Source organism: Oryzias latipes, chromosome 19, assembly GCF_002234675.1.
Source record: "Oryzias latipes chromosome 19, ASM223467v1".
In the NCBI taxonomy this organism is placed as follows: domain Eukaryota; kingdom Metazoa; phylum Chordata; class Actinopteri; order Beloniformes; family Adrianichthyidae; genus Oryzias; species Oryzias latipes.
Window position 1 is genome coordinate 11,677,237 of NC_019877.2, and position 138,891 is coordinate 11,816,127.

Genomic DNA, 138,891 nt, shown 5'->3' on the forward strand with positions numbered 1-138,891 from the left:
TTACATTGACGTGTTCTCCCCACCATGACAAAGGTGGAAAGATTTCATGTAATCCATGGACACCAATGAAGATGACAAATCATTGAAGAAAAAAGGTTCCGAGCACTGTCTAGTGGGTCTAGATGACCCAACTCCCAATGTTAAAGTGCCTAGGATATCACAAGGGCTACAACTTGCATAAAGAAAAAATTAAGATTAACCGGAACATGTTTAACCCTTGTGCTATGCTAGGCACTTTAACATTGGGAGTTGGGTCATCTAGACCCACTAGACAGTGCTCTGAACCTTTTTTCTTCAATGATTTGTGATCTTCACTGGTGTCCATGGATTACATGAAATCTTTCCACCTTTATCATGGTAGGGAGAACACGTCAAAGTAAGGGTGGGGTCATCTAAGATAGCACAAGGGTTAAGGTATCAGAGTAAAAATGGTTATTCTAAATGAGTAACAGCTGTTTATTTCTCAATAGTTTTGGTTTCCTGGATCCAGCGGATACTTCCTGTTTGGACCATGAAGGGGGTTGGAGTCATGCAGTCCAGATCTCACGAACAATCAATGATGAAAACGCATTTTTAGGTGCAAATGACTAGTTCCCTGTAATTTCATTAGTGCAAGTCCTGTTGCTCATCACGGGGGCTCATAAGGGTCAAATTATGAATAAGTGGACAACAAAAGTGATAGAAAACTCTAGTAGAATGTCAAAACAGAGTCGCACTAATTGATCCCCAGAAAAAGCATCTCTAGGATGCAGTTTCCATGGCAACCAACAAGCCAATGTTAATTGACCAAGAGAGACGTAACTTCTCAGAATCATCTTTTTATTTGAACTGCACTGAATGCTAAATGTTCACCTTGTACAAGAAACAAATACAAATACTCACACTAAAAACAAAACCGTACTGCTGGCTGCCTCTTCTGCTATGGTCGGGACCCTAAGTAGGACTTCAGCTATTGCTCTCACAGAGTACAGGACACCCCAAAGAACCTGGCCTTCAATAGAAATCATAGAGGGAGGGGGGATTGGGAGTAGGAAGGATCACATAGGACTATGGTTATAGGAACATTTAACTAGGCATTACGAATCTAACAGGACTCTTCAAAAAACCTTAACACCAAAAAACGTCTGATGCGCTTTGTATAGAAAAATACCACAATGAAGATGGACAAAATATCCAGATTAGTCGTAGCTTTTTGTCATCGGACTAAAGAAAAATCTGCAAAAAGGTGTTTTCCTGAGTCATTAGGAACTAAAGTTAGCTTCAACCCTTCCCTGTGTTTAGTGTGCAGAATTCCTCCAAATCCACATGATTGCAGCTTCCAATCCTGCGACCTCTGGTGGGCAGGATGTGGAACTGCAGGCAGGGAAGGGCTCAAACTCACTTTAGGTTGCTAGAACTGATGAGCAATCTAAAATTATAAATGATAAATATATATATTTATATATGTGGATAATTCTTTTTTTAAACCCTTCACGCTGACAAGAAAAGAAAAATAATTGTCTCTTGAGGCAAAATGGGAGACCTAAACAACACACACTTGTTACATAAAGTAGGTTAAAGAGGTGGGGAGGATCTGGGTGGAGGGGCTGGTGGTAGTAAAGGTCCAGTAGCACACAATGTCAACGTTTTGTTGTTGTCCTTTCTCTGTTGTCCTTTTTTTTTCTTCTGTCGCCCCCTTGCTGCGTTGGAGCGGACCTACTGTCCTCGTTCTCTTAACGGGTAATCCCGGAGCGCTAAAAACCCGCGGACTCTGCGTCCGCACTCATAGGCGTGTCCCAAAATAGAAGAGATAAAAAAAAAAAAAAAAAGTTACGTTGGTACTGAACCCTAAGAGACGGAGTTAAAACTAAAAGGTTAAAAGTACAAATCCCCCAGAACATGTGTTCCTGTTTGCGGGCTGCTTCCACAGGCAGCCGCGGCTGAGCTGTTTCACTGTCTCTTGGTCCCTGGTGGTCGGTTGACTTGTTGGTTGCTGAGCATCATGGGGTCGGACGGCGCGTTTGAATCCCTGTTATTGCTCGGTGAGGTGCTCTCTGGTCTCGCCGTGTTTGGAGGGCTGGTTGGGCGACGGGGCCTGGGACGGGTGTGTGCCAGAGGGCAGGGTGTGGGCGATGGGCACCCCACCGGGAACCAGGCCCTCCAACGCCCCGGGGATGCCCCCTGGAGCCACTCCAACTACACCTGGCGGGTATCTGGGGGCGAGGAGGGTCAGAGGTCAGTGAGGGGAACACAAAGAGTCTCTGCTGGGATTTAGGGTCACTGCTGCCTTTTATTGTTTTTTCTAATTATTTAAGGATTTTTTTATTTTTCCTGTTTCCTATTTGTTGACAGTGGAAAAACTTTGTTTCCGTGATTCTAGTATGTTAAATTTAAACTGAAAAGCTTTTCCAATTTTTCCAAATTTAGTTTGTAGCACAAAAAATACTTATTTACATTTAAAAGCTTTAAAAAAATTTAATTTGTTCCATTTAAACCTTAAATGTAGAACAGAATGATGCTTAGCTTTCACAAAAAAGTCGCTTTTAACAGTTTTCACACCATTTGTGCTACTTTTTTAAATTCAAACTAAAAAAAAATAATACATAAAATGCGTCTTATAGCCACAGTAAAAGAATAAATGCATTCTAAAACCTCACATAGAAGAAGACCCGCTCAGAGGGAAGTAAACATTGAAAGAAAGTCATCAAAATGTTGTATTTGATCCTTGACATTTTTAACTTCCGGGTTGAGCTCTAGCTGGTAGGAAAAAAGCCACACAGAGGAAAATCCTTCGAACCAGAGGGGGGAAAAGTAACCGGGCACTCCAAACCCACATTCACGGCCATCCAGCTCCACTCTGAGGGAGGGGGGGGGACTACAGAGAGCACACACAGATCTGACCCCGGCTGGTGTATTTACCTGCTCCTTATCTAGGCATTAATTTTTTCTTGGGGGACGCCGGTTGTTACGGCCGGTAGAGTGTGGTTCACTTGGCTGCGTGAAAGAAGCAGACGGAGGTGGACATGCTCAGATCAAGAAGGGCCCACAGGGGTGTGGGGGGGAGGGGGAGGGGAGGGGTTACTTTTGTTCCGAACATGGAAACATAAAACTCATTTGAAATGGGAAGCAAATCAAGCTCTCCTGCCGTGTGATGAGAGATCTATACCTGTAGGCGGCGCCGTTGAGCTCGGGGTGAACGCCTGGCTGCTCCATCACCGCCCATGGAGCTGTGGTGACGAAGAACTCCTTGTTGACGCAGTTCCGTAGGCTGTCGGGGATGCGGCCTGTGGTGGCGCACACACACACACACACGTGGTGTTTAGTGCGCACATTCAACAAGACGTTTTTTTCTGAGTGCCGGGCCGTGGAACGCGGTGGCGTCTGGAGCCAAAGCAGACTCAGACACAGATTCAGGAAAAAGTGCGTACCGGTGATGGCTCTTCGGATCTCGGTGGCGGCCGCCTCCCTCATCTCCAGAGAGGCCTGCTCGCTGTACCAGGCGGTGTGCGGCGTGCAGATCAGGTTCGGAGCGTCCTTCAGCGGCCCCTGAGCAAACCTGGAGAGAATTGAAGCAACATTTTTATTAAGCCTTTTATTCAGATATAAGAAAGTTATACCTAAAACCTTCAAGTTGAATTTAGGATCACAAAAAAATCCATAAATGAACACATACTTGGTTGGATAATGAAACGTTACATTTAAATTTAAGGGAATTTCATAACTTTTGATGCTTAACAGCTAAAAAAAGGAGCTAAAGAAGTTGAATCTTTTTAAAAAGAGGCCTGATGTTGCGTTTGTGTATCATCGTTTTTTTCTCACCGTCCTCCCATCACTCTCCTCAGAGTAAAACACTGATCTGCAGTCTTCCTCTCTAGTCTTAAGTGCCTGAGCTGTGAATGTGTGCGGTGTGCGGCGTTGGGGCGGGACTTGATGCATTTTGGGTTATTGGAGTTGGGCGGTCAGAATCCAAACGTCTCTGAAGTTCCTTGCCGGCTTGTGACGCCCAAATGATCCATGAAAGGCGTTAATCCAAAATTATTTAAATAGATACATTGTAATAAATTTAGTTTTCTCTCTAAATCATATTTGTAAAATATTTTAAAAATGTTTACTTTTTCAATTATTTTTTTTAAACGATTTTACTTGTACGATACATTTTTTGCCTTTACTTCTTGTAAAGTAACAAAACCTTTTATTCAGAAAAGCTCATTTGGGTCAAATTATTTCAGTTTCTTTTACGTCTAAAACACAAAGATAAAAACACTTTTATGTCAGATTTGCTGCTTTAAGTAGAGTCTAAATAAGGAGGATCTACTTTTTCTTGCGTCTCTTTTCACACTCCACCGCTGCCTTTAAGGGTCTCCATCTCTGCGGAGCCTGATGGAGCCGTTTCCACCTTTTCTGCTTTACTCCGCCCCCTTCTGGCACGTTTCTAAGTCTCCGCCTCCTACGTGGAGTTTGAGCTTACGTGAAGGGCTCGGTTTCGTGGACGTCCAAAGCGGCTCCGCGTATCCGTCCCTCCTTCAGCGCCTGCGCCAGGGCCTTCTCGTCCACCAGACCCCCCCGCGCCGTGTTGACCAGGAACGCTCCCTGTCGCATCTGCCGAAAAAGACGGAGCGTCAGGCGCTACATCCCAGGACTCAGAGCGCATCACAAAAACGTTTGACACGCTGGGAAAAATGACATCAAATGAGGGATCAAATTAAAAGATGGAGATGGGAAGATTAAGTTGCGACTCTATATCGCCATGGAAACAAACAAAAAAAACATCAACAAGTGCAAAAGGCAGGCAGGGAAGCGAAAAGATCAAATAAATATGCTCAGAAGAAAGTAATCCCTTAATCTTGACAAAAGCGGAAATCCAGGGGCATGAAAAGCCTTTCTGCTGGCAGCTGATCTTTTATTAGGCCTCGGCTTTTGTGACAGAAAAAGAAAACACAAACATTCCCGCGTCAGAAGCTACTGCCAAATTTCACAGGAGTGCTAAAGAAAAGTGCTCTTTGGTGGCAGAACTTGAAGAGGAGGCAGAAAAGACACAGTTAACTAGGTTAGGCCGTCACCCTACACCCACTCCCGCATGCAGTTCCTCCACCTCCCAGCAGGTGTCACTGCAGGCAAAGAAGCTGCAGCCCATCGACAGGCAGCTCCCCTGCCGTGCAGCCCAGTCGATATATTTGCTTCAGCCGCGGGCTGGCGCTAATTGCATTTGACAGAGCAAAGGAATGAATGTGTGTCCGGCTTCAGATGAAGAGACAGCGGGAGCGGCGCACCTGTTTGATGGTGAAGTCGTTGATGAGGTGGTGGTTGTGCTCGTTGAGGTTGCAGTGCAGGGAAACGCAGTCGCTCTGGTAGAGCAGGTCCTGCAGGGTGTAGACCCGCTGGACGCCCAGCGAGCGCTCCAGGCCGTCCTGCAGGTAGGGGTCGTAGAAGATGACGTTGAAGCCGAACACCTTGGCGCGCACCGCCACCGCCTGACCCGAACGACCTGCAGGGAAAACAAGAACAAAGACATTGACTGCTGCAAGTTTTTCTACAAAAACACGAAGGCTTCATTCTCCTGAAGTGCACTTCATGAAAGGAGGTGAATCAGGACGATGAGAAGACGCCTCCTCCTCCGTCTCTCACAGCCTTGTTTGTTGTGTGGGATGTGAGTCTCCTCTCTGCTGGCTGGAGGAGCAGTGATGCTTGTAAAAAGGATCGATGAGGTCCTTTCAGACTCTTCATCAGTGGTCTCCAACCTTCTTCAGGCCACGGACCGCTTTAATGTCAGACGATGTGTTCACGAGCCGGCCTGAAGTGGGCGTTGGAGTTTTTTTACATTTAGCTTCAAATTTCTTTTAACTTTTGAGGGTTCAATTATTTTCATTCTCTGTAAAATATCTGCAGCTGTTTAAACTTTATTTCATGTAGGAATCATCAAAATGTGATTTAGATTTTCCCTTAACTGTCAACGTGGAAGCTAAGAAAAGTCCCCAACTTCAGCATCGTCTGACTTTCACGGTGCAACAAATAATTTGAAAAAAATATTTCTGACATATATGAATATATGAATATTCTGCAGTAATATTATGGTCCGTGGGAACAATTGCAATAAATTCATATTTGGAGTAAAGCCGCCTGCTTTTTGTCTGTTAAATGCAGCTCTCTTTTATTTTGAAGTCTTCTTCTGTTTCCTTACTGGAGAAACTGGATTTGGTGGGGAGAATACAATAGTTTTTTCAAAATAAAACTTCCTTTAGAATGATAAAGATTATAAAGAAAACAAAACAATTTGTTTTTTCTCTGCGACCCGGTGCAAACGGTCCCATGGACCGGTACTGGTACTGATAGACCACTGCTCTAAAGGCTCCATTGTATTGATACTCTAGAGTCCTGCTCCTCCTTTTATACTTAGTTGGAAAAACTCCACAGAGACATTTAGACATACATGTTTGAAAATACTGGTAAAGCATTTGGGTTTAAATTCCTCACTTTTTTTTGTACTTTTGTGTTTTCATGGGGCTGGCATCAGGATGATGCACATTAGGTTGTCCTGCAGCTGCAGCAAGCAAGTATTTAGGGAAGTATAGAGGAAAAAACTGACTTGTCTCAGGGTTAAGACTGGTTGAAAGTGCTTTGATTGACGGAAAACTGCAGCTCTGAGCTGGAGGTACTTAACCCTTGTGCTGTCCTAGGTGCTTTAACATTGGGAGTTGGGTCATCTAGACCCACTAGACAGTACGCTGAACCTTTTTTCTTCAATGATTTGTGATCTTCACTGGTGTCCATGGATAACATGAAATCTTTCCACCTTTATCCACCTTTGTCATGGTAGGGAGAACAAGTCAATGTAAGGGTGGGCTCATCTAAGATAGCAAGGGTTAAAAGAAGGGCTGCAAAAGTGTGCATGCACTAAAAACCACCAAAAGACTCTCAGCATTCTGGGAAATAACCCAGGAGGAGCTACAGACTGACAGGTCAGATGTTTGATCACTAACTTCTCTGATGATTCCAGCTCAGTTTGACCTGAACAAGAATCAGACATTTGTTTGGTTTGGTGAAAAATGAAGAATAACTGACTTTCACCTGCAAAAACAACTGATTCGTATTTGAAAAGTCTTTTTTTTTTTTTATAGCGGCTGATGGAGCAGCTGAGTCCACAAACAAACAGCTGGAGGCCTCTGGTGTGCTCAGCCTCCCACTGACTCACCATAGACTTTGTTTGGAGTTTGTTTGAGGCCGAAGGAGCAGAAAAAGAGGCAGAGGAAGGGTTAAAATGGCCCTGACCTGCTGTTTGGGCACAGCAAGTCAGCGCAGCTGTCTATGAGTGGAGGAGAAGATTTGGCGAGTATGTGGCAACCCCGCAGTGCTGAGACGGGGCAAATGACGTAAAAACACGCCAAAAAAACAGCCAGGAAACAGGTGTGGCGCGGGGCAGCACACACACACAGGTCATCTGCTGAGGGGAAGCCAGAAAAAGCGTCTATCGTGTAGATCTAATGGGCGCGTTGAGGGAACGCTGTGATGACCAGAGGAAGGCCAAACGCAACCTTGAGGTAATGTCAGGCGAGTCGGTGCGGGAACGGGGGAGGAAACACGATGACACGCAGAGGACGCCAATACAGACGGTCGTATCGTTTAACCACAAACAGGTGAATCCCTACCGAAACCGATGAGGCCCAGGGTTTCCCCTCGGATTCTGGCAGCGCCGGACGCCACCTCGCGGATCTGCTCCACGCTCTGGACCCGCGTGCCCTCCCGGAGAGCCTGGTAGAGCCAGGTGTTCCGTCGGTAAAGGTTGAGGATGTGGCACAGCGTGGAGTCGGCGGTCTCCTCCACCGCTGCAGAGGGAATGTTGCACACAGCGATGCCTGAAAGAAGAACACACAAACAATTCTAGAGAAATCCGACTTATTGCCAAATTTCACCTCTGAATAGATTATTTGATTAAAAAAACTAAAAGAGTTAAAAATGATTCCTCCTTTGATTTGATGTTTTACTAGAAGTGGTTTAGGAAACCCCCAAACTAAATGAATTTAATGAGTTTTGTGTGTTTATTTATTATTTATTCTTAAATAAACATTTCACGTTTTTTTCATTGTCAGTTAACTAAAGCTATGTGGCAGGAAGACATTTTTTTTTATTTTTTTTCCAGTAATTTTAGGTTAAAAACAAACAACTGCAGTGTGAAAACACCAGAAATCTCTATAATAATAGTTTTTTTTCCACAAACGCCTCTTTCAGGTCCTTAGAACTGGATTCACATCGTCCTCGATAATGCGCGTTCCAGAACGTGCGGTCTTGAAAACGGTGTCGATTCAATGTTACGTGGAACTCAGTTAGACCCAAATCTACTCTTTTTTCCCAATAAACACTTAATTTTCCCCTAAATGCTGGAGTTGATGCTTATTTTAGTTGACATTTGTCTTTATCTTGATTAAATCTTTTATTATCACCTGCACCAAATTCAACATTTAAGGTACTTTTCATATGTGCTCTGGGCTCAGATAAAGAGATAAAAATGGACCAAAACAATAAAAATAAAAGTCTCTTTATCCAAAAAAATATATATAAAAAGAAAATCAAAATAACCTTTTAGTTTTAGATTAGAGAACCAAATATCTTTCTTTTTCCTCCATTAAGTTTAGCCAGAGACGACATTTGGAATTAGCGCTGTGCTCATCAAAAACTCCCGCCCTTGTGCTTTTGCTTTTCCGACAGACGGCACAACTATTTGAAGCGTTTCTACAAGCTAATGTCTATTCCTACTCAGTGTCTCCCCACTACAGGGCCGTTGTTTTTGGACATTGAAAAAGAGAAAAGAAAAAGGGGGAAATGTGCCCGATCAATGGTCCCCTTTTCTTCCCCTGGAGAGGAGCCGCCATATCAGCGCCGCCTTCGCCAGCCGCGATAGCTCCTTGACTCCTGCTGCAAAGGCAGACCGCCTTCCCTCATGCAGTGGGCGGCAGTTAGACGCGTTATCTGGTATTGGCAGGGAAATGGCATCTTTGTCTGCTGTTTGAGCCACTCGGCCCGCTGATAGGAAGCTGGGTGATGCTTCAGACGGAAAACTGAACTTTTTTCTGTCTCTCTTCAACATCTTTTCAACATCCTTTCTGGAAATCCATTCCAGGTAAATAGAAACCATCTCCCTGAAGCAGAGCTCCTTCATTGAAACAGCCGCATCACTGGCACGTTTTTACATTTCCAGGAGTGTTCTTTAGATGACGGGCTCCATTTTCCAAAAACGACAATGAAATGATGCAATTACCCGCGTCCCCAACAATCTAACTTAAGTCCCTCCCAGAGGTAGCCGATGCCACTTATCCTTATATCAGAGACAAACCAGAAAAACAAACAAAACCCTTCAAAGGAAAATCAACGTAAAGGGCGTTAACCTGGTTTGACACCAGAATTCAGCGTTTTTCAGCGTGCGTTTTAGTGGTTTAGCTAGTGACTCTGTGTTGCGAGTTTGTACCCAGCTCTCCTGCCGCCTTAATGTCGATGTTGTCGTAACCGCTGCCGATGCGAATGATGATGCGAAGAGCTTTGAACTTCTCCAGGTCCTCTCTGGTCAAGGTGATGGTGTGATACATCATGGCCCCCACCGCCTCGTTCAGCACCTGCAGGCACACAAGCAACCAGGGAAATGTGATCAAGTAAAAAAGTGGGGATTGGGCTGAAGCATAGTCAGTTTTTTAGGGTCAATGTAATTGACTAGAGATAACATTAGCGTGTTTTGCGTTCTCTAACATTCTACCACTATCTGTCAATCAGAAGGCCACGCCCCCAATTTATCTAAAGATTATTTGTTATATTTTTTATTTTGTTTCATGTGGACACTTTGTTATTGTGTCACACAGCAACTGCGTACATTTTGTGCATATTGCATGGAATAAAACTGGTCATTCGTGAATACACGGGAAAAAGTGACAAAAGTTGCATCACATATGAACCACGGGAGAAGTATGAATAAACAACGCAAAGAACACGTAAATTAACGTAGAGCATGAACCGTGCCTGATTATTGCGCTGTTTATGTGCAATTCAATGGTGATTTGTGCATCAATAATATGTGCGCCGTAAATGCAAAATATATATACATCGGTGGTTCATGCGTGAAAAGCCCATGAGACATCCATGGAACGGTTGTGGAAAGCCACAAATTTGCAATATTGAAAAACCGCAATTGCGTAAAATGTACGTAATAATTGTGTATAAACTAGGTAAAATACATGTAATCTGCATGATTGTCAACTCAAAACTGAATTCACGGATTCACACCTGTTGCCGGAAACCCTCGACGGAAATCTGCACACGTCAACGAATGACGAACACAAGAAGCTTAAATTACGTATGCATGTGTCACGAAGGACCAAAAATTTCACACGTGGAAAAGGCACAAACTGTAACCGTGCCTTGAGTTGAAGAAAACCTATTTCTAAACAAGTCCCCTGTGGTTATTTGAGGAATTGCGCTTGATTCCAGTTAGCCTTCTTTTTTAAATGCGCTTCAATCCGGAAATTAGGCTGTTATTACTGCCGACCTGTCAAATGACAGGGTCGGCAAAAATATCATGGGAACACGTTCCACATGCCCAAACAATCCAAAGTTGTAAAATCAGGTGTCATGACATGACCCCCAAAATGAAGCCGTGAAACCTTTAGAAAGGAGAAAATTGTGGATTCCTGTAGTTGTGAACTTTGCTGATCTTCCCAAAAAGTGCTAAAAATGATCCAGAGGAGGATTTAAATGTTGGAATTGCTAGATGTGCAGCTGGTTTGGGGAAATCATGACCATCATAGCTGCAGCTCGAGTCAAAGTGACCACTGACAGCAAAGGAAAGAGGAAGCAGGAGGAGGGTGCTCTGGTGTCAGAGATGTTGTGGTTGAGGAAGAGCTTCAGTGTGTGTGTGTGTGTGTGTGGGGGGGGGGGGTTGACAGAGATATGGTGGAATGACTTGTGTGAGACAAGAGAGCATCTGTCAAGGCCAGTGATGTTAAGACGGGAGAGGGTAATGCAAAAACACACACTGAGGAACCGAAGGGGAGGAAGGAAGACACGCAGACAATCTGTTCTGGCAGGAGATGCTTGATCATCATGTTACACCGAAGCCCGGAGGCTGTTTATGGACAAATCAGGACAACTGAGGAGACGGAGAGGTCAAAGCAGCCAATGAGCACAGTACGATCCTCCAGACACGTTGTAGGTCAAAGGTCTGAGATGTGTTTGATAATAGTTTGCAGCGTTTCTAGCTGAACAATCAGAATATCAATGAAGCAGGCAAAACAAGGAGACTATGATCCTTTCTGCTTCTCCCTTTCATACACGACTGCGGAGGGTTTGGCTCAATTTATCATCTCAAATTTATAGTCCAATTTGATTTGATTCAAATAAGTATTGATTTATTTTTAAATTATTATGCCAAAAGTAAAACATTTTGTCATTGAGATTTGTTGAGGCTAAACAAAGGTGAAACTGAAACTTTCTATCTAAAAAACAAACAAAATAAAACAATTTTTTTTTGTTTTATATCATTTTTGTCATGTTTTTGTCTTATTTTGTTATTCTACACTTGTCCATAATAAAAAAGGATACTTACTTACTTACTTACTAAAAAGTAAAGTTTTGTAGTTTCCTATTCTCACCTAATAATTTGCTAGTTTAAATTCTGCTGCCTCTCTTTTCCTGTGACGGACCAGTGAGCTGTGGATACAGATAAGGGGACTTGAACTGTAATTTACTGTGATGAACATCTAAAGCGCCCCCCCCCCCCCCCCCCCCGCACCTAAATAACAACTCTGCCTTCACCTTCAGCCAAAGTGAATTAGCCTTCCTGTGATTAGTAGATTAGCTCTGAATTTCCATACTGCTTTTATTAGCGCCGTGTCCCGAACAAGCCTTCCAGATACTAGTTCAAGGTCAAAAAGCGCACACACACACACACACACACACATTTCCTCAACTCTCTGAGACTCTTGTGTTGGTTTAAAGAAGGAGACTTTTGGCCAGGACTCACCATAAATGAAGTTTAATGGAAACTGACCATAAATAAAAGCCCCTCTTCCCTGTAAGCAAAGCTTTAATGCTTTTAGCATCCATCATTCTTTGTGTTGACTGAAATTTTGTCAGAAAAGGAAGAAAAAGAGAACCCCATCCCATGTGTCTGAGTTCGACTGTGGTTTACTGGAGAGGCATTTTAGGGTTATGAAATCATTCCTCCAGTGATCAGAGCAGGCTCAGTGTGGTGGAGAGCTGGAAGTTTTTCCACAAGGAAAAAAAACTTTTCTTTTTGGCCAAACTGTTGATTTTTTAAACTTCTACTTCCCTCCTTTTAACTTCCTTGTTCTGCCTAAAAGTGTTCATCTCGTCCAAAATCATGGCGAGGGAAAAATGCGCCTCCGATGTTTTAGTTTGCAGTCTGGAAGGTGAAGCTTGGGTGTGAGGAAAGCCATAGTGATGCACAAAACTTAATGACAAAACATGTTTTAAATTACTTTTACTTCATTGAAAAATTCACTATGAATGGAAAAAAAACTTAGCTTTAGCCATTCTTTTTCTTGTGCACCTATAAAGAAAATTAGATGATAAATATGTATTAATATGTATTTTGATTAAAGATTATTTAAAAGGTGCCACAATTAATCCTCTTCTTTATTTCTTTAGCATTTAGCTCCTCTAATTTACTTCTCATATTCAGCAAATAAGCCATGCAATGAATTTGAGAGAAATAAGGAATATATGTTTTTATGTTGCTAATAAAAACAGAAGTTTGACTTTTTAAAATTCAGTCAAACACAAGTAAAGTGAAAAATACAATTATGTTCCCCTGAATTTAGCGTATCACTGAAATGTATAGCACTTTAAAAGACTAAATCAAGGATAAATGTTTTCTAATATTTTGCTTTTCTATTCGATAATGTTTACTGTCTAAAATACAGACAATTTAATAGAAGAAATTAATTCTTAAACTTCAATAAATTTTTTAAGCGGATCTGCATTTCTGGGTTGTTTTAAGTTTAAAGACCCGCTCCAATGAGATTTTATATAAAAAAACAAGGCTTGAACTACTGCAAGTCTGCAGAAACTATGTCCTAGAAAATGACAGGGTTTTTGGTTATAGGCTAAAACTAATCATAATTAAATGACTGCAGAGTATGCTTTTAAAATTATTAAAAAAAACAATTTGAGTGGGACTTAAAACAAAATAGATGTAAAAGATTTCCTTTTTTTAAATTAACAAATGATTTTCTATTATAACTTTGAGCTGTCTCGATTGAGACAATACTTTATAAACAGGCCAACACAATAAATTGCAAATTTGTCGTTAAATATCAAGCTGTGCAGTACAAATATCCAAAAAGTCTGTGAAAATTGCAGTAAATAGTAATCTTAAATGTGCTAAAACAATCTTATGGCAGCTGAAAGTATTTAACGAATCAAAAAAAATCCCTTCATGCATTTGACCAATCAGATGGACTCCTTTACATCATTGACCAATCGGATGAAGCCCTTTTATGTTAGCTGCTCTTCTCCTATGTAGACAAGGGTCATTTGGAGAGTAATTACAGGTATGTTGACTCTTATTTTAATTAAACTGTTGTACTTAAACTGTTCTAATCAGTTCATGTATTGCAAGTTATAACATCCTCGCAATATTGACCACTAATATCACGAGTTTTCCTCATATCGTGCAGCCCTACGTTAAACTCTAAACTGCGTTTGTTTTATAATTTCTCTATCATAAACAAAAGTATGTAGTCAGAAGCCTGTCATAACTAGAGGCCGCTTTCATATTCCATCGTTGGCCAGCTCTTTCCTTAACTTTCCGCCTCCAGTTAAATTTATGTAGAAGTGTGCGGCAGCTGGTGTTGAAGTTACCAACACTACATCTATGCATGCATCCTGCACAAAGAAGAGATTGAACATTTTCAATCTATCCGGCGCCTCTGGGTATCCAGACTGCAAGTTATTACGGTGAACTGCTGAATATGCCGGCAAGGTGAACATTACAATCGTGTCTGTCCTGATAAGGCAGTGTTAAAACAAACAAAAAGCTGCCCGCTCCCCCCGTCTTTTTGCCGCCCGAGGTCTTTGATTGAATTGATCTCTATGCAAATTCTCCTTTTTAATATGTTCTATTTTCATAAAGGCAGTAAAAGCAAAAGTGCAGAGGCTTTCTGTCTTCTGATGGAGATAGCACCTGGGTGATACCCATCTCTGCAGACATATATTGTTTTGGAGCCGAAGAGTGGCATAAAAAGCAATAAAGAGCCTCAGCCAGCCAATGTAATTACACCGCATCCCCGCCGTACAAGACTCTCTATTAGAACAACGGCACTGATATAGGCATCACGCTCCGTACAACAGAGTGACATTAAATCATAATGAAGCCACTATATTTGAACAGGCAAGTGTGCATGAGGCCAATATAACCTGCTTCACACATCGGCGCTGCGATGGGATGTCCCATCAATCTACTCCGGGCTGCTCTAAGTGTTTTTTTTTTTTTTACCTTCTCGTGGATCTCCTGTGTGGACTGGGCATCACAGAAAGCGACGGTCGCCAAGTCTTTCAGGATGGGCATCTCCACGGTGCAGTCGCGCCCGTCCAGCAGCGCCACCAGCGGGCGCGGGTGCATGGGCCCGTTCATGATTTGGGGCCGGATACCTATAACGACCAGGAGGAAACACATTTAACATCAACGAACCTAACTTTCAAAACTGTCCACCAATATTTACTAAATTCTTATTTGAAAGTAGTTAAAGACCCACTCCAATACTCCCTTCATCTATTTTAAGTGTTCCCAGTTGTTTTTTAATTATGCTGTTTTAAGCCCAAATCAAAAAACTGTATCATTTTTAGAACATAGTTTCTGCAGAGCGGCAGTACTTTATCTGAGCAGAGCGGCGCAATCCCGCCCCCTCTTCCCCTTCCTTGTTGCTGAGAGCTTGGAGCAGGGATCTTGTGGCCCGCCCAGTGTACTTTCTACATCCCAGGAGTCCATTATAGTGACTGCCTCCTTACATGGACGCGCGTTTCTCATTTCAAAGTGGCGATCGTACTCAAACCAGCAGCTGCTAAAAGAAAGAAAACACGACGATTTCCCCCAGCAGAAACGAGTTTCCTGCACTGCCCGCCCATGAAACAGCAATGGATCTATGAAATTGAGATTTAGGAAAAACTCTGCAAAGCCTGAAACAAGGCCTCTGCCGGTTCACATCCACACGGCGGCGGCGGCGGCGGCGGCGGCATGCTTGACAAAGTGCGTGTCATTTCTGATTCTGTTTCCACTCGACTGTTTTCCTCTTTGCCACTATTTCCTCACTCTGAGCGAAGAGAGCTGGACTCCCCAGTGCCTCGACCTTCTCACACATCTCGCCAAAGACGATGTGTTGCACTGAGAAGAAAGACAATTACCACAGCCGCTACATTCAATGTTAACAAGAGAGCGGCATGAATATTCATGCTGCATTGAGCGGCGTGCGGCTCAGGAGTCGATCCTGGACCTGAGGAGTTCTCCATACATTTAGGAGGGAAAGGATCAGTCTTAGCTGACAGTTCAGACAAGGCTTTCAACTTTACAGTAAGATCTGCCACAGCACCCTCAAATCTTTGATTTCAGCTTTCTCTTGGTTTGATGCCAGGATCTCTATCTGCGTCTTTACGTGTGACCTCACTTTGATTACCATGACGTCAGGAGGGATTGTTGTGATCCAGACGCAGCTTAAAGGAGGGATGTGACACAGTTTGGCTTCATGCTCATTTAGATTTCCTCAGAAAGGAGGTTAATTAAAGACAGTTAAGGGGATGATTGTGACGTTTAGCATGGAAAACGGTCTGTTCTTGCACAACATCTAAAAAAAAAATAAAAAAAAAATGGAGTAAACAGACTTTGTGGATGAGGATCAAGTGTATTATGTGAAAATTAAGGAGGATAAAAGGACAACAAAGATGACAGAAGGCGAGCAGTCCAGCAGTGTGGCCTCCCATGGCCGACTATAGCGGAGGTGTTGACCTCCTGTGAACTTCAGCCCGTTGTCATGGTGATCATTTACCAGGCTTTGACTGCCACTTCTGAGCCTTTTTATTTTTGGTACAACAGGCATCTGCGCTGCGGTCTGGAACGAAACGAGTTGCATAAGAGCTAAAGTTTTACTCTTCTCCTGACTCTCCTCTTCCTCATTTTTCAACACTCCCCACACCCCTGTTCATCAGGTGACAGGATGCGGGACAGCTAACATCCCCAGCACTCTCAAATATACTAATAGAAAAGAGCTCTGAAGGGTTCATTTCAGGTCAAGAACATGACCCTTGTTACATCAGAGGAAGTCAAGAATTCCTGTTTATTTTAATCACATTTCATCTGAAGATACCTGCCTATTATCTGGATAGATTTAATTCAGATTAATGTAGTTTATTTGATTAATTTTACAAATAAATATTTATAAAAAAGTCAGGTTTACATTCTATTTTTGAGTAGGTATAAAACAAAGAAGTTATGTTTTAAGAAATGTGAGGTTACATCAATAAAACTATTCAAAAGTAAGCAGAAACGCATTTGACCCATTTAAGACCCATTTATTATTTATTTGCAAAGACAGAAATTATATTTTGAACCCAACCCTAAAAGTCCCACTTCGATCATTTATTTTCAAATCGTTCCCATTTATTGGGAGGCTAAATCTATTGTTAACTATATATTTATTGGATTATGATAACAAATTAGCCTTGAAACTGTATTTTGTGGAGCTATTTCCCATAATGCAACTTTATTTTATTTTTCCAAAGTCCCACTATTCCTGAGTGATCAACACAATTTACGGCAAGTTTTCCTCTCTGTTAAAGCACGATTGGAGATGTAATAGTTATAGTTACATAATGTCATTGTTAGAAACCAAACGGATTCATGAGATTAGTAGAAGCGCAGCAGATTAGGTCCAGGATTTAAAGAAATGTTCCTCTGAAGGCAGTGCGAAAACACATTCTGTGTCATTTACAGGGGAGAAAAGCCAGAAATACGATAATCTAAGCTGCACATCCTTGTATGTAACAGTTCCAGATTGCAGTGGGTGCGTAGGTGAGAGAAGCACTGGGGAGAAAAAGCTGTTGGCAGGCTGCATCAGACCTTCAGGCACAAGTTAGATTGACTGAACTCCGTGAGTCAACCGCTTTCTTTGACCTTTCAAGTCTCATGCAGTCTAAATCTCCAGCTTGCAGACCCTTCCTCTGATATTTCAGAGTTTTGCTGCTTTGTACTTTCATGGATTTCTCTCCCCGTGCCTCTGACAGCTCCTCCTTTTTGCAGATGTCCAGCTCCGCCTGCCAATTGGCTCACAGATCTCCTCGCTTTCAGCACACATTTCCTCCCAGCTACCCTCGGTGTCTGTCACTCCTTCACCTCAGCTGTCATTCCTCTGCCTCCAGTCCCTCCTTCTCCTCCTCGGAGTCTAAATTCCAGCCGAGCGTTTGTCCGTGTGTGACAGCCTGACTGATTTGGATTCAGAGACGGTGATGTGTTTAAGTGCCGGAAGCAGACAGGTGACAGGAAACACCCCCCCTCCCTCATGAAGAAAAAAAAACAGATTTAGTGTCTGCTTCACAGAAGCGACGCACGCGGGTCTGATAAGTGATGCATTCATGACACCCTTATCAGCACCTTCCGTCTCAGTGGTGATATACTTGACAGCGTGCCTATGGTCTTCGATTCAAAATAGTCGGTAATTATGCAGAAACGGAAATGTCATGCATTCAAATGGAATCTCAAATGTGGCCTTATTACAGTGAAACAAAGAGAATAAACTGTGATTAACAGTCACATGTGATGATGCCCTGAGCTGCTTAAACCCCCCCCCCAAAGAAGTATCGGCTCATTTAAACCTGTTCACTTCTGTCAAACCGCTATAAAAATACAAGCAGCTCATTCAAAAAATACAAATGTAAAGTTCGCATAGAGGTATGCTTTCTTTCGTAACAAAATCCATGTTAATTTTTATGATAAAAAAAAAAAGAAACTTGTAAGGAGATAAGGGGGGAAATATAAGTTTGACAGTCACAAGTCAATCAAGCCCCTCCCCACTGCGAGCATGTTTTAATGGAATGATAAAAACTAACATTATGATTATGAATCAAGAAACAGTTCTTGCAAGAACAAAAAAGTCCCATTTACACATTTTTTACTTGTAGTTTTTGTTTAACTGTTATCGGAAATTGTACTAATTTAGAGGACGTAAGGTATAACTGAAGCCCTTTGTGCATTTATGCCAAATTTCATTTTTTACAATATTTTCTGACATTTAGGGAAAATGTAGGAAACTTTTTTTTTTAGGGAAAATGACTGACGAATGTTGTTTGTTACAAATTTAAATGTCCTCTAAGAGTTTTTTTTAAAGATTTATAGCCCTTTATTAACATTATCTTCATTTTTTCTAAACAAGTTCGTTGCATCAACTATTTTACAACTTTCTGTAATTAATCATTTAACTAGCACATTTTTATTTGACAAATTTTGTGTGCTTTCTGACAGTCCAGTTGTTTAGCATAAAGCCATTAAGCATAAAGAAGTGGCCCTCCTAAAGGTACTTAAAACTAAAACAGCGATCTTCATGGCCAAACACGCTGCTAAAGAAACCAGAGAGTGAAAACTATTAATTTTTTAATCAAACTTACATTAACTAAAAGGTTTTTTTTCTTGTAAATTGCTCGTTTTTCTCTTCAAAGTAGATTTTTGTTGATTTGTTCGGCTTTTTTTTTTAAATGTTAAAAATTAGAAACAAAATGTTTCCGTTTGATGAATTCGACCTTTGTTAGTCTTTATACCGTCTCTAACATGACCGCTGATCAATAGATCATCAACGTGAAACCTGAGAGGAGATTTCCTGCACATGAATGCAGCTCGTGGGTTTAAACCGCAGCGGAAGTCACAGATTCAAACCTTGTTGGATTCTGTGTTTGGGGGGGGACATCCCATCCGAACCATTTATCCTCATGGCATCCATTACCTGATGCCATCTTTTAAACCAGGGTTCATTCTCGCCTTCAAATTTGTTGAACCCTCCACAGGCGTTGGCCTCTGCCGTGGCCGGCGCTCTACTCGTCAGGAAGCGACATGCAGGGATAAAAAGCTGCAGTTTGCAGCACTTTAGTCCTAAAGGTACGTGCTGTTTCTGGCCACCTCTGCACAAAACACTCACCAAACACAGAACGCTTGCAGAGAATGAGGGGTCATATCAGAACTGCAGGGGGGTTGGGGGCTCTTCATTTCACTCCTGCCTTAATTAATCCCTCCCCTTTCCTCTCGCCGCTCGGTCATCTCGCCGCCTCTGCTCGCTGCTTAACTGTTGCCAGGCTGCTAATGCAACACGCGAGCGCGCTCTTGTTTTGTCTGCCGGCTTGATTGCACACCGTTTTAGACGCACAGGATGTTGCTGTGGGTTTTTACCTGACGAAAGGAACACGCAACACACACTCAACGCAAACCCCCAGTGTGTTTGAAACTCTGACTGATCTCCAGCTGCACCTGAACCATTTCTGGTGCAAAATTGACCCCCACCCAATCAAACAAATAAACGCTCCACCTAAGTAGTGATCTAAACCAACATTCGACAAATAATGATATAAGATACACATTTTCCTCCTGCATTATTAATGAGGTTCTTGAATAATTTAGTTCTTACATCTGAGAAATGTTCCTTTGAGAGGAACCCATTATTTACCTCCATCTGCTCAATTCAACATGTGTGACTTTAAAGAGCCAACCCCAATGAAAATGATGATTTTAAAATGTTCTTGTAGCCTTTTTTGATGATGTCTTCAGAAAAATACATAAAGGAAATTAAGAAATGGAGATTAAGACTGCATTTCTGAGGATTTCTTTGGTCAAACTGTTGTGAATCAGGAGCTGTTGGAAAAAGAGATTTGTAAACGTAGAAAATACACTGGAGAGAAAGAGGGGGCGGGGTTGCTCCCTGCCAACAGTTCCACCCACAACTAAGAGGCAAATTTCTATTGAATTCCTGTATTCTTTTGAGTTTACGTCCCACCGGAGTAAAGTCATACTTTTAGAATAAATGTATTTAACAAAATACGAGACTAAAAACTGACTTTTAACACCTACAGTGCCCTCTAGTGGTTGTTGCTATTTATGTTTTTTTTTTTATCTCGATAATTCGCACCCAAGTCCGACCCCCAGCCAAACTATGCATAAAAAAACAAAAACGCAACTGCCGCTCTGCAGAAACTATGTCCTAGAAAATGAATGACAAATGAAAATGAAAATTTGGGTAGAAAACGGCATAATCATAATTAAAAGATCCCTGGGAATGTTTTTAAAATAGATCAGGCAATGATTAGAGTGGGAATTTAAACTTAAATAACTATACTTTTATTTTTTTTAAAACAGACAAAAATCTAGATACCATTTACATCATATTTGATGAGAAATGTCAACTTGAAAATGTGAAAATGACGCTTAAAAATGAATCCTCTGTTAAATGATTTAGAAAATATAAGTAGAAATTTTGGATCCCTGACCAAAATGAGGTCATGAGGGAAATTATCTCAGACCTCCAGTGAAAAAAAACAAAACGTTCATTCTGTGGGCAGGAGGAATCTGTTAATGCACGTCTCCTGAACATTTTGTGTCTAATCACTCCAGTGGATGTGCTGGAGAAAGCTGAGCTCAGCGCAGAATGGAGGCTGTGGTTCCACAGCCAGCTTCAGAGTCTGGCAGAAGGATCCAGTAGAGCTGTGAGGGATGAGGCTAGAGTTTCCACTGTGAGGTGGAGGGAAGCTTCCCACCGCTGGCCTGAGCTGCTGCTGGTGTTAAGTTGCCTCTGATGAAGTGAAGAGGGACCAGAGTGGTGGTGGGGGGAGGGGGTGGATGTGGTCATAAAGTAAAGAAACAAAGCAAAAGGACAAGAGGAAAAAAAAAAGAGCAATAGGAATCCAGTAATGGGAGGCGAGACGAACCACTCTGCCACACTGTCAGCCTCTGCTGCCGACCGTTACCTAGCAACCTCAAGCTGCTGTTTGGAGATGGCTCTGTCTTGACAAGGTCTGCTGAGGCTGACCGCCAACAATTCTGGCCCTGTAGTGGCGTAAACATAAACCCCGTCCTCCATTAAAACAGGCAGCTGTCAGACAACCAAAGGCTCTATGCAGGAAAAGAATCTATCAGTGTTTCCAGTTGACACCCTCACATCGACTTCTAGGTTTTCTTAACATTCCTGCACTGCTCACACCGGCCTCTGAAACAAGTGACCACTTCCGATAAAACAGTCTATGTAAATGCGTGTTTTGGTAAAACTCTCGCGTTCAAGCATCGCTATGCAAGTTTTACGTTCGTTTTCGGGCTCTATGTACAAAATGCGCCATTGAACGCGCGTTGAAAGTTAAACCAGTTGAACTTTGATCAATCAGGGACTCGGTATGGGTGGCGGCCTTTTTAAAACATGGAAGAATCCACTACTTAAAATTGATCATGGAGGAGAAATTGATAATTGAGGATTATGTCCAGAAGAAGATTCATGGGATCTCGCACCAAGCCTCTTCCAGCTGTAGGCTCATGCGTTAGTATCGGGTAGCGACAATCCAATGCATGCTAAAAGTGCCCTCAAAAATGCCTGTTTTGCCTGTTCTTGAATGTGCATTACTTTTCCGGTGTGCATGTAGCATTAGTTGTAAATGCACATGCATGGATGTATGTGCTCGGCAGTGAACCAGCAGCTGGAGCATAACACCCAGATGTGCCTTCATGCCAAACAATACGATTAGTTTTCCTCCCTCCTCTCTCACAAACATGTACAACTTTCCTGGTTCTTAACAGACACCCTTCATCCCGCTGTGACAGTGTGCTGCCACAGCGGTGAGGATGTGGGCGGCTATAAGCGGTCTTTGTTGGTTCGCCTCCTTCCTGACCTGCCACCCCCCTCCTGTTTTTTTAACTTCCCAAAAAGTAGCACACAAAGGCCACTTGTCCTGGCGCTGCGAGGGCCCCACCCCTGTCAGCAGCCTGGCACGGCGGCCGTCCCTCGCCGCAGGGCACAAAAGTGGGGGCTTCTACACAAACTCCACAGACTTTCACTGATCCGCGACATCAGCGCTAACATCCGTTCGTTCAGCAGAAGAAAAACCAAACATGCTGCTTGCCTGGAAAATGTTGCCTCCACATTCTTTAAGGAGTCAGGGGCATCACAGCAGAAGTTCACGCTCAGGTGAGAAGAGGGTCAAACCCACTTGATCCAAGGAGGGTATCCCTTCCACGCCCCCCCCCCCCGGCCCCCCTCCCCTCCGTCCTTGTATCTTCTTCGTCCCCACCCTCTCTCCCCTTCCCAGGACTCCTCTTGGTCTCTCAGTGAAGGGAAGGGGCACCAGCGAAACCCCCCGGCTGCATCATCTTTTCACTCCAAGCCTTTCGGGATCTGGGGGAGGGGGGGCAGAGTACATCCGAAGGCGGCCTGGCCGTACGAGCGCAGCAGCCGGTGATCGGACGCTGCTTTTGTCCTCTTTTTTTAGAAATCTCCCAGGAAGGAAAAAGGCTGTGGTCAGGGGGAATGCGACGGCTGAAAAACTCTCCTCCTCCGCTCCGTCAGCTGCGTCGCATCTATTCACTGCGCGTCCTTATCCCTCTTTTTCCTGCTCTTTTCTCACTGCCTTTGTGTTGGCTGCTAAAAAACCAGCAGCAGCAGTGAAGGATCTCACAGGAAGAAAAAAAAAAAAAAAAAAGGAAAGGAATTTTTGACTAAATCAGAAGTGCCAGCTTGAACACGCGGAGCTGCGCTCTCTGGGCTTGCGCAATTTACTCCCCGGCTGCAATTACTTCATAGGACCCGCACACATAACACACTCAAACACAATCCCTCCTCCTTTTCACCCCCCCTCCCCCCTTTTTATGTTTTATTTCAGATCTGCACTCCTCCGCCTGCCCCTTTTTCCCCCCTTTCTCCTACAATTATTAGCTTTCCATCCCTCCCATTTCCCACTTTCACTGACATCTACGCTGCATCCCCACACCAACTCCCCCAACCCTAACATGATTTTTTCCCCGATAACTGGGAAGATGTTAAACCAGTAACACCCCCCCCCCCCCCCCCCAAAAAAAAAGAAAAAAAGAAAAAAACACAATAAACCACAAGAACAATGCAGCATTCAAGCTGCTCCAGCAATAACATTACAGCTGTGGAGTTGGCTGTTTTTCGCACCATCAGGGAAGTCATCAGAACAGAGTGTGTTGACTTCACAGTTTTGTCCCTGATATTATAAGATGGAAGCTGGGGCTGGAAAAAAAAATCCACTCGGAATAACAAAGAGTGTCCCTGCGAGTCCGGGGAACAGACAGCATGACAAGTGCGACCGACGTACGGAGAGCCTGGCGCAGTCACACGCCACAAGCGATTATCTGTGACAGTCAAGTGGAAAAAGAGGTGGAGGGAGGAAGCGCCCGTCCCATCCCGACGATGATGCGCGTTTGGCTGGACGCGTGTCGTTTGGAAGCGTGTGTTGAAGCAGAGACACGGCTCGTCATTTGTAACCTGCAGAAGTGACACATCTGAGGGAGTGTGACCATCACAGGAAGCAGCAACTTCCTGCCAGCCACGCTCCTGCATGCACAGTCTTTTGATGGATGGTGGAGATGCACTGCCCCGTCTGGTCTATCTGCCTCTAATAACATCTGAAATAATGCAGGCAATGGGTGTGTAGCTGACAGCAACATGTCATGCTTTAGTCACAATTACCCTTACGGGTGGATATGGGCTTTCTCCAGGCAAAAATTGGGCAAATATCAAAGTCCTAGATCGCTCAGTGAACCCGTAACGGTGATACTGCAGGGGGCAGGACGTAGCGAACATTTATACAACACATAAGGGTAGGTAGGGGTAAAATAGGTGAGACTCACAAGGATTTTTCATTTTTTGAACCCCCTCAAACCCAGCGGACTGCACAAGGAGTCCGTTAGTGCTGCTCAAGTGATAAGTGTGAGCTCCGTGCGTGCAGCTTGACTGTTAAAAATTAGGAAATTTGACAATCAGAGCTTAGTTTGTGTGGCTATCCTATGGGCACTTGTGCAGCATTGCACATGGTCTGCAAGAAGCCAGTGCCCGCATCTTCGTCTATAGTGCGGCGTAAGGACACCGACAGGGATATCACCCGTCCGTAACTTACATTATCCTTACAAACACTTCACAACACACTTACATAACACCATCGTCTACATTCCATTTTCATGACATCCCTTTAGATGGCCGTACGAGCCTGAAAGGAGCTGCGAGACACACCTGTGTTCCTTCTAAGATGCAACCCCTTCTGTCTTTTGCTGAGTCAGTTCAAATCCCAGCAATTCTTCAATGAATGGGAGATGAAGCTGTGTTTGCTCATGAGTGATGACTCTGTTCCAAACTTTCATAGACAGGATTTGATCCGAAAAGCAAAGTATCAGAGGGGATTGGCTTTGGTAGAATTGGAATCTCTGCATTTTGCAGATGGCTTTGTCCGTTATTTGCTTTTATATGACCTCCAGTTTGCTGGGATGAGAGTCAACAGCTCGTGTCTCTTTGATACCGTGGTTTTCAGATTGAAAAGGATGGAACGTCTAGTCACTCCCACATGTGCTCTGTTCACAAGTGATTGAAGGATGGATGGGTAAAGCGTCTGTAGTAATGTAGACTTTGCACCAGAGTGCTGCGATGGAGGGAAAGTTTATAGAAAAGGCAGCACACTCATTGCAGCTGCTAATTTACATTTCAACCCTCACCAACAGCCACAAGTGGGTTATAAATAAACAGAAGGGTGTTTATTTATGTGCAGGGTGGCTGAGGTCCCCTTTGAATTTAGGGTTCATCTGGGAGCCACCACATCTTTACAATAGGCAAGGTGAGGCAGACATTTAAACAAAATACAACCTAGACTTCTGATGAGGTATAACCAGAATGTCCAAGAGAAAGCATCAGACACTGGATACGATGGAGTGAGTATATCCTCCGGCTGACCCAAGAAGGCCCACTAAGTGGACCCCTACAGACGTGGTCGGGCTATGTTTGCATTGCTGAAACAAAAGATAATAGATGGATAGAGTAAATAAAGATATCCAAAGAGGAAACCTTTATGTATTTACAGCAACAACAGGATGACATTGGAAAGACTTTTTTGAGAATCCAAAGGCAAGAGGGAGGACTTTGATAGGTCACGTTTGGGTTAACCGGGCTTAATTGTTCTTGGGTTGAATTAAAAGTAGTTTAAATTACTTTTTAAAAATTGCTCAAATTTGTGGATATTGTGAGACAGCAGCTCTGTTTAAACAGGTCTCTAAAAAAGGAGGGTGTTTAATAAATAGCCTTGATGTTTGAGTCCAGCAGTGGAAGAACATGTCTTTACACGTCTGAGGAGGACGACTAAACACTAATGAGAACAGACTGGCTCAGCAGGACACCTCCCTACAAATAAACAGCTCTTCTTTTCAGGCGAGAGCAGCCAAACATGGCCTGTAAACGGTAAATTGACTCTCCATATCTGCCTAGTTTTTACTGTGAAACAACACAAACGCGCAGTGAATTCTAAGACTAAACCCCATTTCCTTTCGTTTTATTCCTTTCAAAATAAAAACAATCAAATCAGACAACACTGCTTGTAGGAATATGCAGCAACCCTCTGTTTGCTGCACGTGCATCAACTAAATTGCAATTTCTGGAAACTACTTATTTATAGTAAAAAAGAGAAGAGAAAAAAAACGTGTATATGCTTATTCATTTTTTGCAAACAAATGGGTGAAATTACTGTTTGAAGGTTAAAAGTCCTTCACTATTGTCTGAACATTGGACTCAAACTTCATGAAGCTAAACTATAGAAAACGCATAAATAAAAATATATTCATGCTTTGACCCATTCAGACTTTCATTAATAAAGCTATCATTTATCTTAAAAGGTGAAGGTTCAACGGCCACTTGAAAAGATTTATTTTTACCACAAAGAAATAGAATATAAACATACAAATACTGTTTTAATTGGACAAATCCTCGCTTGTTCTTTTGTATTATAGTGTCGACCTTCAAGTGTTTGGCTCTACGCATTATCGTATGAACAAAATATCATTAGCATCACCAAAAATAATGTATCTTTTCATAATTTTTTGTTAAAACAAACTAAAACTAATGTGATTTTATTAAAAGTCAAAATGTACCACTGCAAATTCCATGAAAAGATCGAGGTATCCAAAGCTATTGGGCAAATTGAGCTATTTTTCCTTTTTCCAAGTATGATAATATATTTATTACTTGAAATTCAAGGTTGGGACTCCAGCTGCACTGCCTGCTTAAACCCTGACCCTTGGCATAGTAAAACATCAAGAGCACCAGTCATTTCCTGGAAGCCCCAACAAGTGGCCCAAGCCCTTTTTTGCAGTCTGTGTGGATTTAGCATTGAAAGCAGCCCTCTTCTCTAAGCGCCATAATTATACTGTACTCGCCCTTTTCCTGCAAGCGTTGGAACTTGGCTGCTGAGAGGAAGCTGGATGTGGAGGCCCATTAAATCCCCCTAAAGCACTTAAAGGGATTTTAAGAAAGCAGGCGGTAAAAGCGGGCAAACCTGCCGCTTGGAGAAGAGACCTCAGCTCACCACATTACGAATGGAGGGTTGGGAGTTCGTTTCAGATGTTGGACTTGGGTCAAAAGGGGTTAAAGCTGTGCAGCAGTTACCCCCTCGAGAATACGGTGCGTATTAATGGTAGTGTTTTTATTGTTTTTTTCTTCCTTCCTTAGACTATTTTTCTCCCAATGCGGTATATCTTTGCCGTTTGCAGTCTTTGGCTAAAAGAACGACTGTTGTCAGTGATGGATGGTTCCGACTGTTATCCTTTCAATAAAAAAAAAGAAAGCTGTTGGATAAAATAGATGTTTTGATCTGGATATAATATGGATTCTTTTGGACAAAAAAAAATTGAATTGAAATTGAAACGTATTCATGAGCATTTTCAACTAGGACATTTTTAAATTCAGACACATTTGTTAGCATCTTATTATGAAGAGTTAGACTTGCTCAACTGTTTTCTCCCAAAATTACTTTCTCACATACTATGAATAATTAGGGCTGTTCAACACTTGAATAATACAAGCCTTAACACTTAAACTGTTTTCGGGTCAAAACTGACCACAGTTGAAAACGGGTCAGTTTTGACCTGGCCATAATATAAGGGTTAAAGACCCACTCCAATGAAAATTGTGTTTTTAACATGTTCTTGTGGCATTTTTCTGATGATGGCATATGAAAGAACATTAAGCTCAAAATTGCATTTCTGAGTATTTCCATATTCAAATCGTTGTGAATCAGGAGCAGATGAAAAATGTCTTCTGGTGATCTGGTGTTGCTCCACGCCGACAGTCAGAGGCAAATTTCTACTGAACTCCTGCCGCTCTACAGAAACTATGTCCTAGAAAACGACAACTTTTGTTTCCTTTGGCTGATATCGACAAAACCATATTTAAAAGACCACTGGAAATGCTTTAAAAATAGATCAAAAGATTATCAGAGTGGAATTTTAAGAACCTCTGTTTTTTCCCAGCTAACCCTGCTTCCTCCTTTACTGTTGATCACCTAGACCAGGTAATTTTAGGTTCAGACATGGCAGGGGCGGAATGAAAAAAGATGACAAGTGGCTCTAAGATCTGGAGCCTTTGGTGGGTTTTCATTGTGTCCGTAGTGTTAGACATTATTTTTCCTGACAGAACATACAGTGGTGGACAAAATTGTTGGTACCCCTCAGTTAAAGAAAGAAAGTCCACAATGCTCACTGAAATGACTTGAAATAGCTAATTTTTGCAAATTCCAGTCTGGCTTTTTTATGATTACCTTTCAACAGTGGCGTCCTCCTTGGTCGTCTCCCATGAAGTCCACTCTGGCTCAAAAATCGACGAATGGTGCGATCTGACACTAATGTACCTTGATCTAGGAGTTCACCTTTAATGTCTTTGGAGGTTGTTCTGGGCTCTTTGGATACAGTTCCAACTATCCGTCTCCTTAGTTTGTCGTCAATTTTCCTCTTCCGGCCACGTCCAGGGAGGTTGGCTGCTGTCCCGTGGGTCTTAAACTTCTGAATAATATGTGCCACTGTTGTCACAGGAACTTCAAGCTGCTTAGAAATAGTTTTATAGCCTTTACCTTTACGATGTTCGTCTATAATGTTGTTTCTAATGTCCTGGGACAATTCTCTCCTTCGCTCTCTGTTGTCCATGTTCAGTGTGGTTCACACCTTTTCACCAAACAGCAACGTGACTATTTGTCTCCCTTTAAATAGGCAGACTGACTGATTATGGGTTTGAAAACAGCTGTGATGTTAATTACAGGACATACCTGAGTTCATCATGACCCCCTGGGCAAGAAGTTCTAAGTCTTTTATGGAGGTACCATCATTTTTGTCCAGCCCTATTTCATTCGTTTTTTTTTTGTTTTTTTATAATTCTGTTAATCAACAACTCAGAAGTTATGGCTGATTTTGATTATTTAATTTTCAATAAATTTTAATTTATTGTTACTTTTGAACGTTTCAAGTCATTTCGGTGAGCATTGTGGACTTTCTTTCTTTAACTGAGGGCTACCAACAATTTTGTCCTCCACTATACTTTTGTTTTGGTTGTTTTTGTCAAACATCGCAACCCTGAAGAGCCAAACATGGACCGGGAATGCGATGTAGCCTCAATTCGACCCAAGTAAGAAAAGGAAAAAAAAAAACACCCTAAAAGCCTGAACAGAATAGTGCCTGAAGAGGCAATTCTTCTTCATCCCACTTCTAAAAACTAAACCCATTTACACCTCACCTCACGCACAATGAATGAATAATGCATCACAATCTTAGCAAAAACACTGTTCGATCACTTAGTGAGTAGATTATAAGCTAAAAACCTGTGATCAAAAATAAAAAAAATACAGGAGTTTGTCTGTGCTTGCAGCCCCGATCATTTTACAACACTGATGCACTCAACAGGGTGACGCACTTCAGACAGAGGACAGAAAAAAAAGAGGTGAAGCATTAGTGTAGTGTTTTTTAGGTGATGCATTTTTAATTTCTTCTCAGTAAATATTTATCCGGGAAGCTCAGGTTTATCCACCCAGAAACACCTGCTGCAGTAGTAGCAGCCAGGGTAAACACCGCCCTTGAGGCATGCAGGCAGACACACCAGACCCCCCCCCTTAACCCAGAGCAGTGGTCGAGATAACAAACGCGAGTCAACACGGCCTCTGTGCCTTTTGTTTTCTATCCTCAACCTCTGCTAGGAACAGAACTGACAGGAAAACATGAGATGGAGAAAAAGAAAGGATAAATGAGAGCATGCGAATGCAAATGAGTGTGTTTTTGTTTTCTTTTATTTAAGGGCGTAGGAAGGCTCTATTTTAAAGCGAAAACGGCTCCCCTGTCATCTCTGGATCAATTTCTGAGAGCAAAAGGCAAAAAAAAAGAATATATTCTTATTCTTTTGACAAAACGGGGAGATTAAAACGCAGCAATAGACAGGTCAGAAAATGGCATTTGTTTTGAAAGCGCAATCGCTTCCCCCTTCCTTTTCTTCCCAACCACTCTTCCTGCACCTCCTTTTCCTCCGCCCGTAGTGTAGAGACACTAAAGTTACAGAGAAATGGGCACAGTGCCTGGCTAAACACCGCCCTGCCACCAGCGCCGCCACCCCCCCATCTGGAAAAACAGAGTGAGTGAAGGAGATGCGGCGGCAGGTGGTCTCCAGATGTGGTGGCTCTGGGGGACAGGCCACTCCTGCGCCGTTGAGGGGCCACTCCAGACCTCCTTTCTTGCCCCTTTTGCCTTTAATCGCTCCCTCTCCTCCTCCTCCTTCAGTGACGGGAGCCATCTGGCCTGGCAGGAGTGCGCAGTCCCACCCTCCCCAACACGGCCCCTGAATGCCACTCTGGGAGTAAATAAAACGCATGCAAAAATATGTGCACACAATACCTCCTGCCCCCCCGAGAAAAAGCTGTCACACGGCTATTAACCCAACAAAGCTCCAGCCCAGCTGTGCTCCATTATGATGAAAAAACTCTGGGGTCGTGGGGTTGCGGGGTCCTGCAGGCTTACAGTCACCCATCAGACTCTAGGAGGTGTCCACTTACAGCCTTTTAAAGCTCACTTTCATAAAGAGTTACAGCCATTTCCATCATCATCATGATCATTATCATCATTATATCACGAGCACCACCCTCCGAAGATAAACTCCCAGCCGCTTGCTCATCCTCCGGATGATATTTCACACTTCCTCCGGTAGCCCCGCCCTCTTCCCCAGAAACCCCACTATAAGTGGAGTTCAGGGAATGTCACACCTGAATACAGTGGTGGACAAAATTGTTGGTAGCCCTCAGTTAAAGAAAGAAAGTCCACAATGCTAACTGAAATGACTTGAAACGTTCAAAAGTAACAGTAAATTTAAAACATTTGAAAATTAAATACTCAAAATCAGCCATTACTTTTCAGTTGTTGATTAATGAAATAGGGCTGGACAAAAATGATGGTACCTCCATAAAAGTACAGTAATCAACAACTCAAAAGTAATGGCTGATTTTGATTATTTAATTTTCAATACATTTTATTTTATTGGTACTTTTGAACATTTCAACTCATTTCAGTGAGCATTGTTGACTTTCTTTCTTTAACTGAGGGCTACCAACAAAATTTGTCCACCACTGTACCTGACACGGGATATTTCCACGTATGTCCAAAAAAATAAAAGCACGGAGGCTTGGAAATAATGGAAAAAAAAAGGTCTTCAGTCATTTCTTAAGAATAGTTTGGGAAAAGGCCATTTAAAGCCCTGGCTGCTTTCTGCTGGAACATTTGGTCTTCAGATGCCTTAAAAGGATTCCTGGGTAATTGACGGCACTGAAGTAGAACCTGGTACCAAGAGAAAGGTTGTAAAGACCAAGAGGAAACAGACTAGTTCTAGCATTAAAGAGTCCAAAACTCTGGTTAGTGCTGAAAACGCATCGTGGTTCAACGCAAAAACTAAATTAGTTTCCTTACAATTTATTTGCTTAGTATGTTTTGTCATAAAAACAGGACAAACGTCTTGTTTTTCCTGATAATCCTCACAGGCTACTCTAACTGTTCTCACATGGGAGATGTTCTCTGCTGCGTGTTGGTCGTCAAATGGTGGGAACTGGAAGGATCAAACCACAGTATAAAAACACACAAAACAAGATAACAACGGTGGATTACAGACAACAAGTTGAAAGCAGCCACTGCTTCCAGGAAGAGATGGACCGCCGCGACAAAAGAGAAGATTTTCCAAGAATTACTGCTCACAAGATTACTGTTCCACCTTTAGTTATTCTGTTCTTCTATCCTCGTTTCTTATTCTTTTTCATCAGTTTCCCCCACGGCTCTGCACCCCCACGTTACGGCCACAGACCGTGGCAAAATGAATTATCTACACAAGGTAAAGCAATTGGTTAACCTTTGAAATATCCTAGCATAAGATCTGCTACTCCTTTTTTTTTCAGCAACAAAAAAAAAAAGTGAAGAAATGCACAGAAACTCGCACAATTGGCCGCCACTTCAGAGAGGATATTCAATATCCATGAGCTTTTTTCATTTCGCACTGATGAATAATTCAGGCTGACCTGCCCAGCGTTGAGTAAGGAGAAAAAAGAAAGGGAGAGACACGGAAAAAAAAAAATTGGGGAGGTGTGCAGAGGTAGTTGTCTGTTTGAGTAAATGCAGCTGTTGCTGTGACATGTGCAACAAAAAGAAAAAAAAAAAGAAAAAAGAACGGCCTTCTCCCAGCGCATGTTTGACGACAGATAATTGGGGAGATTATATCAAAGTGATGCCATTTTCGGAGCATGTGCAGTAAGCCCAAGCCGCTCTGCAAACATGTAAACAAGATTTGCACGGGCTGAGGACAAGATGGATAAACAATGGCAATGCAATTTCCTAAAATAGCCAAATGATTCATCTCAGTTGTAACAGTCGGTGTATGAAGACAAAGTGGCTGCAGATAAAACCCCCCCCATCTAGTTATAAAACCCTGAGGAGCTGTAGATCCATGACAGCTGGAGTTCAACCAGTGGTCTTCCAAAATCAGGCAGACAACAGGTTAAACACATGCATGCATACGTACGCATCCTAACCCTTTAACACCGACATTCTTTTGACTATTGTAAGAATTCTACCAACTATAGTAATTCCAGTGGATTCTGAATCGAAAAAAACAAGATTTGCGCTGATATGCAACACTTTACAATAGTGCTTTATGTAAATCAGCGGATTTGCGTGAACGGTCAAAGAGTAAAGTTTTTTTGGAACTGCAGACGACATCCCCGCTGTCAAAGAGTTAAGATGAGTGCAGATGCATTCTGCTGTTCCCTTGAGGCTTGTAAAGCCCCGTCAATGAAACATACGATTGTTTTGCATGTAGTAGAGTTATCGCGAATTATTTGTAAGGCTAATGTAAGTTGCACGTACTAATGACTATCCTTACTGAAAATGCAAATGCTGCACATGTTAATAAGAGCCTGTAGGACGATGTCTACACAAACTGTGCTCTGATTGTCTAATTTTTTTTTCTAACAGCCAGGCTGAATGCAAGCAACGCTCATATCTCACTGGATCAGTACTAATGGGCTACTTGCACAGTTCGCGGGGTTAAAAAATAATGGAATAAAAAATCAGTACGACATAACTGCGTCTCACCTACTTCACCCTAGCCTGTTGTATAAGTGCTTGCTACGACCTGTCGCCTCCAGCATGCCCGTGGAATAAAATCTACATCACCAATTTTGCTCTATGGGCTCACTGGGCTCTACTGCCTTAATTTTTACGGCAGACTACCTGCATGCCCCGAACAGGTTCGCCCATTGTTCGCCTGCGGACAACCCACATCCAGTGTGATTTCAGCTTAAATATGCCATAAAACTTTTAAAATAAATATTATTCTAGTTTATTAAATTGGTCATAAAAACAAAAAAACTTTTTAAATGTTTTTGCTCAAACCTATGAGAGAACCAACAATTTCTAGTCTATTTTTTGACCACATTTTCATCACTAGATTTGCCTTAAAACATCCAAATCTACCTAATCCTTTTATAACTTACTTAAAAGCAAAGAAACTGAGAGATCATAGAACATAGAAACAGCTTTGTTGTCTTGTTTTGACTGCTCCACTCTTTCAACACAATTTTATCAAAAAGGTATAAAGTTATTATTTTGAATAAAGCGTGAAAAAGCAGTATGTCGTAGAGCCATCATGGTCATCAAAGTTTTGCTGACTATGCATTATTTTGTGTTTCTATGTCATTTAGCGAATAAATGTTTACCTATTCAAACACTAAATTTAGTTGTAAAGAAAGTTGGATTTCATGAAGTTCAACAATTGTATTAATCCTTTTTTTGAGTTTGTAATTCTGACTTTTTTTAAATCTAGCTTTAAAAATGGGTAAAACGTTTTAGAGGTTTCTAAATCATCACCCAGTGCTTTATGAATATTGCTACTTCAACGGTTCTTTTAAAGCCTCCATATGCCTTGGATGTCATCAATAAAACCATATATAAACCCCTATGGTCTGAGAATACTGGGATTAAACATCTGGCTGAAAAGCATTCCGCTTTAACGCCATCAAGAGACATCTACAAACGTCTGTTATGTAATCTGAAACTGAACAGAAAAGATAAAACACAAGGAAGCGTACGATACTTTAACCGTTTGATTTGAAGATTTGACTAACTAGATGACTTTTCGAGCAGAAATAAGACCTCTGACCCCATGCAGAGGTCAGCTGGTAACACCCACTCCCACACAGAAACACTGGAGCTGTCACATGCAGGGGGAGAGCAGCTGTTCCTCGTTTGTACGAAGGCTGCGTCCTCTCCACGGGTTGGCTGCTTTTGCAGAAACAATAAATCCCTCTGCGAAAACAAGTGATGAGTTGGAAAGACCAGCCATGAGAAAACAGCCACGGACGGCTAGGAAACGGCAGTGGGAGTGGGTGGGGCTCCACACTACGATTCTTCAGTTTTTTTCCTCAGGGGGAGGAAAAAAAGATGCTTCTGTGGAAAAGTCTATTTTTCAAGCTAAAATAATAATTAAAGCTAAGAAACAGAAAGTCAATTAAGTAGAGTTTAAAAGGTTTGATTATTGCAACAACAATGTTAATTAGCTTTTGCTATTAATAACTGATCTGTAAAGTGTGAGTCAATAAATTAGCAAAGTGTTAACTATTGCCACATGTATGTATTTTTACATTTATTTATTTAAAAGTTAATCTAAAGCTGGAAATGTTCCACATTTACTATCAGTAAATAAATGAGTAGTTTTATCTTTATAATAACAGTAACTTTAAAGAACTTATAATTAATAAGTCATTAGTATTTTACTAACAAATTGTTAACACTCTTTTACCAAATAATAAAACCTATTTATAAATACTTAACGACCTATTAACTATTATTTAACAAGTAATTTATAAATCATTAACAATCGGTTTATCAATGATTTGTTAACTAACTATAATTGATCTGTACTATCCAATTTTGTAAGCTTCAAGTCTATTTTTATTTCAAGATCAAATCACCGATGTGTTTTCGATTTGATTCAATTAGGATTTAACTTTTAAACTTTTATTTTGAAACAAATTTGGAGTGCTTATTCAGAAATGAATCTTCGTGCAACATGTGGCCTAACTGTATAAAAGGTGGAATTGTTAAGTAAAAAATTGTAAATCTTCCATGAAATATTATACAATATATATTATTACAATCTATTGAACATTAGAGTTTAGGAATATAGCTAATGTTTATTAGGCAAAATGGGTCAAATTTTTCCTTCTTTGATGACCAGAAATTCTACAAAAATGATTTGCCCAAATTCAAGAATGCATTGCTTAGATTGTGCACAGTGTCAACAAAAATGCATGCATCAGAAACACTAACACACAAACAGCGTTCCACACATCTGAGCACACACACACACATTCAGCTAAGGAAGTCGTGTCTGCTCACTAGAAAACCTCAAAACTCCTTGTTTATGTTGTGAACATACATTAGTGCAATCAACTCTTCTTAGGAAAACCCATCTGAAGTATTTCATCATTCTCTCGCTGGATATTTAGATTAAAGCTTAAGCTTCCAATGCCAGTATGACCTGTCGTGACCTTCATCGCATCCAGCCATCATCAAATCAGAACATTTTGTTTCTAGATGTGACCTCTATTTGTTAAAGGAGAGCTATCAGGCAAAGCTTTTAAAATGGCTTTTTTTCCCCCCCTGCATCTTAAAACAGATTAAGTTGTCATTTCTCTGTGCTTTCTTGACAGTGAGGAGCACAATAATAAATACCAAATGCTTTACTGTCATGCAAATTGGCAGGAAATCAAAAGTGGCAACACAGGCAGACAGAAAGCCACCTTTCTGTCCCAAACACCTGAAAGAAGGCAGTTCGGCCAAGGACAGCTGAGAGGACATGTGCCATGCATTCTGATGAAAGCCCTTCCAAACACAGCCACTGAGATTAAAAGCCCATTTGGGCCCCCACGGGATCTGTGTGCCATTGCTGTCAGCTGGAACAGCCATGACCTCCGATCAAAAACAAAAACGATTGCTTTCTGTTCCCAGGAAGAAGTGGGTGCAACCTAATTAGATTGTTACAGAACAGATTCAGGTGACCTGAAATGAAGTTGTGGATCACTCCCTGATAAGCTGCAACAAACCATCACTGGCCTCCCAACATCACCTCCTAATCATCCAGCCCAGAAAAGCACAGCTGAAGATGTTCTGGCGGATTATCTCCGCAGGGAAACCACGTGTGACGGTGCACCTTTACTTAATCTACCGAGCACACGCGCAATGAAGGCTACCAAGCCAATCGCACCTCTATGTAGGTTGGCTACTCAGCTTCACGTGATGCTCAAGCTATGGTTTACCCACCTGTGCTGCTCTGCAGAACACCACTGACAGACAACTCCATGAGTGCTGCACGCTGCTCTTGCTACTGTACGTTGAAGGGAACTGAACAACTAAGCTTGGCTGAACCGTTTAAAGCCATTATTAGCACTACTTATAGCTTCAGCCAACCAATTCCATGCCCATAGGAGAGGAGTGCACAGGTGCGGGCCCTCCCACACGCACATTTCATCGAAATGTTTCCAGGGACTTTGGGTCGTTGTTTTTAAATTGCTGTCATCTGCATCATGGAAACACACCAATGCTTTGGTGTAAGATGACAAAATGTACTATCGATGTACACAAGCCGGATGCAAAAGACCGGATCATTGAGCAACCAACCCCTAAGAGTAACATGAGAAGCTTTTCTCATTACAACTGCCTCATTTTACTATGATCAATGCAACTGACAGACGCAGTAGGAGAAACCCTGTTATTAGTTGAGGTAAAACTTATTATTTTTCCGATTTTACCACAAACCCGCATCACAGCATTTCAGATCTCCCCTGTTTCTCATGCAATTGGTGTAAAGATTATCCAACTCTGGTTAACCCTGCTGTGTTACCAAGCAACACACAATTAGAAAGTAGGCTTTTGGATCAGCAGCGAAGGGAATCCATTGTTAGATGAAGTTGCTGAAGGAGCAAAATCAGAATTGAGAGAATTATTAGGACAAGCTACCACCTGGAAAAGACTAATATAGCAAGAAAAATAAAATACAAATACTAAAATACAATGCATTTAATGGATTCCTTCTTTAACATTCTGTCTCTCAAAGTTGAAGTGTATTTATGATAAACAAGAACTGGAAAATACTATTTTCGGCGTACTGTAAACACAACTTCAGTTTGAAGGCTCAGAAAAACAGTTACCTATTATAGTCCACACAAATACACATCCAGTTAATGTAATTGGATTAAAAGCAGCTAATCCTCTGATTAGGAGAGAGTATATCGTAAAGCAGAAAAACAGCAACTCCTTACACATTATAAAACAAGCAGGTCATGTTTTTGACACTTGATTTTCTGAATGTTTTGAGAGGAAAAACAACCGATAAATAATCCTCTTTAATGGAGAACGTTGCAATGATCATGTTTGCTGTAGAAATGTAACTCATCTCATCTCTTAAAGCACAAAAGCTGTTAAAAAATGAAATTTTATCCATCTTAATTAAAAGAGAATGTCCAAATGACAGCTTTCTCAAGAGCAGGAATGCTGTTCATCACATATAATTTGGCCTGCTTATAAGACAGTATCCCCTCTGGCAACTGACATAACTCTAATGAAATACATTCATACAAAGTTGCAAAATAAGAGGGGAAAATTAAAGACTTCTTAGAGCAAAGCTGCTTAACTTTTCAGACTTGTTTTATGTGTTTGTTCATACAAAAAATAGACGAGGTAGGATTTCTTTTCTATTAACTATACATTTTTCAGAGCTACACTTATCCTTAGATGCTAAAGGTTTTCCAACCAGCACAAACGACAGAAAAAAATGAGAAAAGTCAGGTCCACGTTACTTGTGTCAGGCGTGGTGGTCATGGTTGAGACTATAACTGGCGGACCAGTGCGACGGCCAACCATCTTGGGGTTGTTAGGGTATTGAGTTTGAAGAGTCGTGGAAGAGGAGGCTGGAACCATGGTATTCTCTGGAGGAGCGTTGATCCCTTTTCGCAAAAGCTGCGGGCTGTGAAGTGGACTTGCTGCTACCATAGGGGATGTTGGGGGAAGGTTGGGAGGTCGTTTCATCAGCTCCATTGGAGAATAGGATCCAGAGTAGGTTTTGGGGGCTACCCCAGGGGCGCCTGGAGCTTGTAAAGGCTGCTGTCCAATAGCAGACATGGCAAGACCAGTGTGGGAATTGTACATGGACAAAGGTCTTCCCTGAGTCATTACATTGTTATATTCACCAGTGTTGGCTGGAAAGGAACCAGTTGCCAGTGGGCGAGCTGCTGGGTAGGTAGTGGTCTCCAGGAGATGTTGGGAGGGAGCGCTACTGGGTCTTCTTCCAAGAAACTCTCCCATTCTTGGAGACACAGTCTGGATGGTGCCAGGAGGTTGCTGCATCAGGCCCGGATCCATAGTCAAGCCCTGGGGCTGCATGTAGAGGTCGTTGCGGTGGGTGAAGCTGTTTGATCGAGTACGAGAAGGTGCTCCACCTGTCTTGTATCCAACTACCACGCGTGACAAAACACGGGCCTGGCCTAAGTTAGGGGCTACTGACCGGATATCATGATCCTCCATCATCCCCAGTGTACCAATGGAATCAAAACCATGTTGAAGCAGAAGAGTAATAGTGCTTTCAGCCAAACCTTCAGCTCGCAGGAAAGCCAGGAAGGTAGGGTCCACCATCTTTTTAGGGTCTGCAGCGCTGGGGTGGACAGGAGGTAAGGTATGGTTCAATCCAGCTGTTGCAGCCACCATAGCTGAGCTGGGATCATAATTTGGGTCATAGGGCAGCCTCTGCGAAGCAACAGCTCCATAAGCCTGGGAAAGAGATCCGTCCATTCCCTGAGAAAGTGAATCCACCACTGAACTATTGGCGGGTGGCTGGCGAGCTTCCAGCGGAAAGACGTCAATGCTGTGGTAAGCTTGTCGAGCAGAAAGAGACGGTCGCTCAGAAGCGTAAATAGGAAGAGGGGGCTGAACCCCGTACACAGAAGGAGAAGCAGACCTGCCGCCAATACGCTGGCCGTCTGGGATCATCTTAGATCCCAGAGATTCCCTGTACAAACGGCTCAGCTCATGCAAGGGAGGGGGAGGAGGCGGGGGAATAAGTGGAGGAGGAGGAGGAAGCCCAGGTTTAGGTGTAGAAGCAGAGGCCAGTACAGAAGGTGTGGCCCTTGTCTGTCCTTGATCCCACATAGGCGTAACCCCCCCAGCACTGGGCCCATAATGCAGAGCTGATCTGGCAAGCATGTGCTGGTTATCCCTGTAAAACCCAGGTTCTTCAGGCGGCTGACCAGATAAGGTACCGTCAGTCAGGTAGTAATCCTGAGGCGGTACCGAGGCCCGCCCTGCCATCATCCTCCTGAGGTAGAGGTTACTGTTCAGATCGGGCGCAGGGCTCTTTCTCAGAAGGTCATGTTGATTCTCTTGGATCTGCCTGTAGAAGGAAAGCTGGTGGACTGGGTCTTCTTTTGGAGCAAGGTGGGGATAATGGTGCATCCAAAGCTCCCGACGTTCACTACCCAGTGGCCTAGCAATGGTCCCACAGTGTTGACAGCGACTGGAAGCCCTGTCGGTCTGGCCCTCACTCCACTCAGGACCTTCCCGGCCCAGAGAGCCACCGAAATGCGACTGCTCACTTTGGTCAGGCATCAGTGAAGACAACAACGAGGGCAGTTTTAAAGTGGAAAATAAAGCTGGGTATTGAATTTCAACTCTCCAGTTACACTCCCCACCCAATCAAATGGGAGCAAGGAGGACAGGTGAGGAAGGAGGCACCCTTTTACCTAATCTGCAACTGTTGCACCCACCCTCCCACCACCACCACCTCTCTCTTAAGTCTTTAGTATCATGTATCTCCCTGCTGGCAGGCTATCTAAATAATTCAGCCCTAGAAACATTAGAAATCCATGAGGACAGACAAACAATATGATGGACACAATGAAAGCACACGTACACATGCAAACGTAAAGATAACACACCTTTAGAGCGAGGCTTTGCTCCATTCAGGAGGGAGCATGCTTGTGCTGGGCATCATGGTTACACTCCAAACGAATACTCAGGGTAAGAAATTGGGGTAAAAACACATGCTGGACAATGACAACAGACTGGAGGAGGGGACGAGACGCGCTAATCCAAAGCGTGTCGATGCATGCTATTGGCAGGGACATTCCTCCCGTCTACTGTGTTCGCCACTAGGGGATTAGTGTCAAACTAAGACCTGCTTAAACCCACCAGCTTGGTGACATCACTCCGGCTAAACACTGTATAGAGCAAACACTGTGCCAATGTCCCTTGATAAATGTATGAAGTGCAAAGCTAGAACCAATTTTGTCTTTTCGTGGGCAACTTCTTGCTGGCACACAGCCGGGGATGAATGAATCCTCCCCATCAAGAGGCTGGGGAGTCAGGGGACCTACATGCATGTCCCTGGAGAGAGGGGGAAGTCTAGTCTGACAAAGACTTGAGGAGGTAACACTTAATCTGCTGGCTGCCTGCAGCAAACCAGGACATGCTCCACTTCAGACACTAAGAATGCACAGCCTCCTCTACTGGGCAACTGCAGTCTCACATATTTGAATACTTACAAATATGCATTCATAAATTAAAATGCATTTCCCAGAAAACAAAAATGTGACTTTAATGGGTCCCAAAAAGTGTGCTTCAGTCTAAAACAACACGTAGGAACAGTTTTTAAACATTCAAATGTAGACAAAAAGTAATATGCTCTTATTTGATACAGATTTGTGCATTTCAGTATAAGAGGTTCTCTGTGTTACATTTTTTCCTAGTGGTTATTGATATTTACATGACAAATGAAATAATTATGCTGATTTAGTTCGGAAAAATCTGATTCGGCACTAGTTGCTCATCGTTGCCTTTGCTGCTTCATGCTGCATACCGGATGTGTGATGCAGCATATGTGGCTTATCTGAGATTCTAGAGCTGAGAGATAACTCTTTGGTGTTTACTTGGTGTCACATGAGTAATGGGAACAGTGACAGAAGGAGAAGAAGGGAGTTCTGATAAGTATGTGATAAAAGGAGAGCCTGGCAGCTTCATCTTGACCTTTCCGGCAGACAATAATAGAACAAGGGAAAGGAAAAATGATTGGGTTGCTCTAACTGGACTGTGACAAAAGAAAAGGCCCAAAAAGAAGAAAAATGGCCTTCAAACAAGTTTTTAGGAGTGTGCTCACAATGAATTGTTTAGATACTACAAAAGAAAAGCTGTTTGAATCCCTTTAGAACTGAAATTAGACTTTGGACAATATCTTACCACATGTCAATTCACAGTGGGACCACCTGAAATAGATTTAGTTGCTTTTCACAGGCCAGTGACGCAATATAAAGAGCGCATCAAGAACAATAAAAAGATTTTTTAATTACGGAACATTGGAATTACTAAAGTAGGTCAAACAAAAAGAAATTAGAGCGGCCTCATTCTCCCTGTGGCGCAATATAGTCAGGAAGGAAGAGCATATGAAGGATGCTCTTTTCTTTTTTTTTTTCATTAAAATGGGAAACATACCCAGCAATTATTTTTCCGCGCAATCCTCGCAGTCTCTGTGTGCTTTTTGTCGCTACAAAACATCATTAATCATTGTGTTGATCATTGAATTGGCCTCTGTGTACGGCAATCGCGGGCAATAAATTTTGGAGCTGTGTGTTTTACCTGAATCTCGCTTCACAGTGAAATTTCAATAAGAACTGAAGCTGCAAATGGCGCTACCTTCCCCTGCCGTTGCTACCCCCTTTTGACCACACACACTGGCTGAGCGGCTGCTACACGGCCCTCACTCTCCCCTTCTGCCCCTGGCATCCTAGTCGGAGCTGCGTATGATACATTTAAAAAGCATTTTTTTTCAAAATGGTGGCTTTTCTGTTGGTTGAAACCATTTTTTTTGGGTCTCCTGGAAGTGACGGACAGGTCTATGTATTTTTTTAAAGGAATTAGCTAAATAAAACTTTTAGATTTCCTAGGCAACAGAGGTTTTCTGTTAAACACACCCACATTCCTAATATGTTTGTATTGTAAGTCATTTAATTTAGTTCCGCTTTAGCAAATGACTCATGTAATACATTTTAACAATATTACGGTAAAAAAAGGGCAAGCAAGAGGGGAATGCCACTTTAAATAGCTTGCCGCAATGTTAAAAATCTACTATTTCTATTACCAACACAATTTTTCCAGATAGATCAAAATCTCTAGAACGAAAAAACAAAAGCTTTTTTTTTTACATATTCTATTAAAATGCGAAAATGACAAATTATCACACTTTGCCACAAAATGGCCAGAAAGCTGTAGGTCCAGTGGTCATCCCATAATAATTTCAAAACTTCCTTTGGATATCCCCGACATGTGTGTTTTGGTTTTGTTAGTGGATTTGAGCCCCATTAAAGATTTTGGCCTCATTCATGTATTGGATATCTGATAAGGTTTTGAGTATGTGGCGGGGATGACATTTTCGCTTAAACGTGCAGTCAGAAAGAAGAATTGCTAAATAAATACACTCCTTGCAGTACAGGACTGCTGTGGGCCATAATGAAAACCTCAAGTACAGTAGGACTGGTTAAATTCAAGAGGATGTCCCATTCTGACTATTGGAGGATTTATAACTACACAAGGATACTTCAGAATGTAACAAGATTCTTTTCAGAATAAACAGATTCACAAGTAGGCTAAAATTGATGCCAACTCAGGCTTGGTCAGAAATAATTAGGCAGTTGTGTTAAAGACCTCTAGGTACAATGTGCTGAACAGACGTCCAGCAACAGTTATGCCTTCAGAGCAATCTGGCCATCTTTCTAGGGCACAGGACGCCAACGGCAGGACTTGGCAAGCCCAGATAGCTGGAGAGAATGTCGATAGCAGCAACTCTACAACTGCTGATCTATTAAACTTTCATAGGGACTTCATAAATTAAAACCGTGGCCAGGAGAACTTGAAAATTCTCAATTACTGCGATTGTACAGTATATTAAAGTTTTAACAAGCCTCTGGGACTTTCATGGCGACGACAAGGGACCAAAAAAAAAAAAAAATAATAACACATGGTACCAATTCTGGTCCTGCAGCCTTTCGACGGCTCTGCGCTATTGAGACAGTTCTCCCGCTCTTTACCACCCCACATCTCTGCATCTAGCAGCATGTCACACATTTACATGGCTGGATGGAGCGTGGGGGGAGAGCTGGATGGCAAGACCTCTTGTTGTCGTGGAGGAGTTTTTGTCTTCCATTTTAGCGGCCCATCTTTTGCCTCGTGTGCCTGTTCGAGCTCTGCTTGCTGATCGTTATCAAGCCAGTGCCCCATACTGCATCACAGATGGGGCAGACAGAAGGGAGAGGCGACAGCCCGCTTGCTTTTTGGAGAGATGAGGAGTGTGCAGCTGAGTGAGAGAAGAGGAGGAGAAGGAGCGGATGACAGAAAAGAAGGAGCAGTAAATGTCATTTGTCTTCACATCGCCAATGACAACAAGATATGTGGCTAAGTGAAATGAAACTCTGATTGGATAAACTGGGTTTGTAAGCAAATATTTACTGAGTAAGTGGCACACACTGATCACTGGGAAAAATCGAATGCAGCGTTGAAGAACACACGCTGGGATGTTGGCGGTCTCTAAACAAGTCTGCATTTCCTTATTATCCACCTTTTCTTTTTGTGGCTCATCAGTTTAAGGTGCACTAGTCATACATCAGTGTGTTACACCTTAAAGCCAAGCACATTATCATGACAAATCCCCCACATAAAATCCCTTTGACAGTGTTGGAGAGTACCGTCAAACACTCTTTTTAAAGGTCATCGATTAAGCAGCAGCCGGACACAGATGGGTTGTTCAGGCCAATAGATGGTCGTAGAGAGGAGTGATTGCATCTTATATGGAGCACAGGTGCGTCTTGCAGTTCCTCATGTGGCCACCTTAAGGGTAATGTGAAAGTTGCACGTATTTATGACGTTCGGGCAAGGCTACCGTTCGGCGCCCTAACACCACACTCTAGTCCTTGAGTGCACGAGCTCCTTACTGACTGCACGCAAATGATGCATCCACAGGGTGTGCAGATGACACGTGAGTACCTGTAGGACACTCGCACAAACTATTTTACACCTGCAGACAACCTGTATCCACCGGTAGGGGCAGTTGTGACAGAGGCATAAGAAGAGATACAACTTCTGTCAGACTCTGAAGAACAAGTGCAGAGCAAAATGATTTAAACCTTTTTTCATTTATAAGGTTTACAGCATCCAATATTAAAGATTTGTGTCCAATCCAAATGCTATTGTGTTATTTATTTTAACCAGATAAAGCCTGACTTTATTCGAGCTATGAAAAAAAATTATAATTGAGCTTTTTTTTAAAAGTATACGCTAATTTTGGAGCCAAAAAGGTTTGTTGCAATATTTGCGACAACAGACACTAAGAGGTTAAGACCATGAGTATGTGCAAGACTGTGCTCAACAACTCAAACATAGTCATCAAATATTATTAACCAACTTCAATTTTTGAAGAATGAATAAATGCATTTATATTGGCTATTTTTGACTTCACCCAAAAAAAAAAAAGAAGATTTATATGAATTAACACCATCCAACTTTTTTTAGTCCCTTAGCGTATTTAAAAAGATTTGAATGTGTGCATTTATATACTGGACTGTAATGCATGTTTTAGGTGCTGTATGACATTCCCTTAGGATTCCAGCCAGTACAAAATACGACAAAACTCTTTACTTTAATTAGCATTTATTGCAATCCTGTCCTAAAAATAAAAACAACAACAAAATAGCAGTAAAACATTTAGGTGTAAAAGTCAAGTACACAGAGTTTAACCGCTGAATATTTATTTATAATAACCTTTTGTTTTATTTACTGTTTTTGTGACAGAAACATTTTGTGCATCTGGTACTTGTATCTATGCTTAGGAGTGTGTGGTCTGTAGAAGGCAAATAAAGAGACTAAATTACTACTATTTATTTTTTTTCTTTAGAATGAACTTAAACCACCAAATGGTTCCCGAGCGTCTGCAGCTCACCGCTCTCCCAAGGGATGGGTCCAATGCGGAGAACAAATTTCACACACCTCACCTGCGTGCGTGACAACTAATGGGACTTTAACTTTAACTTAACAATTAATCAGAACTGCACAAAATACTGCCAAATTCATTCAATATTTAAGCAACGGCATATTAATACAACAGTGGCTGCTTCAGTTTTGGTTTCACATCAGTTTTATCTCAGGGCTGTTTTATTTATTTTCAAATTTGCCACATTACTTATAATCCCAATTTTGTTGTCGCTTACAGTCTTGTCGGCTGATATAACAGGGTAATAACATTTTTACATAAGAAAATGTACAAGGGAAAAGGTCATTTATTTGTTGTTGATACGTTTTGTTCATTAAGATTAGTTTTATTCCTAAATATCGAGGCATTAAGTCACCACATTGCACAGCATGAATAAAATGCAGCTGTTGATTCAAACAATATCTGACTAGATTAGAGAGGCTTTAATCCATCCTAAAGGGTGCAGAACATTGCAGTCTAGGAGCAAAAAGAAGAAAAAGAAATGCATCCGAACCAGCGCTGTCCTCCTTTAACAGCTAATCGACCCAATTGCTGCAGAATGATAAACACTGGTTAAGCTCAAATGAAGCCGGGAACATGAATAGAACCTGAGGCAGAAAGAGACGCGGGCCATGGATGATCATCTCCACAGACGACAGAAATGAATCTCTCCACCCCTGAGAGCCACAGACTAAAAGCTTTTCTTTTCTCCCTCGTAAGGCTGATTTAAAGCTGAAGCTTCCCAGCAGCGTCTTTGATTGAGCTAACGAGAATCTTTTGATAAAATATTGGTAACTAGCACCCTCCCTCCTCATTCGCACACAGGCCAGATTTTGCTAAGTACTTTTAATGGCTTAATCAGCCTCGTCATCTCGCCACCGGGCTTTCTGATAGTTCATTCGTGGTCCCAGTACGACATCCGCAAATATTTACAGCAAACAAACAATTTCATCAACAATATTATTTAAACAAAGGCTATTTACACTTTGCATTGTGTATTTTTTGAAACAACACGAGGAAAAGCTGGGCTTCTATTGGGCTGTAAAGAGAGTGTAGTCTCAGCAGATGGTCTTCAAAGAAAACATTCCAGATATTCCCTTGAAAAAGATTAAGACACAACAACAAAAATCCTTGTGTCTCTGTTTCATTGCCAACTCGGAACCTGGTTGGACTACGAACCTGGATTAGGATGATTTACCACAGCAGCCAAAAATACCCCAGTGAGGATTTTACCTGCAAGTGCAAAGGCTTGCTTTATGTGTGTTTTCCCCCTTTGCTCTGAGACGATCACTATGGAAGCCTTATCACGCTGCCACATGCAATCAGTGGGACAACTCTGGCTGGTCGCTGGCTCATGAACAAATATCAAACCCTCAGCCGTCCCCCCCCCTCTTGTTTTTTCCCTTTTTCTTACAAGTGTGGCCAGACGATGGATCCTCTGATGGCATATGATGGCCATCTGGAGAGCTCATGTGTATTCAAAGTTTGTTAAAAAAAACACTGACCAAGCTGGAAAACATATGCAACCCTTTGCGCAACAAATACTCTAAATCTACATTTAGTAAAGTCTCAAAGACTACGTGACTGATGCCAGTGTAGTGAGGTTACTTAAGGTTTTTATTCCTTTGGATGAAGGCAAATAAACTCAGAAAATGCTGCTGTTCGCGGTAAAAAGGTTCCATTAAAACTTTCCGAACTTTTCGGAACTTTTACCAGGTTTTTAGCTACTGTTACTCTTTAACTGTTGACGCAATCAACGTAATTCCAGCAGAATTCCAGAGAAAAGCAGTTTGTGCTAATATGCAGCACTTTACATTAGTAATCTGCATAGCAATACAAAGCCGATTCAGTCATAATTCAAAGTACCGTAATATGTAATTCTCAATCATGCAATTTGAAAATGCATTTTTCAATTGATTATTCAATGTGCAATTCAGGCTTAGAATATGAAAATACATTTTGCAATTTAGAATTCAATAATAAAATATCCAACAAATATGACAATTTTAAAAATAAAATATTAAATAAAAACCTAATCAATTGCATTTTAAATTGTCATGGATTTTTTATGTCATAATTCAAATGAAAATGCATTTTGCAATTCAGTATTTAAAATATGACATTTTAATACATGGTTTGCTTTAAATTCATTTTAAAGTAACTTAAAATCTATTGCATTGTAAAGTGCCATGCTGTTTTGTGTCACATTCTACATTTTGATATTGAATTCTAAATTGTAAAATGTATTTTAATATTCCAAGCCTGAATTGCATCTTGAATTGTCAATTGAGAATTGCATAATACTTTGAATTATTACTCAAAAAAACTTCCAAACAGAATGCCTAGAAGGACAAAGAGGCAGGAGGGTTTAAGGGAAGTTTTCTATATATTGTCTAGAAAACTGCGTTCTTATTCATTTCAATAACCAGGCATTCACAAGAGTGTCACATTACAGATGGGTCAAACTTCATTCAATTTGTTCATAATAACTCAAAACATTGTTAAGTTCCGACAGCTAAATAACAAAACAACACACTCATTTTTCAGTTCATTTTGGTACACAAGGCTCACGCATCACTTCACCAGGCTGCTGACCACGGCAGGTGTAATGCCCTGACAATCCATCAAATGGAGTAGTTTAGCAAAGTCGCAATAAAAGATTTTGACAGATTTCTGAGCACTGTGTATCACATAAAATAGGTTTCAGGTCGATTAGCACAGCCAGAATTCATAAACAAAGTGCACTGGATCATAAGACACAATGTCAATTTCTGAGAAAATAATGGCTTTCGCACATTATGTTCATAAAAGTATGGTACTTTAAAGGTTAGGATGACATGCTTGGAAAAAGAGATAATCAAGCTCAAAAGGGTTCTGTTGGTGGCTCTTAAAAGAGCCGTTGTGGGTCACTTCTAGGAAAGCACAAAACCTTATTTTGTCATGGCACTGCCCCTCTGCTGAAAAAATCTCACACTTGGTAAAACTCTATGGAAGAACTGTTGGATGTAGTGGCAAAACCGTTGATAGATATTATAACAGATACCAGTAATGGCTTGTGGTTAAAATAACGAGCTTGGACTAAGTAGTGTTCAAGACTAATGTTGATTATTCCAAACAGAAAATAGTATATAATCATTTAGTGACCAAAGACAAATGGAACTCTTTAGTTGGAATAGACGGTCTGTAGTTGGCGTCATAAAAAGGGATATATGGAGAAAAAGTCAAAATATATATATTCATTTATATATAGCTGAAAAATGTCGTCTTGCCATGCACGAATAATGTCCAGGACTTTAGGTAAGACATCTTCTTCTGTTCCCTTCAGGATTTTTTTGACAGCAAACATTCCCTTTTTGAGATTTCCGTGATTTGGTTTCATGTTGTATGTCCTTCCTGACAAAACCCTCTTTATTAACCAGACTTGGGACTGGCACATAAAAACTAAGATTGTCGATCCTTGCGGTGCATTATTTTTGTGAATATTGCTTTATGTGGTGTTAATTTTATTTTTTATTTGTATGTTCATTTACTTATACATGAATTCCTCTGTTCGTCTATTTATTGATTGATTTATCTGTTTATCTGTTAGATTTTTATGTATTTTTGCATGTATGTATGCATTGACCTATTTATTTACATTTATAAAAAGGTTATATTTTATTCTTATTCATAAAGCTGTTGTTTGTCATAGTGGTTATACTAATTTTATATTGTTCTTAGAGACTATTTTTAGGTTCAGAGAAACAAACTACAGCCAGTAATCTGTGTTATGCTGGACAATAACAGCAAACATTCGCTGTTTGTGATTTGCATGATTGCTTGGGCTTTGCTTTTAGTTTAGATGTCCTTTCAAACAAACCCTCTGCATTTATCCGGACTTGGGACCGGCACAGGAAAGCACAAGATGATGCCCCCTCGTGGTTGCATTATTTTGTTTTTTTCCTTAATTAATTTGTGTTTGTTTGTTTATTGATTCATGTATTAAATTCTTTTGTTCAACTTAAATGCATATATAGATGTGTATACAGATTTTATTTATTTGTTTTATTATGTTTCTATTATTTAAATCAATCTATGCATTTGTTTTCTATTTTTTTATTTATGTGTATATAATTATGTTTTCCAATTTCTTATTATTTATCTTTTTATAGTTCTAATATAATTTTATGAAAGTATTTTTTATATAGTTATTGATCAATTAATTTTTATACGCTTTTCTTTGTTTTTAGTTTTTACTTTTATATATTTATTTGTTAGTTGTGTATGTTTATGTATGATTCAGTATGATTAACTATCTTTCCTTTCTTTATTGATTTAAATCTGTTTATTTTGTAATTCTTTTTTAATCTAGTTATTTATTTTTATGTCTATTTTATATTTTTATTTATCTTTCTAATTAATCTATCTAGCTATCTCTCTCTCTATCTAAATTTATGTGCATATATCAATATTTATTTGTCATTGAAATATATTTTATCTATCTATTCATCTACTTATTTATTTTTTTACTTTTAATTTATTTATTTGTTATTTGTGTATTTTTATTGTATTTTTTTATCCTTGTTCATATTTATTGATCTGTTTATTTAAATTACAAATGTTGACTCAGAGCCCAAGTACGCATCATTTTTAGTGTCTTTTTACTTTTATTCATATTTGTAAGGTTGTTTTTTTTTTTGGGAGAAACTAGAGTGCCCGTTCAAATTCTGCTTTTATACTGCCGGCAGTGCTGAGGGGGTATGAACATTTTTAAAGCTTTGCCACACTGACTTCTAGTTTTTCTATTAAGTGGAAAATTATTGGAATCTTTTTGGTGGTTTCCCCCTTTTGTCTTTTAGAGATCTGTGGTAGCACCTCGGGCTCCTGAATGTTCTGACTTTTTTCCTCAATCTCCTCGGGAGTTTTAGAAAAGATTGCTAAAATGTGTTTCTCAGGGACTGTGTCCTGCTTTGGACATTCTGAAACCAACAGTGTTGATGGAAGAAAGGAAAGAGGTGAAATGACAGGTTTATTTCTGCATCTCCACAACCTTAATGAACCACGTCATCTTCTAAATCATAATAAAGAAAATAGTTAAAAATAGGCATCAACAAAACTATCATCGAACAATTTTTGAGAAAAAAAAGTTAACAGAACTTTAATGCCAACTTTAAAACTATAGCAACTTTGACTTCCACCTTAAATACAACTCTAAAGAACTTCCATGCAATGTTAAGTGCTTTTGACACAGAAATATCTTTAAATGCTTCATTTAAAGTTACTTTTATCACTTATAAGATTTTGTATTTCACAAATCCATCTGGATGAAGCCTATCTGCTATACAGACATGTAGTTGTAGAGTTAGATAGGCTAATTCTTCTCTAAGAGTTCTGGTGCATCATCTGTCCCTCCACTTACAGGTTCCCTACTTCAGTTTTTCCTTTTACCAAGAAGGAAGTTCTAAGGGCAGGGATGTCCAGTTAATCAGTTTAGTACAGTTTAGCAATTACCGATTGTATTTTATGACTGATTCCCTCTGCTTATACAATTACAGCTATGAAGCCCGTTGATTATATTGTAATATTGGGCTATATAAACAAAATTGAACTGAATTGAATTTTTGGCATATTCAAAAAGCTGAATAGGTCATTTTTAACTTAATTCATTTAAATTAAAGCTATTACATGTGTTGTCTGTGTTATATGAATTAATATTCCAGTTGCTTTTACATTTTTTAAAACTACTATGTAAATAAAAAAAAACTGTTTTAAAACAAACTTGGATGTCAAAAGCTGCTAACAGCCAACTTTCCTTGGATCTATAAAGAGTAGGATCCAATGTTTCATTTGCAATGAGCAGCGTTGAGGCATTTATACCCTGCAACAAAACAAGTATACTGGCACTGGGGGTAATGGTGCGTCTAGCTTCATTTTCCAGCGCTTCAGTCATGTCTGCCTCAGCCCCCCCCCCCGCTCCCCTTACACTAGCTTCAGGAGGCCCCAGCAGCTTAACAAGCCTCTTGGGGACCCAGCCAGCGTAAAGGAGATGATTTTACCTCAGGATAAACTCTGACAGACACACAAACACAAGCGCAGGAAACATGGTGGGCACTGTCAAACAAGTGGGTTTAAAATGGTACATTCAAAAGGCTACAAACTGCTTGCACACCGGCACTTCTCATTTTCCTCGCTGCTAATTTAACAGAAATATGCTCGTGCACCTCTGCTTTGACAGTCGCAGCATAAAGCCTTATAGATATCGCAGTTCAAGGCAAAAAAAGTGCTGAAAGAAAAGCCCACTGCAGAAACTCGACTTCAGTTTCACGTAAAAACTACAAGCCATAGAAGAGACAACACACAAATAAACAAACTGAAAATGTAGCAGGCAGAGTAAGACTAATATATCCTTTACAGTCAAGTGATAAATGTCAAAGACGTCATTTACAAATGGATTTCTGCACCATTAGCCCTGCCGTAGGACATAAAACTACATGGTCCCTAGCTATAACGCGGTTCACCCTTTGTGGTTTCGGTGTATTTTTTTAAAGTGTAACTTTGCATGCTTCTTTTTAGTTTTTTTTTTTTCCCAAGTGTTTGTGTTCTGCGACCTGATTGGCTGTAAACCTTTGTCATTCAATCTTCTCTGTGCCGTGTCTCCTGTAGAAAATACATTCATCTCACCAACTTTATATAAATCTTTGATCACTGTCAGATCTTTGTTTGAATTTTGAGAGTTTAAATAAGAGAGAAAAGTGTGAAAATGTTCATGTAGGTATGAGAAAAGTGTATAAAATGTGTAGTGAGGGGTTTTACTGCCTTAAAACATCTGTAATCCTACTTTGTAGATTTCACCAATCGCTGGGTTATTTTTAGCACATAACATAGCGATAAACGAGGGAACAATGAACTTAGAAACGTATTTAATCTTTAAGGTCAAAGGCTCGTCTTCTGTCACCAACAGAAAGAAAAAAAGAGATCCAAAATTTGAAGACCCAAAAAAAGCAGTTGTTCTGTCGGACATAATGTCTGCAGAGCGGCAGTAATCCTTCAGAGATTCACCTTTGAATTGTGGGCGGGATAGTTAACATGAATCAAGCCCGACCCCCTTTCCCTCCATGTTACTGAGAGCTTTCCGTTTACAAGCTCTCCTGCTAGCTTACAACCTCTCACAACCCAAACCTAACATTACCAAAGCAAAAAAATTGCGAATAATATTGGAGCTATCCAGTCATACAGTTTGGAGCCAGATACCGGCTCAGACGGGGAAAACTAAGACGTACATGGATCTCCTCATATACTAGGGGATGCATCAGAATGGAGCAGAGCAGTGAGCTTGTGGCCTGACGCAATGTATATTTTCTGTCACAAATACAATCTTTTTCAAACAGAATTTCTTATTTATCTCCTGATTCACAACAATTTGAAAGAAGAAATACTCAGAAAAAGCTATTTCAAGCTTAATTTTCTGAAAATACATGTCCTGCAACACTAAAAAAAAAATGCCACAAGAATAAATCACTCTTTTCTTGAGCCTTTCAGTGTAAACTATATCTATTTATATGATAACATATGGTACAGCAAAGAACAAATTTTTAATAAAATGTTTTTTCCTACTCAAAATTAAGACGACTCGATCTCTGAGGCACCAGCTTTCACGTCAGCGTCGGCAGCGTGTTTGCGTTTCACCCACAAAAACAAACCGAATTTTTGCAAAAATAGATGGATGGGCATATTGTGTATAGAAAATAACAGCTGATCGACACTAGCTATACAAAGAAAGTGGGTGTGTGTTTTAACCTGGGGGCGGTGCTGGCAGTGCAGACTCTGCTCCCCCCTGTTCATACTTATGGATGTGAGGACCCAACCGTTTTGAGGGGCTGGTGCTCAGATAACTGGTTTTTAGAGGAATACCCAGAAATATGTGAATGGATCAAAATATCGCTTTGGGGTTTCATTTCGTGAGGAATGAACATTATAATACAATTAAAAGCTCAAAAAAGTTCATTTTGCATTGTAAAGGCACGTGACCCTTGTGTTATCTTGTCAAAATGACCCCACCCTTACATTGACATGTTATCCCTACCATGACGAAAGCGGAGAGGATTTCATGTAATCCATGGACTCCAGTGAAGATTAAACATCATTGAAGAAATAAGGTTTAGCAAACTGTCTTGTGGGGTCATCTTGACCCCACTCAAAAACCCCAAAAACGTTTTTTGGAGTGAATCTTTAAAACTTTACCAATGTTTCTAAATTTACAGAAAAAAAGAAAACGTCTGTGACAATAGTGACACAAAATAACTTGTTAAATATAATTAATATCATGTCATACTAAAATATGAAACAAACATAAAATATTCAGCACACACCGCATCATGAGGAAACCAATGGCAGCAACATGTATGTTTTATAACCCGCACAAACACGGGTAAACATCTATCTTGTCTTGAGATGTTTTGCAGGACTTCTTGACAGGGAAGTGTTTGTGTATGTTTAAAACTTGGCAGCTTTGTTGCAGGCTTCCATTATCCCACATGGTGGCTGACTATCTGCTGGGGAAAACAGTCTGTGCTCTCGAAAAAACTAGCAAACTCACATAAGTTCCAATTTGTGCTCCGTTTTTTAATCATCAAATGATGGGATGTACTTTAATAAAAGCGGAAGAGATGGCCCTTATGACACATGTTAGGATCTGGATGCTAATTAGCCATGTGGAAAATGATGCAACTCCCCTCCCCCCCCCAAACACCTGCTGGTCTGCAGGAATGTTGTCTCCATGGCAACCATTTTGTGGAGAGAGGGGTGGGGGGGGGCTGGAACTCTTGTTTTACATCCAAATCTGAGAGAAACGGAAATTAATGAGGATTTCTGCGTTGAGCCTCAGTCGTCTGATTTGCTGAATAAATACTTACTTTAACAGATTTAGGAGAATAGCAACAACAAATATGATGTTTTCAACATCAAAAACTCACTTGAGATTAGTTATTTAAATGCTTTTATAACAAAAAAACAAGGAAATAAAGTCAATAGTTTTCTTGATAATACTAAGAAAACAGATTTGATACACCAAGGCTCCAAACACTAAGAATCAATATTTAATCTGCATTTAATTAACCGTGAAATAAAAATTGTAATTGCTGCGAAGATGGGTGTGTATCTTTGGGTTTTTCCCCCCCCCAGAACACTCAAAAAGTCAAGGTGTGACGGATTGAGCTTCACCTTCACAGATCCGGTCCAGACGCTGTCTCTTCACTTTGTGTTTGTCGGTCAGGGACATGGCGTCAAACGCAGCACGGCACAGGACAGCACAGCACAGCGGGGAACCTCTCCTCCTCAGCCACAAATACTGCCACGGTTCAGACTCCTAGTGCACTGTCAGCTCTATTCCCCGGGGCATAACGCCTCAGTATATACACCTGCAAGACAAAAAAACAAAAACACAAAGACACTTGGTTCACAAGACGCGCAAAATAGTGTTGTGAGAGCGGAACAAATCTCTCTTCGGAAGGCTTTAAAGAATCCTTGACAAGAAAGTCGATCTTGCTCACAAAGCGCTGGAGGCAACAGATATGGGAATCACACCTATTCTCACACACAAGCAATCAGCTTCGGTTGGTGACAAAGTGCTCCATTTGCTCAGAAAGTTCATCTCTTTTTTTTGTTGTTGTTTAAAGTGCGTTTTCCATCTGTCAACTTTGTCAAACTCATCTCTCAACACATTGCTGTCTCACTGCAGTGCCGCTGCGGCGTCTTCAATGAAAGACTTTGTGTCAAGAAGTCACAGAAATGACTTCAGATCATAAAGGAACCTGATAAAACTTGACTGAAAACAAAATGATGCCACTTCTCTGAAGAAGACTAACAGATGTGCAGTGTTAGTACAGTTAGATCAACAGGAGGTGGTTCATCCCTTTACATACGCCCATGTAAGGGTGTGACAGTTCATTTTAACAGTTCAATTTATATGTGTTGTCTGCTGTTATGCCTCTTAGTAGTTTTTATGTTATAATATAATAAACCTACCCTGCCTCACTCCAAATAGTATTTTCCAATATCGATATACTGTATATTTTAATTCATTTTGAAGTGCTTCAATTATGGTATAGGTCGATTGCCTCAGACAGACTGATGTGGTTGGATCGTAGGAATATAATCCGATTCATTGATTAAGTCCATTCATTGTTTTACTCCTTCATCATTGCCACAAAGAAGAGTTCAAATAAGAAGATTAAAAATTTTTCCAAAGGTTATAGCAAATGCAACAACAAGCCTTTGTGTTATCTTGCACAGCTCTCAGTTGATTTACGCTGTCAGACTTTCAGGCAATCATCGTCGCCACAAATGCCTCATTGTTGGGAAGAAAACAGTAGAGTACACATTTCCACACTGGCAGTACATAAAGAATGACTATCAGCAAGGAAATGAATTAAAATCAAGTTTGCGAGGCACAGCGAGGATTGAACACTCTCCCTCTGGAAACTCCCTCTGAATTTGCTCATCCAGAACCAGAGCTTGAGGCGTCCCTGCTCCTAAAAAAGGAGCTTTTCCTGAGAAGCATCAGGGACAAAACAGTTCCTTAAAGACTCAATTACCCATTTAATAAGGAAGATCGAAGGGGAAAAAAAAGGAAATCGAGAAAGCTTTCAGGAGCTGTCAGCTGGGATTGAGGGTGGTACAGACGAGAGGTGACCTGTGCTCCAGCCTTCAGTGTAATTTATCAGAATTGGCCTGTCAAGTGGGGGGTTCAGAGCTGGTGTGGGCAGCAGGAAGGACCTGACATTATCAGGGCAGCTCAGTACGTATAGAAGACTTTAAAGTTCTAAACATCAGTTTTTTTTGTATAAAGCTAAAAAAATCTATTATTTATCAGAGCTATCAACTCTTTTTCTCATGCAGTCAACTCTAGGCTTTTCCTCAAATCAACCAATGTTTTAAAAAGGTGGAATTGTCCTGCAGCAAAGGCCCCCTGCCACCAGGAAGTACCGCTCTCATGAGGGTTCTGATTGGTATGCAATTAACCTCTAGATTAACCCCAGAAAAGGTTTTGCAGAAAGACATGTAGTCCGTCTTCTTTTGTTAATGGCAGAAAATAAGCAAAGCAGTCATCTCGAGTAAACAGAAGCTTAAATTTCAGGGAGATTCCCATACATCTCAACTATCAAAGATTTTCTGTACCAGGAAAAAAAAATGTTATTTAGACAGAAGGAAGCTGCATATTAGCTTACTTCCAGGTTGTCTTTCAAACAATGACGTGCTCAGCTTGGGCATGTTAACAGCCTCGCCCTGTTACTTGATTCATCTCAATCCCTCCTCCACTTCCCTTTTCATCCGTCCATCTCTCAGTGGTGCCGAGGTCCCTCACACAGTCATCAATCACCGGGCCCACTTCCAGAGCTGTACACTCTGTGTGTGTGTGTCTATATGGGGGGGGGCTTAAGGGGTGATAGACGGAGGAAAGTGGAAAAAGAGAGTGCTTACCCAACGAGAAGGCCCAACCCTTCACCAGTTCATAAAAATGGGTGGATTCCGAAGGAAAAAAAACTGTTATTGAAGCTCATAATGCTCTCAGTAGGCCAGAGAAGGGATTCAAGCAGGGATTCTGCTAAATCAATCCAAACACAAAGGTCACACAATATTTAAGAGGCATTAGGTGATCAATAAAACTCCCAGGCTATAGCGGCAGCGGCTGAAGAGAAACATTTGTGCACGAGTGGCGAGCACGGCTGCCGCGGGAATCCATATTGGTGACAGTTGGCTCTGTCTCCCAAGGATGGCTCAGCTGTGAGTACAACACCACACCACAAACTCAGTCCAACACAGAGATCACTGTTTCTATAAAGCCCGACAGTAACGACACAGAGGAAACAGGCTTTTCTCAGATTGACCGGAAACCAATAACCATGACGCAAACATCTGAAAGACGTGTTTATAGTTTACATCTACAAATTAAGATATGTTGTAGGTTGCTACATACATAAACTGGATCAGCGGATTATTTAGTTAAAAACAAACAACAAACAGTAAAACAACATTTTTTTTCACTTGTTGAAAGTTGTGGATGGAAAAAACTAGATTAGAGTCTATGAAGCAGCAAATGGACATACAATGTTCCCTTGTTTATCATGGGAGTTACATTCCAAAAAACATGTGACAAGTGAAATCCACAAAGATAATAGATGCAAAACTCCTCACTACTGACTTTTCTCAGACAGACATTTTCACACTTTTCTCTCTTTTTTAAACTCTCAAAGTTCAAACCATGGTAGAAAAATAAGTTAAGTTTTCTAGAATAAAAACAAAGATCTGATCAGTATTGCAGATTTATGTAAATGTAGTAAACTAAACCATTAAGGTTAATCGCAGTAGAGCGAGGGATCTCTGTATTTCACAATTATCAAGACATTTCACAAAATCACTTGATTTCCCTTCCTTGATTTTCTTTCGGGAAAGTCCAAACATGTGATTACATCGTCTCATGTCTATTGCAAAATATTGATTGTGGAAAATATATTTGATATTACAAAGCATTTTGAAATATCCCATCAATCTCAGGACTACAATATTGCAACTTTGCAAATGTAACAGCATTTACTAAACTCATTGAGTAAGTGAACCTTTGCTGTGATGGTGGTGATACAACAAAAGTAGCAGTTGGAAAAGCTCAACATGGCAGCGTGCTGGTTAGTCCTGATCTATTGAACCTAAATTTGTCAATTTTGGAAATCTCAGTTTCCAAACACTAACTTTTACCATTTTTTTGTGTTGAAGACAATTACAACAGTCCCTAAAAGGAATATTTGCTCCTAATTTCTTCAGGTTCTCTTTGCACGTCTTTGCATCACTGATGCAGCCAAATATTTTTACGGGTTACATCATTCGGTGATGTAAAACGGACAGTACAGTTTCACAACTGTATTTCCTGCCTCTGTTGCTTGGCAACCCACATCATTTTCTATTAAGATGGGGTTGAGTTGGCAGCGCATTATTAATAGGTTTAGAAGCCAACACAAAAAAAAATGAAACAAGCATAGGGTCCTGGAGTCCAAAGGTTCCAAAATTAAAAATGAATCCCAAAAATTATTAAATAAATTAATAACTCTCTTAGCATGTAGGTTGAGTTGTCTTACATAGAAGATCTCAAATGGCTTAGTCACAACTGCCCTGACAGCTAAATATGGGATGTCTGCAAGCAAAAAATTGTTCAAACCCAAACGAGGCACACAGGCACAAAATTTTAATATGGTAGACCCGAAATGGTCACTCGCATTTTTTTTTCCCAAAGGCACGCTGTGAGTAGTAGATTGTAGTGAAAACTTTTACGATAAAGCAAGGACAAAGTAGGGGAGAGGAAGGCCTGTTGTGTGGATGTTTCATTTTTGTCGACCCCCTGAAATTCTGTGGACGGCACAAGGGCTTATAAGTATTGTTTACGTAGAACAGGCCGCTACTCTAAATATATATAGCGGCCCTTCCACAGGGGCCAGACAACCCCAAAAACCACAGCACCCATACAGGTCAGCCCCCACTCGGGTGCATGTCAATATTTGGGCCACAGTTTTGTTTCAATTCGATATTTTATTTATGTATTATCACTACAACAACAACAAAATCATAAAACTATATTTTTTATTTCATAATAAGTATGTAGCAAAGAAGAAAAACCATTCTGTTGGCGTATGCTAAGCCTCGTGCAATAAATAATAAATCATTCTTAAATTTTTGTACTACATTTGAACCTTATCGTAACGATAAACAACCAGTAAACTTGTTGCTTTATGGTGCTTCATGGTCTTATCCCCCCTCCCCTCCTATTATCACCCTCCTACCCCCCTCTCCCTCTAACATCCCTCCCTTTTCTTCCCTTCTTTCCTTTTCCGTCCGGTCCAACACCCAAGATTTTCAAACATGGTTGAAATTAATAAAGTTTGGCCTCAATTACAAAAGGGGTTTATTCAGACATACCTCTGGTTTGTATGAAGATTAATAACCCCTCTTGTTAAAGTAAAATATGTCCAACACAAGAGGCCCTCAGCTCTCATCTGTCTGCCCAGCTGTTGGACAGGACAAGTTAAAAAAAATAAAAAAAATAAAAAAATAAAAATCATTCTTAAATTTAGCACACTACGCGTTTGACACTTTCAACGTAATACTGGTATCCTGTAGGGATGAGATAATTCACTTTCCTCACTATCTGGTTCAATGGTGTAACATATCGGTTTTAAACAGAATTGTGGTGTCCCTGCCTCGAGAAGCAATACTGAATGTTTACACAAAGTACTTGTAACAACAGTCAGAGGTGAAGTCTGAGCAATCACAAAAAAATGATTGCACACTTGCCTATCTGTAAACTCCTCTTAAAAAAACAGTTTTTGACATTTATCAAAAAAGTGTTACAAGTTATTGGCATGAAAACTTTTTCACAGGTCTGTTAACTCGCTAACAGCAACATCTACGCAGTAATCCAGTGAGTCTCTTTCTTTTGTCGTCGTTAAACAAACCACTTTTTTCTTTAAGATAGTTAGTGTACGCATTAATATAGAAACAAAAAAAGCAGATCATAAAATAATAACAAAAGACCAAATGCTAATATTGTGCATGCATCTTTATCAGAACAGAGAAATACTGTTTTTCTGACTGAAAGTCTCTCTGAAGTATAAGCAGCAGCAACATTTTCTATTTCCTGGGGGGGGGAGACGACGACACCTACAGTGGCCTATAGCATTCTTTGCTAGTTCTCTTTTAAAAAAAAATACTAGTCATCTTTTTACGAAATACAATTATATTTTCCAGTTATATAAAAAATAGAAGGGTGCAATAGCTGACGAGAAGATATTATAAACATGTTTTGTTGATATCAATATTTACACTTTGGTTTAAGTTTATTGAAAATCTTACTTAAAAATATCAAGTGACATGTTCTTTTTTGAGATTTACCAGAAACCAAACAAGCAAAAAAATAAAATAAAAAATAATCGCTTTGATTTAATTCACCTAAGGATCGACGCTCAATTCAGTTCTACACAGTTCTTTAAAAATATATGTTTAAATTGTTATCTAACTTTAACAAATCAATAAGTTTCCTTTTCAGGAAATGCTTTTGGACTGGTTTTAAAAGCCCAAACTGGAGGCTGGACTCCACTGAGTGACTGAGGATGGATTTAAGAGACTAAATAATTAAAAAGGTCAGGCTACCTGCCTGCTGTGTGTCACTTCACACATGCAAGAGACCACACACAGTTGTAAGAGGCACAATGCTCACTGGGGCAAGGACTTAGAAGAGACATCATTCGGGGGAATAATCATTTTGCCTCAAACACAGTGCAGTCTGTGAACTAATTGGGTGAATCCATAATTAATTTGCTGACATTAAGCCGTGGGGTCTGCTCCAGCAAGACTTGACTTTCTAAGGATGTGAAGAAGTGGTAGGAAAACGGTGGGCTAACAGCTGAGAGGAAGGCGCCTGGTGTTGACACTTTATGGGGCTGGTTCAGACATTTAAACATCTCACAAAGACTATCACCAAAGGGTGACCATTTTTTAAAGACAATTTAAGCTCAACATGTGGTGTCAAGCATATCAGGCTTCATCAGGAAAACCTAAATATTAAGAGATGAAAGTCCCCCAAGATAGATCATAATAAAATAGGACTCTTATTCCATTTTTCATTAATTAATTCTGAAGTGTGTTTGTGTTCAACAATTTAAAGCACCAAATAGCCCAATACAAGAGACAAAGGTAAAAGATGCCACAGTCCTAAAATAAAAAGCTTTAAAGGAAACTTACTGCTATGCCCAAAACAAGCAAGACGATTTCTGGTTTGTTGTGAAGACAAGCCATAATTAGTCTGACATCCATCTAACTGGCAGACATTTAGATTCTGAGTCTCGCACAAAGGAGCAGTTTGTATTTTTCTGATGCTTTGGGATTCGAATTTTGCCCGAAACGGCCTTCTGTTTGCCTTTCTTATCAACTATTGACCCTTCCACGATGCGATCTATACAGCACACTTTTTAAATGTGGGTGTATTTGTTGGATCACATCCCAACCAAACTATGCATGATTTACCGTTTGACACATTTGCATGTATTTCGGTCTAATCAATGAGACCACATACCTGTAAGAAAACCTTACCTGACCTGTTTTGACTAAAATATAATAGTAAGGTAGACATGTTAGATTATCCAATAGGCCATAAGAATACAGTCACCGCCTGTAAACTAAAGCTAAAAATGAAAAAGAGCAGACAGAATTTTTTATTTAGAAATATATCATACACAAGCGTGAAGAAAATATATTTTATAACTATCAAATCTGAAGAAATCTCCTTTTATCCAAAAGGCAGATAAATGTTTACTAGAGGAACCTGTAAGTGTCTGCAATACTCTGGCGCTTCTTTACCTCAAGTTGCAGTTTATCCAGAATATCACCAGGGTTTTCTAAAGGAACAGAGAAGATTTAAATAAAAATTGAAACATACCCTTTTTATGAGCTACAATTTCCTTCAAGACTTCCGAGAGAGACTCCTGCAGGGCTTAGAGATCTGCAATGTTTGACAGCCTTGGTGAAAAGTGTTTTTGGGAAAATTGCAGCGTGGTTTCAAAAATGTTGATGGGTGCATAAAACCGGAACTCTCACTTTACTTTTCTCCAAAAAACCTCAAAAGACGTATTCACAATTATACATTCACTTAAAAAAATAAATATTAATATTTATATATTTATACTGTATTCTTAAATTAAAACATAAATATTCATATTTATATACTCATACTGTATTCTTAACTTAAAAACATAAACTAGCCACATAGTATCTGATGGTTTTATCATTTGTTTTCCTGTTTTAACAAATAGTTGTCTGTTTTAGTCCCTGAGAGAGAAAAGGTGCTGCAGTGCAGACCCCCAACAGAGGCCCTATACATCATTATGATATACGACATCTCTGTATTTAGACTCTGAGTAGGAACTGGAGAAGCATGTGGTAAAAGAGCTTTCAGGGGGATTAAAGCCACCAGTTTCCTCACACCATCTCATTAGAAAAGCGCAAATAATTTCACTATTTTTAATAGGAGTTTCAACTTTTAGAAGATATCGGCCGGAAATTGAGTCCCATACATAACCCTTTTTTTAATACTTAACTCAAAAACGTTTTTTTAGCATCAAGTGTAGAAAAGTAACTAGTCCTGAGTTGAACATGTTTCATCGCCAGCTCCTCGCAAAGACATAAATAACTTAAGCCTTAGTCGTAACTGCAGGTGAGGACGGTGCGAGTAGAAAATAGGCAAACCTGTACGCGGAAAGGAGGTGGGCCATACATACTGCGCAATTAGACTGTCATGATTCGTTCACAACGGGCTTGGAAATCTTAATCTGCGATCAAGCAACCACTTTCAACAAAAAGTCTATGTAAACGTGCGCATGTGCGCAGTTTGGGCTTCTGTGTTCAAAACTCTTGGGTTCATGCGTCACTACGCAAGTTTTAAAGTCCGCTTTCGGGCTCTACGTACCAAACACACGGCAATTGAACGTGTGCACAAGGCTAAATTCAGCTGAACTCTGACCAATGAGGAACTTTGTAAGGATTCAGTGGTTTTGTTGTTCTTGGTCATGTTTTTGGTTTTCTTTGTCTGTCACTCCACCTTCAGGTTCATGATCCACAGCTGTCTTCAGTTCAGTTAATTACCCTCAGCCTATTTAAGTGTCTTGGTTGCTCTGCTCTGTTTTGTCACTGGTTTGTTTCTCCCCATAGTTTTGTCATGTTTCCGTTTATTTATTAAATGTTTTATTTCCTGTCACCAAGCTTGGTCTCCTGCATTTTGGGTCCTCCACCACCAGTTCCTGACAAACTCGGCTTTGGTAGTGACGTATGGGTAGTGTCAATCATGAATAATTGTGGTTTGTGCCGGGCCGGAATTATAAAGTCTTTTATTTATTGGAATAGAGCTGTAAAAAAAAGAAAAAACAAAAACCTGGAGAGATTTGCACTCATTCAACATTTTGCTTGAAGGCTCTTCCAACTGTGAGTACACATGTTAGTATTTGGTACTGAGACCTGTGTGAACACCATATGCTAAAAGCGTGTACAAAAACCCGCGTTCAACACGGTCTTGAGTGCGCCACAGATCTCCAGTGTGTATGAAGCTTTAGAAATAAGGAAATTCGGCACAAAGTGTTGTTTGTGTGGGAATCCTATGTCACGTGGACACCCTGTGCATCAAGATTTGCGCAAGGTCAGTTGGGGGCCAGTACTCGCACCTTACTACCAACTAGACTGTGGTGTAAGGGCACCAAACGACTGCATTACCCATAAGTGCATGAAAGTTACACTAGTCATAGAAATACTTCGCCTAACGCACGAAAATCATAGGTTTCATTTTTTACCGGTGGCCCTTGAGATTGCCGTACAAATCTCAAGGGAACTGCAAGACACACCTATGCGCTCTGTACGATGCCACCGCTCCTCCCTACAACCCCTCAGAGGCCTGGACAACCTAAGAACCCGCAGCTGAGTAAACCGTGTATCAGTCAAACCTCTATCAGGTCAACCACAGTTATGGCAGTTTCAGAGTTTGTCTGTGCTTTCATGGCAAGTGAAAAAGGTCAAAATGGCAATTAAATCCTTTTTAACTTGATATGCTACAATGTTATAAAAAAAAAAAATAACTTTATTTCTTTCTTGACTGACCCCAAAATGGTTTTTGCTTTCAGGCTTTAGCATATCTACCTCATAGCACATCTTTCAGACATTTTGTTTGATTCATTCTCTTTGTAAAAAGAAAATAAGGTCTCTCTTGATCTTTTCTTCTTCCATTAGATTATCTTTTTTCCCCAAATGAATTCCTATCATCTTTTCAAAAGTAACTGATGTATTATTCAAATTCTTCCAATTTATCAATGTTTTGAGTTCAAATTACGAGCAGAGAAAATGAGATGGTGTTTCATTTCAGTCATCCTCACTTAAGATTTAAGTACTTCCAGCTGTAACACTTTATTTTAGTTTTTGAATTTGTTCTCATTAAGATATAGCGCGATTTTTCCACTCCTCAGCTACTGCACTTCATGTTTATTTAGTTGGAGATCTGAAGCAAAAAAGCTTGTTCGAATTTTCTATTATACTAAAGACTGCAGAGGCTTGGCACAGTGTGCACACAGAGTTGAATTCAATATTTATTCAGTCATGATGATGAAAAATCTGCAGCAGCTGCTGTGGTTTTCGAACATCACAAGTTGACTTGCAGAGATTAAAGATTAAAATGATGTAGGAGTGGAAACAGTTCTGAATGCAGATGCTTTTGAGTTTTTATTATGCAACTACAAGACTGGTGAACAAAAATACTGATGTAAATTGAAAAAAACATGCAAAGTGTCTTGGAGCCGTCTAAAGAGAGCGATTAAGAGTAAAGAATGTACAGGAAGTGGCTATTTTTATCAGGTTTCTGAAGTAGGCGTGCATCATGAAAGCCTTAAATCAAATATTTTAATGAGTTTTCATATCCACTGTTTCCCTGTAGTGTGTATTTATCTCAGTTTTTTTTTCCCAGCTGACGCTACGACAACTTGAATCTGGATTTGATGCTTCAGTGTGAGTTCTGTGGGGAATTCTTGCCAAAGATGTAAAAACACAAGACTTCTTTTTTTTTTCAAGCGGAGTTGAATAACTTGTGCAATTCTTCCTCATGACTTAATTTCCCACTGGAACTTGACAAGGAAATTGTGTGAAGAGAGAAATGTTGCAGCTATCTGACGTTGTGGAGCAAAGATGTGTTGAGCAATCTCCATCCCTCTCTGCTGCTGATTCCTATCAAAGAGTGCAGCTCTGGGAGCTTTTTCAGAGACTCAGATGAGAGAGCAAGGTAAATTCCTCCCCAAGACCTAAAAAGGACATATTTTATCATCTATACCTCAAATACCCTCTTAAATTCCTTCAGGAAAACTACTATAAGTCTAAACACAATTTTGATTTTGGTTATTCCTTTCAAACAAAGACAATACTTCCTCAAAAGTTATTTTTGAAGAACGACACGTTTTCCTTTAAGATGCTGGAGTTAGTCCAGAGTTAAATCTGTCGGCACTGACAAAAACAACAAAACATAGCAAACACAAAGGTGTAGACCCACTAGAGCAGCAAACTGGCTCCACTTTTGATATCAGCTTACATGACCAAATCCTCCACACCTCAGGCAGAGAAGAGTGCGATTTTCCCTGAACTAAACATGGCCTGCGACAGCGTGGGAGGGTGACAGCCTGACACGTTTCTGCTCATCTCTCTAAGCATGCTAAAACAGCAAACAAGGTGGGATGTCATAACAATTTAAAAGCAAGGAAGAAACCTTTTAATGTGCAGTGGCTAGGATCCACTTTTTTAAATCCAATCAATAAAATCTTGTTTAAAAAAAAAAAAAAGTTGCACTAGGTTATCAGCACATGCCAAAGCCAGAGCTGACAACACTTCCAGTACAGGAAAGAGCCTGCAGTGTGCCAGCCTGGTGAGCATGTGGAAGGCGTGGAGCGCCTTGTGAGGGTGAAGTAAGAGCTGCGCTCGCCACCAGCTTGGTGTCAGCGAGAGGCCAGGCTCCGGCTTAGACAGCCTGCCCGAGTCCAGCCTGCTCAGGCAATCTCCCTTTGCGTCCCTTCCAGGAAAAGCCAGCATGATTCAGAGCTTCCTGGTCCAAGCAGAGTGATGTGCCTCCCACCCAATCCACCCAACATGTGCCCACTCACACACACACACACACACACACACACACACACACACACACACACACACACACACACACACACACACACACACACACACACACACACACACACACACACACACACACACACACACACACACACACACACACACACACACACACACCCTCTCCCTTCAGACGGTGAGACGGCCAACTCCAGCTTACTTTGGGAGGAGGCCAAGTCAAACAATGTGTTGATAGAGTCCAGAGCGGAGCGGTGAGAGGAACGCAGAAAGAGCATGAACATTGTGCACACAAAGGCGTGGACTCAGGCAGGAACTCTACTTTCAACTGTTGAACTTCTGCCAATCACTTTTATTAAAAATAATTGCAACAAGTTAATTGCTGACACATGGGAACATGGAAGCGTCTCTAAAACCAGGTTCCTTGAAGGAAGAAATGGGAGCCAGAAAGGCATGCACTTATCGTTCTTAATAACAATGTCATCGAAAATATATACAATGTATTTTTGGGAGTATAAGCTCCGGAGCTGCTAAAAAAATACATAATGAAGAAGAAAAAAATCATAAGTTGTCTTACTGGAGCATATGGGAGAAACTTATTTTACAAAATACAGGGACAAAATGAACATTTCATACTGAAAGGCAAATCATAACAATACAATAGATAATAGACTGAATATATGCACGATTCACTAATGTAACACATTGATGCTTACTTAGCTTCATGAAAACTGGGAGGAATCTAGAACATTAGCACAACATATAAACAATTATTCAGATAACCATAGCATAAAGAACACGCTAAAAAGTCAACTAAACTAAAGGATGCTTAACTTTGGGCTATTATTTTAAAAATAAAAAATAAACGTCACAAAAAAGAAATGTTTTAATATGAATAATAACAGATATCAACACCAATGGAGCATCAATCTCTGGTAACATATTCCAATGAATATTATGAGTATCATGCAAACAGGCTTGATTTGCTGCGATAAATCCATATTTTAAGTAGGACTCCTGGTAGCCTACTGTTTTTGTTTTTTGTCTTAAAGTCGCAGCATGTTCTTCCAAATGCACTTATCCATTTGCATAAAAACTGTCCACATATAACCTTTCTTGTGTTGCACGCTGCCGGACTACTTTTAGCGCTAAAGTGACTGAAATGTAACCAAGAGAATCCAGTTGATTTTCAAAAACAAGATTATTTAGACTAAAAGATTGTTCAAATGAAGTTACTTTTGCTCCTCTGACCAAACTCTTAAGTTTCAAGTGATCGAACGTGTAGCTGAGAGAATCCGGTTATTTTTCAAAATAAAAGAATTTTAAAACCCGGCATAATTAAGTATTTCTTCCGCGGCCCGGTGCCGATTGATCCGGGGAACGGCCCAGCGGTTGGGGACCACAGCTCGATTCTGAAAATTATTGGTGATATCCAGCACTAGCAAATACTGATACTTACAACTACAGTGCCCTTTAGCAGTTGTTCCTATTTACATTTTACAATCGCAAATAAGTCACATCATATTAGTAGTTTGACCCCCGGCCTAGGTATGCAAACAAAATAAAATAACCCAACTTTTTTTTATTTTTTTTATTGCTTTTTCAACAAAGTTTTAAACACACACAACACAAACAATGCCAGTGTAAAATAACGCAACTTTTCTCCGAAAAATACGGTATGTATATATTTCTTGCTTTTAGAAGGCAGGGAATCCAGCTGTGCAACACATCTTCAGAGCTAATAGTATCTCTTTTTAGCTAAGACCCTCTCTGAAGGGCTTACAACACAGAGTTGGCCTCCCTCACGTCTCACCACACATCCCATCATCTCAGGCTCCGCTAAAGCGCCATGCTTCAAGGGACCTGGACTGCGACACATGCACATATCCATGTACACACACAGCTCGGTCAATTAGCACTGGTCCAACCTTGCAGCTGAGAGATAAATGGTGCAGGGTCTCAGCAGGCTTTCTCGTGAAGCTGAGCTCCTTGTCTGCTGTATGTAGAACAGCTCTCTGGAGAACGGCCACCAGTGAGAAGAGATGGGGCAACCGTGAGGCTGAGAGGGGGCCTAAAAGTGTTCAGGCTTCTTTTAAAATATGACCAGGAGTCTAAAGTCTCATGAAAGCTGGTGCCAGGAGAAGCTGAAAGAGGTGGGGAAGATCAGGCGGAGTGTAAAACTGTAAGAAATAAACAGGTTATACCAACTTTTAACCCATTAATCGTTTGTTTGTCCAACCTGATGAGTGCCGTAATCTGCTCTGTGATTGTGTTTGCTTAAACCTGTTTACAGAGTGTGTTCTGCTAAACTGGATAAATCAAACAGAAAAATGAAAGCTGTTTGGATAACATGTCTAATAGTAGCTCGTTTTTTTTTCCCAACCTCACTCAATGGGAGGTCACCTGGGTCTGGATTAAGTGCACTATGGTGTTATTTGGTTGGACTCAAAGTTAAACATATAACTGTGTCCAATACTTGGATTCAGTATAATCAATAGACAACAAAGACTGGAAACATGAGTTTTGTGCAGCAAATAGCCTTTTCCAATTGGTCTGGTGTGATTTTATAATTTTTTTTAAAAATAGGCCATATTTTCCAAAAGTACAAGAAAAATGTGTAAAGCTTGCAAATGTTCGATCTGTAAGCTATGTTTACATTTAATATACCAACTGTGTTTCTTGAATACCTGACAAAAAATTGAACCATTTTCAGATATTACAATCTATTTAGGTGTACCTATATATCTACAAATATAAAAAAAGACTGTCTAATTTAAGAAAATATTACATGCACTCTCTGAAGGACACCAAATGGGAGTAAGGGCAAAAATGAGGCCTAAAAAACACAAAATACTGCACAAATTTGTGCCTACAACAAGTTTAAAACTTGAAAGGTTTACTGTTATAGTTTTGAGTTTTACTTCCCTGGTTCTAATCTCTCCTGGTCCATTGACTTCTTTCTCCTAACTTCCTTCTGCCATGTGTTCATGCTATGCCCACAGTTAGTTTGGGTTTTGTTACCCTGCTCTGCAGCGCCTTTTGTTAACAATAAACCCCTTGCTCTGGAACCGTGTGCCTCCCGTCTCTGCATTTTGGGTCCTTCACTCTCACCAGCCCTCCCAACCTGACAGCTACTTCCGCAAACAACGAGTGACGTCGTTCACCGTTGAGTACTCTTCTGCGCATGTGGGTCACTTCTGGGTCATTTCACGGTCACACAGGAGATCACAAAAGTTCGCATTTAATTGGAAATGTGAAAGGCCTTGCAAAAAAAATAAATTGAATTTTTTCAAAAAATCGGAATTGAGCATTAAGCCCTGCAGTGTGAACGTAGCCTTAGTTGTTATTCTCTGGATAAGTGTGACCTTTAAGGGATACAGATGAAGTAAATTTGGCATCGAGAACTGCTCATGGAGGACCTGATAGAGGGCACAACAGTAGTGTTTTTACTTTTTTAGATATTATGATACAGTGTATAAAAAAATTAACCTGTTTTAAAGTATTTATAAAAATCTGTTTATGCTTTTACATTTACTGCTGTTTATAATGACAGTTTGGAATTCAGTCATTATTTTCTAACAGTTTTAAATAGTAACATGAGGATGTTTGATAAAGTGAGCCCGCTTTCAAGTGGTGTAGACCTCCAACAGGCTCACTCCTGATTGATCAGAGTGGTTGCCACAGAAATGTTGACTCAATCCAACTTGGACCAATCCCTGCTTACAGACACTGTTTGGCTCCAACAACGCAACGCCCGTATCTAAAAAAAAAAAGGCAACTGAATTGACTTCAATTTATTGGAGCCAGAAGTAAGACATCTTCTACGTGTGATGTCACACTCACTGTGTCCAGTTCTCATATACAGTTTAATATCATAAAGTTATATTACGGACACTAGTTCAGCTGAAAATGGGCTAAATCGAAGTCATGACCCGCTAGTTGTTGAATAACTTAACAGTTTAAGCTGCACTATCTGCCACAACCTGCCAACCCTTCAACAATTGACTCAAAGTCACAAGCCTCTCCTAAACAGTGTCTGTTGACTTGTTGTGCATGGCTCCAGGTCCTCACTGACTCCTCACAAGATGTCAATCCTATCGGTGCACACACACACATACACCCACACACAAACACCCAGGTGCAGGAAGTCGCTATGTGAACAAAAAGACACACTCCTGCGCGGCACAGTGAAAAATTACAACAGGAGAGACACACACGGCCCGGTGGATTAACTGCAGAATAAAAGTGCTGATCGGCAACAAAAGAGAAAAAACAGCTATTCATCACACTGGCACAGGATCAAATTCACACACTTCTCAGATGCCCGCCTTGAGTTATTGTAGTGTGCAGCTCTGCTGGCAGACCCCCAGATAATGCTGTCATACCTGAATTTATTAGAGAGCAAAGCTTCCCATCTTTGCAAAGATGGAGCACAGCACAGTGGACGAAAGCTGTTAATGTATATTTAACAGCCACACTAAGTCGCTTTTTTCCCCTTACAACCCTGTATGTGTTGTGCAAATCAACAAGCGTGCGCCTATTGTTTGTGGGAATTCTTTCAAACAAATGCAGTCCTCATGTCACTGTAGAGTTTGTGCTTTTCTCTGCAGAAAAAACAAACAAACATCCACTGGACTTTGACAATGCTAGCAGGACTGCTATGACACCAAATGTCAGCCTGCGTCTACGTTTCATCCAGTGTCATATAATGTACACTGACACGTTGGCTCTAAAAATACCTTTAGGTCTCCAAACTACTCTGCAAGGCTCAAAAATGCAGATTTGTTTCAAAATCTAACCCGAAAAAACACAAGTTCAAGCATTAAATACATTAAATACAGTGCAGATTTAATAATTGTCTCTATGGAGACGACACAGTTTACCACACCGCTAATATGTTGCAGCACGGCCGGACTGCATTGTCGGTATTAGCTTCTCCACTCCACATGGAGTATCAGTAATGTCATTTTGAGAGCAAAGTATGGAATACTATGCAAAAATACAGAAATCACAGCAAAATACAAGAAATACATTTATGAAATCCACATTTGTCCATGCATGGAGGACTGGCTAAATTTAAAGAATCTTAGGCCTTAGTAAAAACTGCCCTCATAACTGGATATGCGTGCAAAACAGGCAAACCTGTACAGAGAATACAGGTGGTGCCCACAAAATATTCAAATCAACAGTGAGCAAAAATGTTCATACACATTTTTTTCAATGGGCACGCTCCAGGCGACAAGTCGTGGCCAACACTTAAACAGCACAAAGGGTAAGTATGGGGGTAGTAGGAGACACGGGTGTGCCGTATGAATTTTTCATTTTTTTAACCCCTCCAAACCCTACACGTTGTGCAAGGGGCCCACTGTACTATACAAGTGATAAGTGTGCGTCTGTCGTGCACACAGAAATTATGAATTTAGACAATCAGAGTGTAATTTGTGTGGGTCTCCTACGGGCATTTACATATCATGTGCACATCTCGGGCATACAGCATTTGCACGTTGTCGTTGACGAGCCAGACATGCACCCTACTAATGACTGCAGTGCGTAAGGACACCCTGTTGTTTTAATTGACAGAACAAGGCAAATCTCCAAGCATCAGAACCAACCTTAAAGCACATGGGTGGAGGTATTATGGTACAGGTGATTTGTACACAAATAAACAAAATAGATGCAGCATTTCTGCAAATATCTTAGAGGATATTATACATTGCAATCCTAACCGAGCCCCGGTACTGAACGAGCCCCGAGGCAACATTCTTCAAGACCGCAGTATCGATAAGATCTGACCTCCACGGTTCTGCTATCGGTACTGGACAAGTCGCTGTTTTTTTGTGTCCCACAAGATATAAACAATCTCCGCCATATTTAACCCACCAAGTCAGTCAATTTTCCGTTATTTAATGATATGACTTTAGCTATTCTCGCTTAAGAGGAGAGGTCTGTCTGGCTATTTGTGTGCACAGGGGTCGTTCAGACAGTACGCGGTGCGTCAGGTAGAGCAGGCAGGCAGGAGCAAGACAGCAGCTTGAAGGCACGGAGGGGGCGACCAGAGTCTGTTACGGGACGGAAAGTTTTTCCAAAAAGATAGTCAGTGGCGATCTCGTAGGGGACACGTGAGCGCCCACAAAAAAATCATTTTATCCCCCTAGACTAAGACCACCCATTTCCACGTAAAATTCACTAAATTTGCATCAGGGCGCCCTTACTATCCTGTCGCCTTGCTGCTACGATGACCGTATGTTACCCTGTCTGTGTAGAACACGCTGGAGGGGGGGGGTTCATGTGGGGGAGAACAACGAACAGGTAGAGAGGCAGGGGGGGGCTTAGACTCACTGCTTATGATTCCAGACCCGCAACAAACTAACAGCTACTTCCTAATAAAAAATAGTTGTCATCCATAAAATAAGTATTCTTTATTGGGTTTACTGGATTTAAAGAAAAAATAAATAAATTGAAAGGAGTCTGCATCAAAGTGAGTTAAGACAAAAGATCTTTCAGAGTTAAGATGAGTGAGATGATGGAAACAAACTCACTTTGATGCAGACTCCTATATTGTTTATTTTCTTGTCTTGTCTTTGGAAAAGATCAAAGGAAACATCATGCTCATAAATAATAAAAACAATTAAATTAAATAATGAAATGCATATACTGACAGCATTTTGAATCAATCCAATTATGGCCAAATGAACTATCGCGATTTATCAGCAAAAACATTTTTTGTAACACACCTAGTGTTGCGGCTCCCTGTGCTTTCATCTCAGTGGGAAACTGATCCAAATGGCTCTTTGAGAGGTACAGGTGGCCGACCCCTATGGAGAGAAATTAGACTCAGTCGGATTTGTGCGTGCGTAATTCTTGATTTGTGCGTAAATTAGGATTTGTGTATGCATATTCTTGCTTTGTGCGTGCGTAAATTAGGATTTGTGCATAAATTTGGATTTGTGAGTGATTTGTTACTCACATAATACGTTTTGTGTGTAAGTTAAAAAAATATAAAATGAAAAAAATGCAAAATGCAATTTACGTGTGCACAAATTAAGACTACAACAGCTTGAAACTACTTACACACACACACACACATCTTTAAAAAAAAAAACGCACGAATCCCTTGTTACACACACACGAAGCCAAAGTTACGCACGGATCTACTGTGAGACTGTTTTGACGTCTCACAAATTCGTCCGTAAGTGCTGCGTTTAAATACCAGTGGAATGCTCGGTCATTAGAATTTTCCTATCAGCCTTCCCTTCTAAACGTATCCAGACAATGACTCAATCAATACATGAAGACAGTAGATCTTAGTGTTGAACATAGAGGCTACTTACTTCGGGGCGCTGACCACCGAGATCGGCCGCCATTCTTCCCGTGACTCTCTCAGTCTGACTGCCTTTGATTTTTCCGGAAGAAAAAAACAGTGCCCCCTACTGGTCGTTCCTGTTACGCATTTTGTATCAATTCGGAGTCTCGGAGAATGATATACTTTTAATATATATATTAACCTTTAAGTGTGAACGTCATATTCTCAGATAATAATTTTTATTTTCCTTTAAAGTTTTTTTAAGCCCTGCTACACCCACTGAAGGAAATACGTAGAAGAATATGCATACACAAATCCTAATTTAAGCACAAATCAAGAATTACGCACGCACAAATCCGACTGAGTCTAATTTCTCTCCATAGAGAGAAATTAGGTCTAGGACATCTACGTGCAGTCCAGGTTTGTATTGTAACATTATCATGTATAAAGTAATAATAATAATAATAATGGATTGGATTTATCTGCACTTTTCAAGTCACTCAAAGCGCTTACATTGTGTCCATTATTCATTCACTCCTTATTCATACTTGGTGACGGTAAGCTATGGTTGTAGCCACAGCTGCCCCGGGGCAGTCTGACAGAGGCGTGGCTGCCAGTTCGCGCCTACGGCCCCTCTGACCGTCACCGGGGCATTCATACACATTCACGCAGCAGTGAAGCCACACTGAAGACAAGGAGGTTGAAGTGTCTTGCCCAAGGACACAACGACAGTTGGCTGGGGGAGGGGGGATCGAACCGCCGACCCTTCGATCATTGGACGACCCGCTCAACCGCCTGAGCCACTGCCGCCCAAGTAAAATGTTTTGTTAAAAAAACAATGCTGTTGCATAATGAGGAAATAAAACACTTTATGTTCTTAATTTGTTATTTACTTATTTTTCGTCCTCAAAAATTATCGATAAGAGTATCATTAGAATACCAGATCGATAAGCAGTAACAATAAGAGTAATAGTACCGTTAAAAAACCTTAACAATAACCATCCTTAGCGCTGAACATGTGGGTCCTTAGCTCAAAAAATGCAAATATAACATCTAAAAAGGAGTCACTATGATTACATTTTCAATGAAACACTCAAAAAAATGATTCAAAAGATTTAGTCACGAAGGAGCAAATCTGCTGAGCCTTTGGTTCACTATCTGCATATTAAAGAGGGTTTTTCCAGCATTTTCTGAACATTTCCTGGTGAGTGCTACATGTTTAAGAACTCTGAAGGAGGTCAAGTGCATCCACTTGGCACCTCCTAACCAATGGCACGCTCAAGTGCCATAATTTGGGTTAATTTCCCATTTCTAATTAAATCTCTTAGGAATATGAAAGAAAATTCCAATAAGTAGAAAGAAGACGTGAAAAACATGAATGCTATAAACCATAAAAAGCAATTTGTTATGTCAAAAATCCAATAAAGTTGTGAGCAAATAATACTTGGACTAATCTTTTAGAAGGCAGCAGAACTAAAGCTCTGCTGTCTTTGCTCTCCAAGTGACCATCTGTTACAGCCCAGTGTTTTCTATCAAAGCCCAGACAAGGAATCATTTTATCCACAATCAAAGCATCAAAGACGTACAAGAGGCATTGGTGTAAGGCAATGGCAGTGGCTTTATCCATCAGCTGTTTCATAATAGCTCTCCTCCAGATACCCATGTTTAATCCATCGAGTCAATGGTCATACGGTGAGAAGGAGCGTCTGAGGAAAAGCGTGTCTGTAAGCCAGGAGGGAGCTCAATAAGATCTCCTCCCGGGCTTCTATAGTTCATCGCCCCTCGCAGCAGGGGTGGAAATGCCATAAAAAAAAAAGAATAATGATAGTGTTGTATTCATACTGGGACACACTGATCACCTCAGGGTTTAGGTCAAATACGCTGGCCGAACAGCAGCATCCAACGTCTGACAAAACAACCACACATGCTAATGTCATTTCTACATGGTTATAAAAATCTAATATCCACCTCTGCTGATTTGATTGTTTTAAACAGTGAAGCAGTTGATGCCAGGGATCCTGGTCCTCCTCCGGTGTCCTCAATTAGGAGTGAAATTCAGAGGTGGCCTCGATTTCAACTCGCCGGGTCACGGGGGTCGTCACGCCTTTTTAAGAAGAGAAAAGCCCTTGTCACGGCGCAGGCTTTCTCCCCCTGCTGCCACAAAACGTCTCCTGACACAAAGCCCTCGCACTCCTCTCGGCACAGGCCCACAGCCCTGCCAACAAATGTGACCTCCTTTCATCCTCTTACTAGAAAACTTACTATGAAAACAATAAAGGAGGGGGAAAAAACACCTCTACCAACCTTTTCCAACTACCAAACCGTTCATGGAAGTTATTTTTTCCATGACTCCTGAGTTAAGGTGGCAACTTTAACTTTCAGTGGTGCGTAAAGCCTGAGGAGAAGAAGAAAAAAATTCTCCTTGTTTATCTTTAGCTGGTTGATTTGACCCAAGGCCTGAGAAACCCAGCCAGCTCTTCCACTGCAGCAGGAAACACATTCCTGCAAAGTGATGTCTTTAAATGATGCATTGCAAACTGTTATTGCGTATTTTCCAAAAGGTTGGAGTTAATTGATACTATTGTAGTTCAGCTGTATTAAGTATACTTTGTGTACACTTCTAATCGAACCACGTTAGCACGTTAGCATGTAGTCATGTTTACAACCAAAAATACAAAGTATTTATTATTACTTTTCGTAGATTTCCATCTTTATTTTACACCTTGATGAACGTAAGTTGAGGGAAAATCCCTTTATTCCCATCCATCTGTTAACATACATACACAACAGTTTCAGTGCGTATCGAAAAAGATCGTGTTGTAGAGTAGGAGTGGGAATAAGAACAGGGCTGGAGGAACACACACTTTCCTCTTTTCTTTTTTTTTTTATTAAATGAGGGACTTTAATTACCTCCTTGTGAGGTGTTTGAGATCAGGTGGTGGCCAGGACCTAAGTTCATCTTACAGACAGATCATCTTTTGATCTATTTTCATTGCGTCCTTTAATTGTGATTATGCCGCGTCTAACCAAAATCTATAAAGCTGGGTTGTTTTCTAAGACATTGTTTCTGCAGAGCAGCAGTAGCCCATTGGAAATTCACCTCTGAGTAGTGGATGGGACTCTTGACATGAAGCAACCCCACCCCACCCTTCCCCTCCCTGTTGCTGGGAGCTCTCTGTTTACATGCTCTCCCACCCCCATCCTAGCATTACCGGTGCAATAAAAATGGCGAGCAATATTGGACCTGTTCAGTCGTACAGTTTTAAGTCAGATGCCAGTTCAGACGAGGACAATAAAAATGTAAAAATGGATCTAGTCGTCACCCCATCGGTGTGTATCAACCCATGTACACACCGGGCATGTGATGCCCATTCAAGAACCCGCTAACCATGGGTTCTTGAACGCGCATATGGCCCATAGTGTTTACACTGGACAAGCAGGTAGAGGTTTCTTCTTTTTTATATTGCTACTGTTTACCAGCACATGTCCGCCAACTGCAGTTGGAAAAGGCTTGAGGTGAAATGTTGAACGATGCAAATCTCACACATTTTGCTCCAGGCTTTTTCTTTCACAGCTCTATTCTGATACATGAAAGACTTGTCATATAAATCTAGTCGGGCATAAAACACAATTAACAATTTCTCCTTCCTGATCGATTTTCATACGGGGGACTTCATCCATTCGTCACTAACAATCATGAGTCCCTGACTGGTCAAAGTTTGACCTGGTTTAACTTGCAACACTTGTTTAATGCTCACGCATTTTGTACGTAGAGTGGTAAAAACTTGCGTTTTGAACACGGAAACCCAAAATGAATATTTACATGCTTTTAGGTAGACTTTTCAGTGGACGTGGCCACTTGAACGCGCAGTGTGAATGTAGCATCAGAATGGAGCAGAGCAAGGAGCTTGTGGCCAACTCAGTGTATTCACAACAATTTGAATAAAGAAATACTTAGAAACGATATTTGAAGCTTAACTTTCTTTATAGTTGTCCTCCATCATCAGAAAAATGAGAACATGTTAAAAACATCAAAAACACAATTTTCTTTGGATTGGGTCTTTAAAGGTCAACTTGAAAATCAGCTGTTTTAAGGGAAGCCAGGAATGATTTAATGCTGAAAAAGTTTAAAAGACAACTACAAAAAATTCTTCACTTTAGCAAAACTCTCTTAAGAACGTCATTTATTTAGCAATTAGTAAATTAGTGGTGTGGGGATGGGTTTCTCAGCATATGATGGACAGGACAGAGGTGTCTGTGTGGAGGATGGTTGCCATCTCTCCACAAAAAAATTAACAATCCCACCTCGTGCTGTGTCTGCACAACACTGAATGCATGAATTATTGCAGCGGCCAGGCTGAATTAACTCTATATATCAGCTGTGCTTCGTAGTTCAGGGGTGAGGGGCTGTGTGCTTAAACTGGCTGCTGGTTTTGCAGGCTATGTGTCTTAAAGCGACTCAACATTTCAATCTCCACCCATTATAGACAAGCGCTTCCCTCAGCACAGTGCCATAAAGCTGTCAAACAAAACCCTGATTTATTCCGCCCTTGCCCAGGCTCCTGTCCTAACTATCTCGTGCTTCCAATTAACTTTTTTTTTTTTTGTTGTGCTTCATCCATTTCATGTAAATGTAATGAGGCTGCAGCATCGAAAAACTGCTGACTCCCATTAATGCGCAAGTCCTTAATAACACCGGGAGCAAGCTGTAAAAGAAACTCCTGCTCAGTCGGTCGGGCAGCAGAATTTCAAGGATGCAGTTTATGCCGCAACATCTCTCATTTGAACAGAAACTGACCCTCAAACCTGGCAGACAGAGGCTCAAATGTATGGCTCTTTGTGTTCAACACACTGCTTTATAAGCCTCAGCGCTGCTTGTATTTGTCCACCCACTCCCCATTCCTTGTAACAGACGCTGTTCTGATCGATGTGAAAAGAGGAAGTCCAAAGAATTTGCTCTATATTCACAGGACTGTGTGCTTGGCGGAAGCCGATCAGATAAGAGAAAATCGCATTGTTTGGCCTAACCTGCATCCTAACCTGCAAAAACCACAAGGAGATAATTGAGTCAAGATTTTAATCAGAACTTACAAAAGCGGAAAGAGATACCGTCTTTTTGGGGCTGAGCGGCAACCTTTTACGGGTGGGCTGCAGGTGCACTGTGGGAGGTTTTAAATCGACTGTTTCTGTCTGCAGCCCAGCTGGCAGGTGCTGAAGTGCAGAGAGTTTATTACTCCATAAACTATCTGAGACAATTCGCTCACACGCTCTTTTGTGGGTGTCAAAAGCCCCGATTCAATTACAGCTGAACCCCAACGGGGAGAGCCTCCGGAGAGCGGGGAGGCTGGACTCCTTGTACCTCGTATCACCTTCCTAAGCAGAAACACAGCAGTGAACTCTGAATGAAAGGGAAATGTGTAAACACAAGGAGTACACCAGCTTAACGCCCGGCGCCTCCAACACCCATATGTTCTCTTCAATCAACTCTCACATATGAGAGATTCAAGCGAGCCACCGACGAGTTTAGAGCAATCACAGGCTACAGAGAAGTAAATGTTTCCTGCTAGCTGGGTTTGGAACATTCATTAGGCCTCAGCGTGGAGGATATCGAGCCTGCAGAGAGCTGGGGACCCAGCCCAACCGGAGCATGTCAAATTAGAAGATGTTGGGAGGGGAAAAAAAATGCAACTGGGACTCATAAGATGTTGAACAAACAACGTTTTCTTGTGCATTTGCATGTAGCATTAAAGCAGCACGGGTGCTGTGGTTTCTTCTTTATCAGACGCGCAGCTTTGAATGAAAATGAGAATCCAGTGGCCTTGTGAGAGCAAACGTAGGAAAGCTGTCGTGCTTGAAAAACCTGAGCGTATCGGGTGACTTTTCTAAAACACACCAAGTTTCCTGGCTTGGAAAACACGAGGCGGAGCTCATCATTGAGGGAAGGCAGAAGTGTCAATCAGAGCGGCTGGAAAATAAATATTTCTGGATGAAGCAACAGATTTCATCCAAGCTTAAAAATGTTGGTTGTTCTGGTTTTGCCATACATAGAACAACGGCAGTGTTGTTCTATGTATGGCAGCCAGGGTTGTGATTGCTAAATTGACATAAATATGAATTACGCATTTCCTCTAAAAACGCAACTTTATGGAAGAAGTGACAGAAAGGAGTTTAAAGTAAATAATCAAAACCAACACCAGTTCACATGGCTGAATATCACTGCCAAACTACTAAAATTTGGTTTCAGATTCCACTAATTCCAAGAAATCCATTCATTTTTCATTCTTAAGGCCCGTACACACCGGGACGAATATTCGCCAGCGTTTTTCGCCACGTTTTTTGTGTTCACACCCAGGCGATTTTCGCTGACGATGAGCCGAGCGAACATGCAATTTCATTCCCTGACATTAGATGGCGCTTAATGTAAACATAAATACTCCTGTACACAAGGTGGCGCTGCGCAACTTTACGCTTCTTAAAGTCACTTTTCACTCAGAAGAAGAGAGCAAGTATTTACGCGCTTGTCAGAATAATACAAAGAAAACATGAATATTTCAAGCACCAGTTGCTCCAACTGGTACTTGGTTCGGGGATATTTTAGAATGTCCGTCAATATTTCTTCGCAGCAGTGTAGACGCTACTTGGCGTCTATCTTCTTCGCTGGTATGTGTGCTCAGCAAGGCAGTTTTGTGTTTGAGCGCCCCCAAGTTGTGTTTTACTGTAACTTCAGAAGCTCCAGACACGTGAGCAATAGCGCCATTCTCATTGGTCGAATAGATTTCGACGCGACGCGTCGAAAAAAAAAACGAACCCGAGGCGGGTTTTTTTTGGACGCTTTAACGCGTGGCGTTTTTTCGTGTCGGTGTGCACACTCACATTGGTGCCCTTTGTTTAGTCACGAAGCGTTAAACGTCGGCGAAAATCACCGGCGAAATTCATCCCGGTGTGAACGGGCCTTTATACACTGAAACTGTAAAAGTTTATTATACTTAAAAACTGTTGAATTAAACTGAACAATATGGAACTTTCATGAAAACATTCTTAAGTTTTTCTATTGAAAACTAATAGAAAATCGTTTTGTTTTGTGTCTAAAAAATATAATGAAAGAAATTGCATTAAAGTGAATTGATTCATAGATGTGAATTTTTAATAGGTGAAAATCAAGAGATTTCCCTTAAATGGATTTTTTTGAAGCCTCTAAAAAATGATATTGGACCGTTTAAAAATAAGCCTCAGTGCGTGAAGAGAAATTTGGAATAGCAGTGAGATGAGAGGGAAGCATTTACCTTTCACATAAAAATGAGATCAACCATTTCTACCGACCCTCCCTTTGCGTTGCGAATCTATACATTTTAGGATGTCAATTCCCATAAATGATGAAAGAGGCGGGACAAAACAGGGAACGGCTAAAGTCGAAAACAAGTCTTGAATATCCTTTTTTTAACCATTGGGACAGCCAGTGAGATTCAGGCTTTTGTAAATGTGTAGTTTTGTGCAAAAATGTGTACGAAAGGGACAATCAAGAAAATCAGCAGAAAACACAATAAAAACTAAAAACAATTTTAAGAAAAGTTTTTATAAGAAAGCCTTACATAAAATCAAAACGTCTATAATGCCACATGTACCTGTTTGATAATAGTTGTGCATTTATTTGCTGATATTGATGAGCCTTGTTATTTTTTAACAGACTTTTAAAGCAAAAAAAATACTCATGAGGATATTAAGAGATTTGTTTACTTCAGTTTAATCCAGATATGGAAAGGAGGAGAGTTAAAATATGTATAAAACGTATTTTAAGACACTTAAAAATAGAAAAAAACCATGAGGTTTTTCGATAAAACGCTGCTTAAAATGCTGGTGGCAGCATGAAATGGCAGTGTCCCCCAAACCCTTTGTCTGTATCATATGATAAGAGGTATCAAAAGAACTGAAGTACCGCCGTTTACCGTTTTGACCTGTTCTAATTATTTCCACAAAATGAGATCATTTATCTCAGCAAGCATCCTTCCAGCAGAGGAATAAAACAGGCACTTGTGACCATCTCCAATTGTAGGATGAACCAAATATATTAACCCTCTATCAACTACCATTGCTCTTCAACCGTGTACGCCATTAACCTTCTTCCAGTGGATTCTGAAGCAGAGGAAAGCTGCCTTGTGCTGATATACACTTTAGAGCAAAAGTGTTTTACGCGACGTAAATCAGCTGATTCTGTCGTGGAGAAAAGCGCCATTATGCAACACTTTGTCAATAGTGTGTTGCATATTCAGGCAAAGCCAATTGGAATCAGCTGATCCTCTGTAATGGTGTGAAAGGTTGAAGGGTTATGGTATGTCAGGCAGCGTTTAGGTTTAAAGGGTTAATCTGTGGAAATTGAATTTAAATGTTGCATTTGAACTGTTTTATTTATTTATTTTTTCTCAATTCTTATGTGAATAGGACTAGTAGAGCTCTAAAGGCAGAGAGGAGAAACCGTAATTTCGTTGACCACAAAAAGAAACATGCTCAGAAAGTATAAGCAGTACAACTTTCTGCAGTGGAAAGGCTGAATTTACTCTTAAAAGGGGACATCTGCTCCACGGCAGATCTTCGGAGACTTGAAGAAACCAATCTATCCTCGGGCATTTCCACAGAAAGGTCTTCAACCGGCTTACTTTATGCAGTTTGCTGCTGCACGACAGCTGCAAGGTCCTCCAAAACACACCTTTCAGACAGCTTCCCTCCAACTGAAGCGCACCCCTCCCTCTCAGTCTCAATCCACAGATCATTTCAAAAAGCCCCGCAGATCAAAGCAAGGCAGTCTTTGGAATTGGACAGGCATGGGGGGATGTATTTAGCTAATCATTTATTTGGGGGGGGAAAAAACGCAGATACCCTCACCCCTGTCTGTCTCTTTCTTAGCGCTCATCTTTTGCCCTTCCTCTTTGCATCCTCCTGAGGTCCCGCCTGCTACTTCTCCAGGCTGCTTTTAATAAGCTGGCTGTACTCCTCCAGGAATGGATGAGTGGGGAAGGACTTAGGAATTCAGTTTGGCTATACAAGAACATTCTTTCTGATGGATTAACCCCCCCCCCCTCCAAATAACACGCCAGACGAAATGGTGACTGAATATCATGAAGCAGTGACTGTGTGCATCTTTACATGCCAGACTAAAACCTCATTAGACATGATTTAGACTGTTTGGAAAGCTGCGTTTACAAAGTATGTTTAGTCTTTCTTATTACTTTGCTGCAGAGCAAACAGTGAATCCATCTATATCTGCAAGAGACCACACGACACATTGAGTAAAGCATACAAACACACGGGGGTTATGATATACTCTAAGATAAATCAGGAAATAAATCCATGTGTAAAAGAACAGGACTCACACCCGCTCACCTCAGCTGACCGGCCTCCAGCAGGGGGTGACCCTGTGAAAGGGCTTCGTCACACTCCCTGCCCCGCAAATGGACTGGAGCATGAAGCAGATAATGGCATAATGAACCCCACAACAGACTGCAATTACATCTTTTTGGCCACGGGGAGGAAGGATCTACACCCCCTCGTAGACTTCAGAGGGTGACACATCCGTCGCACACAAACCTCTCCCCTTGGATCCAAACAGCAGAGGAACGTCTGATCATTTGTTTTTTTGCTTGATTGGTTTACTTGAAAATGAGATTTGAACATGTTTGTTAGCAGTTTGGCACCGTTTAACCAAATTTGACATCACTCTTGTGTAATACTTGGCATGAATCTACATTGTCAAGACAGACAGCAAAGGAACAAACAACTCAAAGAATTTGAAAACAAAGCTTACTTCAGGGTTGGAAGAAACTCAAATATGGACGATTCAGCTTCATACAACTGTTGTGTAACATACTAACACCTCAAACCTAAGTCTCAGAGTGAAACGTAACAAGGTGATCTGGACATTCTAATCCTTACGGCCACATTCAACAATTCACAGTTTTAAAAAAAATAGATTTTCTTTCTTTTTGATCTTTTCCTAGTACTAGTTCATTAATTTCGTCATTTCTTTCCATGTCTACCAAGAAAATGTGTGTAATATTTATGCAACAACTGTTTACAATAGTGATGTGACCTTGGATATGAAAACATCTCCACCTCTCCCTCAGCATAATGTGCCGATGGGAGATGGTAGCTTTAAAAAACATGAATGCTGATGTGTTTATCATGACTCAGGCATTCTGCATGCGGCACAGAGCTGGAATGAATAGAACGATTGCAAAGATGGGCTGTGTTATTTCGTATCCCATCCAGATAGACTCAGTTTGACAGCCTATACTTGTAATAACTGCAAGCAAAATACCTCCAAAATTGACTTAACCTTTTTTAACAAAAAGCAAAGGAAACTCATTTTGCTCCTGTTTTACTGAGGAGCAAAAGAGAATGTTTCATTGTGCTTTATTTTCTCTGGGCTGACACGCCCAAAGGACTCGTGAGCGCTGGAGGTATTCCCCGGTAATAACTTCCTGTCTTTCAGTGTGTCGCTTTCAAAGAGGCTCAATATCAAAACGGAACATTTTTGGGAGAACCTGCACAAAAGGACGCGCCGTCGTAACCCAGGCTTGTCAAGTTTTTTTTCCCTCCCTTTGAGTGCGTATCTGGAGAATTCCCTGCCAGTGTGACAATGAGAACCAACAGCTGTAATATGAAGCTGACACGCCGTCCCCAGACAAAACGCTCGCCTTAAATCTCTGTTTTTTTTTATGCAAAGGAAAGTTTGTCAAACAAGTGTGACAACTGAACTCAAACACTCGATAATGTTTGAAGTCGGATGTGGAAGTGTCTTTGCGTGACAGACCGCATTCTAAAAAGAGAAGTCCGTGAAAAGAGCGCTGCCGCGATGTAAGATAACCGTTGCCATTTCTTTCTTTGACTTCCTGCCCCACATGTTTATGGATGTGTGCATGCGAGACCATGCTGGGAGGTCCTGTCAGCTTCATGACCCTCTTTCTGACTCACCTGGGATGCTTCACACCACTACCAGGTTTGACTGCTCTGTTCCACAACTGCAAAGACACCGAAGGGACTGAACATCACATGCCGAGGACAAAAAGGGAGTATTAGATGAAGGAAATGAACTGAAGAGACAAGAAGGGATCAGCCCACATGAGCTGCAGGGTCCAGCTGGCCAGGCAGAAGCAGGCCAAGCTGGTGCTGCATTCAGAGCGATGACATAAATAAAGATTAACACCCGCTCAACCAACCTGGCTACTTCTTTTTTATTTTAACTTTAAAGTTTAAGAAGTAAAACTTAAACTGCTCCATTAGTTTGTTACCCCAAAAAGCCTAAATATAACCTTTAAAAAAATATATTTTTAAAAGAAATACATCTCAAAAGGGATGGCAAATATAGATGTTAGAATCTGTTCAAGGGTTTGCATACTTTTATCAACAAATGCCTCTTTGTGGACTCGTTACACAGTAATGTAGTGGTTAGTGCTCTGGCCTCATAAGTAGGATGCCCTGGTTCAAATCCCAGCTGGGTCCTTTCTGTGTGGAGGTAAACCTCGCAAAGTCCAAAAACGTGCTTTCTAGATTGATTGATGATTCCTAGGTGTGGATGTTATTGTGTGTTGCTGTGTGGCCCTGCAATGGACTGGCCACCAGTGCAGGGTGTGTCCCTGGACAGGTCGCCTTCGCCCAACAGTAACTGATACAGACTCCAATAACCCAGTGACCCCGAAAGGGATTCAACTGGTTTGGAAAATGGATGGAGATAAACTAAAAGCCGAAACATCCAAGGTTTTTACAAATACTACAGGAACTTGTGGGTTTTTGAGAAAACATGCAAAAAAAAAGTTTAAACAGCCAATTTTTCCATTCAAGTTAAAGGTGAAAAAAAAGTGGATGGATGTTTTGAATGTTTGTATTTGTATTTGTCACACACATTTATGAAGCTTGTCATATCCATTTATGCCCACTTCCTCAAGCCTGTCATCAAGGCAACAGAGGAAGGACTGTTTTCTCACTGTCTGTAAACACATTTCTTTCACATTTTAATTTTTAAAAAAGGCATGCAACATGCAGGCAAACACTGATAGCAACTGTTTAGTCTCCCCGTTTGTGTTTGTGTGCTTAAGTTCCTAAACTGCAAAGCCAGAATTCATTTAAATGCAACACCTTACCACAAATAAATACCTTATTTATAAGCATTTCAGTGAGTAGGAAACACTAACAAGTTTGTGTCTGTCATTGGATGCTCTTTAAGGGGGGTGTTGTCCACAGGTCATCTGAGCCAGTTGACAATGCCCCCCCACCCCCACTCCACCCACTTAGGCGCAGGTTAATTAAGCCTTTAAGGAGGCACTGGTTTAGAGCCTCTGCAGGTTAATTACAGAGCAGCATGCAGACAGGAAAGGAAAGGCGTCAGCTTTATCGTCCAAAACCATCATTGTGTTTTGCATCCTGGGCTCACAGTAATCAAAATAAACAGATTTCACTGCTTTTTTGCCTGTGGACAAGCAGGGGGAGGATATTTGAAGTAATCGGCTTGTGCCACACACAAAGGCAGCACCGCAACATCCTCTTCATCGTTACACGATCAGAGAATATACAAATGAAATAGAGTAGAACCCAATAACTGTATATGAGGACTGGACTGAGTGACTGTGATGTCACCATGACTTACTTCCGGATCCAACAAATTGAAGTCAGTTTAGTCGCCATTTTCCCGTGATACGGATGCCCCCATGTTGGAGCTACATGACGTCAGCAGCGATTAGTCCATGTCAGTCTGAGTCAATGTTTCTATGACAACCACGCTCACCAATCAGGAGTGAGTTTGTTGGAAATCCACACCTCTACCACTTGAAAGCAGACTCAGGGGGAATCTTTCTATCAAACTTTTTAAACGTTCTATACGAGACCACATACTTTTAATCTGGTTGGCCAGTTTTTAACTTGAATAACTTGCACAACAAAAAAAATATTAAGGAAAAAAACTTGGATTCTCAAGAATGTGTTAAAAAGCAAAAAGGATTTTTTTCTGAAGAAAGTATTGACTAAGTAATAGCTGTTTATTTCTCATTAAAAGTCTATGGATTTTGGCTTGTAGGAGCAGAGGATACTTTCTATTTGTTGTCCAGGTTTATATTATACTAAGATAAATGGGTTCTAACAAATAATCAGACATTTTCTGCACTGCACCTTGAGATGGCTAAAACCTTCATGCGTTGACACATTTTTTTCTAAAAATTAAAACAAAAATTAAGTTCCTACAATAAAACATTTCCAAACAAAGAAAGAAACACCACACCAAAAAAAAGTGTCACTTTGATGGATTATTACAAACCAGCTAGTTTATGCTGGTTTGGTAAGGCGTTTATCAATTGGTTTAAGGACAGGACCTGCCACAAAACTAGCTCAAAGACAGACCAGAGTCAACTGTAAAGGCTCAACTGGGGACAAATGCATTTTATCTAATTGAAGCCACTTTGTTTCACATTTGTTTTATTCATGCTATAAAGTAAAGCACAAACTAAATACCTGGAACTCAGCCATCTCCTCCAGAGCCGCTTTTCCAGGAGACATACTACCCAACATCTCCTGGGTGGTAAACCAACGAATCAGGTCATAGGGTCTCCAACAGAACCAAGTCCAGGAATTAGCAGAGATTAACGAAACACAACTAGGCAAATGGAGTGGCCCAGAGCCCAGAGGCCCACTACAAAATCAACGTTACGCCATGCTTGTAGACATCAGTGCTTGAGTAACCCTAACCACACAAAACCCTCTTTCAGGATGATTATTCATTTCGGTTCAGCATTCAGAAACACGTCCTTATTGAAAAATGCTCCAAAAAACCTAGACTCAAGGCAAACTGAAAGATAGTTAAATAGTTCTTTCAATGTGCAAAAGTACTTGATCCTCTTGTTCTTTTCGTTTGAAATGATGCAGTTCGCCTCTGATTTAAAGCTCAGGGTCAATAAGAAATTCTTTGTAACATTTGCCTGAGTATTTCAAAAATGGGCTTCACACTGACACACCCTCACAAAAAATCAGAGATAGAAAGCCGCAACTTGAACAAACCCTAATCACACATCAGCAGTACGCTATAAAAAAAGAAAAGACTTTGGCATCCTTCTTTGCACTTTAGACTAACTTAATATTCACATTTCAGGCTGTGACAAAGTTATGAAAAACGTTATGAGACATTTTATTCCCATTAAATTTAGTTTTTGATGAACCGATTAAATGTCTATAAATACTACTTGAATTAAATAAAAACCCAAACATTGAAAAACAAATGCATCAAATAAGATCTTTTTAAATCTTGTAAGATGTGCACATTTTAGGTGAAAGCAATATTTTGTACCCAACCAAATAAATTCATGTTCTAATAAGATATCATATTACCTTTTATGATTTACTTTAAGAGTAGAATTAAATTGCAGCAATTGTATGCATGTGTTGCAAAACAAATGTGTGTAATGTGCAACAAATGATTAAAAGCTTTTGAACAATTCTTGAGTAGTGTTTGCTTCACTTTGATTTTTTTGGTTCACTTTTTATCTCAAATAGAATCCCAGGACCAACTTTAGAAAACTGGCAGAAAAATCGAAATGACCACATCAAGGAGGCAACAGGGTTTTCTTTGGATAAATCCAACACAATCTTATTCATATCAAAATGTCATCAAGGATAAAACCCAGTTTGGTTTATAATATAAGTTACAAAATGCAGATTGCATTACCGAACATATAGACAGTAGGTGTCCCATAATACTAAAGCTATAGTCATATGCACTTGTATAGGGGGTAGACCCATACGGTTAGTGCGGGTTTTCGGGTGGCTCGGGCCCGTGTAGGTTCATAGAGAGAAGTGGTCGGTTCAAGACACATCTTTGAGCACAGATGTGTCTTACAGTTCCCCTGAAGCATGTTGGAAATGAAATGTACAATTGTCATGTGTGGTATGTGTACTGGGAAGTATTCGTATGGCTAATTAAAATGCACGCACTTGTGACATACAGGTGATTCTAAAAAAAAAAAAAAGAATTTTTTTAAAATGTGCATTAATATTTCCGTTCTACAGGCGGCCTACGACCTTGGTATTTCATGTGAGCCACCTTTGTGCCCCATACAGAGAGCCAATATCCACTTGTAAGGGCTGTTGCAACTAAGAAAAAAGGTGTAGAAGTCAAAACATTGTCCCTACTTTAAGTCCACTAACCAAATTGATTTTTTTTTCATGGAGGGAACTCAGTAGTTTAACTACTAAAATATATTTATAGCAAAGTCTAACTATGTTTACATTTGTCATATAAAGCACGCCAGCACACAGATGAAAGCATTTCTCTCCCCAACAAAAAAGACATGACAATGACAACTTCAAGCTGTTGGTTTAGTTTAATGGGTAAAACCCCACACTCTTATGTTGGTACAGGAATGGCAAGTTTCTAAGGCTGCTTGGAAAAGAAATCTGACTAACACAATTCTAACCAACTACTTATTATAGTTTAATGGTTGTCCCAAATAATCACTTAAAGAATGTGCCACAAAGCTCAGATTTTTTCAGATTCAAACAAGACCCAAAGGAATTAGGCCTAAGAAATAAGAACCCTTTGATTCTATTACAGCTTTTAGTCAATATTGGTTATGCAAAACGCTCAACATAAAAAAACACAACTCTGGCACATCATTTTAAACAAATAGGACCACTTGTCTAGCACTAAATGGAGAAATATTATAAGACAGTAAGATAATTGGCAGAATCCAACCCAACCAATTAGACTGACTCATTATGGGGGGAAAACTGAAAAGCACACTTTGCAGTTCAGGCATCCTGTCTGTCTCTAAAATCAACTGCACCACCTGCAGTGGCATCTTCCAATTAGCAAAAATGAAAAATGTGATCAACACATGATGTTTTATTCACTTGACTGGCAGTGTATTTTTTTTTATCCCATTCAGATCTCATTGTAGCGGATAAATTGGAGTGGAATAAGGCTGCACGATTTGAGGAAAACGATATATTCCCAATATCAGTTGTCAATATTGCGATGACGATATAACTGAGATACATGAACAAATGGCAACACAACCAAAAACATACAACAGTTTAAATTAAATAAGAGTCAACATACCTTAAACTATACTCCAAACGACCCTAGTCTACATAGGTGGCGAGCATCTAATATTAAAAGGCTACATCCGATTGGTCAAATGCATAAAGGGATGTGTTTGACTCGTTAAATACATTTAAGGTATCCATTTATTGCAATTTTCGAAGACTTTTGCGATATGCATATTGCACAGCTTGATATCGCGACAACGATATATTTGTGATTTATTGTGCAGGACTAGAGTGGAATCTCTTCTGTATTAATACTTAGACTTGAAAGATATCAAGGGATCTAAAAGGTCAATTATAAAGTAATAATAAAGGATCGTTGATGGAATACAATGACCCCCAACAGCCAGTCTGATAGATTAACATTTACTCAAGACAAAAACATTTTTTGTACAAAAATAAATAAAACACATTTTTGACTGTATCTAAGGTTCATTGTTTGCCAGTAAAAAAACCCAAAAACAAATAAAACAACAACAAATAAAATAATTAACCCACCTTGACTTTCTTAGAATGTATTTTATTTTGTCTTAAATATTGTATTAGTTGTTGACACAGGGATCTTAATATTATCAAGAAATGTGTGAGTAATTTTTTTTTACTTTTTGCAGTGAACTTGGAGTGAATCTTAAAGAAATTAATAATAATAATAATAATAATAATAATAAACTTTATTTGTATAGCACCTATCAAGGTAAAAATCACAAAGTGCTTCACAATAAAATACGATAAAACACAGTCAAACACGATAAAACACAATAAAACAGTAAATTGTGGTGTTTTTTGTAAAACATGAGATTAAACAAAGCAATGAAATGCTATTTGTATTAAATTTACCTTTTTTTAATGTCTCATTTTTGCAAATAATAAAAATATCCCAAATTTAAGTAAATGTAAATATATTTGGTGTTGAAAATGCTTCAAGACTGTTTAATAAAAAAAAAAAGAAGTTAAATTCCTTGCTGTTATTTGGTTTATTTATGAAGCCTGGTTATTATTATTATTGATCTATTATTTACTAAAAGTTGGCTGGTATTAATATCCTAATATAAACATTTTTTGTTTGTTCATGTTTTAATTTTTTATCAGATAGGCCATTCCTCACCTAAAAAGGGTTTGCTTTAATAATAGAACATCGTTCAATGTGAAAATATACATGAATGAAACATATTATGTTATAATTATATTGTTCAAAAATATAAACAACACATTATTGGTCTGAATCGGCGTGTTTGGCATAAAACATAAAAACTCCAGCTTAAGTCGATATTCTTTCCCCAGCACTAATCAGCTAGAGACCTTCAAATGGTCAACAATAGTTTTTTTCTTCTTCACTAGTCTTCTTTAAAGCGATGGAGCTGCTGCCACTATCGATGGGAGATCACGTTTATTCCTCCTTCTTGGTCTTTTAGGCTGTGATTACAGGAACATCTGCAAACACAGGCACTCCTTTTGATTTCCATTTCCATATTTCACACAGGCAGACTCTCGGGTTCATTACTCAACACAGGCCCATCATTAGCACATTCATAATTCAGTGTAATGGATTATATAACTGTTTAATTAATTGATGGAGCAACCCCCTGTATTCCGATGCATTTGTTTGTTTGTTGACAATACCTGCATTGGAACAAAAGCTCTACTTGCACGTGTAGAATTTGTCTAATTTTTAATATTTAAAGAGTAGACTGGCCAGATATAGGAAGACTTTCAATAAAATAAAAAAAACTTGAAAAAAAGAGGGGGAAAAACCTTTAAATAAAACATTTATCGCATAATTCACTGTTTATTGCAGGGAAATTACTCGATATTCTACATTTTAAAAAGTAAAAATGGGAGAGAGAGAAATACATCCTGAGTTGTTGAAATTATTTTCGACAGTGAGCAAGACTTGTGAGGCTCAACCCTCAAACACCAGGGATGTCACCACATGCAACACCTAAATAACACCTGCTCTCTACTCGGACTAATGCCGGACAGAAAGTCGTCAAAGAGGTGGAAACGCAGCAGATATCAGAGTTAGGATATGAATATATTTTGAATATTGATGCATAAGCAATCAAAAACTACTGTTATTAGTCCATCAGTCAAAGTATAAAATTAAAAAAAAATATCTAGAAGGTTTGCGGTTACTGTCAAGATGCTGGCTAAGCCTCACAAGGCTTAAAGCCTAATGCTAACAACAGAGCCTGAGCCAAACAGTAAGTCAGAGAAACGCACAAAGAAGCAAAGATGGTTGTGTATGTTTTCCCTCAGTGTGAGGCATGGCCGTGTCATTGGTTAAGAAAGGAGAAAAGACCTCAACCATTCAAATCATGATGTGACATTTAAATAAAAAGGAGCCATCTTCTCCCTTAATCTCCCCGCATTCTCCTGGTCTTCTTCCTTTTCTATTTTACCGCTGTAATTTACGACTGAAACAAACAAATCCTAAATGTAGACCTTTTCAAATGTCAGCTTCAGTCGAAGGGGAACCTCCAAAAATTGGGCCCCCTTTAAAAACGTTTCTAAGGAGTTCCTTGAGATTCATAAAACTCTCCGAAAAAACCCAAGTTAGAGTGGAGAAAACCTGTCTGATCTGAGTTACTAGAAAACATGTACTTTCTTTTTGCCCGTACAGACCAACAAGGACAAGCATCAATCTTTTACGAAAAAATAAAAAGGCAAATAAATGACATCCTTAACAGAAGGGAGATAACCTAACAATCAGGTGCACTTGATGCAGTCATAATAATTAGGTGTGCATATTCCTGAGAAATGTGTTTTTTTTGTCAGTATGAAGCATTCGAGTGTCCCTCAACAATGGCAATCATCAGCAAATCTTTCACCCCATCATCCCAGAAAGGGTTATACAGCCATTTCCGAGCGCTTTAGAGCCCATCTTTCCACAGCAAGAAAGATTATTGACAAGAGGGAAACATTGGCAGCTAAAAAGCTCCTCAAAAACCATTGTCTCAGCGGGTTCACACCGAGGTCAAGCACAATGCTCAGAGCAAAAAGATGACGAGCAACAATTACATTCTAGGAGCTTCAGTTTAAGTGAAAAAGCACTACAGCAAACTATAAACATATCAAGTTTTACTTGATTGTAAAGACGTTGAAAGAAATTCTCTCAACATGGAGGCACTCTTTATTAAATGAGTCAAATTAAATGTGAAGAAATCTTCAAACACCCAAGCTAACCACTATAAACTAAACATGGCTATTATGCACCTCATTTACCACCAACCTAGAAAAAAACAAAAATATCCCCAATACTTTAGACATGAGAGACTAGACAAGGAGTAACTAACTAACGGATGGTGGTGAGTTAAAAAAAGAGAAGATTTACCAACTGAAAAAGCAACAGTCTGCATTTACTGCAGCTGCGGCGTCAGTGATGGAGCAGTGAAAGCCTCCTTATTGGTGCAAACATCCAAACCATTTTCGGAAGGTGAACTTGTAAAAAAAAAAAAAAAATGCATGCTGACGGCTGCAGAAGTCATGTGCCCCAAAAAGCAGTCGACCTTTACCAACACAAGTATGTCGAGGATTACAGTTGCAGATACATCTCTGAGAAGACTTGGGCAGACAAATGAAGGAATCTAGTCATTTATTGCATTTTCGGTCGCTGTTGATGAAAGCACTGACATCACAGATATTGCACAACTGTGCATATTTATTAAAAGTGTTGAAAAGACCGTCACAGCGGAGTTTCTTGAGTTGATTGACACGACAATAACTCTAGTTACTGCGTATTAAAACCAATTTCTTTTTTTAAGTGATGGAGAGAGTTATTTGGTCTTTTTTAGTACATAAATAGTGTTGTTTATTTTATGAAAAGGATCATGAATGAATGAAACTTCATTCATATAGCACTTTACAACTCCCTTAAGGCAGTGTTTCTAAAAATTGAAAAAAGGAGAAACTCTATAGTCTGTATTGATGTACAGCCCCTCCACAGTCTCACATGCATTTTGTGATAATTGTGGTAGAAAAAGCTGGAAGTTGCAGCTGTTTTTTCTAAAAAATGTAATAAAGGTTAAGTCAGTTTTCAGTAATAATTTTCAACTTAATTATTTGACATTTTACAATTTAGTTTAATTGTGTCTGTTGGCCACTTCACCTTAATCGTGTTTCTTAAATGTTGTTATTACTTCTTCTTAAGTTTAACATGTAAAATAATCCAGACGTTATTAGAAAAGTGTTTCAGTTAGAAAGATGACTTGGACCAAACTCTGGGATGTTTGGCTGTTAATAAACACAAACCTTGAAGGAGAACTAAACTGCTGACCTCTGATTTCATCAAGATTTAAAAACTGATGTATGATTATTGTGGTTTCTAGACGTTTAACCCTTGTGCTATCCTATGACCCCACCCTTACATTGACGTGTTCTCCCTACCATGACAAAGGGTGGATAAAGGTGAAGAAGATTTCATGTAATTCATGGACACCAATGAAGATCACAAATCATCGAAGAGAAACAGTTCAGCGCACCGTCTTGTGGGGTCTAGATGACCCAACTCCCAATGTTAAAGTGCCTAGGATAGCACAAGGGTTAACAGGGAAGACCCATTGTACGCTGAGACGCCGTCACTTTAACCCGATGCATCATGGGAGATGTAGTGCAAAACTGCCACCAATCACAGAGACACTCTCTAAGCTTCATTGTTTTGTTCACTTGTTCTACGGTCTGTCACCGGATCCTGCAGAAAACTACACCACTGAAGATGATCTTTAGCTGGTATTTTTTTTGGAACTGAGAGACTTTACAAGCAGAATCGGAACAAGGAAGTGAAGACTTTAACCACTTCTGATTGGTCAGACCGATGACGTGCGAGAAAGCCTCCAAGAATGATTGGTGAAGACAGTTGAAGGGGCGGGACTTTTCTGAAAACAGAGCTAAAGCTGCAGCTAAATCGCGGTGCCGTCATTCTTATCAAAGTGTCTTTAATAGAATCAAATAACTTCAAATAAAAAAGTATTTTACAATCTTTCAAATTCCTAACTACTGTTTTATCAGGGCCTGTTTGGATGAACACAGAGCTGATATCCTGGAGAAGGTAAACGTTTTTAGGTCAGTGAAAATTGGTAATTTCTCTTGGCACACCTGACCATATCTCACGGCACACTGGTTGAAAATCACTGCTTTAAGGTACCAAAGGCCTTCAGAATAAAAGAAAGACAAAAGAAGTTTAAAGTTTTATAGAAAAATAATTATTATGGCCCTCAAAAGAAAAAATTTGGGAACCCCTATTTCAGCATCCATGTGGTTTGTTGTTTTGTCATTCTTCCGATCATTCAAACACCACAGGAACGCAGCATTTCTAAAAGTATTACACGAGGTACATCAAGTTGGTGGTGCAAGTGGCTCTAAAATGAGAACAAAAGTTTTAAACTAAAAAGTCTAAAAAGTTCTGTTTTAAAATATAATTTTCAGTTCAAATGTTTTCATCCAGATTCCATATGTTATTTCTTTCTCACTCCACGCATCTGTTCCTGATCTGGCCCTTCTATCCAATTTTAGAACCCTATGAGGCCCGTAACTCAAAAAGTTTGCCCACCCCTGTTCTAAGCTTCCTTCTTGCCATTAACTGCCCAGCATGACCCCACCGGACCCAAAACGCGAGTGAAAAGTGTTGAGCCTGACGCTGACACAGACTTTCAAAACGTGTGAGAAAAATATAAAGTTTGAATGAACAAAAAATGCAGGACTATCAGCTTAAAAAAATGTAAAAACGGACATTTTAATATTTTAAATTTGAAAAAAAATTGAAAATTTTAAAACAGTTTTAAAGTCATGAGTACACATTGTTAACTTGAAGGAATTAACGTGAATTTGAAAATAAAGTAAAAAATAATAATATTGTAAACCTGAAAGAAATATTGAAAATTTGAAAAAGCTCATTGTAAATTTAAATCTGGAATAAAAAGAAACATTTTAACCTTAAACTGTTACCAAATTTAGTTTCTCCCTTTTTGCTTTCAGTTCTCAGCTTTCAGGTTCAATTCAGTTTGCTGAGCTGATCCTATTTTTACATCCGGGCAGGGTTTGGAGCTGATCTGCTACCTGCTAAAATCTGCTATCTGCTAAAAATAATTGCTCAGCATCACGCTGTCACTTTAACCCAATGCATCATGGGAGATGTAGTGCAAACAACGGCCGAATGCAGACAGTCTCGCTTCTCTGAGCTTTATGGTTTTGTTCACTTGTTCTACGGTCTGACACCGGATCCCGCGGAAAGCTACACCGCTAAAGACAAGCTTTAGCTGGTATTTTTTAGAATTGAGCGACTTTATAAGCAGCAATCGGAACAAGGAAATGAAGACTTTTAACCACTTCTGATTGGTCAGACTGATGACGTCTGATTAAGCCTCCAAGAATGATTGGTGGAGACAGTTAAAGGGGCGGGACTTTTCTTATCAAAATGTCTTTATTAGAATCAAATAAACAGAAATAAAAAAGTATTTTACGATCTTTCATATTCCTAACTACTCAGTGTTTTATCAGGGCCTGTTTGGATGACCAAAGAGCTGATATCCTGGAGATGGTAAATGTTGTTATATCAGTTAATGAGGGCAATTTCCCACGGCACACCTGACCATCTCCGCGGCACACTGGTTGAAAAACACTGCTCCAGAAATTGTAGAATTCCGGTAAACAAGTGTTGAACTATAAATAATTATTTACAAAAAGGAGTACTTTAGATAATTGTTCTTGTTGTACTTTTTGACTAATGGGAAGTGAGTTTTATTTTTACATCTGAATTAAAACAATTCCAAGAATTCAAAGTTTTTTTTAGTCCCATACAAAGAACTACTCAGCAAATGTGTGTTTTATACAGCAAGTTTTACATTTGTCTGACTCGATTTAGCAACCATGCATTCTAGAAGGGACAAATCATTTAATAACCTCTGGCACAAGGAGAGCTAACAAGAAACCGTTAGAAGCCTGAATGATCCGAGGAGTCATTTTACTGCCATGAGTGTGAAGGAATGAGATGAGGGAAGGTAAGAGGAGCTAATCAAGTCCTACTCTACAGTGCCATATCATGACTGACTAGTACAATATTCAGCTAAGGGAGCAGAGCGTTACAAGCCATGCTGCTTTGTCAGGATTGAATCTAGACTTCTCAGCCATGACTAGAGACACCTCATACAGGAGATTAATAGATGAACTTGTAAAAGGTATTTTAAGCTTACATTTGAATCTAAGAAAAGCTTTCACGCTGTGCAGAATACACAGAGCATCTAGAAATGGTGGACAAAGAATAGATGAGCCCTTTTCAAGAAGTTTTACAACCATCTTCTAATCTGTGCCATCACTGCTACATGTCATGTCCAGAAAGCCAGACTGGTCTGGGGTATTTATCTTGCCCTTCACATTTTTTCCTCACCGTTGCCTTGCATCAGGCACAAGATCTGAGGCTTTAATATGGCTGCCGGTGAGGCAACAGCCATTTAATAACAATGCAATAGTTCCTCACAGCAGTAGCCCTGTGTCACGCATACACCCTGGCGTGTGCAGATGGTACACTGTCTGTGATTTACCAAAAAAAAAAAAAAAAATTCCTTTCTGAGATGTTTTCATTTTCTGCACACCACACAAACACGTTGCCCCCTTTTGTTTGCAACATTTAACTCCAAATTTGACAGAAGGAAAACTGTTGTTCTTCATCTCTGGCGTGCGTTTCATAGCAGGTCAGTGGAGAGGGCCACCTCCATAAGTGATGTGAGGGAATATTTTGTGTGTACTTAGCAAAGAGCTTCTCACAAGTGTCTCAAAGCCTCCCGCAGAGGGGGGACATCTGGAAGAGGCCTTCACATAAACACAGAGAGGAGGCGATAAGCTCAGGCCTGGAATGTCATCTTGCAAGGACAACTGGCTTTCATTAAAATATCAAGGAGGAAACAGTGGCAAAGATAAACTCCCATGAAGATGGCTATAAGACAGTAACTCTGTCAAGTTGGTCTAAAACTTATTTTCTTCATCAGTGGCTCTTCCTCGCCTCAGAGTGGAGCCCAATTATGGTTCATTTTGATGAAAATGATTCATCTAAGGAATAGGCTTATGAGCAGCCTCTTCACAAGGTAGATGTTCATTATGAGCCAGCAGGGAAGAGGCTCCTCTTAATAGAGTGTCAGACATAAACATACCTCATCATCAGCAAGCCAGCCATTTGATCTTACCTCTGGGGGTTCGCCGCTGAGCCTCTTTGCTCATTTCTACTGTGTTTCACTCTGTGTTTACTCAGTAATGGACTCTGCCCTGAGAGTTGTTACGATGGGGGGAGCAAAAGTGCTCAACTCTCTGCTGTGGCAGTGATTAACGAGTGAATTAGAAAACAACTCCAGGTCACCTTCTTTAACATGATGATGGATTATCTAACGGAGGAATGTATGTTTTTTTATTACGTGATCATAGAGAAGGAAAGTGAGAATCAGCAGGTTTTTTTTTCTCCAACAACATGGTAATTAACATTAGGAAAAAGACGGAATCATATTGGGAGGGTTTTGATAATAGGTATCCGACTGATGAGTGTGCTTGTGATTGCGTCCACCACTGTCTGAAGAAGGCCATTGCCCTAGTTCAGCTGCGAATGCGCCATCTCGTCTGTCACAAGCAGTTTACACGACCGGGAACGAGGGTTGCCATCTGTCCCACCTCTACGGGGTGCACAGAGGGACGTTTTGCACAGTTTTGTCATGCCTGACTCCCCCTAATAATGCACAAATGTTTTGACACATTGCATAAGCAATGAGATTTTTACTTTGGGGGGAGAAAGGATGAACATGCTCAGGAAAAAATAAAAAGCAGACATGGGGGGGATAAAGTATTAGACCACATCTCTGGTCCTTTCATTTCTGCACTTTCAGGCACAGAAACTCAACACAGTGGAGCTCAGAGAGGGTTTTTACAGACTACATGTAGGGAAAAAGTATGATTTTGGTTCTCGAGTATGAAATTTAAATGCCAACGCTCAACATGGGGCGGTTTTACACAGCTATGGGAGAACTCTGGCAGTCTGAAAAGCCTTTACGTTTGCACTACAATGAGTCTATCAAAAGTTTAAGCCAGTGTAGCAAACAGCACTATAGAGTAAGCTGGAATAAAGCACTGAAACCCTGTAAAACTCAACTCAGAAATACAAAACTATTTTAATATCTCTAGACAGTAAGTATGACTTAAAAGAGATCACAAGTACTTGGACTCGAATGCCTGTTTAGGGTTGTTTCAAGCCTAATCTGCTAGAAAAATCCCACCTGAAATTAAAAGTTCAGTAAAAATGATGTTGATGGATATTCCTATTTGACGAGTCTTTAACTGAAGCTAAAGAAATCCTAAATTTGCAACATAAAAATGTTAATTTCAAAACAAGTTAAAAACACATTGTAGTATGCCAAATGCTAGAAACCTGGCATGCCTTATGGACGGTACAGAAATGAGAAGTTGTCTAAGTTTGCTTGCATTTCACGGCATACTGCATCCTACAGAATTAAGGTGTGACACAACAGATACATGCCTTAAAAATGGGGATATCTTTAAAAGAAAAGGATGCATTTAAAGTAAAATGTACAGCCGAGAGAGACCTATTTTACAAGTCCTTCCAAAAGTTCATAGTGACTGAGTCAGAAAATGTTTTTCATCCTGGAAGTCTACTTTGTGTTGGACATATGAGCAAGTCATAGTAGAGTTTGTCTCTTTATTTTTCTCTTAACCCATATAGATTGAGGTGTTCTTTATACTAAAGATGCAACGATTCACTTTCCCCACAATTTGGTTCAAAGCTCGATTTTTGGGTCATGGTTTTGTTTCCGTTTGTTATATGATTGTGTATTACAAAACAACAAACAGCTAAAAATTCAGAAAAGTATTTTTATTAGTTTGCTAATTAGCAAACAATGAAGAAAAACCTTTTAATTGACTTCTACTAAGCCTGGTGTAATGTTATTCAATAAGTAATAAATATTTCTTAAATTTAACACAACTGTTTAACACTTTCCATGTAAACATGTGAAATGGTATGAACTAGGGAGGCAACGATTGCCTGTCACCACGATTCAGTTCACTGGTGTAATATATGGTTCTGTTTTAAATTGAGAACCGTGGCATGTACACTGAAAGAAATGTCACAATGCACACCCAGAGGTGAGGACGGCTATGCATTTTTATCTTTCGCTATATTCAGTCCACATATCGCACCGACCGGCCATTAGAAGTGACAGTGGGGGCTGATTTCAATCATTTCCTGGTGTTGCATACATACTAGGGCTAAAGCATCCATTCTGTTGCGATATGAGATGCTTGCATATCTATAGGGACATCTGCCCTGCCCAGAGCATGCCAGCAAGTAATGGTAAGTTTCATTAGCACAGCTCACAGACGCTGATAAGACGCCAATGCTGTGAGTAAAAGAAGTTTCTCAAGTACCAAGTGATCTATTATGATAGCAGTTTTTGTCCCTTCTTTGCACATTTCCCTTAAACCATCTCCCATAATGTTTAGAGCTATTAAAGAGCATTCAAACATGCAACCGTGATTGTGTAAACAAAAAGTAAATACACACCACAAGACTTTAAAATGTAAGGGTTTTCAAGTGATCAGCAACTCCCCTGTACGCACACTGATAAGGGGAGTGGTGCCACCCAAGCCACTCTTCTTTCAGCGCTCATCAAGCTAACACATCTCCAAAGAAAGCAAGGGCAGGAGAGGAGGCGATCCTGAAAATCACATTATGAGACATGAAATTAATCCAGCCTCCCCCAACATTAGGCCTCCACACAGTTTAACCTTGAAAGTGCTTTTTACTCCTTTGCATAAAGACTTCTGAACAACCCCACTGTCACAGCTAAAAGAGCAAGTATGACACTACAACAATGGCTCTGCTGAGGTAATTATTCAACAGGATCCTCCACCACACTGATGATATGTTGTAATTTCATTTCACTTATGTCTGTTTTATAATGAAATATACGGTTGAGCAGGAGGGGCTTTACCTCCCAAAAGACCACTTCCTCCTAGAAATAAAAAAAGCCTTTTGTGCTCGCCTTTGAGAAATCCTTGGTGGATTAAGACACTGCACACGAGGAACCACATCAATTAATATGCCTCTAATGAGGGAATTAAATTGTTAGAAAATAATAACTAATTGGTGTTCAGTTTCTTTGACGGTAACATCATAGCTTGACCGTTATCAGACTACTTGACGAGACCATTAATGAATGAGTACATTTGCTATTATCTAAACTTTTTTGATAGACTAATAAATATCTAATAATCAAAGCTTTAGTTTCATTTACTGAAATCACCAAAACCACCAAGAAAACTTCTAATCAAAATTTAAAATGTACCAAAAAAAATAAACACATTTGTACAAAATAAGAAGCAGTTGGGTTTTGTAAATTGATTTTATGCTATTCAAGTTTTTAGTTTAAATAATTTTGACTCAATTCCTAAAGATACAATTGAAGGCATCAACCAAAGAACCCTTTAGTACCTCAGTTTTCTATTTTTACCAGTTTTTACATAGTCTCTGCTGAACTAGTTCATTGAAGAGTTAAAACCAATCCAGGTTTTGCTGCTTTATAACTACATCCCAGTTTAGATCAACTTTAAACCTTTGGTTTCCAATGCAAATCACTAGAGTTTTTACTTTAGTTGAGCATTCTCCCATAAGAGGAATACAATTGTCTGCTAGTATAACTCTGGGAACTGTAAATAACTGTTGGCTCAATGATTAAGCTCCCAATGGTGTGTTAAATTGTGACAGAGGTCCTGTTTAACCAGGTGTATTCAAGCCATCCGTCTGTTCCCAAATTCTACACAAACACCAAAGTACCAAATGTTGCAATTCTTTACATGACCACTGCAGGTTGCTTTCAAAAGGAAACAATTTCTCAACTCCCATGTTAAAAACGTAAGCTTTCATCAACACAAACATACCAACAGGGTTTTTTTTTTCAATTTATTACTGAGAAGTTTTGCTTAAATCAGTTGTATTTTATTTCATTAGAGCTCAGTTTGTGTGTTATATAGAAGAGTATTTTATTTGAGTGGGAGGGTTTGCAAAGCTCTCTTTTTACTTTGTCCTACTGAAAGAGCCATGTCGAGGAGGGAAGAGCATACTCCAACTAATGTGCCAGCCATACATTAGGAATGACCTGTCCAGTTTATGTCTGTATATATACCTTTATGGTACACATGGACAAGTAAAATGAAGGCTGCCACAACAAAATTGATATGTTACAATTTATTGCTGAAACGCTGATGGTCATCATGGTCGTACATTGCCCAGACTTTTCTCCAGAAATGTTCGCACTTGCCAATACCAACAATTGTCTTTTTAACCCTTGTGCTATCTTATTGAGTCCAGATGACCCCACCTTTACATTGACGTCTTCTCCCTACCATGACAAATTTGAATAAAGGTGGAAAGATTTCAGGTAATCCATGGACACCAGAGAAGATCACAAATCATTGAAGAAAAAAGGTTCATCGCTTTGTCTTGTGGGGTCCAGGTGACCCCACTCCCATCCCCGTGCTTAGGATGGCACAAGGGTTAAGTGATCATCTGCCAATACAGTGCTAAAAATGACTGATCATTTTGTTTATCAACTAGAACAATTGAATTTGCATTAAAAAACACAACCTTTTAGGCAAAATATTACAAATTCATTTCTACGGATCTCTATGCATCCTTGTGTTTTGCCCTTTTGCACAAAGAGTTCCACCATTGGATTTCACCTTCACCTCTGCCATGAGAAAAACATCAGTGGTTCTAAGTAATTATCATTTACTCCCATACAGCTCTGGAAAATAAAATTGCTGCGACTGTCAACGAAATTACATGGGGGAGGGGAGTCTGCAGCGTCAGGAAAAGGATCTCTTTGACGTCCTAAAATCTTTCTAGGAAACATACAAACAAAAAAAACTAAAACTCTTTTTTAAACAAATATTCTACGTAAAACTGTTACACAAAAATCAAACTGTGAGGAGCTCCTTTAATCACTTTTAGCTTTTCCACCTAGTTAAAACTATATGTTAGGAGCAAAAGTAATTCACTGTTTTTTTTTATCAGTCCCACTCATCAAAACACTGTAAAAAAGAATAAATAAAAATAGCCTGTCTTTCAGCTAAATCAATCCTGCCTTTAGTTGAAGATAATGAGCATGCTCGTCTGGCTTTAAATGAGCACTGCCGCTCCCGCCCTCCGCAGTTCAACAGTCACATCGCAGAGATACTTTTGAGCATGGCACAAAAGAGAACTCTCAGTCTTTAGAGACCAATTAAAAACACATATTAAAAAACCCACCCTAAAAAGTGGCGCGGCTGCGTTTTACAGCACGGCTCCAACCGTGTACGCCTCATCTGCTTTTAAAGCCACGCTTTTTTTTCTCTTGATTGACAAACAAACCAATGCTGAGGGGGAAGAAAAAAAAAGAAGAAAAAAAATGCAACCTTTCACGTCCGCTGAAGTGAGCAGTACATCCAGAGGTACTGAGCACATACAGATTTTCCACACAGCAGGCGTTCATGCTCATTTGAAGAACAAGAAGGTGGAATTTACCAGTTCAACAGCCCAGTAGGCATACATTAGATGAAGCTATGTGCACACCGGGCATGTGACGCGGGTTCAAGAATGCGGTAAAAGCAGGTTCTTGAGTGTCCATGTTCACACTGAACAAGAAGGAAGGGGCTTCAACTTATTTTTCATTTTTCTATTGTTTTCTATCTTATGTCCGCCACTGGCAGGTAGAGGAGGCTTGGTGCGAAATGTTAAAGCAGAAAAAATCTCTGGAATCTTGCTTTAGGCTGTTTTTTTTCACAGCTCTATTCCGATTCATGAAAGACTTGATGTAATTCTGGACGGGCACAAACCACTGTTAATAATTTCTCCTTCATCATCAATTTTCAAACAGTTGGCACTTCTGAGAATAAAAGGGGATCCCATCCATGAATCACAACCAAACCAGAGCCTCTGATTAGACAGAGTTTAATCTGCGCGTACGATGGCCATCTGTTTTGTACATAGAGCTCGACACCATTCAGAGAATTGTTAGAGTTTTGTATGCAGGATTCCAAAACGTACATTTAGGAAGATTTCATTGGAAGTGGTTTCTTGAACCCGCATTGCTGAGGGCAGTGTGAACATAGCTTGAGAGACATTAGATCTGAATGGTAAAATATAGTTCTTTTCAATTACATACCAGAAGATCCAGAGGTGTTTCTCTTTGTTTGTGAGCTTTGCTAAGATGGAGAAGGTCTACATGATTTGTCATAAATGCATTAAACCCATCAAGTCTTCCTTTCTTTTGGGAAAAGCTTTTCCGATGGTCGAACAGCAAAAGAAAAAAAAATAAGTCGAGCCACTGCTTCAGCTCAGAATTATAACCACGACATATATAGCAGCACAGCCCAGCGGGTGTGCAGCGACTATGAAACATGCTTTGTCTCGCTTCCACACCACTTCCAGGGAAGCCACTCTCATAAATCCCTTCTAATGGTCGCTGGCTGGGGAACTTTTTAACACTGAACTTAGCAGCCACTGTTACTCACCCACAGAGCTCCAGTCTCGGGGGGTGATGGATGGTAATAAATATTGCACAGGGGCTAACAGAGGTCTCCTTAGAGACGTTCAATTGCCTTGAGTGATAGGGTGCCGTTCAGTGACGCCGGAGAGCAGGATTGTCGCCGGGTCGTCCGTTCAATTTCCGTCGTAAATGATAACACTGACTCATCGTGAGGGAAGATATATTTTAAAAGAAAAAGTGGTTTTATGGAGAGTTTGTTTGTCAAAATTCCAGGATTGGGTCTCAGAAAAGACAACCCACAGTGGATCCATAACAATAGTGAATGTACCTGGAATGTGAGGGAAAAGAATACAACTAGTGTATGACCCTTTCCCCCCTCCACCTCCCCGCCTGCTGCTCTTGTGACTGGATCACTGTGACAAAGGAGATCTGTCCAGCTGATCTCCCCCCCCCCCACCCCCCACCCCCATCTTAACCGCTTCTTTGACAATGGTTCACAGCGGAGCTCATGTCCAGTCTGCGGCCATCTGTAGTGTCCTCACAGTCCTTCCAGCGCACCACCCTCTCCGCCGCACTCGCATGGGAACTCGAGGGGAGGGACAGACAAAGAGTGGCATTAGCCAAGGTCATCCCTTTAGGTTTCCAACTTTAACAAGAATCGAGTGTCAAGAATCTTGACGTTTCAGCTGACATGTGAGCCTTAAAAAATAGAGAAATCTGACAGAAACATGTTGTCATACTTTTAAGTGGTACATTAATTAGCGCTATAATATTTAAGAGTACTTAGTAGAGTGTGTAATTAACAAGTTAACACAAGGCAATTAGCAGCTCCTTCATATCACACAAGAAGCTCTTTCCTCCACAATTCATAAACCTGATGAAAATGATAAAGTTGGATGGGTGGATCATGAAGATGACTGCATTCCTACATTTCTTTTCTTTTCTTTTTTTTTTCTTTATGCCCTGTGACTTCACACTGAATCCTGTCAGGGGAGATTCCACCAGGCATCTCAAGCAAGTGGTTCATCTTTTTTTTCCAGAGATGCAAAACGTTCGCTTGTGATCCTCTGTCATGTAATAATGTGTGGCAGCTTCTTCTTCCAGGCTCCTGCAGAGATGTTTAACGGCACTTTCAATGACAGATGTGAGGATTTTTATTTAGTATTTGTGTTGTTAGGATGCAGCCTACAACAGCACCTTACTATTATCAAAAGTCACGCACTTCCTATAATTTTGTTATAACCGACATTTTCGCGGTTCGGGCTTAAAAAAAATCCGTGTCATCATGTGAAATATTTAAGGGCAGCGGGTCACCGCTCGGACTGTGGTCCCCGTTTTGAGTGCTTGTTTGTTTTCCGCGGACGGGAGTCCTCTCCCTTCGCGCCTGCTCCTCATCTTCATGGCGCAGTAAGGTGGACACACATGGCCGGAGCCGAATGCGGACCCGGAGCCGTCACCAACTCTCCCAGCCTCAAACTGGAGAAACCGCGGCTCAGTGTGCTCCTCGTATCGCGGTCTCTTACCTGGACGGACGACGTCTCAACGCCAACTTGGGGACTTTTTTCAGGCACACATCGGCGGCGGCAGCATCCTCCGCGATTTGTTCAGGCGAAGGTTTGAAGTAATTGAGATTCCCCTCGGTTTAATTAATCCTCCGTGGACGAGAAGAAACGGCCAGAAGTGGGTGAGCGGACAGGGAACAAGCTCCGGTGTGCAAAGGCCGAGCCGCCTTTTTTTATTGTTGTGTTTATTTGTTTTTCTCTTCAATTCAAATAAGCATAAACGCAGAGTAGATGTCTAACTGTTTTATGTTTTCCTCCCCCTCTCGTTCCTCGTTCCTCTTAGGCTCAAGACTTTTTTTTTTTTTTTTTTTTTTTTTTTTTTTTTAATAAAGGCGGGGTCTTCGGTCTTTTAAGCCAATGACATTTACCAAAACGAGAAAGCCCCCACTCCTATTTCCTGCCACTCTTCAGCCACCTTTCAGAGGTAGGAGTACGGAAGGAGATGAGGATCAAATACAGCCAAAATAATAGAATTCATTTTTTTAATTTCTGGACTTTGTACTCGCAACTATATGACTCATATTTTAACTTTAATCTCTGATTTATGAGCAAAAAAAAAAAAACAAATTTAAAAAAGATCTGAACTTTTCATTTCTATTTACCGTTTAATGAATACATTAATTCTCTTCCATATTAATAAAAGATGGTGTAGAAGTAGAGGGGAAAAGTTTCACCTGACTTTAACCAAGCAAGATGGCAACCTTTTAAAGTCCCACTGCAATCATCTTTATGATCTATTTTTAAATTGTTCCCACTGTTTTTTTTAATATGATTATGCCATTTTTAGGCTAAATCTAAAAACCTGTTTTCTAGGACATATTTGCTTAAGGGCAGCATGACTTCATAAGAAATTCAACTCAGAGTTGTGGGCGGGACTGATGGCATGGATAAAGCCAGTTTCCATTACTCATCATCCATCTGTTCACACGTTCTTCCGCTAGCTTACAGCCCCTCACAACCCCAACATAACAGCTGCACATTTTTGAGACAGATGCCAGCTCAGACGAGGAAAACAAAGACAGACATGAATCTAGTCTTCTACTAGTGCATGCATCATGGAAGCAAATGGAGCAGAGTCGGGAGCTTGTGGCCAGCCAATGGTAACACCTGTCGTTGCTACAGGTTTTTTCCAACTGCATTTTTGCATCTGCTCATTATTCACAACAACTAGAATAAAGAAATACTCAGAGAGACCATTTTTAAGCTTAATTATATATTTCTTCCATCATGAGAAAAATGCCACAAGAACATGTTAAAAACAACAAAACATTATTTGTATCAGATTGGGCCTCTAAATTTTTAACACCCGCTTAAACCTCGTATTAAGGTTTGCTGGTTTTGCTTGCGACTCTCCACGATAACTTCGACAAGCTTCTTAGCCAGACGACGATATATATATCTATATATATATAGATATATATATATATATATATATATGTGGTAGGTGGTACATCAGATCTTTATTTATTTTTATTATTATTATAATTTTTTTTCCTCAACATTCCAAGTAACTACTTTAAAAAGTTGCATTTAAAATTATTTGCCACCTACTTCCTATCTTAGTCAAATAATGCGGAAGTTAAAGTTGCTTTAGAAAGTAAATATGCAATGAAATTTTTTTTTTTAATTTATTTTCTGAATTCCTTCTTGTATTTAGAATGCAGGAATAGAGGCTTTGTTTTAGAAATTCTGGGACTTGGAAACGACAAATTTTTGCGTACTATGGGCATAAAATACAATCGTGGATTATAGTTTATATCACATTTCGCAGCAATTAGGGCGATTACCTCCCAATGGCCCTCCAACCAACATGGCCCAAGCGATTAAAAATCACTGTGAAGTATAAACTAGGCCCAAGAGTAAAAAGTATTCAATTCTGTCCACCAAAATTCATTGGACAGCAATGAGAAATCTCTGCTTTGATTTTCATACTCTGGTACATATTAAATGCTGCCATCCAGAATAAGACATGAGTCAATAAACAAGTATCCAGATCAATAATTTAAAATTTTTGACAAAGAACCAGGATTATTTATGTATTTAGTTTTACCTCTAAGGTTTCAGGGCAGCTCTGTACAAAATTACTCCTCAACATATTCATTACAGTGTCATTTATGCACTTTGGGCAGACTATATGAGCTTAAGCAATATTCTGAATTGCAGCAGTTTTTTTTTAGAGTGCCACTTCACCACTTTGTTCAATTATACATTTTCAAATTTGGTTCCTTTATATTCATATTATGCCTGGCCTTCAAGTATTACTTTACTGATCTGTCCATCAAAGTCTTTCTAGCTCTTATCTAAATGTGGGGGAGGGTGGGCACCATATGTCAGTGAAGGAAATTTAATACATGATAATTATGCAGAAATTTAGCTATGGAAATAAAATATTGTGTTTTTAAAATCAGAGGATTTCACTCTTTGTGTGTTTATAATCAAGGACAAACAGTTGTATAGTCACAACTCTTCATTGTCCTCAGAACCTTCTACTCTCTACAAACCCAACATGCAAACTAATTGTGAACAAAAAGAAGCAGAGTTACATATATACTTATATATTATATTTCTTAGTTTTATTTGTCAAATATCACATAAAATTTTGATGCAAAGTTTACAGAGACCTTTCAAAGAGCTGAAACAGGCTAACCACCATTTGTTTCTGTGCTCACCCGAAGATTCTCAGTTCCAGAGGAACCAAAGACTTTTCATACCCAAAAGATGTCCCTTCAGCGGACGAATGCCGCTGCTGTATCGATACATTTCCTGTTGACCTCTGACCTTGATCTCCATCCACACATTCACTGCGAGTGCATGCAGATAGTCGTTGTTGAAGCTGGAAAACAAAGCATCCACACTGCGGTCCCTGAAGACCCGTATCTGTCAATCTCAATGTGAATTGGTGAAAGCAGAACCCCCCCCATGCTTTGTGCTCCTGGCAGAATTAGAGTTTGCTTGGAGTACAATGACAGCATTGCATCAATGGACGCGTCTACTAATTTGTGGTCATTTTGCAGGTACACTAGGTATTTTGTTTGTTCCCGTTAAATTTGGACTTTCATGATACCTTGACTTACCTAGACTTAGGACTAGATAGATGTTTGAGGAGTAGAGGTCTGTTGTCCTGATTTCACCAACTCAGAAGCTGAAACCTTGTCACCCCTCCTTAAATGCTGCACACCTGGCTCTTTTTTATTGGGGAGCCAAAGCTTCACATAGCAATAAATAGGGGGCAAAACTCCAAGTCTTGAATGTATCTTGTGAAACTGTAGTGATCCCGTGTCGGAACAGCCAACTAAACCGACCCCCAACCCTATTAAACAAAGCTGAATCAATCCTCCCAATGATGTTTGTAATTTAGAAGTCACTAATGACATGCACTGTGAACTGGAAGATTATGTTAGAAATGCCTCTTGAGTCAAGTGCTGGAGAAAATGCTAGAAAGACGCACAAACATACTAAGACGAGATTAAAAAAATCTTAGGGAACAAAGCCATTGTAGGATTTTGACAGTGTTAAAGCATTTAAATCCAAGCCATGTAATAGCGACCTTTTTATTGTAATTTTCTTTGTAAAAGTTCTTCTCCGTTTTAAGAGGACGATTCTAATCCGGGTTACTGTTTTAAAATCAAGATGTAAACCTTAGTTGATGATTTTATGATGGGGTCATTGGAGCCAGAATTTCACCCATGTGACCATGAAGTCAAGATTTTAACACTATGATAACATTAATATTATCCACACACAGCCCTATCCATGTCCTCATCTAGTGTTGAAAAATGTAAATGTACCAATAAAGAAATTTCATAGTTATATGCCCCGCTTTTTCCTCCGCTTTGGTTCAGTTACGGTAAATAGACACTCACATAGCACTTTTCTATCTTGCTTTAATCGCTCTACAGTCTACCCATGCATGCAGACACCAATGCCGAACACTGGTGCCAACCAAGAGGACCAATGTGGGGTTCAATGTCTTGCCCAAGGACATTTCAACACATGGACGGGCTTGTGGCACCAATTGGTGCATTGGGTCATGTGACCTTAGAGTAAGTAGGCGGAGACAAGACAGCTTAGAAAAGTCAATAAGGAAAACATGCGAGATTAAGTTAGTCTAGGTCCATCTTTTTCAACCAGTGTGCTGCAGGATAATATTTAACTTCACCTAATTGATCTCAAAGCATTTACTATTGTCAGGATATCAGGTCTGTGTTCATCTAAGAAGGCCCATGTTTCACACTGAGCAGGTAGAAATGTCAAAGATCATGACTTTTCTTTTTATTTATTCAATATTCAAATAAAAAAACAGAGGAAAAGTTTTACCTTGACTCATAAGAGATTTAAAATAGATTTTTTAAAAACGACTGATTTAGGGGATAATAAATTCTTGTTATATCTTTGGGGCGTGCTGGTTACAGGATTTTGTTTGTATAATACCTGGCTAATCTGCCCAATTTCTGCACAAATACTCTCAGAAAATGTTTATACAGTTGTTGGAATAGATGCTGAAAGCGAAATTACTCAACTTCATCAGCAAGAAAATTGGTTTGTTCAAGACCTTTTGCGGAAGAGTGGAAACAGATGCCTTGAAATGTGAACGATTTGGAAAAAAAAATGTTAATAAATACAACAAATAAAATCCAAAATAATTAACCAAATCAAACTCCAATAATTCAGAAACAGAAATGAGAATGTGAACCAAAGGGTGAAACTTAAACAAGGACCTAAACACACATGGAGGAAGTATTTAGCAGAAGCAGCTGTGAATAATTAGTAACTTAAGCCAGGTGTTATCTTAGCATGGGGAGCAACAGAAACAGCCTGAAAACTGAACACAAAAACCTCCATTCAGTAGCCAAAACTTTGGAACCAAACTTTAAAAACAAAACCAAAGACAGATATTTAGTCACTTTGATTGACTTGAAACAAATGAGGACTTACCGTAATTAAACTAATAAATCACACATCTGTATATTTTTACAGCAGACGACCTACATTCATTAAAAAAACAAAATGTAGATTGTAAATAATTGCAGGCTGACATTTTTAGATTTACCTGCAACAAAAATGAAATGCTTTGTCTAAGGATTTGTTAATAAAGTTTTCTCTTCAAGACAAATAAAAGAAATATCTTAAAATGTTGTATTTTTAAAAGCACATTCATTTGTTTTACTGGTTGTGAGAAACAAATGCTTTTGGGAATGACAGATGTTTTTGCCACCCTTATCCATTTACCCTTCCAGTCTCAAGCTGCTAATTTTGGAATTTAGCCTTTGGGTGTACTTAAGCCCACATTCTGTGGGATGAGGATCTCTCTTTTAGAGAAAGACTTTTAATGTTGCATGTGTGGCGTTTATGTGAGATCAAGTGTGCACGAGCACACGCGTGTCCCTGCATCAATGTGCTCGTATTAGCCTCATGTGGAAAAAAAAAATCCCACCAATAACCCAGACAGGAGGCATGGCGACTCCTCTGAGGCTGCCATACGTATACAACATGTTGATATGATTACTGCGCAGTCTGCCACACGTGTTCTAGATTGGTCATTAACTACCTTTTTGAAGACTTTGTCAGTTTGTACCAAGACAACAAGGAGCAACAACGTGCCCTCTGAGCTCCACTCCCCCTCCATCCACTTGCCATTCTTTTCTCTCATTAATATGTAAATTAGTGGCTTATTGTTGTTAGAGACAGGGGGGAAAAAGCTGTCATGTCTTTGGTGACAGACTCAATGGATGTGTTTGGACTGTGAGGCTTGCTGTTTTCCAATTGTATGTCTTATCATTGTTTAGCTCGTGATTTAAAAATGTAAACATTAATTCATTTGCATCTGTCAGGAAGTTTAACAATGTGATTCTAAGAGATGGATATTCACTGAAATTTTAAAAAAGATGTCATTGTTGTTGTGTTTATTTATTTATCACACTTTATTTGATGTCCAGCCATTGGTTAAAAACTTGGATCTCATCAGTTTACGTTCTTTCTTGACTTTGGCTTCACATTTCTTATCTCTGCAATCAAAATATGAGAAACCTCATTTCTACATTAATTACATGAATTCATTTTTACCGTTTTAAACGTGCAGAGGGGACTCACCAACCAATCAGTGGTGCCGACAGCCTCCCACTTGATCCACTTAGTCAAAGTTTACTTCACACCTAACACGTTCTTGAAGAATACTTCCACACTGTGGAGTGTTATCATTGGGCAAAGAGATGAAAAATGTCAGTCAAGATACGATAAATGTAGTTACTCATCGAGAGTCAGTGTTTTTTCAATGTGTGGATTAGTAGGAGTAAATACACAGATTGTGTCAGCTTCTTTTTCAGAAGGATTAGAGGAACTCATGGGCTCTGCAAGAATCTCATGATGTCCTTCCTCAGCTAGATTTACAAAAACTTGAGCACCTTGACAGCTCGACCCGTGCCTTGTGTGAACATACCAAAACAGATTGCTACAGGGATTTCTTTGAATCAAAAACCACTTTTACAACTTTGTACATCGTTCGTTCAGAATTTTTGTAAGAGAGTGGGACTGCTGTGTTTTTGTGGATCTTTGTACATATGCTTGTCTGATTATTTTCAGGTGTGGTGCATGTAGGCGTGGCTCTCATTGAACCCAAACTGATGGCAGCAGTCTTTAAAAACACCATTTGGACCTCCAGCCTGTGAGAAGGGAGCTTTGCTGCAACTGGGCTCCACTGCAGCTTGGCACACGTTGCAATAAATATTATTGGCCTAAGTCAGTAGAGCGAAGGATCTTGCCTATGGATGAAGCTCATTGTGCCTCCTGGGAAAGGAGTCATGCGCCAAATCACGCACAAATCCAAATTTATGCACAAATCCTAATTTACGCACGCACAAAGCAAGAATATGCATACACAAATCCTAATTTACGCACAAATCAAGAATTACGCACGCACAAATCCGACTGAGTCTAATTTCTCTCCATACATTTCGGAGCACATCACAATGAGCCTAAATTAGGGGACCTTTTTATTATTATTATTGTCGCTTTGAAAATAAGAAAAATATCAGTTTGGGAAAGTTTGAAAGATCTTCACAGATTTGGACTTCCGCCCTCAATAACTCTTCTGATAAACTTTCAAATGTGACATCAAGTATCTCAATCATTTAGAATTAACACAGAGAGGGAACTACAAATGCATTTCTAAAGAAAAATATCGCTTTTCTGCCTTTTAATGAGAATTGTTCTCTTTCAGCAGTAAATGCAGACACGGCAGCGAGGCGGCTGTCAAGGGACCGTCAACAAAGTGCAAGTTCAGAGAAAAGACCATTCTGTAAAAATCAGTAATCTCACAAATGTCTACATTTATATGAGCTGGTAATGAAGATTTGTCAGAATATTCATGCCACAATCAATATTTTGTCAAAAGTCAAATTTTATTTTATTGTATATATTTTTTCAAATTTTGAAAGAGATATGATTCAGAATAAAAGGTTCTCAATAGTTCTGAAGATATTGTCACCAAACTTTCTGTAATGCTGACAGAAGCTTCAGTATCGTCAGAGCATTTTGGACCAATTATGATCCATATTTTTATATAAATAAAATTCCTAGAAATAAAAAAAGTAAATTTCTGACAAACTTTGTTGTAGTAGGACAATAGGGTCATAACTAGTCAGTACAGAAAGTTTGGTGACATTAGTTTCAGTATCTTCAGAGCTATTGAGCACATTTATCATAATTCAAATCTATTGTGATTTGAAAAAAATATATACAATAAAACAAAATTAAGATGGACTTTCTTACAAAAAAAATTGATGGTAGCATGAATATGCTGACAAGTCTTCATTACCATCTCATATAAATACTTACTGTACTTTGTTGACGGTTCCCTGGCAGCCGCCTCACTGCCGTGTCTGCATTTACAACTGGTAGAGAAATGCTGCATTCATGTAGTGTTGGAATGATCGGAACAATGACTGTCCAACCCAAAAAGCCCACACAAATATTCCAACACTATGAATGCGGAATATTTCTTCACCTTAATAAAGATCAACATATTTGTGGTGCACCATCTATGAAGAGACACCAAAATAAAAGGGAAAATAAAGCGTTGATAAGGTTTATCAATACAATTATACCAGTTTGGTGAGCCAGATTAAATAGTTTAATGGGACACTGTAATTTGCCCAACCCTGGTCTATGTAAACTTGTGTTTTGGGCTTTTGCGTTCAAAACTCATGCGTTCCCACCTTTTTAGGACAGTTTTCAGGATCTACGTACTAAAGAGCCGCCACTTAACAAGCGTTGAGAATTAAACCAGTTTCACTTTCACCAATCAGGGACTCGGATTTTGTTGTGACGTACGATTGCCACGGAGGTGCCGACCATTTGAAATATTGATCACGTAGGAGAAATGAATAGTTGTGGTCTGTATCCGTCTGTCTGTCAATCGAGTTGTGAAAAAGCTTACAGCAGGATTCATGAGATTTGCACCGCTTTGACATTTCGCACTAAGTCTCGTCCAACTGTAGGTGGCGGGCATCGCTAGCATGGAGTAACGACAGTCCAGTGTGAACACAGTATGCTAAAAGCGCGTTGAAGAATGACTGCTTAGCTCATTCTTGGCCAGGGGTTCTCAAAGTGTGGCCTGGGGGCCAATGGCGGCCCGGGAGAAGATTTTTTGTGGCCCTCAATAATTCCTAATTGATGTTTATTTTACCAGCTATAGATTGCTTGGAAAAGTATTGTTTTGCGGTTTCTGGCGTCATCTGCGGGAAAAAAAGGTAAATACACTTTGGTGTCAACGGTATAGTGTATTAATTTCACCGCAAGAGGGCAGACAACATTTTCTATGTCACTGCCTCTGCGAAACGAAGGACCATGACGACGGCAGTAGAAATGGAATCAGAGCGGGATTCAGAGCGAGAGCCAGAGCAGGTTCCTTTGAGGAAAAAGCGTTGTGTTGGCGAGAAGAAAAGGCACTTTCGAACTACCTGGACAAATGCTTACTTTGTCGTACCTCATGGGCTGGATAAAGTCCTGTGCCTGATTTGCAAGCAGGTAAATGCAATGTTCTAAGAATTCAATATAAATCGTCACTACTATGTTACAAATCATAAAAACTATGACAAATTTACCAGGGAGGAGCACAACAATAAGCTCCAACAACTACAACGAGGCTATGCTGAACACCAGATGATTACAAAATGGCTACCTTCAGTTAAGTTGTGACAGAGGCTAGCTACGTTGTGGCTTTGGAAATGGCCCGGTATAGCAAGCCCTTAACCCTTGTGCTGTCTTAGATGACCCCACCCTTACATTGACGTGTTCTCCCTACCATGACAAAGGTGGATAAAGGTGGAAAGATTTCATGTAATCCATGGACACCAGTGAAGATCACAAATCACTGAAGAAAAAAGGTTCAGAGCACTGTCTAGTGGGTCTGGATGACCCAACTCCCAATGTTAAAGTGCCTAGGATAGCACAAGGGTTAAGTGAAGGGAAGTTTGTAAAAAGAATGTATGCCGACATTGTTTGTCCAGAGCAAAATAAATTCTGTCAAATGATACAAATACTAGACGAGTAGAAAATCTGGGCAGCAACCTCCGACTGCAACTGGAGGGCCTGGTTAACTGTACAAAAGACACTTGGTCATTTAAGTTACTCAAAACAACTTTTTCTCCCTTTTTTTTCACCAAAATTGGCCCCCAGTCTAATGCCAGAGTTCCTAATTTGGCCCTCCGCTACAAAAACTTTGAGAACTCCTGTCTTAGATGGCAGAATTTTGTGATGGATTTGGATGCTACATGTTTTCATGTCAAAGGTAAGTTTTTTTTGAATGAAAATAGCTATTATAGTTTTCTGAATAAGATAGAAGTGATCTGAAGAACTGAATTCTTGAGTTACTTGAGGTTTGAAATTGTAAATAATGTAATTTTTTAACACTTTGAATTCAGATAATGTCATTTTACAATAAAAAAAGTTCTCTAAAAACTTTTTGGAAAGTGGTTCTGAGCACATTTAAGTCAAAAATAAAGGTATAATTTATATTTAAAGGTTTTATTGTAGCATAATCTGTGCACCAAATGAGAAATGTAGGTCAACTTACATCATTGTGGACTTTTTTGTATCAAAAGCTGAAGTAGGTTAGTATAGTAAGAAGGTTAGTATAGTACATGTGTAATCTTTAAAATGAAAGTCACAAAAATCATTAATCTTAGCAACTCAGCATGCTAAAAAGGAGAGATTACACCTCAGAAAGTTTTTTTTCTGGATTTATACAATTGAGTCCTACTAAATACATCATTATTTCAGTACGTTTCAAAAACACTTTGCTAGTTAAATGCCTGGTCAAACAATAAAATGTTTTAATGTTTAAGTTATTTAATAACTTCAACTTAAAAAAATCAAATGTATTTTTTAATTTTTTACCTGTGCTCTGTATTAATCTTATTCTTTTCTCCAATATTCCCTGAAATTATAGTTTGGTGGCAAATTAGATTTTTTTTGTGGACAGTAAATCTGTCTGAACTACTGATTTTATGAGTTCCAAAGAGGAGAAAAACTAAGTTCGGATGCGTAATTTGTTGTTCATGTCAAGCACATCTCTCAAAGTAAATAAAGCCTTGTGCCAATTATTTTCCTCTTTTTTTTTTTGGTAGGAGTCATTGTTCTGCAGGTTTACAATCCTGAAGATTACATTCACATCTCTCCAGACTCTTTAGAATTACAGACATTCAGGCGATGGCTCAAATTTTGAAAAGTCTGATTAACGTTCCTGCTGCTCAGGTGAAACAGTAAATTAGACGACTCTAAGGTTTAAGGAGGGAATTCATTCATGGAGGTCTCCTTCTGTGCTGTTATGTAAAGCCAAAAATAATCCAGAATACACATGACAAGATTTTATTGCACTTTTCATTGGGTTGACTACTCAACAAGACCTTAGTTTGTTTGCAAAATGTAAAAAAAATCTTTTTAAAATCTGGTTTTTGCACATTAAGGTATAGCTTCCTGTCCTGCACTGTGGAATTTCATATACTACTTTAAATATACATTGTAATAACTGCAACTCTGCAACTTTAATATGTTGTATATGAAAAGAAAAAAGTGCTTTGAAGACAGTGTTAAAGTGTAGGTCATTTCATTGTGTTTGCCTGAGGCTCTTTATGCATTGATGCTTCCTCCTGCAACTGGAGAAAAAAAAAAGTATATATTTTTTAAGAGGTTATAAAACAACACACTATTACCATCAGAGTTTTACTAAAAAAGTCAGCAATTTAGGCCACTTTGATTTGACATTTAGGGTCAAAAACTGAGGTAATTAGGAAAAAGGGAAAACGGGAAAAAACTATTTACTTTTGATTCACAACTTTTGATGCATTCCTAATTAATTAGTCACAACCTTCAGAGTTGTGTTTGTGTGATACAGAAACAAAAAGAGAATTGTGTGTATTGTTTGTGCATTTGTATTCCTGCACTCCCCCCTCTTGTGTCAAAGCACTTTCAGTTTGATGTCAGTGATTCATGTAGGGAGATAGGAGAGAGCCTGTTAATGGGATATTTCTTCTGCTCTCCTCTGGAGCAGCAACATGTCAAATACAGATTAAAAAAGAAAAACAACTAATCCAATTGCTTGCCAGGCGATCAAATTAGATTTTGCATGAAAACAGTAAAAAAGGGGGGCTTTTCCACAACACCTCTCTAGTCAAATTCCTTTGAACATCCTAGACGGGTATTGCAGATTTTAGAGTATATTCTGCAAGAAGAGCTTAGGCTCATTGTGATGTGCTCCGAAATGCCTCTTCTTAAAGACCTGCTCCAATGAAAATGGTGTTTTATAACATGTCCTTGTAGCACCTATCTCACGCTGGAAGTTAAAATATATAAAAAAAATTAAGCTTAAAATTGCATTTCTGAGTATGTCTTTATTGAAATCAATGTGAATTAGGAGCAGTCAAAAAACAAAAACAAAAAAAAAGAACTTGTTGTAGTGTTGTAGGTGCTACAGTCAGAGGGCCACATGCTCTGCTCCATTCTGATGCATGGACGACTAGATCCGTGTTTTTCTTGTCCGAGCTGGCATCTGGCTCAAAACTGGATAACTCCAATATTGCTCACCATTTTTGTTGCACTGCTAAACAGCTGGATGGCTCAGTTGGTTGCATGTAGGATTGGCGCATAACTCCTTTCCCAGGAGGCACAATGAGCTTCATCCATAAGCAAGACCCTTTGCTTTACTGACTTAGGCCAATAACATTTATTGCAACATGTGCGAAGCTGCAGTGGAGCCCAGTTGCAGCAAAGCTCCCTTCTCACAGGCTGGAGGTCCAAATGGTGCTTTTAAAGACTGCTGCCATCAGTTTGGGTTCAATGAGAGCCACGCCTACATGCACCACACCTGAAAATAATAAGACAAACATACGTACAAAGATCCACAAAAACACAGCAGTCCCACTCTCATACAAAAATACAATACACAAAACCAAGAACAAAAAGAAACAAAACAAAATACGGCCACAGCCGTAACATGCACCATTAAAGTTAGCTGGGGGTTGTGAGGGGCTGCAAGCTAGTGGGCGAGAGGTGCAAGACACTCCTACATTTAAGAGACAACAACAACAGCAACTGCTCCCTTTTGTTAATTTTTTTTTCTTCTGCTGTTCTGCTTTGCTTAACGGAAAGGGAATACTCTTAATATTGGAAGTGATGCAAAAACTTTACCTTGCTAAACATTGCTGTAATTTTTTATTGTAGTAATACAATTTAAAAAATATGCTTGTGGACTGTGGCATTCATGTATTTAAAATGCCCACATAAAAACAGTGATAAATAAATATAAAAAAATTACACAATTAGTTTTATGTTACGTCACTTCCGGGATTTAGGATGTTCCATTCCTGTTAGAAGCCTTTTCTCCGCTTTCATTGTTGTGTTTCTAGATTTGTTAATTTGTACTGAGATTGTTTTTAGTGCTTCATGATTTGTTAGTTTGTACCCGGATTTGTTGTTGGTTTTATCTTAAATATAAATGTGTCTTGCACCTCTCGGCCACCGTAGTAAATAGATGGTTGATGGGAAATGAGGGTGGGCTTACTCCGCAGCAACAGTTCCGCCCAAAACTCAGTGGCAAATTACTAATGAACTACTGCTGCTCTGCAGAAACTGTGTCTCCCAAATGTTTTAAATTTTGGGCTGGCGTAATCATATTTAAAAGACAGCTAGGAACGCTTTTAAAATAGATCAAAAGATGAATGAAGTGGGACTTAAAGACTAATCTTTTGAATCGGTATCATCATTGGAAAGCTTTAAAACTGTTGTTAATATTTATCAAGTTTTGTGTCTTAAAATACTGGAAAATATCTGGGTTTAGCACAAATTATTTTGTGCGATAATAAATCTGCACCTCCAAAACTTAAAAACATCAGTCAGTTCAACCAATTACATTAAAAACCACCCCCTTGAAGGCTGAAGGACTTCCCAGGTGAATACCTCCACAAGCTGGTGATCATTAAAGTCAAGGTGGCTGCTTTCAGGGCTGTAAAACAGTTTATATTCTTTCAAGTTTTCACTTAAGCAGAAAGGGTAAAATGCTTCAGGGTTGCCAAACTCTGAAGTGGGTCTTCCACTAACCTCAACCCCCCTGGAATACTGTTGGTCTGGGCTTGAGAGGAAGGGAGCGGCGTCCTGCCGAGACGCTGAGTCTGGTTTGGAGGTAATGGGCAGAAGAGGAAGAAGAGTTTTTGCCTGTGGCCTGGCACAAAATGAAATACAGCCATCCTTCTGCTCCCCTGCCTCACAGCCAGAGTAGAGTCTGGTGGGCCAGATAACAAGGGCACATAACCACAAACAGAAGCAAAATGGAGAAGTGCCTAAGAAAAATAATAATAAAACTGTCTGCAATGGTTATATCATGCCATTTGTGATGATTTGGCTGAATGTGTGATGAGGTCATTCTCATTTCAGTGTCGTGTCTGCTCAGACAGTGGCACAGGGCGTTGGCAAATGCTTCTATTATTTTTTAGCTCCCACTGGTCTCATTTGGAGAATATGGAAACCTGTGAGGCAAGTGTTTTAAATGTTCCTGCAAAAATGGTCCAATAAAAATTAGGCTTGCTGCTGAAATAATTTGAGGTCTGAAGTGAGTTTTGAAAAACAACCAGAAAAATTGAAGGTGAGAAATTTTGCCTGAACACATCATAGGTTGGCAAAGGTTTCCATAGCATTGAAAATCTTGCACTTTTCTACTTTTGATGCTGCGTTTGAGTTTGTTCTCAACTTTTTTTTACTTACAAATTTGAGTTTTCCCATTAAAGGTGACGTATTTTCGAATCAAAATGTTACAAGGTCGATTATGCTCAGTGGCTTTGGACGGCATCAGACAGTTATCGCCTACATCCTGTTGCGTTATGTAGATCGTATGTCCTCTTGCAGCCGTTTTCCCGTTTTTCAGTAGTGTCTCAGTTCTTCATAAAAGAAAAAGATCATAATAAATCACAAACACCTTCTTTTTTGTGGAGTCATTCTCATCTTCCCTTTGAGAAAATAATAAGTAATAGAAACAATTATGCATACATTTATTTATTTCCATGATTCTGTAAAAAAAATTCAACTTTTATACAATATAGATTAAGAGACAAGTGTTTAATTGATTTCAAATATTTGTTTGTTTATTTTTAAATAAATTGGGGTTCTAGCTCATGGAACTTTCAAAAACAGGATTTCAGAAAATTAGAATTCTGGGCCGGGGGCCAGGTCCTGTCAGAAGATAAAATCTGCATCTCCATCCAGATCAGGGATGGGCGACTCCACATTCCTGCATGTTTTCCAACTTACCCAGCTCTGGCATGTTCTAATTGGCTGGACATACCTGAACCTGGTATGAACGTTGAAGCCCAAATCATGACTGACAGTGGAGATTTCACACTGGACCTTGTCTTCTTCCAAACCCTAGGGCTTTGATTCTTAAATGAAAGGCGAACTTTCCTTTCATCATAAAACAGGACCTTGGACCACTGACTAACAGTCCAGCCTTCTTTTCCAGGCCCAGTTGAGACTTTTCCTCAGTTGGTCCAGACTGAGAAGCAGCTTGACACGAGGTTCTTCAAGCTGTTCCTCCACCTTGTTCCACTCTTTCTGGATGTCTGCAGGTTTTTGAATCTTTTGATGATCCACTGAAGCCCACGGTCAACTCTTTAGTAGCTGCTGCATCTTCTCCTGCCACACTTTGCTCTTCCATGAGACTTTCTGCTGTTGGTTGGACACAGCGCTTTCCAAACAGTCAGTCTCCTTAGCTATGAGCCTTTGTGGCTTATCCAGTCTATGGAGGAGATGGTCTTCTGGCTAGTTGTCAAGTATAAAGTCTTTTAAGAGAACCAAACGGAGACAACTAAACCAAAATGAACCAATTTAATGACATGTGGGAAACCTGTGCAGGTGCTTTTAGCTTAGTAGATGATTGTTTGTTTAAAAAATGTATGACCTGAAAAATGGGGGCAGATTTCTCAGAAATCCTGTTTTTGTGGGTTTCATGAGCTGAAACCCCAATTTATGTAAAAATTAACAAATAATACTTGAAATCAATTAAACAGTGGACTTGGGGTCTATATTCTGTGAATGCCAACATTTTTAGTTAAATTGTGGAAATGAAAATACTTAATTTTGATATTTAAGTTTTTTTGGAAAAGGTCTGTACATCTTATTGGGTACCATTCTTGGGATGAAGATTAGATAAAGAAAGTGTGCCTTGTCCTCTGATCATGACAATGCCCACCATCCTTCATGTCTAAATTTACTACTACATTTTCGACATTAGCTGGGAGTTTATTTTAAATTAATCCCATCCTGAGCATTTCTAGATTTGATCAAAGTGGCCAATGTGAGGTACCAAAGCTGGCGCGGAAGGGGGGGGGGTGGTGGTGCATAATTAGGTCAAGGCGTTAGGAAACTGTCGAGCTGCAGTTTGATTCATCCCGCCTGGCCCTGCTTGAACATGTCACCTGCATGCAAATGATTCCCTTTCTCGCCTGCCCAGGAGGGGATGAATAAAAAACTACTTGAATTCATTGATGCCATTGTCTGTTATGAGATACAACTAATCTGTTGCGTGGATGTGGAAGCAGGATAAAGTGGGAGGTAGGGGTTGGGGTGCAGAGATTAAACAGAAATCAAAAAAAAAAAAGACAAAATAAATCTATTCATCCAATTAAAGAAATGTAGAATATTTCAAAAAGCACAAGTTGGATATTAACCTCCTTATTAAATTACTCTCCGCTTTAATTTGAATCCCCTAATAGACCGGACAGAATTACAGACCACATCAAAGTCTACAGGACTTTAAATAAACAAGTACAGCAGATCAACAGGGTGGCACAGGAAAATAAAAGCAAGCTGTAAAACGAAGCAAAGCAGTTGTGCTTGTTTAACGAAGTCTTGCGGGTTGCAGAGTTGTGCACAATTACACTTTGTTTTATCGTAAACGTCCTAAATGACAAACACTTGACTCGTGCAGCCCGCAGTGCTCCTCCTCACTTATTCTTTATAATGGCATAAAATGAGTCTAGTTGTTCAAACCTTGATTATCACCTCATGGAAAAAGGAAGAGAAGAGCAGACACATCAAAGTGATGCATGTCAGGAAGCAAATTAGAAGTGTGTACTGCGCTTGCAGGTGGATTGCATTTGTTGATCTAAGGAAGTCACCCTTATAGACTTGTTTCTTAGCTTTTTTTATTTCATCATTTTTTTTCTGTCTTGTTTCAGCAAAAACTGATCAAAAAGTTTGATTATATTTTTGAAAAAAAAAAAAAAAGTTCTACATTATTTTTCCTCCCCTCTGCGAGATGGGAGGTAATGAAGATGGTGGTTCTGGTTGCACAGCGAGCCCCCCTGATGTCAAGCTGCTGGTAATTTGTTCTGAAACAAGGAGAGGTAAATATTGCTGCGCTGTCACTACAGTGTCAAGCCTCACACTGCAGGAAAGACTTTGCTGACGAGTCGTATCCTCTGGAAGAAAAAAAATTGCAACTCAATGCGTTTGCCAGCAGGGCTTGCTTGAGCGCATACTGACTGTGCACTTGAGCAACGCTCGCTAACTTTCTTCTCTGATGCTTCCCAAAAGCTAAAGTGAATGCAGTCCAGCAGTGAGACAATTAGCTGCTCTGCTTTCCTGCTGAGCCAAAGAGATCCAGAAATCAATGAGGCATTCTTCATATAGAAATTGTCAAACTCGAGTCAGTGCAATTTGTTTTGTGATAGCCCAAGAAACTAGCAGCAAGGAGCTTGAAAACACCTGATTTGGGGCACAAAGTTGTTTTTCCTGCCACGAGAAAACAAACGTCAAAAACATGACAGACATTGAGATTTTACATCTCAACCACACACCTTTTAACTGTAGAAAACATCCAAAGCTGCAGAGTTTAACCCCTTGACGCCTGAATTTATTTCCAGTTATGAAAAACATGGCTGGAGCAGGAGTGGTTTGATGCATAGTTGCATCACTAGGCGTTAAAGAGGTAAAAAATATATAAATAAAAACCAACTAACAATGATTTCAATCTACATTTAATGACTTTTCTGGCTCATTTCTTTGCTTTAATGTTGCGTTATATAGTATGAGGAGCAAGTTAGCTTATCTTTCATTTATTATGCTACAATTCTGCATGTAGAATGTGTATCTGCTGTTAAAAAATAGACTGATTTAATTTTACTTTTTTTTTCACAGCAAGAAATTCTCAAAGTAACAGCTTTAAAGCTCTGCAGACACATGTTCGCACATTTTAATGCATAGAATTTGTGCTATTAAACCATTTGTTGCACCTGTTTTTTTCAGTTTTTGCCACAAAAATAATAGGTGCTACATTCACAACACAATTTTAGAGAGAATGGCAGATTCTGTGCCCAGGCTTGCCTGCTGTTAGTGAACCATTAATAAGTTTTCCTGCTGCCAAACAACCTACACTCAGCTTGGACAAGAAGGAGTAAATTAAAACCATCCCTGGCTTGTTTCCATAAGACGGGCTGATCCCTGTTCTCTGTACTTTTTGTCTTTTAAATCTCCCTTGTCTCCTATTTGTATTACGTTCTGTGCTTTTTTTTTTTTCAGAAAAAGAACAAAAAAGTCATGTTGGGCTTTTGGGCTCTAACTTGACTGAAGAAATTAGTGATTTTCAGCAAAAAAAGAAAAAAAATGTACATGGAAAGATGATAAAAAAGCACACATGTTTAATGCTTGAACATTACCAAAACACATTAAGTGATGCTGCATCTTCAATTTTTCTTGCACGCCTTACGAAAAGGAGGCAATTATCATTTTCTAATTAGAAATAATGCAAAGCCTGTCTCCTTATGTCTGTGTGTTCTCACGTTACACAGATTTGTGCTCATTATACTGTAGGATTGCTATAGAAACAGTTTCTGACACAAGGTGGTCAGACTGAGACAAGCTTGACTTTAGGTAATGAGTGAAAAAATGGGATTTTGTACACGTCAGAGTATGTATGAAATTAGCTTGTTTTTCAGTTGTAGACCTCTTATGTGTGTTAGTGTTTCTAATTCAAGGAAAAATAACATTACAAAAAAAAGTTCAGCAAAAATAAACAGTGCAGGGAGACGACAACTCCTAATCTGTGAAATTGGATGAATTTTAGTTGCCTACCAAATAGGATTAAATTGTATTGGTGGACGTTTATTGAAGGAGGGGGGGGCATGCGCCACAGAAAGGGATGGGGGTATTACAGTATTAAGTAGGGCCCACTTATATTTCACCCAGGAAACATAGTAGAGAGCATCCAGTGGGAGTTAATGGGCTCAGGGAAGCTGAAGTGTCGGCTCAAGAAAGAGTGCTTAACAAAGGCTGTGTGGGAGGCCTTCAGAACAGTGTGACTGAGCATGTGCGCTGATCCTTCAGTCTACATAACTGATCCTATCGTAGATCACAGAGACAACACTTGCTTTGTTGGTAGTTTGTAAAGCAAAATGCATGTGCACATGGAACTAATTGCTTTAGGCCTAAAGTCCCACTCTGATCATCTTTTGATCTATTTCAAAAACATTCTTAGTGGTCTTTTAGCTATGATTATGCTGTTTTTAGACAAAATTAAAAGCTTGTGTTGTTTTCTAAGGAAAGAAAGTCAGCAGAGCGGCAGTAGTTCACTAAAAAAAATCAACTCTGAGTTGTGGGCGAAACTGTTCCCCTCCCTGTCACTGAAAGCTCTCTGTTTACACGCTCTCCCACTAGCTTACAGCCCATCACATAACCCAACCTATTATTGGGGCTAAAAAAATGCCAAGCAATTTCGGAGCTATCCAGTTGTACAGTTTTGAGCCAGATGTCAGCCCAGATGAGGAAAACAAAGACGTCCTTGGATCTACATGTCTGACAGTGGATGCATTGGAATGGGGCGGAGCAGGAAGTTTGTGACCCGTACATCCAAAATCGAGAAGGAGTTCCTTGGCCTTCTGTTCGCCCTACAAGTCTTTGAAGTTATTGGCGAGCCACTAGTGGTACATACAGATCACAACCCGTTATGTAGAATCATAACCAGCAGTTCATGCAATGGGCTTGGCTAGCTCAGGAGTACAATTTGGAAATGAAAAACAAATGGGGAGCAGATAATCTAGTGGCTGATGCTCTGTCACGGAAGTGAAGTTGTTTAGTGTGCATTTCTGGGGTACATTTTTGGGGGGCTTTGTAGCTTGATTTTTTGTGAAGGGGTGTTCCGGCTCCATTTGTGTTTATTAGTTTTCTCCTTCAGTGAATCAACCAGCTGAGCGGTGGAGCGCTGGAGTGGATCGGTTGATTGAAGGGCTGTTACCCGGACAGCTGATTGCCAGGAGAAGCTGACGTGGGTAAAAGAGGAGGAAGATACGCTGCGTCAAGAAGGTGCTGAAGCTGACAATCAACCACTGGTCCTTCAATGGTTATAGAGTCCCGTTTTTCTCAGTGACATTCTCTGTATCATTATGTTTGGTTACTTTGTTGAGATTCGTCCAGCTCTGTATCGTGGCCTTGGGTTTGGTTCATAACATACATCATAAATACAATCTTTTTTAAATGGCATTTTTTCATCTGCTCCTGATTCACAATGATTGTGATAAAGAAATACTACAAAATGCAATTTCAAGCTCAATTTTATTTTTTACATGTTCTCCCTTTTCAGAAAAACCCTACAAGAAAATATTAACACCAAAAACACCATTTCCATTGGAGTGGGTCTTTAATGCAAAGAGTATGATGTGCCCGTTTCTCTTCAATTTCCAAAAAGTATTTCAAAATCAACAGCACATAATCCAAGCATCATAATTTATAACACTTCATGCGTATTTGGTATCTCAGGCATTATAGGCTGAAGTAATTAACTTGAGCCACCCAACGGTAAAGGTGTTTATGGTATATCTGAGGGGGCTAAGCCAGTCAAACAGGGGCTAGTAATAAAATTAGATACAGCGTTTGTTTTGTGGTCATGTGCTACTTAGCCTGGAGAAAAGCCTTTATTTGCGGGACCAAACAACAAAAACGCAAAAATGACTAAGAGAAAACAAGTTCATTTTAAAGTTTAAATCTACAAATTTCGTTAATCCAATCCTGATTAGTCTCAGATTAGATAACGCATGAGCGAAATGGATTAAAGTGCAGTAAATGGGCTTGTGTGGGCTCCTCACATGTGTCAAACAGAGCTCCTCCTCTGCTGACTTAAAAACTGAGCATGTAATAAGACATTTGAGAAAAAGGGAGACTTGAGGCGCAAAGGAGATGCACACACGCTACATGAGTGTGTGTGTAAGGAGGGGAAAGAGAACACAAGAATGCCCCATATTTATTTTGTCATCGCCTCGGGGGCCGGGCTCTACACCCCTATCACTGCAACCTACTTTTTTTACCCTCCTGTTTAGGAAGGGGAGCTCAAAATGTCCAAAGTTTCCAGAGCTGAGAATCTGTTTTTCTTGCCATTTCCCCAAATGTACTGAACCGCATTGTTTGTCCTCTCATTGACTGCGAGCGCACAAATGTACAGGAAGCAAAACAAGCAGATAAACAAACCATCAAACAGAGGCGGCATTATCACTCAGCATATGGACGTTAAGTTCCATTTGAGCAGAATCAGAAATAATTATTTTATGTCTGCATGTTTTATATAAATGTTCATACGAAGCCTATAAAAATAAACTAGTTTTTTGCTTCATTTTCTCTTTTGCCTTCCTTCCTTGGGGATGAAGCTCACAGTTACTGCTCTTGCATCTGTGCTGAAATTATATTGAACAAAGGCGGAACATTAGGATGCAAATTAAAGACCTTGGGAGAGCGTTCCAATAATGATAGGAAGTGGAACACCAAAGAGGCATTTAGCAGAAGTATTGCTGTTTTACTTGGCAGCTTTCATGAGCCCGTTATAGCTACATGTGTCTGTCAACATGTTGAGAACATTTACCAGCCTCATTAAGAAATATTAAAAGAAGATATTGTTTTCAAGTAAATATTGAGTCACAGAATGTTTATTTGCTCCACAAATTGCTATATTTAATCCACAAACACTCTGACTTCTTTATTTTCTGATATTTCTGTCTTAAAAGCGCTTTTTGCTTCCAGAGTTTTCACATTTACGTGCCACATGTCTAAATATGGATAATATTTCCTGTTTCTTTACACAACACGGGATTTGCAGACTTCTCCATTCGATTTCCTGTCTGGAATTGGATAATATTTCCATTATAGATGCACAGATCTTCCAAATTGACAAAGATATATTCATTTCACGCAATCTTTGCAAGTGTGATCTGTGAAGTTTGCATTAATACATGCAGAATATTATTACTTAGTCAATAGATTTGAGGTATTTTGAAGCTGCACAGGTACAAAGGGAAAAAAAGATGTGTAGTATTTTCAGATAAAAGACATTTACAACCCTTAAAGCTTTGATTTGTTGTAAATCTTTGTGTATGATGATTAATGTTGCTGGCACTTTTATCCATTTTCAGTTCATGACAATCCTGTCCTCCAAACATTGGTGGTTTTATCTGGTCATGGCCTTAAAAGCCTGCATGGAAGAAGAACAGGCTGTGAGTCACACTAGTACCACGCATGCAGGGAAACACTGCAGCTGCACTATTTGAGCTCTTCCTGTGGAGGATGAAAAGTGATTTCAGGGGAATATAGAGCATCATGAATAAACACTTTAAGTTTTAGGGATCTTTGCCGGGGACATTTGCATTTCAACAAGACAAGACCCTGAGGCAAACAAAAAAAGAAAAGAAAAAAAGAGTGATTTCAAGCTAGTGCTGCATGACAGGACAGGGGTTAGCAGTGTTGCTTCAAAGCAAACGCCTCTTTCCTGAGATTTTATTGACAAGGAATGTAAAACACAAACAAAATCTTAACAAAATGAACTTCAATATAATACATTTAAAGATAAACATTTAAACTAAATGCTGGATTTTCCGTTCTCTGCAAGAGCCAAGAGCTAAAATGACAGTTGAGAAACATAATTAAAAGATGGCACGGACTTAACGAACACCCAGTGGAGCAAAATCAATGAAAGGCATCCTTCTTGAACTAATCATAATACAGAGGGTGAAGCCGAACAGCAGACATGAAAAGTAGACAGGAAGCAAAAGGCAGGACTAATGGTTTGGAAAATGCTGCTGATAAAAGAGCAGAAGCTGTTGTAGCTCTGCCTTTCCTCTCATTCATTTACCTTGCTCTTGGGCATCGTGATTATTTGAATATGATTAAAAGCTATTAGTGCATAACATGTCCTGAAGGAGAGCTGGATAGATGGAAAGTAACAAAACAATGACATGTCAGTGTTTTCCAGGTTTGTATTCAGGAATAACAGAAGCTGTTTTTAGTCGTCTTTATTAACCCCAACTGCCTTTTAAACCAAACTGCTCAATAGCAGTTTGGTTTCTGTTGTCTGTCAAATTTACAGCCTCCAGGCTGAAAATCTTCTCTTTTTCCACTCCTCTAAGGAGTACCATGTATGTTTTATGGAAACAACAAGCATTTCATGGCTACAACCGTTTTTTTTTTCTAAGTTATATTGTGTGTGATACTTTTTCGATGGAGTTGGACCTCACTGAACTAAAAGCTGTCAATTCAGCTTATATTTTCAGTCTTTTAGTTTAACGACCTACTCCCATAAAAATTGTTTTTTTTTTAACAAGTTCTTGTGGCATTTTTCTTATGGTGGAGAACAGAAAATTAAGCTCAAAATGGAATATTTCGATATTCAAATCATTTACCGAATCTGAATCAATTCCCTACCCCCATGGCTTCTCCCTACATCTATCCCTCCAAGCAGAGAGTTATGGACAAATAGCATCCATATTCCTTCACTACTCACTACATAGTCCACTATTTAGCGCGTTCACCTTTGTTTAGAGCTGAATCTACAATTCCAAAATCGAGTATCCTAGAAATGTCCAAGAAGTCTTTGTGAAAAACCAGTGTGCTTCAATGCGCACTAGATTGGCAAATATAGACGCAATGCATCACATGCAGAACAATTTCTGCCCAAAAAAATATTTTAATGTATTTTTTTGATAAACCATTAACTTTTTCATCTTCAAAACACAGTGGATTTATAAATAATAGTCATAAAACACTCATATCAATTAGATTTTCACATTGTTAATGTGAAATACTTGCCGTTAAAAAAAAGATTTATATATATTAGTGAGCATGGTGATTGAATTGCTTTCAAAATCATGGGCACATAGTCCCGCACTATATATTTTTTTAGTAGTTAGCTCCAATTGCCCCTATACATAGGAAAGAGCTACAGGGGTAGAGAATTAATTCAGATTCGGCCATTGTGAATCAAGAGCAGACTACAAAAAAATCACATTTGAAAAAGAGTTTTTTGTGACATTGAAAGTATGAGGGGCGGACCGTAAGCTGCCTGCGCCGGGCCGCTCCACAACGAGAAGGAAAAGGGGGGTGGGGTTGCACTTCTCCAACGGTACTGCCCACAACTCAAAGGGGGAATTTCTAATGAACTACTGTTGTCCTGCAGAAACTATAAACAACACAAGTTTTTTGATTTTGGCTAAAGGATGAAATGCGTTTAAAATAGCTTATCCTAGTGAGACTAACGTTTTCAGTCCAGCTTTATTTTTTAGTGCTATTGACTTGTGTGGTGTTCCCCACTTTTGTAGCTCATTTATTTAACAAAGTTGTTTTTGTTTTTTTGAAGTAGTCCTGGGAGTTCAGTAAGTGTTTGTAATGTAATTCACCTTGTTTGGCGTTTTCAGGTGAGACCATTTGTGGGTTCCATTTGTTGTTTCAGTCTTTGGTTCACCCTGAAGCCTTTTAGCTTCACATATTTTTGCTGCTGTTATGAATGAACAAGTAAGCCATTTTTATTATAAATCACTTTGTTTGAATTATTGTGTGCTTAAGGGTCTACTCACAGCACACCAGCTGGGCCGTCCCAGAGTCATCCCAAAGTACAGCTCCTTTGAAGTAGTAGTAGTGGCCCTGGAGAGGTGTGCCGCCACATTTGCACCTAAACTCAACAATATGATAGTGGTGTTGTGACCCCTACTGGATTGGTGTCAGTTTTAGCCGTCCCTGAGCACTGCAAGAGTTTAAGTGGAGGCAGGGACGGTGAGGAATCAACCCCCTTGTGGTGCTGTCAACATGGTACAGCCCAACTGGTGTGCCAAGAGTAGGACCTAATAGAGTGGTCCAACGTTAATGCCATGCCCTACAACCCCTAGACCAGGGTTGGCCACCCCTGCCCTAGACATAACAAGGTTGAACAAGCAGGCTAATGAAACCACTCCGAGATAACAAACAGGGCCCCATTTTTATATCACAGCATTTAGTTAAATCCATTACCTAAGAAATGGGAAAAACAAGAAAAGATGTATTTGTTTCATCCTGTAACAAAAAAAAAAAAGAGTAAACAATGCAGCTCTGCACTGCAACTTGATAGAGTCATTGCCATGGTAACCACATTTTCCAGTCACATCTTTAATGAAAAGGTAATGGGAGAAACACAACAGTCCCAACTTCATTACCCGAGAAAGATTCAGTAATAAAAACTAAATCAAAGTTTCTGTCATTCGTAGGAGCATCAGGGAACATGGACTGTTCGGGCATTGAAGCTCATCATCACATCTTCTTTACTTCCTTTACATTCTAAACTTCAGGAGACATTTGTATTTCTCTTAATGGATGATTATAATTTAGTATAATTTAAATTTGAAACTAATAAATTTAAATCAAGCAAGAGAAACAAAAGTTTAAATTTTCAAATTAAGAGTCATGAATATTTCTCTACAATTTGAATCAAATCCACTATTTCATATTAAAAATACAATATATATATTTTTAAACAAACTACCACATTTCACACTTTTTTTTAACACCGATGAATTAAAAAGACTCGTCGACAGTTTACATTTTTTTCCAGTATGAAACTCCAATTTTTGAATTTTACACAAGAGACCGGCACTGATCATTATTTAATTGCACATGACCTCTGGAAGAAGTTGCCCTTCAGAAAATGAGTCGTGGTCCAGCCCTCCAGGCCTGTGTGGTAGGTATGCATTGCATTTTTTTTCTCGTTGCAGGACTTTTTCTTATTGTCCTCGCCTCGTTATCACGGTAACCTTGTGATCTGGCCAGGTTTTCAGCCGTAATGATGCAGGATTTTAGCTACGGGATGTCCTTGACTGCCTTCAGCTGTGAATCTAAGATGCACCAAGTCCACCAGTACCCCATTTCTCTCCCACCTCCCTCCCCCTTACAGCCGTCAGAAATCTTTAATGCATAATTAGGTGAAATCCCTTGAGAACTGTGAAGAGTTTTTTTCTAATATTATTGCAAAAAGGTTTTTCCTTTTCTCCAAAATATGAAAAGTTAATATTTTATATAATTTGAAATTAATGTTTCATTTTAGTAGGGGGGGTTCCCCCCTGGTCACCTACACAAGGATACCTATCATCATATTAAACATATTTCTTCAGTTAGTATACTCTGATCTGATTGGACAATGTCATTTGTTTCCACACCATCGTCAAAATACAAAAAATGATCAGAATGAATGCACGGGTTGCAACCCAGACCTGCTTTCAAAATATTCAAAAATAATTGTGCACACTCACTAATCTGCTGCCTTTACAAAGACAAATTAATGCCAAGAAGGTTCAGGAAGGAGGACTGTACAAAGCAGCAGAGGGATCAGTGCGGTGAATACATTCTTTTTCCTCATTGTTCTCTTAGACAGGAGCATCATTACTGGCCGGGCACACGCTCTGGCAGCACCAGCCTTCATTATCATGCAACAGTCGACACAGGTTTAACAAAGAAGAATTTGTCTTGCATTTGTTTATCTGCATGAGCAGCATCTGGCAGAGCGTCGCTGGTGGTGGCAGTGGTGGGATGAGGCGGACGGACATGAAAGCTGTTCACACACCTCCCATAGCTTTCTGTTTGTTTTCTGCCCCTCATCCTTCTTTAGCTACGTTCACACCACTCTCAGCAATGCCAGTTCAAGTGACCCCTTCCAATGAAAATCTATGGAAACGCGTGGACATATATGTTTCATGCTTATGAGTTCAAAATGTTGGCATTTACGTGTAGCTATGCAGGTTTTAACGACTGTTTTTGGTCTCTACGTACAAAACTCCTGGCCAATAAATGCAGGTTGCCAGCTAAACCAGGTTAAAATTTGACCAATCATCGACTAGATTTAGTAGTCGGTGTCCCCTTTATTTCACGGAGCTTCCATCTGTTTGAAAATAGCGCTTTGCGCTCGGTCGGAATTTTGACACCAAGTCTGGAAAAAGATTTGTGAGATTTACATCGCTTTGACGTCTCACGTCCAGCCTCTTCTGACTTTAGGTGGCGGACATGCGCCAGTAAACAGTAGCAAAAGAACAAAAAAAAAAAATTCCCCCTCTATTTGTACCAAACCCTGTTTAGTGCGTTCTTAAACGCGCGTCACATGCCCGATGTGAACGTGGCATATAAAAGCTTGTAAACGGACACTTTGGGCTTCCGCATTAAATTTGGTATTGACGTGCGGATGACGTGGAAACTGTCAAATTTGAAAATTGTCCGATTCTGGAGGACTCAGAGCTTGAACCCAGACACAATGATGTCTGCGTTTGTTTTTTAAGGTAGAGATAAACCAAGGCCACTCTACTCACATGATTGTAACCTATATCTGCTTTTTGAAAGGACACTAGCAATAAACCAAACTGTTTCCGTTTTGCACCCAATTTGCTCAGACATGCACTAGTAAACAGTAGAAAAAGAAGAAGTAGCCCCCCCCTGCTTGTCCAGTGTGAACACCATGGGTTAAAAGCGCATTCTTGAACGCACGTCAAATGTGTACGAAGCTTTATGTGTGAAGCGTTTTCATCCTCACCAATCAAACCTCAGATTTGTGTTCAGGGTGGCATTTTGTTTTTATCTGCCCAGAAAACGAAAAAGTTTCTGACTGTAATGTCGAGTGGACGTGATACCACACCACACCGTGGCTTCTCTTGCCTCACCTTATATGCTTTGTTTCAGGAGGAGGGTGGGGCATTTGGCTTGTCCTTGACCTCCACGTGAACCAAGTGCATCATAAGTCTGTTGCTGAGGAGATTAAAATCAGACAACAAGACACCGCAGGAGCGCAAAGAGCCCCTCACATCCAAGACGGACAGGTTTGTTGGCACTTTCCGGGCAACAAAACTGGTCAGCGTTGCGGCGTCCTCCCACCCCCACATACGTGTCCTTTAAACGTGTTTGGGGCTTCATCCTGCATCCCATCCAGGGGAGAGTGGTGAGTGTTGCACTCTTGTCTGATTACAGACAGCAGGTGCAGATGGTTAAAGGCAGGTGCTCTGAGGAAAAAAAGGATGAAAAAAAGAAGAGCAAGCACCTGGTCCCTCTGTTCCAGCAGTCTGGGGCCGCTCTCACCCTGATTAGCTTTGTTTCTCCAACAGAGCACAGCAAGGAATAAGGCCTACAACTTCATTAGGGTGTAGCTGCACACCTTCTTTTTGCACTTGACTGCATTAAATCAGCACAGAAGGGATTGTCTTTTTTTTTTTTAGACATGAGCATTTGTTGGCTAATTTTTCACCAAATCTGTGCAAAAAGTGAAAATACAAAGACCCAAATGAGCAGTGTTGGCCTCCGCCCAACAGGAGTTTGGCTGGAATTCACTGACCTCTTTGACTTTGTTGCTTAAATTTAAATTGGCAGGTCGTCTTTGCAAAACCCATATAATGACCAACCCCTGCCTGCCCGCTCCCCAGTTTACCATGGAGCCTCTTCAAGGACTAGCTGAGGAAATGAATGTTAAAAATGTTGTTAATAGAGGAGCTTGCATGCTCAAAGATTTGCCTTATTCATGGGCTCACACCAGCCAACCATTAAATAATTGAAGGAATTATCAGGCCAGTGGATCCAAAGCCCCTCAGAAATGTGTCATGCCCCTGAGCAAAGCCTGCAGAAAAGAGAAAAAGAAAAGAAAAGTGAGGTTTGCTAATTCTCTGCTCCGTGTACAACAACTCACAACAAAGCTCAGTAGTGTTCCACCTACACTTGAGGTTACAACACAGAGGCTGATGATGCCACAAATGGTAAGCTTCGACAGGCATTCTGTCAATACCTCATAACAGCAGGAGCCCATGCATGTCAGATAAATTCCAGATTCCTCCAAACGCTGCTCTCCTGTTTTGCTCGACGTCAGAATGGGTGTTTTTGATGTAGATAGATTTCGCCGTGCGTTTTGGCTGGTGTTCCTCAAACAAAGAATGTGACTGACGCAACATTAATCTCGAAACAAAGAGACTGGCACAAGTACTCCGCACAATTTCAGGCCGATGAGGTGGCAACGTCACTCTCAATTTCTCAGTCCTCCTTCACAGGCTGCTCCACTTTCCCTCCCGAATTCTCATTTAGATCAAACAAAACACTCTGGAAAAGGAGGTGAAACCGTACCGTTTAAATCAGTGGCACACAGGGGACATCTTTTTTGGTTTCTGTCTTGCTTTTCTGAACAGAAAGTCATTGTAAAAACTTTTGAATTTGCAATAATGAGGTGTAACCTATATCAAAATGAGCCTGGGCCTAAACTCCAGCTCCAAGCAAGATCCCTGCCTGTTGAGTATTCCAGAATGTAATGCATGAACATGAAGGAGGAGAGCTTCTTCTCTAAAGACATAATTCTCTCACGGTTGACACAACACACTTCCTGCAGCCCGGGCAAGAATTCATGCCACATCCTTCAAGGCGAAAAGCGTGCAATATTTATTTTACTGATGCACTGTTTGGAACATTAAAAAAAAATGTTACCAACCACAGCCAGGGGTTGTAACATAATATAATCTATCCAACGCTGACATATGAAATAGTCTCCTTAGCTGACATTCATGAATAATGGCAGCTGTTTGGTGAAGAAGAGCTCTGGAGGTCTATATTCAAATAGGTTTCATCTGCAGCGCTGCAAAAACAACTATCCTGCTGTTCCTGTTTAGCAGGGAGATGTCAGGAAATGCATTTTTCATGAGGATGGGGCTTGTGTGCTTAAGAGAAACACATAAACTACAGGAAGGAAGAGGAGACAAAAAATTTCGGGATTTTTTATTTTAAAAAAAAATCTGAATCTGTCACATTGCTGCAGGATTTCATCAAAACTGGAGAGGTTCTTGATGTTTTTTTTCTAGAGTGGGATGAAAACAGTGGCAGTCATTCACTGTGTCCAGTGCATTGTGTGTGGACTAGGGGGCCTTGTTAGGGGGTGGCGAGCCCCAGCAAGATCAAGTGGGGATAAAAAAAAAAACAGGTCTCCACACATGACTTCAAAACTGTTCTGACTATAATCTTTTAATTCCTCACACTGCTTCGCTCTGAAACTTTCTCCTCTGTTTATTGTGGCTATTTTTTGTTCCTAACAAGATTCACTCGACACACAGAGTAGAGAAAATGCTATCAGCTCAGGAAAAAGAGAAAAGAAAAAGAAGTTGGTCAGCTAATAATAGCTCCCTTTGCAGGCACTCTCAGATCCAAACATCATCCGCTACAACACCTCCTCCTATGCTCACCCCCCATCTGTTCTTCTGCTAGAAAAGGATGGAAAAAGAAGGGTAAGCAGAAGCAGGAGAAATGGGGAGATGCTGCAGGAGTCGGGAGGAAAGGAACAGATGATGGTGTTTGCTTGATGCTGAGCAGGTGGGTCAGGAAGAAAACAATGGAAGTGGAGATCAATTTGTAGCTGCACTTTATAAAAATAAATAGGAAAATGTGTAGATGTGAAAGACGGGGAATCTTCTATTCTATTTTGGTTTAGAATTTGATGTAAAGTTTAAATAAATGTCACTTTTTTATCTACAATTTCTTCTTGAATTCCAATTTTACTTAGTTAAGAAACACTGTTTTCACCTGATTAGTAAATTTAACTGGAAAAAAAAAGGAAATTCTACTAAGAAAAACAGTTTTTGCCCCAAAATTAAAACTATAATTTGCTTTAAAGGGGAATAAATCCATAGATCTTAAGTATCTGAACAGCATTTTCTAAGTGAAAATTGATTTTTTTTCTAAATCAAAAAGAGAAAAAAGCAATTAGGTCTAATTAATAATTTCTGTATGTACTGCAAACCTTAAAACATGTACTTAATCAGTTTAAAAATAACTTTTTTCTGACTTTCTATGAATTCTAGCAGCAGTTTATCTTATTTTCAGTAAAACTTCAGGACGGCTCTGAACTGTCAGCAGCTTTACATTTTTTCCTCGTCTCTTGACAAAAGGCCACCGTCGCAGGAACATCTCCTGTCATTTTCCCAGGCTCGGAGATGGAGATGGCAGACATGTCTGCCACTTCTGTGTGGCCATGCGTGGGACAGCTTCATCCCTCCTCCCCCAACTTGACCTGCTGTAGCCCCTCAGACTGACATCGGCAGAAAGCCTGTTGTTTTGTCTCAAAAACTCCTCCTCAGCCAAAGGTCAAGGTTCAGCCAGCAGCGGGTGGGAGAGACCGCTCCATATGGAGGTAAATTAGCAGGTGTTTACCATGCAGGTTGTTTGCAGTTTGACATCCTCCAACACCCCCACACTATTTATTTATCAGGTATTTAGTTAATACCTAAATGCTGCATTATACATGAGGCCGCACAATGCTTAATTACACTTGCACGACTCCTCATTCAAATGAGGTTGTTTGATACATGGGCTATTCTCTGGAGAAAACATGTAATTACTGTACTATTTTCATTTGGCACAGATACTTTTGCTTCCATGTGTAACCAAGAGGGAGTTTCTAGTCAAACATACTTGTTCTGTCATGTAGAAAACAGCTTTTCCTGCAGACTTGTGCAGCTTTTGGTTTCACAAAAGGAGCATCATTTTCTTCACGGCACATTAAGTGGGTTTGTGATTTCTTTATGCTTCACTCCTTCTGCAATATTAAGGATTCTCCATGAAGAGAACTTTGTTTAAAAACCATTTGATGAAAAATCTTTTGAAACATTTATATACGAAGATTTCTTTTTTTTTCTTCTTTCAAGTCTTGGGGTAAAAAAAATCAATTATAAAGCACGACAGGGCACGTCTGAGGGATGGTCTTTGTGAAAATATAACTCTCACCCATGCGTGTTTTTTTTTTCTACAGTGAGAGGTTTATTTTTCTACCCTCTATGCCTTGTTAATGACTTTTCTCTGAGTTAATTCTTCAAACAGCTTTCAAATCTAAACCAGCTTTTCAGGAGTTCCACACTGACTGATTTGGAATAAAGGTTGACCTGTACTTTACCTCCGTTCAAGAGTTTTAGACATAAAACACGTTATCTTTCATGTTAACTTCACTGTAAGCGACATGCAAACATGTCAAATTACATGTTCTATTTTGCTCTAAGACATTCAACTCTTACAAACTCTGCAAATAGCAGGTTCTTCAAAGGATTAAAAGCAAACTTGGTTGTGAGTCCCTGTAGCAGCCCCATAACCATGTCATAAGGTTGCCCTCTGCTGGACTAATATTCATCTGCCTGAGGCAAAAAGTTACAGAGCTCTGGACATGACATAAAAAATAATTCTTACTTCAAATTAGCATTTTGTGCACACAACTTAGCATTTTGTGCAAATAAATACTAATTTGTGCACACAAAATTACAGAGCCCGTGTCCTGACATTAAAAAGCTCAAATATATCTCGTTCCCACAGATTAATATCTTGTTCCCACAAGACAATATTCCGTTCCCACAAGATAATATTCCGTTCCCTCGAAATACTATTTCGTTCCCTTGAAAGAATTAATTTGTGCGAGTGGAATAATTATTCACGTCATGAGTCATTCAAAAACACTGATACACTCTCCGTCCAGCCGCAAAAGCCACTTTCAGCTGTAACTTCCGTGTCTCTGTGACCCACATTCATTCAAGAAAGGAAAAAGGAAAACAAGAAGGATCAATTTATTATTGTCTCAATGAATATAAGAAAAATATCACAAGACTTATGATACCTAGGCTTGCTGCTTTGCCATACGATTCACCAGACCTATCTCCGCCACGGAGCTCTTTTGCTTTCTAACATTTTAAAGGTAATAAATGTTTTAAAGGTAAATGCCAGCTATGAAGTTAAAAGACGGATTTCTGTGTAAATTAAAACTAGATGTACTTTTTTGTGCACTTTTGTGCAGCGTGTTTAGAAGATGAATGAATAAATCTGTCTATGTCCTGTCAATGACAAATGACATCAAACAATCTCTTGGTACAAATTCTAACAAGAAAAGACAGAATTTCTCATAGAATACAAAAGTAGATTTTTTTAACATCTATTATCTGTGGGGAAAATGGTCCTAAACTTTTAAAAGTTCTAAATTTACATAATTCCAAAATTCAAAGTTCACCTGTGAAATGCCTGAAAGCCAGATCCTTAATACAACAATCTAACAATACACACTCTGAGTGCACACATAGCTGTTTTTGCTGAAAAAGCATGTATGCAAGTCAAAAATAAAACACAAAGTGCATAATTTTATCTTCTTTTTCTGTTTCAGTTTGAAAGAGAACTGAAGTGGCTGCACTGTGAGTTAATTTCATGTCAATAAATGTTCTTGAGGTATTTGCTGTTTTGATATGCCGCAGGAGTTTCCTCCTGTTCTTATGTCAATTCACCAATGCACCATGGTTTCATATCCCACTCAAGCTGCAGCTAATGCTGCATCCAAAAACACCTGAAACCATAAGGAGAGGACATTGAGGTTTGCAAGACATTTTCACATGCAAAAAGTAGTTTATGCCTTTAATCTCGCTTCATGCAGGAGATTTATAGTTGAATAATCAAAGGCATTAAAGGTCTGCTTTGCATCACATTAGCAGCTAAACTTAGTTGGCTGCAAATATATCAAAAATAAGATATCAGATCAACTGACTGATATACAAAGCAATACATTGTGTTAATCATAAAGACTACATTCACTGGATCAAAGAATTGACAGAAAATTCATAAGGGAATTTTCTTTTTGGAAATTTCATTTTTAATAAGATATTGATAGCATCATATATTGGTATACATATTATAACATTATAATATGTTGGGTGATTTGGTAAGTTTTTGCTCACAACAACGTTAGTTTTATAATGCATAAATATCGTTATGAGAGTTCAGATAAAAAAAGGACCTAATTTACCCACTGTCTCAAATTTGACCCAAATTTTGAACCTGTTGTAACTGTGTTATAAAGACAACATATCAACAAGTTTGCATTTTTTTCTATACAGTAAATAGCCATTTAAAAAATGAATAAAATTAGATGAGTTATTCTCACTATAAAGTTTTAAAAAAATTAAGCAAAACTTTTCTCATATAAAAGTGTTTTTGAGATTTCATGGAAGAAGCCATTTTGAAATGACCATTTTGAAAGCCCTTCTACTGCCTCTAGTGGAATGATGATGAACCACAGGGTAGAAACCATGGACCAAGTCATAGACAAAGGGTTTTTTAAAGGAAAATTTGGATCATAATAACGAGATAGGAGTCTTAGAAAAGCAGACATCAAAAATTATATGGGTTAAAGGCAGAAATTACAGAAAGAAAAAGGCAAAACCGTATCCAAAAGAACAAACCATCTTCAGAAGAAACATACCAACATCCCAAGAACCTACATTTGTATGCTGGTAACACTCCCTCTTTAAATGTATCATCAGACCCATCATCTCTTGACATTCCTCTTCTCTGACTCCACTTACCATGAC

The 138,891-nt window shown here is 39.9% G+C and overlaps 1 protein-coding gene and 1 long non-coding RNA gene across 10 annotated transcripts; one reads left to right on the forward strand and one right to left on the reverse strand.

Annotated features, from left to right (window-relative positions):
• Positions 1-798: 798 nt before the first annotated feature.
• ctbp2 (C-terminal binding protein 2) lies at positions 799-105,031 on the reverse strand. 9 transcript variants are annotated; one of them, XM_023949175.1, is made up of 10 exons: positions 53,805-53,862; positions 14,474-14,628; positions 9,437-9,581; positions 7,623-7,829; positions 5,250-5,464; positions 4,448-4,578; positions 3,408-3,535; positions 3,146-3,263; positions 2,899-2,973; positions 799-2,192 (listed from the first exon to the last, which is right to left on the reverse strand). In XM_023949175.1, exons 1-9 carry the CDS (start codon positions 53,860-53,862, stop codon positions 2,910-2,912), a joined length of 1,221 nt encoding a protein of 406 aa, XP_023804943.1. In that variant the 3' UTR covers positions 799-2,192; positions 2,899-2,909. The 9 variants fall into 9 exon arrangements, with proteins under 9 accessions (XP_023804943.1, XP_023804935.1, XP_023804934.1 ...); XM_023949167.1 differs by lacking the exon at positions 53,805-53,862 and adding an exon at positions 37,402-39,217; XM_023949168.1 differs by lacking the exon at positions 2,899-2,973 and adding an exon at positions 104,699-105,031 and having other exon boundaries at positions 2,012-2,192; positions 53,805-54,001.
• Positions 105,032-134,556: 29,525 nt separating this feature from the next.
• On the forward strand, positions 134,557-138,002 carry LOC105356565. Its single transcript, XR_002292459.2, has 3 exons — positions 134,557-134,872; positions 135,485-135,689; positions 137,694-138,002. It is a non-coding gene; the product is annotated as an uncharacterized LOC105356565 (long non-coding RNA).
• Positions 138,003-138,891: the final 889 nt, after the last annotated feature.

Coding starts and splice junctions, on each gene's coding strand:
- ctbp2 (XM_023949166.1), bottom strand. CDS start 39,202: ATGCCTGACCAAAGTGAGCAGTCGCATTTCGGTGGCTCTCTGGGCCGG. Junction 14,629..37,401: donor GACCACCACGCCTGACACAA/GTAACGTGGACC, acceptor TGGTCGTTATAG/GTATCCGGCCCCAAATCATG. Junction 5,465..7,622: donor CCTGGGCCTCATCGGTTTCG/GTAGGGATTCAC, acceptor TTTTCCCTGCAG/GTCGTTCGGGTCAGGCGGTG.